General features: G+C 41.2%; 1 protein-coding gene and 1 long non-coding RNA gene across 5 annotated transcripts; one reads left to right on the top strand and one right to left on the bottom strand.

The window, feature by feature from the left end:
* Positions 1–14081: 14081 nt before the first annotated feature.
* Positions 14082–107957, bottom strand: HYCC1 (hyccin PI4KA lipid kinase complex subunit 1). Of its 3 annotated transcripts, XM_075827295.1 has the most exons (12): positions 107659–107948; positions 63657–63739; positions 62171–62272; positions 57535–57714; positions 49039–49119; positions 46302–46417; positions 38964–39059; positions 31757–31873; positions 28723–28810; positions 28423–28582; positions 19929–20137; positions 19135–19233 (listed from the first exon to the last, which is right to left on the bottom strand). In XM_075827295.1, the coding sequence occupies exons 2-12, from the start codon at positions 63705–63707 to the stop codon at positions 19219–19221; spliced, it is 1215 nt and encodes a 404-aa protein (XP_075683410.1). In that variant the 5' UTR covers positions 63708–63739; positions 107659–107948; the 3' UTR covers positions 19135–19218. The 3 variants fall into 3 exon arrangements, with proteins under 3 accessions (XP_075683408.1, XP_075683410.1, XP_075683409.1); XM_075827293.1 differs by lacking the exon at positions 19929–20137 and having other exon boundaries at positions 14082–19233; positions 107659–107947; XM_075827294.1 differs by lacking the exon at positions 19135–19233 and having other exon boundaries at positions 19687–20137; positions 107659–107957.
* A 156-nt stretch (positions 107958–108113) lies between these two features.
* LOC142652958 (uncharacterized) lies at positions 108114–116086 on the top strand. 2 transcript variants are annotated; one of them, XR_012847991.1, is made up of 3 exons: positions 108114–108292; positions 109662–109727; positions 115908–116086. It is a non-coding gene; the product is annotated as an uncharacterized LOC142652958 (long non-coding RNA). The 2 variants fall into 2 exon arrangements; XR_012847992.1 differs by lacking the exon at positions 108114–108292 and adding an exon at positions 108622–108688.
* The last annotated feature ends 18493 nt before the right edge of the window (positions 116087–134579 follow it).

Genomic DNA, 134579 nt, shown 5'->3' with positions numbered 1-134579 from the left:
ACTGTCCCTTAACACAAACCCCTGACCAGACTATTCCCTTCAACACAGCCCCAGACCAGACTGTCCCCTTCATACATACCCAGACCAGACTGTCCCCTTCATACATACCCAGACCAGACTGTCCCCTTCATACATACCCAGACCAGACTATGCCCTTAATACAAACCCCAGACTAATCTATCCCCTTAATACAGAACCCAGAACAGACTATCCCCTTAAAAAGAGACCCCTGACCAGACTGTCCCCTTAAAAGAGACCCCTGACTAGACTGTCCCTTTAATACAGACCATAGACCAGACTGTCTACTTCATACATACCCCAGAACCAGACTATCCCCTTAATACAGACCCCAGACTATCCCCTTAATACAAACTCCAAACCAGACTATCCCCTCAGGACATTGTTTGCAGCGGCGCCGAGGAGTGCAGGAACGGGGAGAAGTGAGTATATGCAGCGTCCCCTTCTAAGTTTTCATTGCACAGCGGAGCCATGGCCACCCGGATGTGCAGGGAATTGCAGCCGGCCCCATTCACTTTAAAGCAAATGGCCATGGCTCTGCTGTGCAGTGAAAACTTAGAAGGGGACGCAACGCTAAATCAGCGCTGTGGGTAGTTCATTCCCAAGAGGTCGGCCCCCAACCGACCATAAAATGATAACATAAACCCTTTAATCATTACCAGACTAGGCCAATTTCCCCTGTTAATGACCAGACACAGTTAAGCTTTTAGGTACATGCGGGTTTGAAAGCTGTAACGTTTTCTCTTGTTCGGTTATTCAATGAACCTTTTTTTTTTTCTATGATACATAGGGTTTTATTTTGATACCATTTTTATATGGTTTTTTTATTTATTGGGTGATATCAAGGAAATGTGTATGTTTTCTATTTTTTAATAGCACACTGCTACGGTGTCCCTTTTGTTACAGTAATTTTTATATAGGGGATGTATAGTTTTGGTTGTCGGGGGCAGGTCTAATTGCTGTGGTTTGGGCTAGCGGGGGCATCTTTGTTTTGTTTTTTATTTGGTCTTTACTTAAATTACAATGTATGCCTATGGGAAAAACTTTCCGAAACTCAGTCAGCCTCCTGAGATACACTGCGGTACTGATCTGGTTCTGCTACGCGGCAGTTTTACTGGAGTTCTTGAAGTTCTAGAGAGAAGCCAATGGAGAAAAACGCCAGAAAAACACATTACCTAGAGCATGCTGTTGCTAAAAATTAAACTTACTTCCAAAATGAAACAAAAAAGCAAAAAAAAAAACAAAAAACTCTGCAGGAGGAAAGGGTATATATAGTTAGTTTGGCACTAATTTTCTGATGTACAAATAGCATAACGCTCATGGATAATTTCTTAAAAATGGGCGGAACTTAGCATAAGTCGCGGCCACCGGCTGCCATCAAATTTACTAGAATTTATCCCAGAAACTAGTCTACAGTTCATAGCTGCCGTAGATTTGACTTTTGTGGCGCCATAGATGTGCCCAATTTATTAAGAGATGTGCGCTTTTTAATAAATTAGGCGCATATTACTTCAGTGTTTTTTAGCTTAAGAACGGCGTATGAAGCGCCAGTCTTAATAAATTCCCCCCTCTGTACTTTAATCTTGCTACATTAAATTTAAATATTGGAAGTTGAAAAAATTCAAAATCTTGCTCTAAAGGGTTACAAGGAATGAAATGCAAATTTACCTGAAAAGTGTTGACTTTTTTGCCTTATTATTTTTTTTTAATAGGACTATGCACAGTGCTTGAGGATTGTTGCCTAGCAACAGCCAATGTGACAGGATGGTGACCACCATCTCTGTGCTTGGGAGATTGGAGTAATGTGGTGGTCATCTAGCTTGAGAGAACTGTACATTTTTCTGTCTACAAAATGGTGTACACACAGAGAATACCTGCCCTCTATATGAAGAGTCACACTGTGGATTTCACTACAAAGAAAAAAAGAATTGTATAGAAAATGTAGGCAAAACAAACAATTACTAAACTTTGGTTTTGGGTATGTCTTAATTCAGCAGCACTGAAAAAAAAAGCCCCCTGATATATCTTGGCATGGATTCCACTACACAGATTCCCATTAAAGCAAAGGGAATCTGAAAAAACACCGCCGACTGGTTTGGGTGAAAAGCATAAAAGTCCAAAACAGCTTGCTTTTCAAAATTTGCCTCCAATATCAATAGATTTTGTTTTTCAGCTCCTAAAAAAACAAGGTTATGTAGACATGCGGTAGATTTGCCATAAAAATTTATACGACAGAAAATCAGTTCAATTAATCTGGGTAGGGTTATTTTGGTGGCAAGTACATGCACTTCTGCAAGCTGTATTTTGATGAATAGGAGAGGTGTAGACATTTCTGCCATGCGTGAATTCTCACTAAAGGGGCAATCCAGCCAACCGTATTTTTCAGACATGCCATAGGTACATTTCTGTAAATTACATTGGGGGAGTCAATGTCCACCATCGATTTCTAGAACAAATGGGCTGTGGTGCTCTATACAGTGATTGGACCCCTAAAGAAGTGCTCTGGGATTTCATTTACTGGAAATCTCTGACACAACCATTGGTTTGAATGGCCTTTTGTTTAGAATGTTGTGTCAGAGAATTCCTGTGATGGAAATCTCAGTGCTGTTGAATGGGTTTCGCAGTTCCATAATTTAGGAAATCAGAGGAGGCCTGGACTCATGGACGACTAATGAATTTCACCCCCATGCTTTCCACTGCAGCTCTAATTGATCAGATTAGCTGCTGTGTATATGCAGAAGCACACCAGTCAGTTAATTCATTGAGGGCTAGTTTTAATTACAACAAGGATAGAATAATCCTAAATTACAAGCAACTAAAAGACCAGTGTGAGAAAAGATTATCAGGGAACTAATAAATAAACTCAGTGATGGGTAACCTGGAGATTAGCGATATGCCCCACAACTCGTCACGTATATTTTTTGGATATTGCTATTTATGTGATTCCCTACATATGATGATATGTTAACTGAAGGTGAGACTATACTTTAATTTGTTATAGGTTTTTGTAAAAGTTAATGTCTTCAAGTTGTTAATGCCGCAGTCATGCCTTTTCAATATTTCTTATATAAATGTTCAGATATCTGCAGGCTTTTTGTTAAAAAAGAAATTTTTTTTTTCTTCCATTACGCATGTAAGTAGGCCAAATGGGCCTTGCAGCAGTCCATTTAGTGCCTTCATATCTAAAATTGCTCGTACTGTGAACCTTGTAGACGGAGATAAAATGTGTAAAAGTGACTGTGAAAAATATCCATGAGTTCCAAGCAACAACATTAACAATAAACTGACCCATTTCTGTTAATAGAAGAAATATGATGACCTGTGAAAAATACAGAACATGACTGGTTTTAAAGTATTAAATATTTATAGTAGAAATGGCGTTAATAGCAATCGCATAAAGAGGATGTTTTCTGATGTGGCCAATACAATAAAATAACCTACATACAATAAAAAGAAAAAAAAAATCTATGGATGCATTCAGTATTTCATGTGGAAAGTACATTTAGATTTTATTTTGGAGTGTGTGTGGGGGGTAAATATGATGCAAATAAATTTATTTATTTTTTGTACAGAGGAGGCAGAGCTGAACATGTCATTTAGAGGGGTTTTCTCCTTTAAGAAGTGACGGTATATCTCTAGGATACGCCATCACTTCCTATTTGATGGCTGTCTGAGTCCTGGGACCCGCACTGATCCACAGATAAGCGTTGTGGCTCCTTCACAAATATTCTCTGCACAGTGGCACTCCCGTCCACCCAATGTGTTAGAAAAAAGTCAAACAGGCTTCAGCCCCCTCAATCAGTTAATGGAGAGGGGTACCAAAGGTCAAACCCAAATAATTATTAAGTGATGGCATATCCTAGCGATAAAACATCACTTCTGATGGAAATACCAAACCCCTTCAGTTTTTTCCTTGCAAAGCCACCCTCCTGAGTGATGGGGGCTTAAAGGGGTTTTTCCGAGATAAAATGACTGTGTTAATGCTTGTAATTCATTAATGTAAATACATTTGTAATATACTTACATTTTCCAAATTGGCCCCGTTTCCAGATTCTGTCGTGGTGTACTTGACGGGTGACGTCACTCTCTGGCCGCTGTGTTGATCTTCAATTCTTTTCCGGGTATATGACACATCACTTGTGAAGTGCCGTGTATGGGCTATTCTGCTGTACAGCTTGTAACGCGCATGCGCAGTCCCTGCTGTTCTCGAGATAACAGCAGGGACCGCGCCTGCGCATTACATCGGAACAGCCAACTTGTGACGCGTCATATACCCAGAAAAGTTTTGAAGATCAACACATCGGCCAGAGAGTGACGTCACCTGTCAAGTACCCCACGGCAGCATCTGGAAAAACGGCCAATTTGGAAAAAGTATATTACAAATGTCATTAATAAATTATAAGCATTAACACAGACATTTTATCTCGGAAAACCCCTTTAACTCAGGAGGGCTGCTGTGGAAGGACCTCTGTGCCATTGTTCTTGGGATTGTGGGGGTCCCCAGAGGTCACACCTCCCACTAATTATAATGTTATGGCCTATCCTAGCGATATGGCATAACAGTCTAAGACAGGAATATCCCTCAAACTGTTAGGCCTCATTTACACGAGCGTAATATACGCGCGTGCGACGCGCGTGCTTTTCACGCGTGTCGTACGCACCTATATTAGTCTATGGGGCAGTGTAGACGATGCGTGAATTTTGCGCAGCGCGAGTGCGTTGCGTAAAACTCACGACATGTTCTATATGTCATCTAGCTTGTTCTCACGACATGTTTTTCGCGCATCACGCACCCATTGAAGTCAATGGGTGCGTGAAAACCACGCATGCCGCACGGAAGCACTTCCGTGCGAACTGCGTGATTCGCGCAAGAGCTGTCAAAAGGATGAATGTAAACAGAAAAGCACCACGTGCTTTTCTGTTTACAAACATCCAAACGGAGTGTCAAATTAGAGATGAGCGCACCGAACGTCACCGGGTTCGGCCGAACTCGTTTTGACCGAACCCGGCAAAAAATGTTCGGGTACGCGACGGCAGGAGACAGTCACTGTCCACGGTGCTGAAAGAGTTAAACTGGTTCAGCACCATGGACAGTGACTTCCGATCACAATATACATATACGTGTAAAAAAAACAAGAGGTTCTGACTTACCGATAACTCCCGGCTTCTTCCTCCAGTCCGACCTCCCGGGATGACAATTCAGTCCAAGTGACAGCTGCAGCCAATCACAGGCCAAGCACAGCCTGCAGCCAATCACAGGCTGCAGCGGTCTCATGGACTGCCGCGTCATCGTGGGAGGTGGGGCCGGATGACAAGAGAGGGACGCGTCACCAAGGCAACGGCCGGGAGACAGCACTGGAGGAAGCAGGAAGTTCATGGTAAGTATGAACGTCTTTTTTTGATTCACAGGTTGGTGTATATTGTGATCGGAACTCACTGTCGAGGGTGCTGAAAGAGATACTGCCGATCAGTTAGCTCTTTCAGCACCTTGGACAGTGACGGGCGTCGACTAGCCTCATCTCTATGATGGCGGCTGCGCGAAAATCACGCAGCCGCGCATCATACACGGATGACACACGGAGCTGTCAAATGCCTTTTGCGCACGCAAAACGCAGCGTTTTTTGCGCGCGCAAAACGCACATGCTCGTGTAAATCAGGCCTTATGCTGTATAATTTGTGCATAGTGAGAAGTCTCTGCGTCAAGATAATGCAGAAAGTTCACCAGCAGTCCTATGTAAAATCACAGATAAAACCACAAACTCAGCTGTGTTATATCAGTATGTAGACATCACTATTTATTTGACGTGTAGCAATATCTTTGGATTATTATACATTATGGAGGACAAAATAAGGCTTTAGGCCACCAGTCCCTGTATTTAACAATTACATGCGTCCAAATATATATCAAATAGTGAACTACATTTTTGTTGGTATACACTTGTATCATTATATTTTTAGTTTAAATATATGGTCTTTTTGGTATTTTCATTTACATTATGTATTTGAAGACAGAATTGTAATTTTGAATTGAAAAAGTTTGAGCTCCTCTATAGATTACTTTTTGGATTAGCTCATGTATTTCTATTGTTCTTTTTATTAATGATTTTAAATCATTACAATATATTTTATATATTGGAACCAATCCACTTTTAAATGAGGAATGCCCATTTTTGTACACATTGCCCCAAATAACCTCTCAAGTAGAGTCGCTACGGTGACCATAGGAGGAACATTCAGTCTGTCACAGTATCTGTCTATAGTTATTTACAGCTGGGTAATAAGTATATAGATTATTATATCCATCTATATGTATACCTGTGCAGATAAATAGTATTTGGAATAAATTACCTGTATTACATTCTATGCCTATTGGATAGCAAGTGTAATAATACAACATAACTAAACTATACTAACATACTACTCTCTCTATAGGCATAGATAGTACTTAATAAATGGCCACAACATACAAATTTCTATATTTTAAAGCAAAATTTATTTTCAACAACGACTTTGAGTGAAATATTTACCAAGTATTTTCTTCTTGCCATTATCTTGTGTACTAGGGGGCTGTGATTCTGCCCTTTCATTTCCAGGACCCTCAAATTCTTCTAATTCTTCCAGCATTGCAGATTACTATACACAAAGGAAGCAGCCATTTCAATTTACATGCACTGGCAATCATGCAAACTTAAAAATCGTGTAACATAAAAACTACAAACACAATTGTTAACATCCAGCAGTCCATTTATAAATGACGTCCCGTATACAATATTCATTATGGCAATATACCAAATATTAGTATTACAATTATTTTAAAAAAAGCTTAAAAAATATCAGCCATGCCTTATGCGTAATTTTTATCTAATCTTCGTTAGGCAGGCAAACATAAAACATTCAGAAATAGTAATACTAAGATTTATAAAAAAAATAATATCTAATTAAAGTGAATACAATCCTACATAGGCATTAACAGGATATTCGTACAATATCGTGACATGAATATACTCTTAGTATCATATACAGTATCGTACTGATATTTGCCTATTATAATCTTATACCTTATAGTTTTGTTTCCAGCATTGCAAGTCCAGTTTATAAAATATATATATTCTAGACACCCAGCTAAATGCGTAATGTCCAGTACTTACCTCCCTTTTACAATAAGGGGTATATTGTAAGATATAAGAGCATCTCAGAGGTACTTACCATACACACGCAGCATCAAAACTCTCATGTGTCCTAATGTGTTTTTTCAAACCGTTGCTGGAAACTGTTTGATGAACGGAGAGGGGCCCTTCCGGGCATGGAAGGACAAAATTTCCAAAAGGAAAAAAAAAAGGTGAAGGAAAAGAAAAGGGATGAGATCACTTTATGAAACTTACACGTACACTTGCTAACATGTACCCCATTGTGTAAAAATGCTGGAGGTGCAAATGTTTCATGTTTGTTGTGAAAAGGACAGCCAGCACTTTCTGTCACACGTGACAAGCTAGTACAATGTGCTGTATCTGGGGTCATTCTGAGCTATGGGAATGCAGTGGCTGGAGACAGGCTATGCATTAGGCAGCCTGGGATTTCGTTTTTACAACACAATGGGGGGAAAAAAAAGCTGTCCCGATGCACGCAATCAGTGAATTATATGGACACAAGCCTTTCTGCCCTCCATGCAGTGTTTATTGCTAATGTGTCATATAGCAGTGGACATTATAAATGTTCCCTGATTCTAGCATTCAAAATACTAAAGGGAAAATTGGAAAAATTCTCAGTATTTTTGTGCCACATTTTCATCGTATTCTACAGAAACGTTCAGTCTGGCACATCGGTCCTCTCTTCAATGGAGGTTAGAATTTTAATTCAGACTCATGTCTGTAGCAGTGTGGATTATGATCTATCAGTGTTTTGGGAGTGCGCCAGAAAAATCTTTTGTAGGCCCATATTCACACCTGATCTGGTGTATAAATCTTCCAATGATCAGAAAAAGAAAATAAATAATGTATTGTATGTGAACATTGTGGGTGTAGAGGTCACAGAGACACTGAAGTCCTGGTACTTGAGGGATACCAATAGCCAGTCCAGCTAAGGGGACCACAGAACATTATTTAGTGAACCCTGTGACAGATCTTGTAATGGGGCTGTCACGGTTCCGGGGTATGTGGACCCACTAGGCTGCTCCACCGTAGCAGAGTGGCAGCTGACCAAACTTTCAATGGAAAGTCGAAGCACAAGAGTACCTGTATGAAAGTCCAGACAGACAAGAGATGTAGCAGATGGCTCTGCACACGATTAGTGGCACCGAGGATGCTTGGCGTGGCAGATGATGCCAGGCGCGGCTGATGACACTGGACATGTCAGAACTCAAACACTAGAATTTAGCTCAGGAACAAACACAGTTACTGGATACAGAAACACTAGGAGCAGGATACAACTAAGGGACCATTTGCTTAACAAACATGGGAAGACTACGACAACGCTCAGGCAAGGAGTGGAAGGGCAGAGCACTTTTTATAGTCCTGGATGATCTGTTGATTGGGAAGGGAACTTTTGACATGTGCGCACGCGCCCTGGCCTATGGCCGGGGACGAGAGAGCGCGCACACACTAGTGGACACTGCAGAGCAGTACAGCCGCATGTGCTGGCGTCTCCGGGGAGGGAGATGCCTGGCAGGAGGTAAGAGAGGGCGTGGGTGTGTATATATATATATATATATATATATATATATATATATATACACACACACACATATTTCCTTCACTGTATGTGTGTGTATAAGTATTTGATCCCTTGCTGATTTTGTAAGTTTGCCCACTGTCAAAGACATGAACAGTCTAGAATTTTTAGGCTAGGTTTATTTTACCAGTGAGAGATAGATTATATATATAAAAAAAAACAAAAAACAGAAAATCACATAGTCAAAATTATATATATTTATTTGCATTGTGCACAGAGAAATAAGTATTTGATCCCTTTGGCAAACAAGACTTAATACTTGGTGGCAAAACCCTTGTTGGCAAGCACAGCAGTCAGACGTTTTTTGTAGTTGATGATGAGGTTTGCACACGTTAGATGGAATTTTGGCCCACTCCTCTTTGCAGATCATCTGTAAATCATTAAGATTTCGAGGCTGTCGCTTGGCAACTCGGATCTTCAGCTCCCTCCATAAATTTTCGATGGGATTAAGGTCTGGAGACTGGCTAGGCCACTACATGACCTTAATGTGCTTCTTTTTGAGCCACTCCTTTGTTGCCTTGGCTGTATGTTTCGGGTCATTGTCGTGCTGGAAGACCCAGCCACGAGCCATTTTTAATGTCCTGGTGGAGGGAAGGAGGTTGTCACTCAGGATTTGTCGGTACATGGCTCCATCCATTCTCCCATTGATGCGGTGAAGTAGTCCTGTGCCCTTAGCAGAGAAACACCCCCAAAACATAATGTTTCCACCTCCATGCTTGACAGTGGGGACGGTGTTCTTTGGGTCATAGGCAGCATTTCTCTTCCTCCAAACACGGCGAGTTGAGCTAATGCCAAAGAGCTCTATTTTAGTCTCATCTGACCACAGCACCTTCTCCCAATCACTCTCAGAATCATCCAGATGTTAATTTGCAAACTTCAGACGGGCCTGTACATGTGCCTTCTTGAGCAGGGGGACCTTGCGGGCACTGCAGGATTTTAATCCATTACGGCGTAATATGTTACCAATGGTTTTCTTGGTGACTGTGGTCCCAGCTGTCTTGAGATCATTAACAAGTTCCCCCCGTGTAGTTTTCAGCTGAGCTCTCACCTTCCTCAGGATCAAGCATACCCCACGAGGTGAGATTTTGCATGGAGCCGCAGATCGATGTCGATTGACAGTCATTTTGCATGTCTTCCATTTTCTTACTATTGCACCAACAGTTCTCTCCTTCTCACCCAGCGTCTTACTTATGGTTTTGTAGCCCATTCCAGCCTTGTGCAGGTCTATGATCTTGTCCCTGACATCCTTAGAAAGCTCTTTGGTCTTGCCCATGTTGTAGAGGTTAGAGTCAGACTGATTAATTGAGTCTGTGGACAGGAGTCTTTTATACAGGTGACCATTTAAGACAGCTGTCTTTAATGCAGGCACCAAGTTGATTTGGAGCGTGTAACTGGTCTGGAGGAGGCTGAACTCTTAATGGTTGGTAGGGGATCAAATACTTATTTCTCTGTGCACAATGCAAATAAATATATATAATTTTGACTGTGATTTTCAGTTTTTGTTTTTTTTAATATAATCTATCTCTCACTGGTAAAATTAACCTAGCCTAAAAATTCTAGACTGTTCATGACTTTGACAGTGGGCAAACTTACAAAATCAGCAAGGGATCAAATACTTATTTCCTTCACTGTATATATATATATATATATATATATATATATATATATACACACACATATACACAACGCATTCCAAATTATTATGCAAATGTTATTTTTCGCTGATTGTCCTAAATAGTCGATGCAAATGACAGTCAGTATAATCTTCAAGCCATCAACCGTTGGAGTATAATGCAAATTTTATTGAACAAATCTCCTAATGATAACAGGTTTTTTTTTAGAAGTAAAAAACTCAAAATGCACTGTTTCAAATTATTATGCACAACAGAGATCAAAACATTTTAAAGGTTGTAAAGAGAACTAAAATGGTAATTTGTTAAATTTGCAGCATCAGGAGGTCATATTTACAGAAATCAAAAGCTCTTTCAATCAAAAAAAAACTTAACAGGCCAAGTTACATGTTAACATAGGACCCCTTCTTTGATATCACCTTCACAATTCTTGCATTCATTGAATTTGTGAGTATTTGGACAGTTTCTGCTTGAATATCTTTTCAGGATGTCAGAATAGCCTCCCAGAGCATCTGTTTTGATGTTAACTGCCTCCCACCCTCATAGATATTTTGCTTGAGGATGCTCCAAAGGTTCTCAATAGGGTTGAGGTCAGGGGAACATGGGGGCCACACCATGAGTTTCTCTCCTTTTATGCCCATATCAGCCATTGACACAGAGGTATTCTTTGCAGCATGCGATGGTGCATGGTCATGTATGAAGATACTTTTGCTACGGAAGGCACGGTTCTTTTTGTACCACGGAAGAAAGTGGTCAGTCAAACTCTACGGACTTTGCAGAGGTCATTTTCACACCGTCAGGGACCCTAAAGGGGCCTACCAGCTCTCTCCCCATGATTCCAGCCCAAAACATGACTCCGCCACCTCCTTGCTGACGTCGCAGCCTTGTTGGGACATGGTGGCCATTCACCAACCATCCACTACTCCATCCATCTCATCAGTAAACAACACGGTTTGAAAATTAGTCTTCATGTATTTCTGAGTCCACTGCAACCGTTTCTGCTTGTGAGAATTGTTTAGGGGTGGCCGAATAATAACTTTATGCACACTTGCAAACCTCTGGAGGATCCTACACCTTGAGGTTCGCGGGACTACAGAGGCACCAGCGGCTTCAAATACCTGTTTGCTGCTTTGCAATGGCATTTTAGCAGCTGCTCTCCTAATCCTATTAATTTGTCTGGCAGAAACCTTCCTCATTATGCCTTTATCTGAACGAACCCATCTGTACTCTGAATCAGCCACAAATCTTTTCACAGTATGATGATCACGCCTACGTTTTCTTGAAATATCCAATTTTTTCATACCTTGTCCAAGGTATTGCACTATTTCATGCTTTTCGGTAGCAGAGATCCTTTTTCTTTCCCATTATGCTTGAAACCTGTGGCCTGCTTAAAAATGTGGAACGTCCTTCTTAAGTAGTTTTCCTTTGATTGGGCACACCTGGCCAACTAATTATCACAGGTGTCTGAGATGGATTACAATGATCCAAAGAGCCCTAAGACACAATACCATCCGTGAGTTTAATTGAAAAAGTAATAATTAAATGTTTATGACACTTAAATCCAATGTGCATAATAATTTGGAACTCTGTGTATATACACACACTGTACATTTACATTATATATAAACTACATATATTTATATATTGCAGAATAGTTCAATTGTATTTTATGTTATTTATTATTAACATAAAACAATGTCCTCTGTAAATTCAATATTTTCAACAAAAATACTAAACACAAAAGGTCAAAATTTATTAAGCCTGAGGTTGGACACAAGTCTTCTCCATCTTTCTGTTGTCAAGAGGTTTGTTACAGAGATAAGGAGAGATCTGCAGACCACAGAGGTGACAAATTAAAATTGGGATGAGGGTTGGGAAATAGTTGGGATAATTTGGACACCCTTGTGTTGTTTTCAGCTTTGGGGTGGAGACTTCCCCTTTAGCGGACACAATAATTTTCACACTTTTGACGAACACAAAAACCACCTTAATAATTTAAAAAAAACATCATACTATACCCCTCTATCCATCTATTTTCTGAAAGACAGACTCCATACTACACTGTAAAAATGGTCTGCAGCACTTTATACTCATGGGAGCCTTCATGCATTTTTTTTATCAAGCGTAACACTGCAAAAAATGCACAACAATTAAAAGGGATTTCCAGTACCTAAAAATTGATGGCCTATCCTCAGTATAGGCCATCAATAGCGGATTGGTTTGGATCCGACTCCCGGGATCCCCGCCGATCAGCGGTTTTGAAGTGGGTGCAGCGCTTGTACGAGTGCGGCTTCCCCTTCATTTCTACTTGCTTACTGTGAACCGTCAACACAAATGCAGCTGCAATTCACAGACATTGCAGCCCTCTTCTCCCTCTAAAATGAATTGGAGAAGGCTGCAAAACCTGTGAATCACTGCTACATACGTGTCAAGGATTCACAGTAATCAAGTAGAACTGAAGGGGGAGATGCGCTCATCTGAGCGTTGCACACACTTCAAAACAGCTGATCGACGAGGATGCCGGGAATCAGACCGCGACCGATCAGCTATTGATGGCCTATCCGGAGGATAAGCTATCAATTTTTAGGGACTGTAAAACCCCTATATTTACAGGTAGGGGTCCGTGCAGTAGAAAGATAGGACATGTCCTATTTTTTGATTTTCACAGACCGTGCTCCCATACTTTATATGTCTGCGGCCGGCCGTGAACGTAATCACGGTCTTAGATTAAGGGCAAATACGGATCTGTAGTCATCCGCAAATATGGGATGGTATCCGTAATTATAGTCCGTAGTGTATCCATATTTACAGATCCGTAATAAAACCAAAACAAAACCTAGGAAGGAATCTTGGGGAATCTCCTAGAGAAGCATAGCAACACTTCCACAATTACGGGGGCTACAGATCCACCTGCCTAGCCATCCGCAATGGCAGAAGCAACCATAGACTTCTATGGAGAGTACGTGCCGCAGTTGGACAAAAATGATGACGTTATATATTTTGCGGATCATTTCAATGGCACGGGGACACATCCGTAAACATACTGAAACGTGTCAGTGACCAATAGAAATGAATGGGTCCGCAATTGATCCGTAATTACGAATGAAAACTGCAGTTGTGTGCATGGGGCCTTAAACACAAATTGCTATGTGCAGTCAACTTTTCAGAATCAGTTTTGACACAGGAGCAGATCTGTATAGGATAGAGGGGGAGGGGACGAGCTCAGGGATCTATAGTATTCTATTATTTGATTTGGTCTTAAAAAGCCATTTAAATACTGGAAAGCAGAGAGCCTGTGAGTCCTGCTTTTCTCACCCACACTGAGTGATTGACAGCTTATGTGGGTGGGGTAAGTAGGACTTACAGGCTCTCTCTCTGAGTCTTGGAATGTTTTAAACCGCTTTTTGCACAAAAATACTCAATAAAATCATAGAAAAATATATATCCTCGAACTTTACATTTACGTTGTATTATAATTAGTTGTATGTAACTTATGTCCCCATGATGTCTTGTCATGACAGCTGCTCGATGCTGCGCACTTAAAATGTGTTGCCAACGTTCTGTTACTCTATTAAGGACTACAATAGTTCACATTCCTTACATTTTTAATGTGATCACCGGTCTAAATATTTTTGCAAAAGTGAAAAAACACAAAAAACTAAATTTCACAAGGATTTATTTCAACATGAGAACAAATATGCAATACTAAATACATTACTAGGGTGTAAAAAAAAAACAAAAAAAAACACAAAAACACAAAAGTATACACCGCTAATACTATCCTATTAAAACAACGCAAGAACTTGACATACAGAAGACAAAGCGTAATTTCTACATTAAAGACAAGGAAACAACATGTTTATAAGTCTCAATCAAAAAGAGATGAGCATTAGCAAATACCAATTGAATGGCACATCCATATTTCATTACAAAACGACACAAATATCAAAGTAATAAAACATTAAATGAGAACACAACATACACTGAATAAAAAACAAGTAATTGATCATCATGTCTGGATTTATTGGCCTCGTATTAGATATTCTAGTCTGGTAGTTGCAGATCATACATTTTTTAAGACCTGCAACCATATATCCCAGCATTCAGCAATCTGTGCCTATATTAATGACCAGTGTGATAGATCCAGAGTATAACTCCTTGAGTTGAACAGCAAAGTGTAATAGATAGTTCATCCGTATATGCAACTTAAGCTTAAAGGGGAATTCTGGTATAAATGTTGTTATTCCCATTTGAAAATGTATAATGATGAGGTTCTCTTTCCCAAGAGTCTTGCCATTTACAAAGCACTCCGTCAGCGTTGGTCAGATTTTTGTTGTCCCATAACTTGGGAAGGTTGACAATTTGACCATTCGTTGTCTGGTGTATATGGAGCATAAGTTAATTTGCTTAGGGTAGAATTGAGTCCTGGGAAAGGGACCTTCTGACCAAGCATCATGAATCTCCCTTTGAAGATAACCTGTTGATTCATATGTGTCGACTGGATATCAGATTAGAATTACTTCTAATGGTTTAAATGATACTCCTGACAAAAGCTGAAAATATAGCTATTGCCCGGAGTGGAGATGCCCATCCCAGTCCTAAAGTCTTAAATAGACCCTGCTGATCGAGGGATGCACAGGTGTTTTCCGAAAGGCAGCCCAGGAACCTGTACAGGAAATAACGCACTGCGCAAACACAAGCAGATTTTGCTGCTATACAGGTTCCTGGGTGGTCAAGAAAACAACTGCCCAAGACCTGAGCAGCCTGCCTTATATCACCCGACCTGCAAAGATTACTTATGTGAGACTTTGGGGCTGATATGGGTACCTTAACTCTGGGCAATAGCTGAATTTTCATCTTTTGCCCAGAGAACCAATTTAAACGAGAGCACCTGCTTTGTAATTCAAGATCAATCATATTTTATAAAGGGATTGACCAGAATTGGGAAAAAAAATTAAGCCCCCCCCCTCCAAATAAAACAACAGTAGATCTGACCATGGGCTATTACAGTTTAGCGCCATTCACTCAAATGGGGATGAGCTGAAAAAACAGATGGAGCCCATGGTCAGACATGTCGCTGCTTCTGCAAAAAGAGTAGAGCTTTTCTACAAACCTGGACAACACCTTTAGGCCTCATTTACACGAGCGTAATATACGCGCGTGCTTTTCATGCGTGTCGTACGCACCTATATTACTCTATGGGGCAGTGCAGACAATGCGTCAATTTTGCGCAGCGCGAGTGCGTTGCGTAAAACTCACGACATGTTCTATAATCGTGCGTTTTTCGCGCATCACGCACCCATTGAAGTCAATGGGTGCGTGAAAACCACGAAGGTCGCACGAAGAGCTGTTAAACTGAATGTAAACAGAAAAGCACCACGTGCTTTTCTGTTTACAAACATCCGAACGGAGTGTCTTAGAGATGAGCGAACCGAACTTTACCGGGTTCGGCCGAACTCGTTTTGACCGAACCCGGCAGGAGACAGTCACTGTGCAGGGTGCTGAAAGAGTTAAACTGGTTCAGCACCCTGGACAGTGACTTCCGATCCCAATATACGTGAACGTGTAAAAAAAAAAAAAAAGTTCTGACTTACCGGTAACTCCCGGCTTCTTCCTCCAGTCTGACCTCCCGGGATGACAATTCAGTCCAAGTGACAGCTGCAGCCAATTACAAGCCAAGCACAGGCTGCAGCGGTCACATGGACTGCCGCGTCATCCAGGGAGGTGGGGCCAGATGTCAAGAGAGGCGCGTCACCAAGGACGCGTCACCAAGGCAACGGCCGGGAAGTTCTCGGTAAGTACGAACCTCTTTTTTTCGATATGGTGATCGGAATGCACTGTCGAGGGTGCTGAAAGAGTTACTGCCGATCAATTAACTCTTTCAGCACCCTGGACAGTGACTGATGTCGACTAGCCTCATCTCTAGGATGGCGGCTGCGCGAAAATCACGCAGCCGCGCATCATACACTGATGACACACGGAGCTGTCAAGTGCCTTTTGCGCATGCAAAACGCTGCGTTTTTTTGCGTGTGCAAAACGCACACGCTCGTGTAAATCAGGCCTTAAGATTTCTCTTGGCTAAATAAACATTTGGAGAAGATTGTGTTTTTGTGGTGCTGGTATATTATGCAGATAGTTAATAGTCTACTAAAATCATGAATAATATAGGGTTACAGGACAAATTGTGATTTTTAGGCTGTGGACATATTTAGATCGCACACATTGATTCAGTTGTAGGGTAGAGCACTTGTTTGTTTGTTTGTTTACCCAGCAATAGAATTATAAAACTCATCCCTGGATTTCATTTTAATCAAAAAGTTTATCTACATAGACATAAATTCACCCGGTTCTACCATAACCTCAAAAATAGTCTTAATTAGAAATTGCTTCAACTTCACTGGCATCTACATAAAGTCAAAGCAGAATCGTATCCATTTTGGGGGGAAACGGTTCTTTGTGCACTTTTGATGATTAGTCTTTTGCACCCAATCATTCTAAAAACGTATACAGCCAAAACCGGACTTTGCATGATATTGGGTCAAGTTGTTAGACATCTGACTGCTGGGACCCCCACTGCACCAAGAAGGGGGAGGCAGTCGCTTTTTTTGCAGAAGTGTGCAACCACAGGTTTATAGGAGATGTGGAAACAGCAGGTTGTGTCCACTTTTCTTTTCATAACTCCCATAGACACCCCCCACCCCACCCCGGTAGAAAAGTAAACGTTTTAGGAGAGTTTCACAGGTTACAAGTTGCTGGTGGTTTTCTCTTAGATTAAGTGGGACACTTATTTTAATGCAAATCCTGGCGTGGGGCATACACTGATTGTATATATACACACACACACACACACACACACACACACACCTGCTGAGAAGTATATATACACATACAGGTCTGCAATGTGTACGTGTTTTTACTCCTGTATTAGTGGGTGATTATGAGTACTTTAAATAGCACGGCATTTCCAATAATCGCAAGGGTGCTGGATTATCAGAATTTTACTCTAATATTATGTCGTGGAACTCACCCCCCTCCCATGGATGCAAGACAAAAAAGGGACAGTTGTACTTCAATATAATTTTATCACGATGACGGTGTGAAAATATCTTAGGTAAAATTACAAGGATTCACACTTGCATAGGTATTCTCAATCTTATATCACAGCAATTGTAAACTGAACAATGAAAAAAAATTACAATATTCTTAAACACTTAAGACCACTATCTCAATACCCACCTAAAATATTGCAGCATTCACATTACCACGGTACACTTACATGATAACTACCTTCTTCGTTCAGTCTCCCCATACCTTCCCCTACAACCAATTGGTATAGGTATGAACATTTTCCATTAAAATCACTTCAGTTTCAATTTGGCAGTGTGTGGCTGACTTCATGATATTTAATCTTTAGGATGTGAATTGTGATCTGCTGAGAATATGGATTTGAAAAACCTTTGTGTTGCTTGAGTCAATGAGGAATACAATGATGGATGTAATCTTTCCCTAATCTTAAATTCATGTTCAAGCACCAAACTCCATGTTAAATCAACAATTTATCATGGCTTAGAGAAGTATTTTTTTTTTTCCGACTGGCAATAATAATAAAAAAAAGGTTTAATTATAATATATTCAGGAATTTCCAAAATATTAAAAAATTGTTTAAAAAACACCTAAAGGAACTGTAAAAAAATGACTGGATATAGTCACAAGAAGAAAAAAAAAAATTTCAAAACTTTATGAATTTTCTATTTCCTATCAAACCAGCATCAGAATTGAAAACACTAGCACGTGGTACATTACGCTGCCATCTGCTGGCATTTTCAGGTAGTTTCTGTGGTATGTACTTTAGTGTAGGCCACTTAAGGACAATAAAATCCACAGTAAAGTGCTAGATCAACTATATACTCTAGAGAACGCAATTTTTTCACTTCCATAGTCACGGTTTCTGTTTCTATAGCCCCTAGCTAGCTAATAAGCTGATTTTATAGAATCTTTGTTCAACTCCCCAAAACATTACCAACTAAACATCACGCTGCTGAAAAGGTGCACTTTCAAGTCAATAGTACAATATTAAAAATCTATGGCTGGATACCCATCCTATGTATAGAAACGGTTTAATGCTGTTAGGTAAAATGTAAAAACTTTGGCAAGTTACAGTATACAAGTCAATGAAACATCAAAAGTTTCGCCATTCATTTTAGAAAACATAGGGACAACAGAATCAGATCCCCATTCATATTCCACCGGAAACATCGCTGCCAGGTCTAGTCGGTTGACAGGGTTATGCAGATACTTGGGGACCGCTGATTACGATTTGGTTGGGGTTTACCAGGCACTGCAAGCTCAGTCCTCTCAGTAATGTACGTCAGGTTTTCCTCCTGAAGGCTACACGCGCTAAACCGATTTTTTTCCACACAGGAGCCTGTGCCAACTTTGTTTACACCCACAGCATTATGTAAAGCTGCCTCCGCACTCATTTGCTCAAAGGATTTACTGAATACAGAGGTTGCAGTTCGTGCAAGACTGTGACTACCAGGCTTGGGGAGGGACTGACTAGTTGTCAAGGTCAGTCTCTTCAGAGACACCAGCTCCAGGTTTTCACTCATAGCCCGTAGGTTCTGCTTCCTGCTGAGATGCTCACGGCAAGAATCTCCCCCAGAATCCCTTTCTTTTATCCCAGCCCGAGCTCCAAGAGATCTTCTTTGGGCCTTCCCCAATGGTGGCCTGCTGAAACTTCCACTACTACTGTGAGACAGCGCAGACTGGCTGGAGCTAGAGGCAGCCCTTGAACAAAAACCTTCATCCACCTCAGCTATTTCAGTCAGCTCATCTTGTAGTGTTAAATCTGCAGAGTCTGGAGGAAGAAAAGAGAGTTAATATTACCGTTTTAGACGCAGGAGAACAGAAGACGCTAATGCTAAAGTGCCATCCAAAGCCAAATCATTGGGAGCAGTGTCATGAAATACTTACCTAGTGATCAAAGTACAAAGAATTCTATTGTGCAGATATACAAAAAAAAGCATTAAAGATTCAAAGAAACATGCGTGAGTTGATTGTGAAGAAAGTTCAGTTGTTAAACATGCAAGTAGATTGCGCTATAACCCAAGTCAAAGCAAACCGCAAACTAATTCTTCGATAATTTAAAAGGTAACAAATGGAAAGGTCGTAAAATGCATGAAGTCACTTGCCAATTTCATTGATATACTACTACTCCAAGAGCACAGCAGAAACCCTTCCATAAGCATATATTCCATTGTATAATAGTATGCTGAAGTGATATATGCCCTCATGCATTCTATGTTATTCTTCCAAGTAACCACCTGAAATAGGCGGCTAGGTGGAATTCAAGCAAGACTGAGCATTGTGTACAGTGTATAGTAATATGCAAGACAAGCATGCTGGACTTCGCTCATTTCTAAACACTTTAGGGTGTGTGCACCCATGCATTGTGACCCTTTCACTTGCAGGTACCTTGACGCCCATCTACCAAGTGAATTAACACTGCACTCTGCCAGGTGAGGTCATTCCATCCTCCATCAATCTCCTTACAGATTTTTGCCTTCTGATCTCTGGTTTGCCCTCAGCTCTAGCTTCTGAACAGATATCCTGCATTGCCTGAATATGCTGAGCATCATTTTCTGTTAGTGATTTCACTCTCTCCCCATTCCCGATTCGGTCTCCGGACACATTTGTGACACTAATCTCAGGAACCAAAAGGTTTCCCGAATCTGAGGAGTCATTATTTGTGTCATTTTGTTCTAAATGAGAAAAAAGGTAAAAAACAAAAAAAAAGAAGAAGAAAATGGTGGTTGAAATGAGAATGGCTTTTCTGGGGAAACAAATACATGGAAATGTAATGTTTAACACAAAAGTTACATGAGAAATGAGAAAATATTGGTCTAGGCTTTGTCCACATCTGTCAGTTTTTGATCCATTTCCATTTGATTTTTGTGACCCCCTCCCTAAAAAAAAAAACCAGACAGATCCCACTGATTTTAATGGGATTATATCTGCCACTTAATTATTTTTAATTAGTTGTCACGACAGACTTTTTGTTTAAAGGTAAACAGTTAAGGCCCTTTTACACTGGCCAATGATAGGGCAAACAAGCGTTCATGTGAAGGCTCGTTCCCGATCATTGCCCTGTATAAACAGGGCAACGATCAGCTGATGAACAAGCAAATTCTCGATCATCTGCTCATCTACACGTTTAACGGCAATAATTATTATTATTATCGTTGTCCGCAGCACATCTTCCTGTGTAAACAGGGAGACGTCTGCCGACATGATGGAAATGTAAGGGGATGAACGATCGCTAGTCCTCATACATAACCAATTATTGCTCCATGTTAAATGCGCAAACGAGCGCCAATCAACGAGCGGTTTTGTGGATCGGCGCTCGTTTTTATGGCCCATATCGGGCCGTGTAATAAGACCTTTAAACACAGCAGTCATTTTCCTGTACGTTGCAAAAAAAATAAAATATATATCAGTTATTTAAACCTACTTTACACTGAAGTCAATAGGAAAATTAATGAAAACAAAACAGATACGACAGATGACAACTACTTTAGTTAAATGGACGACCACAGATATCGGATTAGAATTTTTCACAATGGATCTTTAAAAACTAATGACAAAACTGATGCAGAAGCAAAAATATCAGGAGTAGGAGATAACCTCCAGTGTGAACATAGCCTTACTATACATTAGTTGTGGTTAGAAGTTTACATGAATGAAGACATGAAGGCCCCTGGATAAATAAATGTTGAGATTTTCATTTAAATCTGATTGAAAACAAATTAATTTTGTCATTTAAACCATATTATATTCCGCCTTTGCTGATAACGTCGACCAAAATAACAAACATTAAAACAAAACATAAAACTACCCAAGCAACAGGATACATGGGCCATGCATGTAGGCAACCAACTTAGACAAAATCCAGCTTGTCGTCTTTCCATGACGATCAATATAAACCTCGGGACGTACTGAAGCCTGGTATTGAACACAAGTGTCTGTTCACCCTTTTCCAAGAGGAAAATATGGTCAGAAGATAATGCTATTCATTTCACAAGAGTGAAATCATACATTAGAGTCTCCCAATGATTACCAATTGGTTGGATTTGGTTAAATAGGAGGAACACTAAGGTGGTTGTGTCAGCCAGAAGCTTGAAGTCCAGTTGATGGAGACTCTGTTCACACTTCCGATAGTTCTCTGCAATCAGGTTTCCGTTGCTCATAGGCGGCCTGAATTGCGTAGTATGCTGCACTATTCTATCCATTAAAAATAAAACCTGATCGCCTCAGTCACTGGAGGAGGGGGAGGGCAAGGACAGATCATAATAAATCGTGACAGATCCATCTTATTGGTCACGGAGCCATATTGGTCAATGGAAGCTTGATTGTAGTGTGAAAAAAGCCTGACACATCATTTCTAGATATTACAATCTGATTGAAGCCAAAAATAGCCAACCATACACATTGGTGTTGGCTGTGGAAAATGCCATGAATGAGCCCTAGAATGTCTAATCCAGTTATGTACACAACCAACAAACTGCACCAAGTTTATACATTATTGCCAACAATTCGTGCAGTGCAAATCCTTCATAACTGGATATATCCAATTCTTTCTACACTTTTCTGTGTATCCATTTTACCAAGAAGTTTTTTTTCCAATAATTTTTTTTTATATTACATTTTATAGATAAATGTTTTAGAATTTGATCAGAAAACTTTAACATTGAGTTTACCTTCACAAATTATTATTATTGCGGGGTGCTGGTGGTTGGCATGGCAGCCTGAGGGCCTGATTAAGGCCACCAGTTCTGCCATCTTTGTACACCTATGAAGCCTCCGGCAGGGCTTTATAGGAGAGTGTCAGTATACAATATACTGTAATACATTAGTGCAGTATATCATGCAAGCAATCCAACAATCGCTGGTTCAAGTCCCCTAGGGGGACAAGTAAAAAACAGTAAAATAAAGTTTTTTTTAAATAAATTTAAAAAATTGAAGAGTTTTCCCATTTTCTCTCAGGCACATTGTAAAAAAAAATTAAACATAACCGGTATTTACGCGTCCTTAAAAGTCTGAACTATTACAACATATCATTATTTAGTCCGCACGGTGAACGCCGTAAAAAATAAAAACCGCCAGAATCGCTGTTTTTTGGTCACTTCACTTTTTATTCCATTTTTTGTGGGAGATGATCAAAAAGTCTGATGTACCTCAATATGGTACCAATAGAAACTACACCTCGCCCCGCAAAAAATAAGCCCTCATACCGCTCAATCGACATAAAAATAATGCCTCTCAGAAAGTGGCGACAAAACTCAAATTATATTTTTAACAATCAGTTTTTTTCCTTTTCTAAAACATAAAAAAAGAAAACTATATCAAATTTGGTATCACCGTAATCGTATTGACACGCAGAATAAAGTTAACATGCCGTTTTTAATGGCACGTAAAAACGAAACCCCCCAAAAGATTGATAAAAATCGCTGTATTTTTCCTATACCATAAATATTTTTTTTCCCAGTTTCCCTCTACATTATATTGTACAATAAATGGTGCTGTGAAAACGTGCAACTCGTCCTGCAAAAAACATACCCCATATGGCAATATTGATGGCAAAATAAAAAAAAAATATGGCTTTTGGAAGGTGGGGAGGAAAAAACTAAAGTGAAAATCCAAATAATGGCTGCAGCGGAAAAGGGTGAATAATAAGTCTTGATCTCGTAATGTTTATATAGATTGCAATCGCTCGCTAATCTTTTCAACACAAACCAAGGCTGTGCTTTGAAAACGGTTATCTTTTATTAAAGAGGCTCTGTCACCAGATTTTGCAACCCCTATCTGCTATTGCAGCAGATAGGCGCTGCAATGGAGATTACAGTAACGTTTTTATTTTTAAAAAACAAGCATTTTTGGCCAAGTTATGACCATTTTTGTAGTTATGCAAATGAGGCTTGCAAAAGTCCAAGTGGGTGTGTTTAAAAGTAAAAGTCCAAGTGGGCGTGTATTATGTGCGTACATCGGGCGTTTTTAATACTTTTACTAGCTGAGCGCTCTGAAGAGAAGTATCATCCACTTCTCTTCAGAACGCCCAGCTTCTGGCAGTGCAGATCTGTGACGTCACTCACAGGTCCTGCATCGTGTCGGCCACATCGGCTACAGTTGATTCTGCAGCAGCATCAGCGTTTGCAGGTAAGTCGATCTTACCTGCAAACGCTGATGCTGCTGCAGAATCAACTGTAGCCTCTGGTGCCGATGTGGCCGACACGATGCAGGACCTGTGAGTGACGTCACAGATCTGCACTGTCAGAAGCTGGGCGTTCTGAAGAGAAGTGGATGATACTTCTCTTCAGAGCGCCCAGCTAGTAAAAGTATTAAAAACACCCCGATGTACGCACATAATACACGCCCACTTGGACTTTTACATTTAAACACGCCCACTTGGACTTTTGCAAGCCTCATTTGCATAACTACAAAAATAGTCATAACTTTGCCAAAAATGCTCGTTTTTTAAAAATAAAAACGTTACTGTAATCTACATTGCAGCGCCTATCTGCTGCAATAGCAGATAGGGGTTGCAGAATCTGGTGACAGAGCCTCTTTAAGCTCATCTCAGCTCTGAGCATTTACTATGTAACTCTCCACTGTGACTTCATCTGGGGATTTATTCAGCTACAGTGTGTTTAAGACTCATTTAAAGGAGGCCACATTAGCAATTCCTATGTCCCCGTACATGATGATCCAAAACGACAACAGTTAATTTTGCTGATCTTGTGATGCTGTTGGATCAATGGGACAACCGATCATTGTTGGGGTGATCATGTTTATGTAGTGTCGGCCTTCGTTTGGATTCCATTTTTGGATGCTTAGTATTTAGGGACAATTGGTGTAATGTTATGGACAAATTGCCAGATATTTCACATACATACATATTTTATTTTTTTTATATTAAAAAGTGACCCTCGGGTCGAAGGTAAAAATGTCACTATACATGGCAAATGCATAGTAAACAGTACAGGTGCCCTCTTTTAGAAAGATGCTGCCACCGTTCTAGTGCCCCCTTTCCATGTATTTAAAAAGGTTGACACAGTCGCAGACTATACTATGCACAGTGTGCCCCCCTGCCTTCAGATGGACCAGCATCGCTGTGTCCAGCTGCATAACAAGAGAGAGCACAGCAGCACAGAGGAGAGCATTAGAAGACCCAGCCCACAGGAGAGAGGAGGAAGACCGTGCCAGGGACATCAAGAACAAGCACCTGTCCGTTGTTATGCAGCTCTTCCGCCAGAACCCCTTTAACGGGACCTGCAAGGGAAGATGTAGACAAAGATGGACACAGTGCAGCTGGTCCATCCGAGGGCAGGGGGCAGCACGCTGTGCATACACATGGAAGGGGGCACCGAAATGGATGAACACATTTTTCAAAAGCAGGGCACCAGGAAGGTTTACTATACATCTGTCATGTATAATGCAATTTTTATTTTTAACCAAGTTTGGGGGGGGGGGGGGGTGTCGCTTTAAGTGTTCTTGGGTACAGATGTAGAGTGTAAATCGATTCATGGGTAATAATCCATCACTGAAGTTTAATATACGTCATCATGATGGCACAGGGCAGGCAATGAAACAAGGTGCCAGTCACAGACTCTTAACAGGCATTATTGATATCAAAATGAATAGCACCATCTGATAACAAAAAAAACAATGCGGCCTACGTCTGAAGCTGAAAAAAGGAAGTACTTGCAGCAAGTTACCATTCTAAAAAGGATATGTGCAAGTACATTTTTAAGGGGCATCGGGAACCTCAATTATGAGGTAAAAGTAGAAGAGTTTAAGGGAATTGTCTGCTTTGAACGACCCGTTCCCATGTGACAGATCCACCGACTTTGAACGAATAGCTGCCAGGATGCCAATGCATCTTGACCAGTATCGTAACCGAGCACAAATTCCACTACACCCCAAGTGTTTGCCCTCCATACTTTCCAACAGTACAATGCCATTGGTGGTACAGTGGTTAAAGAAAAGGGCACCCCAATACAAGATGCTGCTGTTTCTCTATGGGATAACACGGTTTTCTAACAGGCCTGTTGCCATAATAAATATTAGGGAGGTAGAGCTTTCTCCAAGACCGTAACTGTATTCCCAAATCAGTCGTATTTTCGAAGTCTGATTTATTTTAAGAATTATAGAATTTTCTAAAGCATACCTGCTAGTTACATCCTGCAGGAAACTCGACATGGGAAAAAATATTTGTACTTGCAGAACTTTTAGGTTTTTAACGTTTAACATTTTTGGAGCATTAAGAGAGAGAATATTGCGGTCCGTATCACCACGGATCATAGACGGAAAGTAGAACTTCCACTTCCTCTGGCACGATCTAGACAATAAGCCATTTCATGCAGGGATTTGGTTTCCAAACAGCAGATATCATTTTTTCCTAAATGAAATAACATATTGGTGAATTATAACTCTGTTAGTGTATCTGCTACCACCTCAGGAAGGGTATGGAAACAGATCAATTTTAACAACCCTTATTATGCTGTTATGTGAAGGTTAAGTGCTGCTCTTTTCGGTCTCAACACAATTGTACACTCCTAAGTGCACTAATGCTAGGTAAATTAAGGCTTATTTAGCGTACTGTGATCATAAAAAGTAATATTTCAATATAATAGTTCTCTGCTCTGAAATACATACGGAAATTGTGAGTTTGTGCGTGAGTTTCGGGAATGGGTGGGGGTTAAAGAGCACCTCCAGTGAAAAATAACCTCATAGTGCTCTTCGATCCTCACGTACAGCACACCTATGTAAAGCAACTCCTGTCAAAGCTCAACCTTTTGTACTGCGGACCTCACCTATCTCCTCATTAACTGGGAGTTGTTATCACGGTCTGCTATGTTAGGACCCATTAACAAATGTTTAGTGTATACCCCGGGAAAAGCTCCCAACTTATACGTTAAAACGTAGACTGTGACAGACTAAGACTTTTTGCCATCCGTTTTAACGTATACATTATGAGCTTTTTATGATGGCATCCGTCACAGGCATCCATCACCCATAGGCGATTATGGCATCCTTTTAACGTATACGCTAAACTGATGCCTGTGACGGATACCATACATACCCATAGGTTTCCATGTTAAAAAAAAAATCGTATACCACATGGCATATGTTTTTTCCCACGTGATTCGGTTGTATGTAATAGTGTAGTCTACTATTCACAAATGTGATGTGAATAGAGCCTTACAGATACAGTGGAGATTCAGCCCAGTAGCTCAAATTACACTTGATACACCTCCCTTCATACTGCTTGCTTGATTCAGTGCCAATGCTGCAGCGATCACAGGAATTTATTAACTATTAGGTTGTCTCTACAGGAACAAACAGCATGCAATTCTATTTGGGTAAGAGAAGATATTTTCTATCATATATTTACTATCAAAGGAGTGCAATAATTCAAATCTCCTCCTCTACTGCCCCATAATAAAATGAATGGAGAGTACATCCTACAAGTAAATAATTAAAACACGCTTTATTTTTTTTATTCTAAAGTAGAAACTTGATCGCAATTGTCAAATGTTTGTAAAAGTAAAAATACTCTATATTTATAAACCTGTTGGCTGCATTTGGAAATTAAGGCTATTAGGGTGTGTCCACCTATTGCTATGGTTTAGCGGCTAAGATTGCAGGAAAAAAAAGTGATTTGACCATATGTGAACACACCCAAAAACAGCATGGTTTTGCAACAAAAATTAATGTAAAGATGTCCTAAGGGTGCCCGTACATGATGCGGTCAAGCCGTGGTAGTTGCAGTGTGGCGTTCACAGATGAAACACCTGGTTTCAATGTGCTTCACCTGCACAACTCGCGCGCCTGAAAACCGTGGCAATTTACTTTAAAACCGCATGGAGTTTTACAGTGTGTTTTTTTAGCCATGTGGCAACTACCACGACTCGGCCGCATCATGTACGGTCACCTTTTTTCAGAACTTAATGTGCAGGTCTTTGCTCGTCAATTAATTAGAAGCATCTGCCGTGTCTAGAAGTTAAATTTTTTTTTTTCTACATTAATTTAAGTCAACTAGGTCATTAAAGAAATTCTATACTTTGAACTGAAGTCTTTCTTCACACCCCACACTGATTTAGATATAATCTTGCAATTATTTTGCCAACTGACCACTTGAGTAAAGGACCTGTTATGTCTGTGCAATGTATAAGGCTGCATTCACACGAGCGCGATAGATTTCCACGCGTAAAAATGTGCGTAAATCTAGTCCATGTGCGTTGCGTTATTGCATCTGTGCTTTACGAGTGGCAATTGTTTTTCACGCACTCGCGTGAATCATGCACAGCACATGGATGTGCATTGGTGTGCTGTGCATGGTTTTCATGCAGCCATAGACATCAATGGGCACGTAGGTCCGTGAAAACACACCAATATAGGACATGCAGTGAGTTTCACACAGTGGACTCTCTAGAACGGCTCCCAGCTAATGTTCCTGACGGATTATAAGGGAACCTATCAGGTGTTTTTTGTTTTTTTTACGTAAACTGCCACCAGCCAGGCAGTCTGATCTCTAAGCCTGCACTTTCAGGCTTCATTGACATTTACAGCCGAAGGGTTGGATAACAATCAATCCTGAAGGGGCGGAGTTGGAGACCGGACTGCCTGAGTCTTCCCGATATAGTCAACATCCAGATTACTCTTTGCTGGTAATTAACATAAAGCAAGCAAAACTTTAAAAACGGATTTTACTGCACTTGAAAATAAGGTACAAGAGCATGTTTAGCAACTGTGAAAAGACATGGTGGCGATTTAGGGTGGTAAAACCCTAACAGGTTGCCTTTAAATTGGAAATTATCCCATATTGTCATAAGAAAGGATAATGTATTATATGTCAGACAATTGTATTCTCTTAAGTAAAGCTATCTTGATGACACTATGAAGAAAATGTTCTAGTTGATCTATCAGAACATGTGCGAACCCCTCCTGAAACAGTGAATTTAAAAATGAGATACAAATATAGTCTCACCATTCCTCTTCCACCGATGGCCTCGTATAGACAAACTGGTCACAGCATTTCTAGATATTCTTGATGACGTTGGGGCAATTTCAACTTGGATACATTTAGCGCCTTCCTTAGTTCCCTTAACAGCGCCTTGGGGTAATGAAGCCTTTATTGCATTGGCAACCTGAAATGGGAAGTGAAGCAAAGCTCAAATTTTATGATCGCAAATTATATATGTGAATATCTGGCATGTGGTGTACGTGGAGACTTTGGTGCCATAATGTGTTCCTAGAAAAGCAATAATCCCTGGATTGCTACACTTACCAGCAGAGGTTCTGGGAATAATTCCAACTGTGCCCTGTATAGAACATCATCCAGTGCTCTTCGTGCTGCATCCCATTCACCATTGTAGCTATAAGGGACAAGAATATGTTAATGACAAAGAATACTGGAAGACATTTGTCATTTGTAGTTACTGTGCCATCACTTGCACCAAGTGAATTGACAGAAATACAGGTTTAGCACACATTTACCCAGATTCCCCTCTTGCTTGGGTCGCAATAGAATTCAATATAACTGGTAGTCTTAAACAGAACTACATGGAATAAAAGGTGAGTTATGGGACTTTTCACATGCGGCAGTTTTATTGTATGCACGGAGATTAATACCCTGAAAGGTTTTCATTCACATCTTTGGAAATATGCTTTAGCATTAAGGAGGCTGAATATCAGACTATACAAAATGTATGCCTTATGTCATTCAAAGAAATACTAAGAAAAACTCGATTACATCAAAGAGTTAACGGTAAAGCACAATTTACACTGAACATGATAAATTCTTCGCCCCTTGCATCTGGCCTTGGTGATCAGCAACCATTAAAAAAAAAAACAAAGTAGACAGGTGGGTGTAGCACAGAAAAACGCATTTATTTTCTTACTGGCTCAAATGCTACCGTCTATGACGTTGGGTACCTGGGCATACTGGTTGCCATGGTTTCAATACCTTCTCTCTGAGCTCTTTACTTTCATGCCCTTACAGCAATCAGATCAAATCTGCATATAAACGGCAATCTGTTGCGGAATAATTTAGCACACCAGGAGTTAGTCTGCACTATTAAAAAGCGACCTTAATATAGAAGCAGTTCATGAGAGAATAGCCATATTTACAAAACTGGTGCAATTGGGCTCTGGTACGCATGTACTATCGTCCTGACCTGGAATACGTGTATCAGTTTATGAATGTAACAGATAGAGAGGAGCGAAGCTTTGAACCATCACTTCACCTTTTCCAACGGGCATATTTCCGATTACAAAGCTGTTTTTATTTTTGTTGTATAAAACAATAGAGGCCTCCATTGTCTTAAATGTGGGAAACACCGCTCTGTATTAGGAAATGTAGCTATTGCTGAAACATTTCCACAGATTTGCTCATCTCTAGTAGCAGACACCCATAAGTCACATGTGCGCTACTTCTTTTGCCAGAACATATTATACCCCCTGACCGGAACATAATCCATGAACCACAAAGTGAGTGAAAACTGGCGCACAAGTTTGTATAAATAACTTTGCAACGCTGAAATTCTCCACAGACCTCACTTTTATACACAAGCCACAAAATTATCGTTCTCATAGGTTTAATACTGTAAGAAAGACAATGGAAGGCCAATGCCAAAGAATGAGATTATACTCTACTCCATTAATGGTCTTGTTTTCACAATATTTGCATCTTCCATCTTTATCTCTCACCTCAGGGACGGATTACAGTGTACAGAACGTGCAAAGTAGCTTCTCCGGTGACAAAACCATGTTATTGAAATACCATGTCTTCTAATAAGACAAACAAGAAAACAATTCAATTTGAGGAGTTTGCTTGTATATGGAATTCTTCAGTGCGTTCTAAGGCCTAGTTCACACAGAGTGTTTTGCATGTAGATTTTGAATTGCCAGGGTCGGTTTGACTTTTTTTTTGTGCCCGAGCTAGTTTAATCGAATACAAACACTGTGGTTAAAAAAAGCGGCAAAAAAATAAAATAAAATAACACGCTCCAAACAAGCGGTGCATTTTTCTTCTGCCTCCCATTGATTTCAATGATCGTTCAGAGGCGGTAATCGCTCGAAAAGCATGCCGTTTTTGTTTTGCGAGTGGCCAGAAGGGGAAAAAAAAATGGATGTGCCTGGTATAACCTTCTAGCGACCCCAGTGGGAGGATACAGGCACTTTTCCTAATGTTTTTGCCCCTCTTACCAATGAAAGAGGACCTATGCTCGGTGTCATTTAGAGGGTTCTCAATTTTCCTACTACAGGGGTGAAAATATGAGGTAAAACATCTAAATCAGGACATTTGTTGCCTTTGTGACTCAGATGTTTACCGGTATCTGGACCGCAGAAATTTTTGTTCTTTTCTATTGATGTCAGGATGTAGACGTAGGTACATATGGCACGTATGCACTCTGCACATCCTGGACTTTTATTTTTAGGTGGTGCTGTGAATCTTAGGCTCTGCTTGGGTCAGATTTTTAACCACAAACATGAATTTGCATGCTTTTTTTTTTTTTTTTACAAAACTTTACGCTTTCATACAAAATTGCATGAAGGCGTCCATGATTTTAAACCGCTGGGTGGCAGTTTCACAATGTGCCAAGCGTCTACCTTCAGAAAATATATGGGGGTATAATAGGATTTTTTTATTTTATAATTCAGGTTTTATTTGTTTTTAACATTAAAATATTAAATTGTCAAGACCCCATCATATGATATATATTGCGTTGCTATTGTACAGTTTTATAACGCTACTAATGTGTATTTGCTTGCTGGTCAGTTTTCACTGGGGCGGACTTGCAACATCCTACTTTCCTTTACATGGAAAGTAGGATGACGTCTGACAACCATGTTCTTATGCTACAGTTGATGGCAAGGATAGCCGCTACATAGCCAGGGGTGAACACCACACTTGGGGATTACAATTCAGAATTTGGCTTTAAACATAATTGTGATAACATTTTATCTATGCTGAAATATTGAGTTATGATATTTGGTTAGTTATTTAACAAAGATTTAAATGAGATGTCCTTGTCCTCTGTATGTGTGCCCAACTTTATTAACCAATTACAATGTTAAACTTTGTAAAAAAAAAAAAGAAAGCAAAAATGACAAAAATAAGAAATCTCCTCATACAGTTACATCAAATAATAAATATCCAAACAGCAAATGTAAGGGGCCACATGAACAAAGATATATAATAATAAAATATATATTATTATACTAAAAAGTGCCGATTCCACTATAAGGGGCCAAATAGGCACAGCAATTGCACATAACATCCATGGAAACAGAACGATAGCATATAAGCGTAATCTTACAACGAGTAGTAAACGCCAGTCAGAAGCTGCACCATAAACTCGGACGACACTGGTATTCTGTTCTTGACACCTATATATTTCCTTGCATGTTGCCGAGGATATCCACATACACAGAGCCTGCAAAACGAGATCAGTAACAAATGAGCATATGGAAATTAGGTGACAAGGTAAGTAAAATATGTAGCCATTCATTCCTCTGTTCCCTGTAATCATAGTGTTTGCATAAGCTACCAGTAAATGGCAGTATTCACTTTATGCATTTTAGAGCTGGAGAAAAAACAAAAACACAAAATGTACCATTCTAGTATAGAGATGATCAAGTCCCTCTGAGCGGATTCAATGTATGAAACTGAACCAGCTTCTCGAGGTTTCAAACCGGGAAATTTGTCGAATACCAACATTGTAACACAACTAGACGTGCATCAATCTGGGCACAATCTAGACACAAACTAGAACAACGCTGCAATACCTTGCACCGCCGCCGCCGCGTAAGTAACAGAAATGAAACATTGAAGAGGGTGAAGAGCTCGTACAAGCAGAGCATCGCGGCCCTTAAAACAGCTAATCGCCAGGGGTCCTGAGAGTCAGACCGCCACTGATCTAATATTGATGACCTATCCTAAGGATAGGCCATTAATTTACGTGTACATTAATCCTGAATAACCCCTTAAAGTATGTAAACAAAGTACAACAGTTCATTTTCATTACCTGCTCATAGCATAAATTTTATTATACAATGAATTTGTTTTATTTGTTGAAACGAATATACCTTTAAAGAAACTGTATTATGAGTCTATGCCCGCCCGGCATCATTAGCAGCAGCGTGCATTCTCCTTGGTAGCCCTTCAGTTGGCTGCTTTCAGTTGACAGGGCCAGCAGGGGTTTATGAGGTTTCTATACTAGCAGATTTTCAGTAAATTGCAGCAGCTTTTATAGTGCTGGACTTCTGTAACTCGTGCAGTTTTATCTATTCTCGGAGGATTGCTTCAGCTTCCAACTTATAACGGATGCGGTCATTGATTATACAACGTAAGAGACCTTCAAAAACGGAAAATACAAGCTGCAAAAACACTAAATTGCTATATTGTCCATGAACAGGAACACATTAGGTCAGTAAAATTATGACTATTCCGTTACAAGGTATGGTTTATGTTACAGAAAGTCGGAATGTATCGGTATACTGGCACAGCATGCAGACAGCACTGTCCGCAAACTTGCAGTTTATCCATGCTATTGGCACAAACGTTCTCCAAAACACCCAAAAAAAATAAAAAATAAAAATAAAAATATAAACTGATGCCTGTATTTGCATGCACGTATAACCATTCACTGAATAAGCCTTTTCTTTGATCAGTCGCACAGAAAATTAAGCTGTGCAGGGTATTTTTTTCCGTTTTCAAGCACCGCTCTGTCCATTAACTACTATATTAATACATGGCGTACAGAAGTGATTGAAATGTATTGGGATGAAGAGTCTAGTTCTGCCAGGACTATTGACTGACTCCGCACTTAATTAGTTAGGTGATCAATAGAATCCAGTCAGCAATCATTCAACCGCAGCGATGATTTCCACTTATATGGCATTTACAACGTAAACCAGTGCTTAAGGGCAGAAAGCTTCAAAAATAAACAAAATGCATTTTATTTTTTAAGTAGAACATGCGGTGTACAGTGCTTGGATATTTACTCCTCCTTACGAAGGGAGAAAAGGATCAAAACCGATCATACATCAATTAAAAAACGCCACTTTGTTCTTATTTTCCTGCATTGAAATTAATTAAGGAGGTTGTCAGCGTAAAAAACACATCTTTATATATCCTATTAGGGAATTCTAATAACATAAGAGTCTCCTATCCTCATCTATTAGACAGAGTAAAGACTAGCTACAAAGAGCATCTCTCACTACGGAGGACCCAGCATGTCCACTTGCATTACACACACAGCCCATTGGTTTCAATTGAAATTGTGTAATGATACATTGCACATCTGGTGGCGCTGCAGGGGAATTCAGCATTGCCATGTCTCCTCATAGAATGCAGCTGTGTTAGCTTTTTGACCTGGGACCCGTCTAACTAAAAGGGATATCCAAAAGGAGGCAACCTGTTTTTATTTAATAGAGAAAATTTATTTTTAGGTTATGTTTACTAAGATTAATAATTCCCTACCTCATCCCTTTTTTCTCTCTCCAACTCCTTTCCTTCCTCTCCTTTTTAAAAAAAAAATCATAAATAAATAATTTACAAAAAAAATTTAAAAGTGAAAATTAATTACACATGGACCTTTATAGAACCCATCAGGTTCAACCGGATTTATTCCAATGTCCCAGGTACATGTTCAAAGAGCTGTGCAGAAATGGGAGAAACTCTCGACATATGGTAGATGTCCCTCTGGTTTCTAGTTTTATTGGCAGAGAAAAAACTAATTCTTTCTAGATCACAAGGCCCCCTTAAAGTTTTTTTTCTACATTTAGCGCGTTTGAGGTATGGGTAAGCATAGTAGACTACGCTATTTCATCCAATGGGATCTTGCAACATGGGAGCCCTATGGGTGATGTATGCCGGTGTATGGCATACATCACAGTCATCCATTAAATGTATACATTATGAGCTTTTCATGACGTATCCGTTAAAAGTCACCCATAGGCCGTTATGGCATCCGCTTAAAGCAGGGGTCTCAAACTCAGCCGGGTAAGTGGGCCACATATAGAAAAAATGGGAAGATGACGGGCCGCATTACTTTCAAATTTGATACAATACAAAAATTATTGTTAATCAATTAGTTATTTGAACTACTATAACACTATATTACTATAATAATAAAAATAATACTACATTACATTACTATAATAATACCGCTAGGTTTAAAATGTGAAATATTTCTCCACGTGCTTATTTCAACAATCCAGCTTTCCAGTTTAAGTGTCGCTAAATGCAGTGTTTGGCAGACACACGTCATGATTGGGCAGCCCCTTTTTAGATAGTGCCACAGTGCCCTCTGTGGATGCTGCCACAGTGCCCTCTGTGGATGCTGCCACAGTGCCCTCTGTGGATGCTGCCACAGTGCCCTCTGTGTATAATGCAACACACCCCTAGATAATGCCACAGTGCCCTCCGTAGATGCTGCCAGTGCCCTCCGCAGATGCTGCCACTGTGCCCTCCGCAGATGTTGCCACAGTGCCCTCCGCAGATGCTGCCACAGTGCCCTCCGCAGATGCTGCCACAGTGCCCCCTGCAGATGCTGCCACAGTGCCCCCTGCAGATAATGCCACACACACCCCAAGTAGATCGCTCCATTGGGGCTCCCTCTAGGAGTGGAATCCCCAGCCAGAGCGTTTCCGACACTTTGGCTGGGGATTCCTCTACTGTTGGAGCCCCTGACGTCACTGTCCATACACCGTGATGTCAGGGGATCCTCCTGGACCGGAATGAGATATCAGGGGCAACCCCGGAGCCGGAGTCCCGGAGCAGAGCACTAGTATAGGCTCTGCGCCGGAACTCTGGGGAAGCCATTAACATCAGTGTCCATATATGGACAGTGATGTCAGGGGCAACCCCAGAGCTGGAGTCCCGGGCATAGCGCTAGCAGGCTCTTCCTGGGACTCCAGCTGTGCTCCTGACATCACTGGGACTCCTGCTCTGGGGAAGCCCCTGACATCACGATGTATGGACAGCGATGTCAGAGGCTTCCGAAGAGTCCCAGAGCAGAGACTATACTAGCGCTCTGCCCAGGACTCCAGCTCTGAGGAAGCCCCAGACATCGCTGTCCATATGTAGACAGCGATGTCAGAAGATTCCACAGAGTCCCGGAGCAGAGCCGATACTAGCGCTCTGCCCGGGACTTCGCTAAGGGGAAGACCCTGACACACTGTCCATATATGGACAGCGATGTCAGGGAATTGAACAGAGTCCCGGAGGAGAGCCTATACTAGCTCTCTGCACGGGACTCCGCTCTGGGGAAGCCCCAGACATCGCTGTTCATATGGGAATTCCAGAGTCCCGGAGCAGAGTCTGTACTAGCGGCTCTGTGTCCCGCGGGCCGCAGATGACCACACCAGGGGCCGCATGCGGCCCACGGGCCGCGTGCTTGAGACCCCTGGCTTAAAGGATACGTCATTAAAAGATCATGAGAGTTCATGATGTATCCGTTAAACACTTGCCATAATAGTCTATGGGTGACTGATGTCACTCTTAGGCATCCGTCAAACTTACATTTAACGTATATGTCCGGAGCTTTTACTGGCGTGTACGGCAAAACATAGGCCAAAAATACGCTAGTGAACGGGGCCCAAGGAAATCTAGGAACCTTGCCTCTCTTTTTCGGGAACACCTAACAATTATCTGTCCTTATGACGCTTTCTCTTCCACCTAAACACTCAACTCTGACCACCTATCTCGTCCCACTAAAATGACTTTTATCCAGGCATGTTACCCTTATTTTCGGTCTACCGTAATGAACACATATCCATGTTATACTCTCGGTTGCCTAATTTATTTACATAGTTATATATTGACAATTATATACAGTTCTTTCTGTACTGGCAGCTTAATTTTTTTTATGGCATACAATAAAGATCTACTAACCTAAATAAACGTAAATCTGTACAAAGAATCTAGACAAATTTTTAACTATGCAAAAATGTAAAAGCCAGTACAAATGTCTAAAGAGAGGTAATAAGAATTACAGGTCTGTAAAAATAGTAAAAAATGTAATGAAGATATTTTTCACACATGATAGATTTTATATCTGTTGATGTAAATAGCGAAGGTTAATGAAAGATCTACGCGTTGGCTTCTTTTTAAAGGTAATTTCAGTATCACTTTGTAAGACCACATTCACACAGTGTGATGGTGATGTGTGTATGGGAATTTATGCATTCAGTCATACATTGCATTCAGTTCAGAAGATGTTATTATCAGGCTATGTGAGTGGTGGTCCCAGTTTCCTCAGTTTATTTATACATACGACACATTACTTTGTAATTGTACTGCCATGCCGTTTGTGTCAGTTCTAGAATTTGCTGTTAATGGTCCAATAGAAAGGAGGGGCCACATGGTTTCTATTTTTTCCTATTTAGTGGAAGGACAGGGAAATTATCCTAGTGAAATCTGTAATCATGCAAGCGGAGATAAGAACACAAAAGGACTGAAGGATGGGGAATACCAACGCTGCTCCATCTGTCAAAAAACCCACATATTAAACAGGACGGGCTCTTTCTGACGTTAATGTATGAGAGTTATATTTTACAAGTTTATGAATGAATGTATTATTCACCACTACAGCCATAGCTGCAGATCATGATACAGTAGATGCCAAAGTGCAATTTCCCTTAAGAGTATCAAACCCACCAAACATCTAAGGCTCTAAGCACTTCAAGTATTGGTCCTACGTTTCGCGTGTATGCCTGGAAAGCTCCTGATGTACAAGCTAAATGTGTTCATTGGGCTCCATTAGCCCAACAAAGGCCAAAAGGAGTGTCCTTTTGGCTTCTGTCGGGATAGTAAACCTTGGAGGATGAAATCGTGTACTAGACTATTCTTTTCGCCCTCGCTGGATCCTGAAAAAATATTCTGCACAGTATACTTTTTTTATCATGGGCTTTTCAATAGCCTTTCATGACAAACCCTAAACGAATACCCATTATAGTATATGGGTAAACGTATGCATTAAGCGGATGCCTAACATTCGCATCGGTCACTCAGACTATAATGGTATCTGTTTAACGTAGACGTCATGAGAGTCTGTGACGTATACGTTTAACATATACCATTAAACTATTGTGACAGATGACACTTAAGGAATTCAAAACTTGGACAGCATCAATATGGCAAAAATATAATTGCGTTTATTAACACATCCCAAGTATATCAATAAAGCTACGTTTCGACTCCGCAGTAGCCTTTCTCAAGCATTGAGAAAGGCTACTGCGGAGTCGATACGTAGCTTTATTGATATACTTGGGATGTGATGCTGTCCTCAAGTCCATCATCTGTCTGGATGGGATTTCTGGACATGGAATTTGTATCTCTTTTTCAAAATTGAAGTGGAAAGAATCTGAGCAAGTGAGTGCTGTGGAATATTTTCTACAACTGTTAAGCAATTCATCATAGCCTACATTTAATGTATACGTAGGAAACTTTTCCCAGCTTAGACGTCAAACGCAGGCCAAAAACATGATGTGCACAGAGCCTTAATGACAAGTTGGCTCATTTAGGAATAGATTTTAACTTCGCCTGAAATGTGGGCCCTATACCTGAGTAATTGTGATTTTTCTTTTCATGGTGGTGGTGGGGGTGAAGTTCAACCGAAGATCAGTTGAAGATCTTCTAAATTAATCAAATTCTGAGATCTTAAAGGGAACCTTGCAACTGGGCTCCTTACGGTAAATTGTAATTTACTTTACTAACTAATCCTGATAGATCCATTTTTACACAGGTTGGGTTGGAACACTAAACTCCAGCTGCATAATGGCATGCTGGTGGTTTAGTAGCTCAAAACCCACTGACCGGTTCCGTTTAAGATACAAATATGTTGATTGCATCCCCACAACTATGGTCGCGGCAAAGACTTGTCGAAACTCAATGCGTACATAGGCTAATATAGTCACTGACCGAGTTTTTATACAAAAGCATAAAGAAGCAAAAAGGACCCATCAAGAATTCACTTTTAATGGGCCAAGAGACCAAATGAAATTCTATTATATCAGCAGGAGGCTATTACACAATACAGTTTTGAATATGATTTGCACACAAATAAAGTCAAGGTTTATTGCCTTCACAGTTGGTGGCCTTTATATTTTATAGAAGGTTATTAGGAAACATGTTAAATCCGTGCAATATGAAGATATTTTCTGTATTACTGAAAATGTATTTTAGTTGTTGCTATTGTTTTAAACTTGTTTTCATGTGTTCCTGTACCAGGACATACAGTACACGGGTGGGAAGAACTTCCTGCACAGTGCCGTAAGTGTACAGCATGGGTATAACGTAGGCACTGTAGAGTAGAAAACCTCAAAGTAAAATATATATTATATATATATATATCAAACATCTGCCCGTATCAATAATTGGTTTGCTCCAACAAATAAAAGGTTGCAACTTCAGTAACAAAAGTGTATTAATTACTGTATCTGTAATAATGTATACAAACATTTTCAGATAAAATTTAACCCGATTATATTGACAAGTATTTTTTTAAATAATAGTCTTACCTGGAGGACACAAGACACAGGGATCGGAGTGAAGGTGCTGGCATAAAGTTTAAGGCAGAATTATAGCATAACAGAAGGAATGCCAACACTTCAAATCTAGGAGAAAATAGACACAGAAACTCCATAAAGAATATTTATTAAAAACCATTAACAATAAAACATGGCCAGTTTACATGTCATTTCTAGAGAATTATCATGCTAACCATTTGAGTAAAAAAGAATAAAAATTATATATATATATTGAATTTTTTTTATTTGCCAGTTATTCCTACACACACGTTGCATTCACATGGTTCTTTTCCCCAGCAGGTCTTACTATCTGAGCTACCCAAATAAGTCACACATACACACGCAGTATAGGGATTAAATCATGGCGAGCCAATTAACTAAAGTTTCCCTTTTCAGAATTTTTTTGATCGATCGTGAACAGAATGACATCATTACAGTCCATAGTTTCACCACGCAGGGGGCATCTCGTAATCAGTGTTCAAATATAACCGAACAATTGTTGAATAAGAGTACGACTGATTCATTGCAACAAATGTCATACTATGGCATGAAAGGCAAGATAATTGTGCTTTTCTTAACTAGCCCAGAACAGGGATGACCCAAGAGAGAAAAGAAAAGGCTTAACCAGGAGGAGAAAAAAAAAAAAAAAAGAATAATAAAATTTTTAAAAAAGACTCCAGATTTAAGTAAAAAGTTGCATTCCAGGAAATGGAAGTAAATATAATTTGTTTAACGGTTTATTAAGATGTAGGGAGTTGCTTCACCACAGGAGATCCAAGATATTCTATCCATGGTTGCCACGTTTTAAGGAACCCTTCCATAGTGTGTTCATATTGGTTGTAATTTTTTGTAGAACATCAGACAAGAATTTCTATGTTTAACTATTTAAAGAGATGGGACAAATAATTTCCATTGGGCAGCACAGTGTTCTTGCGATCATCGAAATATGTTGGTCTAATTTATGAGCTTGATTATTAAGCTTGGGAGTTTTATCTTCTAAAATGAGTACCAAAGGAAGGTTAGAGAAAGGCATACTCGAGACCCTGGAGATCATCCTAGTCATCAAACTCCAAAATTCTACTACTATTAGGCATAGCCTCCATAGATGTAAATTAAGTCATAAAACATAGTGGGGAGGAGGTCGGGAATATGGCATGGATGCCGGTTGATACCTGGTAAATACTATGGTGAGTCTGAAGGGAAGTTTGACAAATTTGTTTGATGCCTCCCTTTATAGATCATTGTACAGCAATGTAGCCATCTGGGTAGAGAAAGAGCGATATTTAGGTTCGGTTTTCATTTACCCATAAAAGGGCGTTTCGTTTTTCAGAGAGAGCAACATTGAGAGAGGAATAAAGGAAGGAGGTCATTCCATTCTACAATGGTTCCAATGGATAATGAACCTCAAATACTATGGTAGCTGTCCCAGAGTCCCACAGAGTATTTCCATAGTGGAATATCTGCAAATTTCAAGGATCGTCCCTGTGGTGGCTGATATTTTTCTGTAAATTTTTTTGGGTGAGAATTTGGTTACCAGGTCAGGTTATCTAATAACGCCATTGGATATCCTCCTTCTGTACCCGTTCCAGTCTTGTTCAGGAGGGAATTCAGGATTGCCAATAAAATAGGATAAAAGGTGATGGTTTAGATTGAAAAAAAAAAAAAAAAAAAGATTTTAAACCTAGTAAATCTCCAGAGCACAGGAAGATGGTGCAAAAAAAAAAAAAAAAAAAAAAAAAAAAGGTGTAGTTGTACAAATAGAAGGATAAATAGGACCTGTGTGCCACAATGGAGCAGGCACAAAAAATTGATGTATTAGGAGATTTTCTAATTGGACCCATGCTGGAGCTGTATTTCCAGCATTTATTTCTGCTAGCTGTCCTATCTGGGCAATTTTGTATTTTTTTTTTGCACATGTAATGTTGACTTACTAACAATATTCTAGCAATGTCATTTATTTTTTTCCCAGCTCAGTTGCATCTATATATTTTTAACCCTTTCGCTATGGGCAGCTGTGTCATGTGATCTCAGACCACCAAAATAGACCATGCTCTCATGTATAGATAGCTCATTCTCCCCTGTGTAGATGACTTCATGTGAACTACAGGATTACATCATCTCCAAATCAAATCCCTCCTGGCATCGGAGACCACTCCCCACCCAGCTCCACCCTTCCTTGTTCCTCTGTATATCTCCCCATGCTAAGAGTTCTGCTGAAGAGATAATTTCTTCCCTATCTAAGGTACCAGGAATGCAGTGATATAATAGGGGAGTTCCTACAATTATTAGCTGCAGTGTTAAAACGCCCCTGACTCACGATGCTTGTCTATACTATCTGTGTGTGCAGAGTCTCCAGTATATTTCTCTCAGATGCTGCTTCTCATTGCTCTCCCCTGCATCCTCCTTGCGAGGAGGCAGGGAGACAAGCTGAAGCTGCATCACATAGGATATACAGACTCTGCTGTGTAAGTACAGCAGTTCTATGTCACTGATCTATCACTTGCTGCACTTATATAGGACTCTAGTGCAGTGTGATGAGACTCCACCACCTCTGTATCTGCAAAGCCAGAATCATCATGGGAAATGTAGGCTGCATTAGGCGAGCCATGTCAGAGGGGAAGAACTTACAAAGATGGCATACAAACTGTAAAAGGGCACATTAACTAAACAGGTATACACAAGGCATACATAAGAGCCTATACAGTATTCTTTAATAACAGCCTATGCTATATAGGCCCAAAAAAAAAAAAAAAGTGCATGAAGTACCTTTTTAAACAAGTTGGGGAGAGATACTCCTCCTAGCCTTTTGTAAAAGTATGAAATGGAGTTGGGAACCTTAGGTCAACGGTTTGACCAGGTGAATATATTGATCTTCTCATATCTCGTCTATTAGTTAGAATGGGTAGGCTTCTAAAAGAGATAGAGTATTCTGGGAAGGGTCACCTTTTTAACAATGTGAACCCTAGACAACCAGGAAAGGGACTGTGAAACCTGGGTCTCCAAATCCTCAATTTCTTGATGAATAGGGGATAATTCTCTTTGTATAGAGTAAACGGTCCGTGGTTAATTTTTATTCCTAGACATGGTAACAGGATTGTGGTTGGACTAAATGTGTAGTGTATTGAATAGCAAAAATATGCGATCAGCCGGCAAATGAGCTTTTGCTAATTGCTGTTGGCTGTCTGCTAGGCATGTTCCCAAGCGGATGGTCAAGAACAAGCATTCGAAAATTTGTTTGCTCAATTATCAGCCCATGTAAAAGGGCCTCAAGAAATTTTTGGCATTCTCTAGGGTATTGCTGAATAGGGCCTTAGACAACTAAAGTTTTTAAAGCATGGGAGGAAACTGGAGTAGCCAGAGGAAATACTTAGGGCTTCATTCACATGGGCGTATTGTACCTATGTTTAACAATGTGTATTCTGAATAAAACACCCAGACCCATTGCGATTCTACTGAACTAGACCAACAGCACAATATAAAAGGTGTGACATCCAGACTACGCATTGTTAAACATAGGCACAATATGCCCGTCTGAATGAGGTCTAACAGGGGAGAATATGCATAGTCCATCCAGATGTTGTCTTGGTTGAGCCCATGGCCCCAAAACTGCAAGACTACAGGGTTAACCCCCAACTGGCCAAGCACAAGGAGAACCGGATATCAAACTTTGCTGATTTGGACCCATGCCCCCAGTATTGTGATTGGATTAAGTTATTAATAATGGTCCATACAAAACAGTGGGCAGCATATATTATGCAGAATATGCTATACAGGCTCCACTGGCGATCATTTTTTAAGGCAACCCCAAGCTGGTTACTACTATATAATATATGCATTGTATAACAGTTTCGCTGACAGGTTTTATCTTTATACTGTACTTCAGATTGAATGCGGTGCATAGTAATCCATCCATCTAGAAAAAACTTCAGCATTTCCTTAAATAAATCTCACTTTCCTGTTGCAGCTTTTGCGGTGTTATATAAAACCATTATAACAAAGTAGCTTTGAGAACTGCTTACAATAAAATGATTTGTAACGCTATACATCCTTACTCCTATAGACAGTACACAAATAAAGGGGTTTCATAATGCAATGCTAGACAGGAGATGAATTGCTTTTGTTGTGTGAAGTGTTTTGTTTCTATAATGATCGCATATAAATGCAGATTAAAATTGCCTTTGATAACGCCTTTAATGCAATGTGCTGACACAGACATGGAGTGGTGCTCCGCTGAGATGAGAAGCATCTAATGCATGGTTTGCTTTTCCATAGCAACAAAAACCATATTATACAGATATACAACGTGTTCTTATGGACCACAATCACTCACTATGCAGTATTACTTATAAAAACAATATTGCCACAACAGCATCGAGACAAAATTTCTTATTTCGCTTGAGTTCATTCAATTTTAAAGTGCATATTGTAAGGATAGTATAACTGTATATCATGATTTGAAAGAAGAAAACATTTTAAGGCTAAGTACAGCAGGCAATAAATGTAAGATTGGTGAGGATCCAGGAACTGGGACTGCCACAAGTTATTCTGAGAATGAGATGGCGGTGACCTGGTCCAGTGGCGTACATAGACAACAGAGCCCCCCACCCCCCGTGCAAGAACAGTATGTGGGCCCCTTACTCTCCATTAGCTCCTCAAAGAACACCCCGTCGTCATGTCTCTCTAACAATTCATCAATAATTCTGAACCGTTGTCAATAGCTCAGTCCATACATGCAATCCAATAGAAAGTACATACAAAGTTGCTTTTAAAGGTGGCAGTGGGCCTCCTACCTACTGGACCCCTGTGGCTGCACCAACGGTATGTTTGTCCCTTACCTGGTCCCTGATTAATATGGAGAGCAACAATGACGTGTGGGTTACACTATTCTATGAAGCAAAAGGGGAAATCTAATCCAAATGATTTTGCGATATGCCATACTGTAGTTAGAGTGCATTGGTGAAGTATGATAGGTTATTGACTTCCAGAATGAAGGGGCTCTATAGAGTATTGCACCCCATTCAAAATTCTTCACCATTGGCTACGGTATTATAGTATTTAGCACTGTTGTAGCATAATACATTTTCTGAAGTCAATGGCTAAATGAGCTTTTCTTGTACGCCGAAGTTGCCGCTTTATTACCTCTTCTCCTATTGGCTGGTCAAACAAAGGCTGCCACATCATGTACTGTATACACACAGTGGTCATTGTGAGATATTCAGTCTTCTCTTTGAAAAGCCCAATAGTCACTGAAAAATGTCTGTGTGTGTGTATATATATATATATATATATATACTCCCTTGCTGAGTTAAATACAGAACACTTAAACTAGTCTATTAGCGGTATACAAGTGGTAAAAGAGATGGCTGCCACTGTGTTGACCAGAGCAACTGTGCCTTTTTTGTCAATATCAACCTCCAGTGAACGGCTACTATACAGTATATTAACATTGAGCAAAACAGTATTTACCCAGGTAGCCACAATAAAACGTTATTGCAGCCCGTGGTGTCTTTTTTTTATGTGGCTCTCGCTACCCATCCTCCTGCCAAATGAAAATCTAGTATTCGGCGAGACAGTCCCGATTCCCAGCAATGTACCAGAACACACATCTATGATCCTTTCTGCGGATGTCTCTTCTGCAAAGCTAATCTCTGAGTGTAGAGACTGGTAAAGGAAGAAATACCGCCATTTAAGAAAATCCTGATTGGCTTCTTGCCCATAAGTTCCTGTTACAGTAGTACAGAGAATGGCAAAGCCATGGAGAAGATAAATGGGTAGTGTTCTAAGAAACAGTCATAATTCAATGCACACAGCTATAACTGGCACATTAGTTTGGGCACTGTTGTACCAGTAACTACTCTGTAGACATTGATATGTGATTGGAAACTTTTTTTTGTGGATGCTGCCCCGTGGCTGGCATGAAATTATGGATATGCTATGTAGCATGCACACCAATAATGTGTGGCAGGGACAATTCTATGGGCAATTTCATATTGATGTTACTAATAAGCTGGCACTACTATTTGGCTTACACTTATTTTATGAGCAGTGGGAAATAGACATCCTACATGCAGCCATGGCATCCCTTCCGTAACAATACAGCACCAATGACACTGGGGAAACTTTATATCCTGGACAATACAGACCAAAAATAATGGGGGTCGTGAGTAGGTAATGCTTAATGGAGTTTGATACTTACGCCTTTTTTATAGCTTGTGCCGTATCAATGGTTTCTTTTATTAAACCAAAATACAGGATCATATCATTACCTGTCTAGTCTATTGGTTCTGTGATCATATTGCTATTTTATTTATTCCTGAAGTGCTATATTTTCTATACGATTTCTGTCACTACTTGTTTTTTTTTTTTTTCTTCAATTTAACATTTACACCTTTTTTAGTGAATGTTTTGTCTCTGGATGAACCTGCGTATCGCAGAAAAAAAATTTGTTGATACTAGGGGCAGCAGCAGAATATTTAGCATCCCACCCTGCTGGCTGAAATTTATGTTGTGGGCTTTGTGCACAGAAGTTATTATTCATTTTTGTTTATATGATGTAATTGTGGTTCCAGGCTCCCTCCCCTTCTTCTGCCCTCCATTTTTGACCCACACCGTGAGACATAGGGCCATAATAGGGCGCAAGTAGAGTTAGGACGAAGGTCTTGGTTACTCTTTTCAGAGTGGGGGTTCCGATTAGGAAGTGTGATGGTAGGGTGGAATAGGGATATTCAGGTGATGTGCTAAATGGATTAAATAGTAATAATTTATTTTTAGAAAAGTTAAATTTCTATTATCTTTTTTGACTCTTTCGGTCAATGCAGTGGGAAATCGTTGCAAGGTGGAACCACTGTGTAGGTACCATGTGGACCTAATTTGAAGACAGTCGGCTGTAAACACTTCTACTTGGAACAATTCAACATCACCTGCATTGCTATGTCTCATTTCTAAGGGCCCTTTTACACAGGCCAATTATTGGGCAAACGGGCGTCCATAGAACGCTTTTTTCCGATCATTGTCCTGTGCAAACAGGGCAACGAGCAGCAGATGAACGTTCAAACGCACTATAGAAATGTATAGGGACAAATGATCGTAGTAACAAGCGTTCGTCCCCATACATTACTGATAATAGCTCCTTGTAAAAAGGGCAAAAGATTGACCATCAACGAGCGGTCTCATTGATCGGCGCTCGTTGTTACAGCCAAGACAGGCCGGTGTCAAAGTATTTCACATGAAAGATCTCATAGATGCAATATATAGTATACTTGGCAAGACACTAGCACATTATCATATTAACCAATGTAAAAATAAAATACATCTAAACCTGTATTTTACCTGTTTTGAGCAGTTAACATTTCCCTTTGTGGATGAGGACCACTATACACAACTCTGGCGAGTCCATGCTGTGACAAAGCTCCTTCAGTGAGTGCCATGGACCCTATACTGGAGGGCTGGAGACAAGATACAGATTTAGGTTGTTTAATGCCAAACAAATTCATTTAAGAATATTCTGTGTTTTCAGAGACCTAAAAAATGAAAAATATTTCAAACAGCGACTGAACTGAAAATACCGCAGCTTCATACGTTATCAAAAGTGGACCTCACAAAATAAAATATTTAATAAACCAATCAACGCTGCAATAAGATAAAAAGAATAATTTGAAAGTAAGTGTTACCGTAGAGCTTCCTTACCCTATTTCTGCCCTTATTTCAGGGTCAATTTGTTCTTCAGCTAATGTCCTGAATTATTTTTTTCTATGGATATCCAGCCTGACCACTCCACATTAAAGGCATTGCAGCAGTCACGCCATGCTATGTGCCATCATTGCTACCCCATAAATTGATTCAGGTACTAAAGTAAAATAAAGTCTAGTGACTCTGATATCCAAACGCACTATTACCATCAATCTGGGCTCATGTGCTACATAGTTTACCGGATATGACCAGATACGCGGCTTAACATTACAGCTAATGTTTTTAATAAAAATACTTTATAAGGACAGTGGAAAAACTTCAAAGGATAATAAATCCCTGATTACAGATCACAACATAAAATAATTCTCCAGAATTATCACATTCATAGTGCAAGCATCACAATAAATCCATAAAAATAAATATCTCCACTTATATTTCTGATACAACACCAATTGTCCACATTGAGTAGTTTGGCTGAATTCACAAATCGATTTCAGTGTTCGCTTGGCATATGTGCCGGGAAACATCTCAGTATATACGGTAAACTTATTTCTAGGCCCCTATTCATCCAACGGAAGCCAAAAGTGTCCTTTTGGCCTACGCCGGGCTGGTATATGTCAACTCTTTCAACTATAGTCTGCTGTGCTATTCCATACGTTTCCAAAATGGGAGCCTATGGGTGACGGATGACACTGTATGCCTATAAAGTGGAATCTGTCGGTGGTTTAAGTCAGGAATCCTCTGCAGCGTGAATAGATCCTTACTTACTAACGCGGTGCTAAGGAGCAAACAAGAGAATCTAAAAATAAAAAATTCTGACAGACATAAGTTATCAGAATCCATCAAGGCTCCTGTAAAACCAGAAGCCTGGACACCCCTTTCACACCACATTTATGGACATACAGGTATATGTTTTCTTTATAATAATTTTTAAGAAAAACTGTATACGGTCTAGTTTCTTACATCTGCGATGGACTTTCATTGAGAAAACAAAAACAGTATAATGTATATGTGGTGGAATGTTGTTGTTTTTTGCACTATTGAATAATGCAGCAGCCTAAGGCCTAATGCACACGTGCGTGCCCGTAATTACGACCTGTAATTACGGGCACGGCCGGCCGCGGGCACCTGGCCGTTTTTACGGGCCGTACTCCCATTATAAAAAGTATAGTAGCACGGCCCGTAAAATAAAAAAATGGGACATGTTCTATATTTTTCAACGGCACGGGCACCTTCCCGTAAGCAAACGGGAAGGTACCCGTGGCCAATAGAAGTCTATGGGCCCGTAATTACGGGCGTTTTTAAGTTCGTGTGCATGGGGCCTAAACATTTGAAAAAAGTGGACACTTCAATAAGATGGACAAATTGTTATATGAACATAGCCTTACACTCTACAGAAAATAAAAATATCCAGATTTTTTTTAGCCAACTGGGCACTATTAGCATTTGTTTGGCCCATAGAAATCTATGGGTATGTCACAGTGTATGCTTGTATACTTTATACAAATTAATCGTTCTGCTGTAGCGAATAAACGTCATATAAAAGGGGACAATGCAGATATTTTTGTGGTGTTTTTTTTTCTTTTCAACGAAATCAACCCCCATGTCCATTATGCACCTGGCCTTAAAGGAGTCCCCTAAGAAGAAATATATGTATAAGGTCATATAGCGTGTGCCAAAAAGGGAATTTTTTATTTTATGTAATATCTAAAGCTGGCCATACATATTAGATAAAATCTAAGTGACAATCTAATGTGTTTTTCGTGGTAAACATGATGATCCTTTATTTCCGCAAGAGATCAGCCTCTGCCAGCGGGGATGTTTACGGTGGAGTCAGCAGGAAGAGCCGTTACTCATTTGGCCGACAGCTACCTCACGTGTATGGTAAACTTTACCTCTATCTGGAGTTATCATTGCTTGATCATTTTATCAAAACTAGTGGTTGGATTGCTACAGGCAAATCACTTGCACTAGTCTCCTCCAGTGCATCGATTCATCCCGGTCCACATCATTGCTAACTTTCTGTCTCGAACAGTGGTAATTATTTGTGTACATAAGTGGATATTGATGTAAATGGTGATTTATTTACACACAACGTCTCCGAACAATGAACTTGACAGAAATAAGAAAATGAAGCGCTCAAGAAATTATAATTTAGCAGAAATAATGAGAATTGGCCATATTTTGCTGATTGATAAATTCGCTCAGCAATTATGAGATGACCATGACCGTTAAAGTGAACATCAAGTGCCCCTAAAAAAGAAACTGCGAAGCAGATCCTCTGAGACCCCCTGCCAAGGTGACCTGATCATCAGCAAAAAAAATTATGCTGCAACCTCAATGTCAATCACAGATAAATTACTTGTTTGTTTCCTACCTCATGGAATACGGAGGGCTTCGACAAGGAAGGGATTGTGAAAGATAAGACCCTGCTGTGCCCTTGTTCATCCATAATTTCCTAAAAAAAAAGAAGAGCGTATTTTTTTTTTTAAAAACACATCTGGTAAAACATCTTTTTTTTTTTTTAAATCAAATACATTTTTCTGCACCTATCTCATAAATTATTCCACCAATTGATATGGACTTTCAATGTATGTGAAATGCATCTATGTACAAATATAATTTCAGTGGCAATTCTATTTAAAATGGACAACAAAAACCGAATATAATAATACACAACAGAATTTAACATGTACACAAGTTGAGACAACAGAAGAAAAATATTTTTCGACATCCCTGGTGGTCTAGGGTAGTGGAGAAGGTACTTCATACATTTGTAGGAGGAATAGCAGAGAAATGGTAAAAACTTAAGAGATCTAAGAAAAGATGCCCCAGAATTGTTACTTCATGGGGAATACAATTAAGCTGGATTCACATGGGATGGAAATTCTTTAGGGATATTTGGCAGCGTTTCTGCAGCAAAGTACGCACGTAATGTGTGTATTTTGGTGTGGATTTCACCCCTTCTACATTGAAAAGGCTGAAATTGTTTGTGAACATCCAGAAAAGAAGGAGCACGCTGGGGAACTGGAAAATTTGAAGCATGCTCCGATTTCCGTCCAAAATATGATCAGCAGCATGTGGATGAGATTTGTTAAAATCTCATCCAGATCGTTAGAGCTGTAATCCGCTGCGGATTTTCTGCACATAAAATTCTGCATGAAAAATCTGCATCATTTCCATTTGATGTGAGTCCCCTTTAAGTGCTATGAAATTTTTGGGCTAAAACCAAATGGAGAAAAAAAAGACCTTGAATAAGTACCTTGTCCCATAAAAAGGAACAACCTAAAATGGATATACTGCGTTAAACCTAGTGCAGTGGACAGAAGGGGTGATGGGATTCTTACTTTGGTGCCCCCCTAAGGCCCTGCAGTAGGAATAACAGTATAAGTTTTGCAGGAAGTGTTATCTTAAATCATGTAGCAAACCTTGGTATTACGAACGTTATTGTAAGGCCCCATGCACACGACCGTAAAAAAACATCAGTTTTTGTGGACCGCAATCGCGGTCCGCAAAAACGGAGCCATTCACTTTCATTGAACACTGACACCTTTCCGTAGCACTACGGAAGGGTGTCCGTGCCGTGGAAATGTTCCGGGAATTATGGAACATGTCCGTTCTTTCGCATTTTGCCGGCCGTGCTCCCATACTTTGTATGGGAGCACGGCCCGAAAATGCGGCTGTCAGTCAGCGGCCGGCCGTGCCCGAAATCGCGGGCCGTGATTGCGGGCACGGTCGTGTGCATGGGGCCTGACTCTGCTATAATCACTGATGAACAAGTCATAGCTTATCTATTTCCACAAAGACAATGGATATAAAAGGAGAAATAATGGATAGTGGATGTATCATCATTTTGACCTTGCTCTCAAGAGTTAACACGTCGGATAACAGCAGATCTTTAAAATGAAATATTACACAACACATCTAGATAACGTCAGCGGGTAACAGAAAACATCTTGAGCACGTACATTTCATGAACATTTAAAATATATATTTACTATTTAATTTTTACCCTTTAACACTTTTTGCCCCATTGACCACTAATGAAGATGATGACGTAGGTATAAAAAAGGTATGTTCAAACGTCGCTGATTTGTTGCGGATTTTCCGTGCAGTTCCACTGCAAATACGCCGCAAAATCCACATCGCGTTAATGGGTACAGGTACTTTTGGGCTTTCCAGTAGGTTTGCTTTTCCATTATTTTTCCCTTTTAATGCCATCCAAAATAATAAAACCCATTAAAGTCAATGGTGTCTATCTGCTGAAATTCTGGTATTCATCAAGCAAAGCTGCAATAACTCGATTATAAATCGAAGGCATGACTAATGTGAACAGAGTAGATCTTCTCTCTCCAGTACAGGATATATTTTTGGCAACGGTTCAGAAAACACTGACGCTAAGGAACCTCTTACACGGGCCAATAAATCGGGCAAACGAGCCTCCATATGAACGCACATTCGCGATCACTGCCCTGTGTAAATAGGGCAAAGATCAGACTATGAACAGGCAAATGCTCATTCATTGGCTGATCGTATCATTTATGCAGCAAGAAACATTAGTGTCGGCAGTATATCTCCCTGAGTAAATAGGGAGACATGCTGCCGACATGATAGAAATGTATGGGGACAAGCGATTGTAGTAACGACTGCTCGTCCCTATATATTACTGAGCATAGCTCCTTGTGAAGGGAGAAAACGAACGCCGATCAACGATCTGTCTCATTGATCGGCGCTCGTTTTTACGGCCAAAGTTGGCCGGTGTAAAAGGACCCTAACAGAAGACTACACAAAACGAACAACTAAAGACATCAAGCGTAGCTCCGCAGGGAACCCCAGTCATTCATTGCAACATATACTTAATAGCCTGCTAATTCTACACCTCCCCCACAAGAAACTCATTCTAGTACATGATCCAACAATGGCCTCCATAATTACCATCATTACAGCTTTAAACTGCATCTTAACAAGAACGTTTCATTTAGCAGCTCAATTAAATCAGGTTTTTCCTTTCCAGTAATGAAATTACAAATATAAGCAAAAGCGACGTACTGAGTCATATTAATAACACACGGAAATAAAACGGGTGACATAAACGCTATAATCTGCTTTGTTTTAATTTTCTAAAATATGCGGAAATGTAATGAATAGAAAAACACACACAGTGGCTCAGGAGACCTTTATTCATCATTCATCCCTAGTTTTCTCACACACTGCACCAACCCTCCCCCTCTTTCAACTAACCTTATCCTCTTTCCGCACTGTATTAATGTCACTGGTAGAAGATTTTGAACAACAAAGTACCATAAATGTATGGCACGGTGATCACGCAGGGGGCAGATGCGATTCACAGAAAACGCAAATCCTAGCTGACCAAAGGCTTTTTTACACCGGCATATACAAATCGGGTAAACGAGCACCGATCAACGATGTAGAACGTTCATTGTGCTCATTTAGCTTGTTTTACAAGGAGCAATCATTGAAATGTATAGGGACAAAAGTTTGTTCGTCCCTATACAGTTCCATCACTGTCGGCAGCACATCCCCTTTACACAGGGAGATGGGCTGGCGACAACGATTCCATTGTCAGGCCTTGGGGTCCGCTTACACGGCCCAACATATAAACGAGCGCCAATGAACGAGACAGCTTGTTGATCAGCGCTCGTTTGCTCCTTTCACAAAAAGCTATATTTGGGGAAAAGCGATTGTTACTATGATCGCTCGTCCCCATATATTTCTATCATGTCAGTAGCACGTCTCCCTGTTTACTCAGGGAGATTTGCTGCCGACAACGATATTATATTTCTTGCAGCATAAACTATACAAATCAGCCAATGAACGGGCGCTTGCTGGATCATCGCTGGTCGTTGCCCCGTTTACAAAGGGCAATGATCAGGAACGAGCGTCCACATGAACACTCATTTGCCCAATAATTGGCCTGTGTAAAAGGGCATTTAGGACAAATGTGCACGTTGCGCATTATGAACAGATTCGCAGTGCGTATTTTAGTGCGGCAAATCCACACTGTAATACAGTACCAGCAAAATAAATGAGATCTCAAGAAAACTCTTCTACACGTTGCAGATTTTTTCTGGATGTAAATTGACCTGCGGTGCGTATTTTAAAATCCGCAGCATGTCAATTTATCAGGCATTTCCGCTTGTGAATTTTATCTGCCAGGTGTTGTGGAAAAATCACACCAAAACGCACAATGAAAATGCGCCAAAAAACGCAACAAAACGTAAAACATGCACGATTAGGTGTGGTTTTTACCTGCGAGTTTTCTGCAAAATACGCAACGTCTGCATGTAGCCTTAGGGTACATGCACATGTTGCAGAATTTGATGCAGAAAATCCACATCAAACCCGCAGGTAAAGTTTGTACTTAAAATGTCTTTTTTTTTTTAATAAACTTGTCAGATACAATTTTGAAACCGAAACGCTAAACAAAATGGACACGCTGTAGATTCTAAAATCCGCACCGCAGGTCAATTTTTCTGTGAAAAAACAACAAAAAAATATCTGCACATAAATCGCATCGTGTGCATGTGGTGTTATTAGTGACAGTTCGAGGCCTAATAGAACTAACCAAACCTACAAAAAAAAATAATGATGACAGAATAAAATTTCTTACACATTCCGCTAAAATAATGTATATGAATGAAAGCTGGTAAATGTTATGCATCAAAAAACAAAAAAAAAAATTGCACGTTAAAAAATAAAAAACGTATGGCTCTCGGAATACAGTGAATGGAAAAATACGCTTCGTTCTTATGAAGTTAAATAAATTCTACTGTAGAGGTAAATAAATATAAATATACAAGCGCGCACACACATATATATATATATATATATATATATATATATATATATATATATATTATTTCTTAATGAGAGGCTCTCTAAGCTACTTAGGCGGGTAAGAATCATTACCAGACGCAGATATAGTGCTTGTATTATACTTCCCATACAAGACAACAGTTTGTTTTTATCACCTGCTAGCAGTTACACCCCTGAACTTAACGTAGAGGAAGATTAAACGTCCCTCACACCCTCAGCTGCTTATAAATTGTCCTGTATATTAAGTCACAAATTATGCTCCAAGCTTGGAAGCGAGATTATTAGCATTTTTAATGTAAGCAGAACACCCTCAGGGGACACCGTAGTCCGATGTTCCGACGGTCCTGGAAGGACCGAGGCAGGAAACCGATGATGTAAGCTGCAGTTTCCTGTCACTGAACGGATGACAAAACCAAGGAGGGCAAGAAAAGGCATTTTTTCCCTTATTAAGAAGCCTTATTACACCGAATAGGCAAGGCACAATTGAGGCCATTGTCTTCCATGTATCTACAGTATTAGCATTTTCTGTGCACTAGGAGATATAGAAATCCTTTATACGGCAGTTGTTCTGTAATCCAGGGCATGCTGAGAGTTATAGTTACTCACCAGCTGGAGAGCCACAGGTTAGAGATCGCTGATCTATAACTACTTCAAAGATCTTAGGTAAAATCTTGGGAAGATGTCAGAGCTACCGTACCTGGTCTAAGATCTGCTTATGCCGAGATAAGGAATTTGCCGTGATCCGTCCACTCATTTGAAAAAATAATTCTGCTTTAGCCTTTAACATCTTTATACCAATGACTGGGAGGATCATAACCCCACCATTCAGGTCATGCTGTGGAGGAAGCAGGTCAGGTAACCCCCATGATATTTGGATCTTAAGAATTTTCAGTTCCTCTTTCAAAAACAGGATAGGATATCATAAACAGGGATAAATTTATGTAGGACACAGTTCCACAAAAATAGGGACCATCTGACTATCACAACATGACAACGACATTGTTCATCTAACTGCTGCTCCGGTTCTAAGGTTCCGCGTCCAGGATGAGAACATCTAGAAGGTTTGGCTCCCAGAACCAATGACATTGGCTTCTTCACTCAGTTATTTTAGATAGTACTTATTTCACACATCAGTACATCCATACTTGATAAGACCAGGTTTGTACCTTACGGTCTGAACCTACAATCTATTTTAATTTCTGAAAAACAATTCGCTTGAACGAAGAACAAAATGACAGAATAGGATGGAGGAAGAGTAGAGAAAGAACACCTATATTCTCATCTCTTCCCAATACATTGAATGTTCTGTATGCCAGTAATCCTCTATTACCCTGTCAAAAATAACCCTTCTGCACAGGAGGCTTATAACATTTTTATTTTTGACTCTAACTCCGTGAAGGAACCCGGACCCTTAGGAAAGATCTATATGGGATTACATCCTCCCTGGGTTTTTCTTGATAAGGTCAGATAGTTTGGCAGGAAGTTTTCCCACCAGTATCAAGGCAGACTAAGTAGTCTGCCCGGCAATAACGGTCATTGGGCCACAGCTGTGGGCTAAGTGAAAGTTAGGGCCTTAGCGACAGTTAGGGATTAGGGAAAGAGTTGTGGTCAGATGAATAGTTAGGGTAGATATAAACCAGGAATATGCAGTGGTCTTGGCAGACGATCTGGCATATTCCTGGAAGAAGTGACGCTGCCCCCGCCCTCCTTCCCCATTATCCAATATTTATTGTCACGCCCTTTTGTTGAAGAGGGTAAGCCGCTCAGTATTATGAGTGGACATATGTGATTTGTGGTAGGCTTGATCGATCTTATGGCTAAGCCAGGTTTAATTCATGTTGACAATTTGAAAGGTTTTATTATTATTATGTTTTAGATTTGGCTGTGGCCAAATTTATTTTACCACCATTCCAGTGTTGTGTCTATTGATTTGTATTTTAAAAGTATTGTTATAGGTTTTATTAGTTAATATTAAATTACTCTGTTTTGTAATCCCATGCTTAACCACAGTGGATGACAGTTAAAGTGTGCAAATAATGTTAATATTCTAATGCCCGTTGCACATGACAGAGTGCCACTCGGGCCGTTTTTCACGGCATCCAATAAATTTTCACTTTAGCGAATGAATCGGGTCCGTGAAGACTTTCCGATCCGTGGACAGATAGGAATGGTCCGATCTTTTCACAGATCACAGGCGGGACCTGGTCTTGTGCATGAGGCTTAAAGAGGCTCTGTCACCAGATTATAAATGCCCTATCTCCTACATAATCTGATCGGCGCTGTAATGTAGATAACAGCAGTGGTTGTTCCAGCCCAGCTTCTTTTACTGCACAATCACACTGTAACACTAGGCTGGAACAATGAGAAGTGTATGACGCGGATTCGTCACTGATTGGTCCGCGTCATACACTTCTCTTCACTAAAAAGTAAAAACACGCCCAGTTGGTCATTAAGAAACTAATTAGCATAAATCTAAAATTGCTCATAACTTGCTCAAAAATGATCGTTTTTCAAAATAAAAACCACTGTTATCTACATTACAGCGCCGATCAGATTATGCAGGAGATAGGGCATTTATAATCTGGTGACAGAGCCGCTTTAAGACTCAGACATGTGGAACTTTGTGCCTCATGCCAAATAAGGTTTCCAATGATAGGCCGTCATTGACAGATCTGCTTTAAAAAGGGGTTGACCAGCACATAAAAAACATTTTTAAAATATCTCACAATGAAGTATAAACAGAAAAACAAACACTCATCCCACCGATCCCCGCTGACCGGTCCCTACTCCAGCTGCATTGATGACGTGTCAACATATGAATCGTGATTGCTGCAGACAATTTTTATGCATTCAATAACTTTTTTAAAAGGTGAATAGACCAATAAAATAAATGGACTGAATTCCAGTTTGCATGTGTGAAATGTTATTGCAGCTCTGCCTTAAATTATGTCTGATAAAGACAGGAGTTACACGCAGCTTATCAGCACGAGAGTTGCCGGAACAGAGTAAATTAAGTCCGTAGGCACCTTCTCTGAATGAGTCTTCATATTATGTCCAGCATGCTTTGCATCTCTAAACTGCTCTCTGTGGTAGACATCACATCTCCAGTGAAACATCACCCGTAGGAAGCAGAAATGGAATAAATGTCCTCTAAGGAAGGACACGAGTATTGTCACATTTGCTTAAATAAAAGACATAACAAGTAATGCAGTTTACTGCCGGCCCTTCTGTTGCTCTCATTTTAATGAAGCTTATTTAACTCTTTATGGTAGGACTATGGCATCTAACATTCAGTGAGAGTTTTTCTTTTGTTACCATAACTTCAACTTAAAAACACAAAAAAAACAGTAAAACATATTGATAAAGGAACTCATTGTTCTCTGCATTGCCCGTGGCAATCTACTCCTCATCAAAACGTCGGCAGAGCTCCTCTCAATAACCCCAGGAGCAAACACACTCAACCACTGCTTCTAGATTACTAAAGCCGCTACTATTTTCTTCAGCTCCAGTTTCTGTATTTAAAGGAGTTGTCTAGTTTAGAAAACCCATTTTCAAATATCTTCTTAGGGCATGCTGAGTTAATAGAAGGGGTTGGGGTAGGGTTCTTGGTCTGGTACTTCCATCGATTACACTGAGCAGAGAGAAGCTACCAGAAATGTAAGAAAAAAAAAAAAAAGTCTCTCTCTGGAGGATCCGACACGTTCATGCATTACACGGACGTACCATTAATTTTATATACACATCATGTAATGTGCCATATTTCCTGATGTGGCATAGAAGGGGCATTGCACAATTGTTGCTGGGTTCCCTGACAAAATTACAAGGGACACTGTGGTCAACTTATTTTAAAGGTCCCTAAAAAACAAAAAAGGGATTGTCCAAAGCAGACGGCCCTTTAATTACTTTCAGAAAAGTACTTTTCTATTACGTTTCCCATTGTAATAAAACATTTACACAATTGTGTATGAAGAAAAGGGGCATCAGGGCACAGGAAAAGGGGGCATTTTAACTCAAAATTTCTATCCTTGGCACCCACCAAATTGTAGAAACTTAGGAGAAGAGCCTCGATGCATCCACTGCTTTGTAGGTCCCTGCTAGCAGACATGGACAGGTAACACCATATTAGTTCTGGAAGGAACTGAAGCGTAAATGTCCTCAGGTTCTTCTCTTTGCTTCGATAAAACTCAAAGAGCTGGTGGCAGACAGGTTCTAGTAACTGAAAAAAAGATAGAAGAAATGTCATAAGGAGCCACAAATGTAGAAATCAAAAGCACAACATGATCCTGTAAGGAATAACATAAAACTGAGAACATTGCCGATAATGTTGGAGTATATGAAATGTAACCCCTTATTCATAGCGTAATAAAAATTCACAAGGAATACTGAAGATGCTCAAATAAAGCTTAATAAATAATCATAGTGTGTTTGTGGTTTTTTTCAGTAGGGTCAGCTGATATACTGGCAATTTTAACGCACACAGTAGTGGATCATTATTAGGCCGGTAATGGCTCGTCGCAGTTCTTCTGAACTTTATGATGAGAACCGCAGGGGTTCCGAGCGCTGCTGCCGCTATACGGACGTTATCATTAAGCCGTAATAAAAATGCTAACATGTGTTACAGCGATCTAAAACATGATAATAAAATCACCATTTTAAAGCCAATTTTTTTTATCCTGCTCCCTCGTTCCAGAAAAAACACTGATCTGAATAATTCACACAAGCGTATTCGGGCTCCTAGCATCATAGAAAGCTGTCCCGTACTGTAATCATGTTTTCAGTATGGGACAGTAGTTCCACGGAGAGGCAGGGACACCTAGCGTCATAGATAACTATGACTATAGGAGCCTGGCTCCCTGCAGTGTGTTCGGTCCGGGAAACGCGGCCGACACACGGACCGTATATCACAGACCGGACACGCTCGTGTGAATTAGGCCTTAGAAGCACATTAGCGAATTTGGTCATTGCATTATAATTGCTTGCACCAAAACCTTTTTTTTCCCCTCAAATTACACACGCAATATGCATTCATAACTAATATGAATTAGTCACAGCAATAAGTACCATATAGAAGACAATGTGTAGAGGCATCATACAATATGTTCTCCATAGCACATTGTAAAAACATTATACAGCGGTACGGTTACCATTAGGTTTGAAAAATTGCTAAAATCTAGTTTAAAGAGGCTCTGTCACCAGATTTTGCAACCCCTATCTGCTATTGCAGCAGATAGGCGCTGCAATGTAGATTACAGTAACGTTTTTATTTTTTAAAAACGAGCATTTTTGGCCAAGTTATGACCATTTTCGTATTTATGCAAATGAGGCTTGAAAAAGTACAACTGGGCGTGTTGAAAAGTAAAAGTACAACTGGGCGTGTATTATGTGCGTACATCGGGGCGTGTTTACTACTATTACTACCGGTAGCTGGGCGTTGTGTATAGAAGTGTCATCCACTTCTCTTCACAACGCCCAGCTTCTGGCAGTGCAGCACTGTGACGTCACTCACAGGTCCTGCATCGTGTCGGCACCAGAGGCTACACTTGATTCTGCAGCAGCATCAGCATTTGCAGGTAAGTAGCTACATCGACTTACCTGCAAACGCCGATGCTGCTGCAGAATCATCTGTAGCCTCTGGTGCCGACACGATGCAGGACCTGTGAGTGACGTCACAGATCTGCACTGCCAGAAGCTGAGCGTTCTGAAGAGAAGTGGATGATACTTCTCATCAGAACGCCCAGCTAGTAAAAGTAGTAAACACGCCCCGATGTACGCACATAATACACGCCCAGTTGTACTTTTACTTTTCAACACGCCCAGTTGTACTTTTGCAAGCCTCATTTGCATAAATACGAAAATGGTCATAACTTGGCCAAAAATGCTCGTTTTTTAAAAATAAAAACGTTACTGTAATCTACATTGCAGCGCCTATCTGCTGCAATAGCAGATAGGGGTTGCAAAATCTGGTGACAGAGCCTCTTTAAATCACTGAAAAGAAGCCATAAACAATTCTCAATAAGAGCTGGCTGGAGGGTTGCTAAGCTGCGGCAGAGCTTTAAAGTACCTCTCCCACCTACTCCTCTTTCAAGAAAATAAACATTTTATGAATCACCACAGCTCGTCTTTATTTCCCAGCTTCAATCACAGGGTTAAACCTCACTGCTTCATATACAATGGTGGGAAATCATCCTTCCAAATGGAATTCAGATCACACAAACATGTATTGGCAAGAAGCGCCTTAGGCTTCTGTTCCCCATATAAAAAGCAGTTTTTTGGTGGTCTTATAGAAATGGGGTCAGAATGCGACATATAGTGTTCATCAATCAATACTACTGCATAATTGACACATACACAGCGCCATCAAACAATTAACTAGCTAATGAAGACTGCTCTACTAACACATACATTTACATTGGGGGAGGAAGTGTGAAGGGGTTAATCAACGCAAGGACATATAAGACAATGGAGGCATAATTTGTGACATACAGATCTATTGTCTTTTTTTGGAAAATCTCCAGCTTCATAATAAAAAATACGGCCAAAGCAAATTTTCACAGATGCATTCATCTCGAGAGGAGAATTTCAATATTTTCTCTTTCAGTCCCTTGTCATAATTTTATTTTTCTGAGAAAGCTGAAGGCAACACATATGGCCTCCATTACAATACCCATGGGGATGTCGCCTACCAATCCTATAGCTCTGAACAGCAAGTCCCCCTACTTGGAAATATGGCAAGTAGATTTGCTGTTCAGGACTCTTGAAAAGCTTGGCAGCATTCCCTGTGCGAGCTAGAATAGTGGCCATATGGTTTGTCACTCAGATTTGTAAGAAACAAATACTACTAAAAGGGTGACAGAATGGTAAAAGGCTCTTTTCTGAGTGAATTAAAGGGGTTTTTCACTTTGGAAAATCACTTTTTCTTAAAAGGTTCCCTCTGCATTGACCTGCAGTAGTCAGCTGTAATGTGTAAAAGAAAGTTGCAGCAAGTGTTAAATTCTACTGCAGCGCCACCGAAGGGGAGAAGAAGCATTACACCATTTTCATTGAAATCAACAATGCTGTCCGTATAATGCACAGAAATAACAGGTCTTCCAAAAGGAAAAAAAAACAAACACTTTGTAGCCACTCTCTCTGGCTGATAAAGAGGGTATTGCCATTCAGGACTCATCTATCAACTCAGAATTCCATAATATTGTGTTTGAAATTTGTTTTCCCTAACCAGCCAACCCCTTTCTAGTCCTCATTTCAGCCAGGAACATAAATTGTTACCAATCATGGTACAAGTCACTCTGTTCCAACTATAGTTGCTTTATAATTAAAAAGTTATCCGCACATTACTACACAGTGCGTAAGGTGATAACTCATCATATACAGGGAGAGCTTATTACATTTCAATGATTGAACCCCATGAGTCATTCTTTATTTGTCTAATGACCACTAGATAGAATATAACATTTGTACAGACAGTGGCTTCTGGAAGAGTCAAAAGACACTTTTCTCCGTTTGATCTTTGGCAATGAGTAACGGCTCATTAGTTTATATGATGTTGAAGTCAGCTTCAGCTTTAAATTTATCAATTAAGCGTCTCAACATTGCATTCCTAAATATTACATATATACATATATATAATATTTAGGAATGCAATGTTGAGATGCTTAATTCATTATATATATATATATATATATATATATATATATATACACATACACACACACACACATCTACATATACACATACACACATTGAAAGCACAGGAGCAGTATAACGCGCACCAAAAATTCCCGTTATGCCCCAATATATTAGAATTAAAGCTGGCCATACAAATAAGACTGCGGCTGCACGACTCGATCATAAACATGCATGCTTGGAGTAGCGCTTAATATATCACGGGGCAACAAAGAATTGCACATGTCAAATAGATCCTGTAAAAATCAGTGGGATCCACTAAAATACACCTAGAGTATAGCCATTTTTTATATTTACATAAAGCGCTCCAAATCCCCCACTTCCCTCGCGCAGTCTTAGAATAAAGTCTTTTTTTATTTTTTCATTTAGACTGAAAATTTAAAGTGTCAACAATGATGCTTTTCGTAGAAAATGGACAGCCTAACTGTATCACAGGGAAGTTTTAATAACCATATCTCTAAGGTGACAAGGCACACTGACTGAATAAAATATTAAAGGGGTTTTCCCCCAATCCCCATAAACTGTATTGACTGCAGGAAATAACAAATTATCTTATGCTTACCTGGAACATGCGCCGCCACTCCATGGCCACCCCCCGACGCTCTTGGTTTACCAGATATGCCCGTATACCCCTCGTGACAGCTGCAGCCAATCACTGGTGGACCGGCAGTAGGTGTACATTTGTTATTTCAGCCCATTTCCTGCAGACAGTATATTTTATGGGGATCACAGGAAACCCCTTTAAAGTTTGTTTTTTTAGCTTTATATACGGAATATTATCTGCCATTTTAAGGATCAGCGTTGTGGGGGGGGACGGGGGGGACAACACATTTTTAATATAGCCTAAATAATAAAATTAGAGCACTACATGTGCACTTTTAATTCAGCCATATTTGTATAAAGTTATATAAAGATTGTTAACATTGTATAATATAAAAGTAGATTTTTTCCATTTGGTTAAATCTACCGAATTCCCATCTGCTACTTACTTCACTCTGAGGTTCCTGAATGACTTCATACAGTGCGGAAACCAAAGCGGTCTTTTCCTTCAGACTTACAGCATAACTTGTAATAGATGCCTCAGGCAGAATCTAAAGACAAAGCATCATTCAGTAAGTCGAGATGATCTTCCTACTAGCTAAAGCAAAAAAGACTTTTAGATGCTTGAAGTCACTATAGGTGACATAGTAAAGTGATTTTTTATTCTATTGCGAGGCAATTTGAATGTGGCTTTGCATATGCCTATATCCATCCAAGGATCATTCCATTATGGCAAGCATTACATTACTGGCAGATACTAGCATAGGTTTTTCTATTCCCATGGTCTCATTAATAGGAACTGGTCTGCGGGCAGCATGTTATAAAGGAAGAGGAGCTGAGCAGATTAATATATCGTTTTGTGCAAAAAGATTCAGTATAACTCGTAGCGGATTCATTTAAAGGGAACCGATCATCTCAATTATGCTGCCCTTACTAAGGGCAGCATAAAGTAGTGACAGACACGCTTATGTGCTAATGTTAGCTTATTTTGGAGAACTTAAACTTTAATCTACCTAGAACAGCAAACAGGTAGAAGAGTAGAGAGATATCTGCAACAATAAAAAGTGCTTGGTATTACATGTAGATATTTCCCACAAGATAGGAAAACTCTTACGGACGGAGGAATCTGGTGGATTTTCACAGAATGAGTTGACAGACCACCCAGCTGTAGGCTTCCCCACTGCACCTAGAGGTCTTCCTCTATCTAAATGGGCTTGGACCTTCACAAATAAGCCTGGTGGAAATCACAGATTTCCTCCTGCCAACACGGATAACCCTCCTAAAGCTACCAAAAGCCTTTGGCCCCATGCACACGAACGTGCTTTTGCGGCCGCAATTCCCCCGAAAATCCACGGGAGAATTGCGGCCCCATTCATTTCTATGGAGCCATGCACACGACCGTAGTTTTTACGGTCCATGCATGGCCCGGGAGACCGCACCGCAGAAAGAACGGACATGCCTTATTACGGCTGTCTTCTGCGGTCCGGGCTCATTGAAAATAATGGCCCCGGCCATGTGCATGGCCCGAGATTTGCGGGCGGCTCGCGGCCGTGCACATGCCCACGGTCGTGTGCATGAGGCCTTTCTCTTCCTTGAAGAAATAGAAAAAAAATTCAGGAAACATTGTTCAAGAAATATGTTTGTAATATTGGCAGAATATTGATGTGAATAACCAGACATAATGTAATATTTGTAATATGATAAAATGAAAACCATGAATCACACAAACTGCATTGTGAGCTAATGGAAGACATAAAACATACTGCCTGAATAGACAGAAAAAACACAAAGCTAAAGGCAGTCTATACATGAAATGACAAACATTGTCGATAAATCGTAATAAAATAAAAACACACACACGAAAACAGGAAGAATAATAAATAATCTACATTGACAAGTCAAGAATCTTTTTGATTTTCTATTTTTAGAGAATACCTTAAACTCTGACAACCATTCCTCCACAACTCCTCTCTCGGTGGTCAGCATCTTCCCGCATCTAGCGGCTTATAGCCGGTTGCCTAACGAAAGATAATAGAAGGAAATTAAACATTTACCGGAAAATGGATTAAATAAAGGTGAAAAACAGAAGCAAAATTAGGAAGTTCGTCTAGCTAGCCAAGTGATATGTATTAACCTTGTAACACTGAAATATATGGATATATAAGGAAGCAAACCTGTCAGCAGTGGTTCTCTGACCACTTTACAACGCATGATGGACAACAATGTAAAGATCTATTTTAACCTCTTTAGGGTGTATTCACAAACAACAGATTTGTTGAAGACATTTCTGCAACTGTCCCATATATCTGAAAGGGGCTAGCAGAGATCCATGTACAAACAATCCCTTTTAGGCTTCGTTCACATCTGCGTTGGGGTCCCGTTCTGACATTCCATCTGAGCTTTCCGTCAGAACGGGACCCTGAACAGACACAAACTGACACCGACGGAAACCAAAGATTTCCGTTTCCACCACCATTGATTTCAATGGTGACGGAAGCAATAGCGTAGTCGACTAGTTCTGACGGAAAGCTCCGATGGAACGTCACAACGGCACCCCAACGCAGATATGAACGAAGCCTTAGATGTATGGAACAGATTTTCAGTCACAGAAATTTATGCAATAAACCTGCCATGTGTGAATAAGCTCTTAGAGTCCTGGATTAAAAGGAGTGCTGGAATCCGATTGGTTGCCTTAAAACCTGCTCTACTTTTCCTTTGCACCATTTTATATAAATCTCCCCCATAGGATGTCAAATACAGCACTGCTGTGGCAAATCCATCTCATTTAGTGTAAAGGTTTTTTCACTAAGATTTGTCTTAACATAAAACCCCAGTGAGAAAAATTTGCAAAATCTAGCAAACCCTGAGGGCATTTCCACAACGAACATATATTTCTCGAATATACAAGGGGGGAAAGGGAGGTAAACTAGAAACAGTTACCATATATTATTGTAAATAGGGCTTGCTGCAGTTTTTTAAAACATAGTATGATCTATCCTTTACAATTTTGCCATTAAAGGGTTAGCCCCTTCACCGAAAGTGATGGATTATCACTAGAATACGCCATCACTTTCTGATTGGTGGAGGTCGATCAGTCGGGACCCACAGCGATCTTGAGAATGAAGGTACCGGGAAAGTAATCTGCCAGCACCATCTGTAATGGGAATATCCCTTAGAAATAAGAAGACAAAATGTTTCTTCCCATATCAATGCACGTTAATAATTCCTGTGTACAAGAGACGAAATGAAACAACCCTTCAGGCTTCACAGAAACAATGAAGGAATGTCTTCAAATTAATTGCCAACATCTGCAGCTTGGTGTCTGGCTGAAGAAAACCTTGGCATGCAGTTCTGGATTTAGGGCATAATGTAACAGAAAACAGAGAACATAATTAATCAAGCAAACAAAAAACGGAATACAAATATTACATGGTGAACAAAACGATATTCAGTATATGGTTTTTATTATTTTAGGTTTTATTATTTTCTTCAAGACTTGGGTCAGTGATCTCTCTATAGGACTGTAAATAGCCTTCTCCTTGGATATTAAACATCCAAAGACTTTCCTCAACACCTTAACAACAGCAAGAGCTGATGAGTGCTCCTGTGAGCGCTCATCCTCTAAGCAGAGCTCCTGATCTTAGAGGAGCCTGCTGAATACAGCTGGGGTCGGAAAACAGGTGACCGCAGCAAGATCAAAGGGAACTCCCCGCTTTGATCTAGTCATCGGAAATCCGGTGACGTGATCAAACACTGGGGAATCCCTCTGCACTCAGCCCTGGGGACCTACAAAATCTGCCTCAAAATTCCGTTTGGAAATTGTCCAGCCATGTGCCTGTATGCGCTGAATGAACTGCTCACAGAGGCCGTCTCAACGTCCATCAGCATAGTCTTTCACCAGTCTACTGAATCATACAGTCTGTTTTCTGCTGACACTATCTGAAGGGCAGTAGACGGGAATATCATTTCAGATAATTTGCCGCCAGGGAATCGTTCCTAATTCTAAAGCAAGCGCTAACATATTAGGGAACTGCTCATAATGCAATTCTCTAATATTAGCAGCTCCGTTTCTCAAAATAAGGAAAATTATATTTAACCCCTTCACGACTGTCATATGGCTATATTCGTTCCAACTGCCGATGCCCCATGCAGTTGTCACGTATATAAACGTCGGCAGTCTGGAAAGGGGTTTAATGAGTGCAGTGCTGCATCAGTATGAGCACCGCTGCACTCTCATGTCTGCCGGGGATTTAAGAGTTCTGGAATACACCCCCCCCCACTGTAGATCGCACCCCACACACACACACACACACACACACACACACAACACCTGCAAAAAACCCTGTAGATAGCGCCAGTTTAACCCCCTCTAGGAGCGGAATCCCCGGCTAGCGCTCTGGCCGCGGATTCCCCTCCTAGAGAGGGCCACCGACGTCTCAACATCCCCGCTGTAAATAGTGCCACCCCCTGTAGATAGCAACCCCCCCACTGCAGATAGAATCGAACCCCACTTCTCCCTGTAGATCGTGCCACCTAAACTCCCACTAGGAGCGGAATCTCCGGCGTCAGCTTTTAGCGGAATCCCCGGCTAACACTCTGACCGTGGACTCTTCTACTCGAGAAGCCCCTGGTGTCACTATCCATATATAGACAGTGACGTCAGGGCTCTCTCTAGGAGAGGAATCCCCAGCCGATATTCTGACCGGGGATTCCGCTACTGGAGAAGCCCCTGGCGTCACTATCCATATATGGACAGTGACGTCAGGGGCTACTCCTGGAGCGGAATCCCCGGCCGCAGCACTGCCGATGCTCAGGCAGGAGATTCCGCTTTTAGAGTTAGCCCCTGACGTCACTGTCCATATATGGACAGACATCAGGGGCTCTCTCTAGGAGCGGAATTCCCGGCCAGAATAAAATAGTTGTGATACTCAAAGTGGTTCCAAAAATATTATGGTTTAAAGAAATGCGTATCAGAAATGGAAAATTTGACCTGAACACGGGCATCAATGACCCTTGGTCATGAAAGGGTTAAAATGTATATACACTCTTCGTGGCGGACTACTGCTTCCTCTGGTTTAAGTACAATTTACCCAAGAAGAAAATATTATAGGCACAGACTGGGGATGACTAGGGAAGATAACGTTCGATATAGGAAGATAAAAACGAGCAAAAGGGGGAATTCGATTTTACCAGTTAGTCCTTTGACACCATAGATGTAAGTTACATCAGACTACAGTAACAAATGATATCAGAAGAATCAAACACAACACAGCTACGTAGAGAATGAGCGTCTGATAGAACACGTGCCATTTATTATACACGGTTTCTCTCCTGCATAATTTACCTCAGACATCAATCCAAGCAAACAAGCCCACGCTATTAAATCACAGTAAAGGGAAGTTGTGATTCTATAGCATTTTGACATCTGTTGAACAATTTCTGAGAAGAATCAACAGGCATACTGTACAGCGGGAAAGAAGGACATCAAATGAGGTTCAATTAAGGATCTTAACATGCACGCACCTTGTGAAGAACGACAGTGGCAGCTGTAGAACTTATTTTCCATTTTGTATTAAGCCTGAAATGTCATGCACCGTGACAAACATTGTAGCCCACCACTCGCCCACTCCGTGTATTCATCCCCCTCTAAGTGCTGCCATGCTGTCATTTCAATTGGAACGATCATTCCTTTGTATATTGTATGAAGTTCATGATGAACACACACAACAGCTTGCTAGCAGTTACTCTATGCCTCGAGATATAAAGTACATGTGTCATCTACTTAGGGGGATTGTTTGAGATTAGAAATAATAATTTAAAAAAATTTAAATTTTGGTTTCAGTAACGGCACCACTCTTTCCATAGGCCGTGTCTGGTATTGCAGAGAAGCCTAATTCACCTGCTATATCAGATACAGACCATTGACAAGAGTGTCACTGTTTCTGGGGGGGGGGGGGGCAGCATTTTTATTTTGTTATTCCATGGGTCAATACCCTGCAAATAAACACCACTCCTGCATATGTCGGTAGGTATATGCCAAAATGTTAAAAAGGGACAATACAAAATAAAGTATATGGGGCTCATGGATAAAAATTGGCGTATGCATTGATATATATTATAAGTGTCCATCCCTCCTTCCATTTTTTATACTTTGCGGACCGTTTTCGGTTTGTGAGCATGGCTTAAAATGGCGCAGTTACGCACTTCATGCGTAAATTCCATGCAACGTTTTCTAGAAAGGGACAGGTGTCATCCATGTAACGATGGAGCTATGGTACACTGTAAAAAGCCAAAGGGTGAAATATTACCCACTACAACTGGCTGGCACTTGATGCAACATTTCATTTATTCAGAAATACCCATCATTCTTGATGGACCATTTATTTTATAGAATATTGCATGAAAGGTTAGTAGTAACATACAAAGCTATATCCTACACCCCAATGAATCGTTTTTGGTCAGAGTATGGCAGTATATTATACACCTTTCATAAACAAACATGCAATAATAAAAAAACTGTGCCATTTTCAATAAAAATAATAAGTAAAACATTCCCTTTGAATTGGGTTGTTTATCCACTGGGGTTCTCAAGGCATTCCCTCCCAATATTACACTCTACTGCCCCTAAAGAATAAAATCCCTTTTCTTGCCCGATGGGAGTCGTATCTCAGGGGTGGGTCTCCTTTAAGCCTGACTATAAGACGCGGCCATTGATCTATGGACATAAATATTCCATCTCGAATCGCTACAAGCTTTTAACTCATTGGTACTATGTGCCGTCAAGATATTTCCCTTTCTGCCTGACGATGTGGTACTGAAGAGGGTCTTCCGATCATGTTATAGACTTCAAAATTTCTGGGATGGGGTACAAAACAGGACACAGTGGTTAAATAGCTTCATAGATCCCCTGATCCCCTGCCCTTTTCCCTCAGAACCCGTGTGTTCTCTCTCACAGCACCTATAGACGTTCACTTGTTTGCTATATGGGGAACGCAGATTGGGCCTGTATTTTAGCCCTTTTGAAGTCTTCTTCTCCCCCTTACGGTCACACTAAGATTTCAGAGTTGATGAAATCATGGAGATGGACGATATCACGGCTTCTTTGCAGGACACAGTGTTGACTTTTACCTCCACTATGTATCATGTTATGCTATTTCAATCTTCTTATTACTTCAAAACCCTGTTGGAAGGAGATACTAAACCCAGTAACTAAAATACTTTGGGCACCCCTTAGGCACGAGGAACCTGGTTTGACGGCAAACTCCCTATAGCTATGCCCCTGCATGATGCCAGCCTTAGAATAGAAGATAATTTAATTTGTTTTTAAGTGTTAGTCTGGTGTATGATCTGGATTGTGAATTTAATTTTTTTTATTGTGGTTTGTAATTTGGTGAGCATCTGGTTTTCTATACCTGTACCTTTTTTTCTGTTTTGGTTCTGTATAGTTTTCACCCCCAATCTCAATTGTCATATAGTGGTGCAATGTCGAACGTATGTCGAATGGAAGTGTGACAACATTGTACGTGGTTATGCAAAGATAATAACTCGTGTCCCAGGTTGACACCTCTGAAACGACAGACCTTTCTCCAACAATCTGCAGGTATTTTCTCAGGTGTGAAAGATCAACTCTGAAGCTGAAGGAAGAGCTCCAGGTAAAGTCAAGGAGAAAATCAGCGCGCACATCAGGTTTACAATTTCACACAATCGGCCGGAAAAGTCCGGAAAGTTTCTGGAATGGTTTGCAATACAGAAGACATTGCTTTATTATTTTTCTCCTAAACACAAGAACATGCCATCAATTGTTTTGGCTTCAAACTTTCCAGAGTTTCCAACAGGCTGGGTCCACATATAGTGTAGTTGTTGCTAAATTATGGATGTGGATTAAATATGGTTCTAAAAAAAACAAAACATTCACAATTGTAGGAATGTTGCAGGTATTCAAATCCACACCAACTGCAATCTATGGCCATTACTGCATCAATACTGCGGATATGAGGGCTAGTTCCGTAGCGTATTTGTTACGGCTCATGCAAAAACCACTGTCCATATATAAAAGAAACTTGTAAAAGTCTCATTCACATTTTGCTTTTGAAAATGTATTTTCTACTTAACTTCAGTTAAAAAAACAAACGCATTTGCAGTTTTTCCTCTGGAGATTTCAGTCTTAGGCTACATTCACACAAGCATGACAGATTTACACGCGTAAAAAACACGTGCATAAATCTGGTCCGTGTGCGTTGTGTTATTGCATCTGTGCTTTGCGAGTGGCATGCGTTTTACACGCACTTGCAATGTCACATTTTTATTCTTTTTTAATTGAATTAATTCGCAAATCACGCACAGCACACAGATGTACATCAGTGTGGGGTTTTCACGCACCCATTGACTTCAAAAGGAGCGTGAAAGCGCACCAATACTGGACATGCAGTGCATTTCATGTAACGGACTCTCGCTGCGTGAAAACTCACGCGTGTGAATGGCCCCATCTAAATCAATGGGTCCGTGTGCGGTGCATAATTTACATGCACAGCACACGGACGAGTTTTACGCTCGTCTAAATGAGCCCATTCACACGAACGTGAATCTCGTCCGTGTGCTGTGCTTTGAAACAACGCACGGCACACGGACCAATTAATTTCAATGGGGCCATTCACACACGCGTGAATTTTCACGCAGCGAGAGTCCGTTGCATGAAACTCACTGCATGTCCTATATTGGTGTGTTTTAACGCACCTAGCCGCCCATTAACATCAATGGGCGCGTAAAAACCACGGACACCACACGGATATAATATACATAGTGTGTGTGTGTGTGTGTGTGTGTATATATATATATATATATATATATATTTTATTAAATAAAAAGCGTTACTGTCACCTACATTATAGCGCCCATCTCCTTATGTAGGAGATAGGGCACTTATAATGTGGTGACAGAGTCTCTTTATGTAACATAATTATGGCTGTTCGGCTGGGTTCTCACTTTGTGGTTTAAATGCCGTGAATCATGACAAAACTGCACCATTTTTGTTGTGATTTTCGTAACATCTCAGCAAAATGGTGCTGTTTTGTTGTGGTTTCGACAAAAAACGCATTTAAACCATGATGTGAGAACCCAGTTTTCCGCCCAATATGTTCTCTGCGGAAATCCTGCGATGAAAAAACAAACAAAAATACCTGCTATACTTACCATGGCGATGCCTCCCTCTGACGTGCTGACGTTTTGCATTCCTGGGACGACGTTTCATCCCATGTGACCGCTGCAGCCTAAAACGTCATCCCAGGAGGCCGTCGTGGACAAAAAAAAAAAGCACAGAATTCTGGGTATGTATGAGATATTTTTTTTTTCGGAATCGCAGCTTTTCCACCGTAAAAATCGCAATATCTGCTTGCAGGTTTTACCTTCCATTGAATTCAATGGTGAAAACCCGCAACAACAAAAAAATCAGCGATTACGCATATACAATTGACATGCTGCGGTTTAAAAAACAAAAACAAAAAAAATAAAAAACGCACCGCAGGTAATTTTTTCCACTTCTCATTCATGCAGCGTGTGGATGAGATTTTTTTCAAATATCATCCACTCTGCCGCTACTGTATTATGCTGCGGATTTTCCGCAACGAAATAGATTGAGGAAAATACTCATTATTTAGGCCGGGTTCCCATGTAGCCTAAACGCTGCGGAATTTCCACAACGGAATTGTGTGCGCAAATTCCGCAGCATTTATAGTAGCAGCAAAGTGGATGAGATTTAGAAAATCTCATGCCCACGCTACGGAAATAATAACGCTTAAACGTAAATGTTAATGGACATGCGGCGCGGAATTTAATTCCGCAGCATGTCAATTTATGCTGCGTTTTTTGTTGATTTTTCTGTTGCAACCTGCAACAGAAAGACAAGTGTTGAAACTTTTGTGGCGTAATCTCAGCGATTACGCCGCAAAACTCGCAACTCCGGAAAAAAAAAAAAAACATACTTACCGATGCAGTCCGTCCTCAAGGGGTGACGTTTCCCACGTGACCGCTACAATCACAGGCTGCAGCGCCACACGGCCTGCAACGTCACCGTAGGAGGCCGGACTACGCACAGAGAAGACGGAGGCTGTCCGAAAAACCACACAATAATGTGGTGCGATTTTTCAGACGGAAGGTGCTGCTGGTGCCAGGTTGGATACGCAGCGTATCCAATTCGTGAGAAGCCGGCCTTTCTGAATTACTTCTGTCCGAATAACAAACATGGTCAGCCTCAGTGTGGAAAGGGAAAAGAGTGGCAAAGGGCATCACGTGAACATCTTTATAAGTTTAATTACTGATAGCATACATGCCACAGGATCATTACGTTTAACTCCTTAATACCGAAGGTATTTTAAACCTTCGTGACCAAGCAATTTTTTACGTTTTCCTATCGTGTATAAGGACTTATTTTTTGAGGGACAAGTCGTCATTTTTAATTCCACCATATTGGGGTACATATAAATTTATTGATTAACATTTTTGGTGGGGTAATGGAAAAAAAGTAAATAAATTTCGCCATTCTTTTTTGGGTCTTAAATTTACGCAGTTTAGCGTGTGGTATAAACAAATAACTGTCTTCAGCGGGTCGTTACGATTGCAGTGATGCCAAATTTATATCGTTTATGTTTTATTACTTTTACACAGTAAAAACACTTTTTTTCAAAAGGATTTGTTTTCGTCTCACTATATTTTAAGAGCCATAACTTTTTTTATTTTTTCTGCTGACATAACTGTATGATGGCTTTTTTTTTTTTGCGGGACAACTTGTCGTTTTTATTGGTACCATTACATACAACTTTTTGAATGCTTTTCATCCAATTTTTTTGAAGGCAGGATGAATAGAAAACAGGAATTCTAGCATTGTTTTTATATTTATTTGTTACAGAGTTCACCGTGCGGGTTAAATAATGTAATCGTTTTATGGTTGCGGTCGTTACGGATGCAGCCACACCAGATATGTAAAACCAAAACACCAAAAAAACATTGACACACCCCCGCGATCGACCCCTCCCTCTAAAACCACTCAGATGCGGCAGTCGCTATTGACTGCCGCATCGGAGGGGTTTAACGGGCTGACATGCCTGGAGACCACCGCTATTGGTCTCCAATCATTGCCCTGAAGCCCAAAGCTGTTAGCAAGGCGTTAGACTGGGCTTCAGGAATGTATCAGTATGTTGGTGTAACTTTGTAATTACTTTTTATTAAAAATTATTTTAACTTTTTTAGATACAGCTGCTTTGTATCCTGAATACACAGCCTCTATGTCTTGCACTGAGACCTGAATCCGTCATATCAGTGGGACTGACGGGCTCAGTGAGAGTGTGTTATCGATCACATCTAAGGCTTAGTTCAGACCTGTGTCGGTGTGTTCCGTTGTTCTGCTCAGTCAGAGGAGCAGAACAAGGGAATGACAGAAGCAACGGTTGTTTTGCACAACAGGGGGTGCAGTAAGGAGGAAACAGGGGGTCCAGGACCCCGTTCTAGTTATCGGTAGGGGTCCCAGCGGTGGGGCCCTCTGCGATCAGACATTTATCATTTATTCTGTGGATAGGTGATAAAGGTTCATTTTGGGACAACCCCTTTTAGTAAAAGAGCAGCAAACCGCATTAAAAAAATATGAAAAATAAAAAAGGAAAAAATAATCAGTCACCCATGGCAAACGGTTTTCTAAAAAGTACAAATTTACAAGTAAAAGAAGGATAAAGCCTGTATTCAAATAAAATGTAAATGGTTGACAACACTCTGATGCCGTGTTCTCTTTGAAAATGCAAAACTCTAATTCAACCGTGATCTTGGCACATTTTTAAGCATTTCTTTAAACGCGTATCCTGTGGGTTATGTTGCCACGCAGCAGAGACAACCCAATGGAGGTTGAAAGCGTACGCGAGATCTGGAAACATTGACACAAACCACACATATAACTTATTCTGCTCCTTTTGAGAAATCACTGAATATCAATGAGGCCAGGAAGGATGTACAGATACTGCAATAATAAGATTATGCAGTTATCACTGTATGCCCCGGGATTCGGGCACACACGGTTTGTTTTTACGGCTATTCAATACCTGATATAGAGCTGTAGTCACACCAGCACAATATAAACAGCGTCAGGATTACATCTGTTAAAGCAGTTGTCTGGTTTTTGAAAACAAAAGTTTTATTATCAGGCTCTGTTCACATCTGCATTCAGGTTTTCGGTTGTTCTGCTCAGTCATAGACCCAGAACAACGGAAAACCGGAGCAGTCTAATCCGTCGCATGATGGACACTAATGGCGCCCAACGGCACCAAATTGATTTTAATGGGTTCTGTTGTGTTTCCATCATGATCCACGTAGTCTTGCGGAACAAAAAAGCCCAAAATGCGACCCGGCAAAAAATACGGAATCTGCGACGTAGGCTCCTAAGGGAGCCTTCGACGTAGATGTGAGCAGAGCCTAAATTACACAATTTTCTAATTAACTTCTCTTGCCGTCAGTGAACAGAAATATTTATTAGGGAAGATTTACAAAGTCCTAGGGTATGTTCACACGACAGCGTCCGTAACGGCTGAAATTCCGGGGATGTTTTCAGGAGAAAACATCCCCATAATTTCAGCCGTAACGGCATGTGCAGGCGCTTCAACGCCGCATCCATTAGGGACGTAATTGGCGCTGCTTTTCATTGGAGTCAATGAATAACGGCTCCAGGTCACTTCTTTGACGCGGGCGTCTATTTACGCGCCGTCATTTGACAGCGGCGCGTAAATATACGCATCGTGTGAACAGACAAACGTCAGCCCATTGCTTTCAATGGGCAGATGTTTGTCAACGCTTTCAAGCCGCATTTTTCGTACGTAATTAGGGGCAAAAACGCCCGAATTACGTCCGTAATTAGTGTGTGTGAACATACCCTTAGATTGTGTGCACATACCCTTAGGGTATGTGCACAAACCTTATTTACGGACGTAATTCGGGCATTTTAGCCTCGAATTACGTCTGAAAATGCGTCTCAAAAGCGTCGGCAAACATCTGCCCATTCATTTGAATGGGTCTTACGATGTTCTGTGCCGACGGTCATTTTTTTTACGCACCACTGTCAAAAGACGGCGCGTAAAAAAGACGTCCGCGTCAAAGAAGTGCCTGTCACTTCTGGAGACGTAATTGGAGCCATTTTCCATTGACTCCATGGAAAATCAGCTGCAATTACGTCCGTAATGGACGCAGCGCAAAGCGCCTGCACATGCCATTACGGCTGAAATGACGGTGCCGTTTTCTCCTGAAAACAGCTCCGTAATTTCAGCCGTAACGGAGGCTGCCGTGTGAACATACCCTAACACTAACTCAAAAACTTCTGAAAATACGGAACGGTTTTCAAGGGAAAAGAGCTCCTGATTTTCAGATGTTTTTTTAAAATCAGTCACATTTTTCACTGCGTTTTTAATGGCCGTTTTTGGAGCTGTTTTTATATAGGAGTCTATGAAAAACGGCTCCAAAAACGGCTGAAGTAGTGACATGCACTTTTTCGTGGCCGTTTTTCTTTACGCGGCCGTTTTGAAAAATGGCCGCATAAAAAAAAACACCCCATCGGAGCAGAACGCCGTTTTTCACATGGATTCTTCAGCCGGTTTTCGGGACGTTTACGGCCCGAAAAAACGCTGTGTGAACATACCCTAAATAGCAAGAAGTCAGAAGATGCTCGAAATTTATCACAGTGGTGCAGGCTATATGATAAATTTGCTGCAATCTAGCCAGACACTTTTCTCTTCCTTATTCCACCATTGATTTGCGACAAAATTTTAAGCCAGATCTTTGGCGCATTTTAAACCACTCCCGCTCTCAGAATATTTTTCAGCACATTCTAGGCGCAGACACATTAGTAAAAAATGTTCCCATTGTTTTCAGAGAACTGTGTGAAACATGGAGACTGGTGCCCACTCTGCCTTTACCCCAGTCCATAATCGTACATCTCACAAGCGTCTCGTAGCAGGGAGTGACCGGCCAGAGTTGTGTGACACTTCATGAGTGTCTACCCACTGCTTCATAGTTTCCCATTTAAAATACTGGACTACAGTGGTCTGGTATTTTATGTACAATGCCCTTTATGGGGGATCCAAGGTACACATGGATTAATTATACACAGGAGTGTAGCTATTGGGGGTACTGTGGCAGTAGTCGCACCTGGGCCCTGGTGCATTGGAGCTTCACTTTACCCCTCTGGTTATGCAACTTACTACAAAGTGCAACTTTTCACTGTAAATACCTTCACCGGACTTGCCGCTGTTTACGGACCTAATCTAGCGTCTAACCAGTATTCTAGGGGCTATATGGATCGTTTTTACTAATGTAGGAGTATCCAAGAACTCAAACCTACTGTAGCACACACAGAAAAAAAATCTGTACAAGGAACAAAGGCAAACCTTTCAATGGGATATGAAGTCAAAACATATGTCTACGTTCCAGCTGCATCCTGTTTATAATCATTAGGAGATTCTGAAACTCAAGAGATCGGCATTATTCTCCATCTCACGCACCTGGATCGGCCACTGGAGACAAACGTAAATCGCTTCCGAAATGTGGGCAGCTGCGTGTTAACCTTTCAATACGTATTCTCCCTCCTTAGGCCTCATTCACATAATGTTAATGCCCTCCGTTTAACGTATACGCATGGAAAAACTCCTGACGTGAATATTTAACGGAAGCCGGTGACTGATGCCGTACAATGGCAACAGGTCACCCATAGGGTCCCAAGGTAAAAAAAAATAAAAAGTATACATTTTACTGCATAACGTTGCATACTTTCCATACTTTTTTTTTTTTGTGGTATACTTAAATAGGAGCTACACTTTCAGGCTTTTGATAGGTCATAAAGACTTATCAAAAAATTGGATTGTTGGGCATCCAAGTGCTGAGACCCAAAGCCTTGCTAAAACAAAAGGTGCACAAGCGCTCAGCTGACCACATAGCAACTTCGGCTGTGATCAGCGCTCCTCGTCAGGCTGAAGACGGGCTCAAACGTTCTATGTAAGCCGTCTTCAGCTTGACAGATCGCTGATCACAGCCGAAGGTGCTTCTGCGCCTTTGTTTCAGCAATGGTGGGAGCCTTAGCATTCGGACCCCCACTGATCCAAACTTTTGATATGTCTCTATGACATATCAAAAGTTTGATCGAAGTGTAGTTACTCTGTAACGTATGCCAGCCAGAGGGAGGCCAAAAGGACAGTCTTTTTTCCTCTGTCTGGCAATGGAAGGCTATGGACATGTTTAATGGGTACATCATGAGCTTTCCTGCCTGGCTTGCACACGAACAGCATGGCAAAAATGTGATGTGAATGGGGCTTTACTTGACCATCACAGACAAAGCTAGCCATATGTACAAACATATATATGCACTTTCGATTGGTGTATGTTCAGCACACCCCTCATGAACAAACGGAGATGAGCCATGAAATTAGAAAAATGTAACGACACACATAGGGGGGGGGGGGGCAGATTTATTAACACTGGCAGCCAGTCTTAGTATGAAGAAGAGGAGAGAGTAGCTTTCCAATATAACTTGTGCCCCTTCCACTAAGCACCTCCCATTTTTCGGCAAGGGTGGCGGAAAAATTGTAAAAGCTTCAAACTATTGCAGAAATATTGTGTGAGCCATAATTAAAGTGGCATATACATTTTATTAAAATTCCCCCAAAACGTGTAACGCCAGTTCCGACATGTTGGAGAACTTACAGAATGTCAGAAGCGCTTGAGACTTCTGAATACAATGTCAGTATATGACCATCTTTCATTTCTGATGGTCACGAGGGCATAGTATGTGCCAAATTTATTATGTTTTTAAAACACTGTTGAAAAGCACTGGAAAGAGCCAAGACCAAGGGGCGTAAATGTACGGAGCTTATGAAAGACCACGAGTAAGGTTAGAACACATGACAGACTGCCCTGAATTTTCCTGTTGTCACGGTCGTCCCTTACGGACTACTGTGGTCATATGGCGCTGGATGATACATCACCATACTGTAACGACAACAGAAAGTGACAGGGGACCTCAGTGACCAACGGAATGGTGCAGAATTAGAAGTTTCTTTTATTTAAAGATTAGGAGTCACATTCAAGATCAGGGGTCAGAAAACCCTATTAGTATATACCCCAGATCCGCAATGCTAGCGGCTTTATTTAAATTAGTAGCTTCTTAGTTGTAGATTATTCTTTACCCCTCCAGCTATAACCTCTGTCCCACAATTTCCACTCATTAATATATGGGAGGTGAACCTTGCCCTGTGTGTCTTAAAGCCAAGAGGCCGACCTGTGAGTTAGACATGGTCAAGGGTCAACAATGGGTCTGCTTCTGTTACGACCCATGTCCAGCTGGAGATTGCAGAATATCTTAGTTTGTCCATTTTATTTAATGACTATTCCTTCCAAAAAATAGGCCATCTGGAACATAAGCATTGATTGTTCATTATAGAATTACAGCCCATTGTGGAAATTGAGCAATATAATAAAAACATTTAAAAGCATTACCGAGGAAGACAACATAATATATATATATATATATATATATATATATACACACACACACACATACGTACATATACACACACTGATGAAATATAGATGAACTAGAAGCAGAAATGTTCAACCGTACAACTTATGAAAACAGAGCAAGTAACAGACATATTCTTAAAGGAATTGTCTAGAAGTATTTATATAAATCGGTTATGGTGCAAATTACATTTAAAATAAAATTACACAAGTCAAGCACTTTAAGGGGTATTGCCAACTCAAACATATTCAGTGGATGCAGACATTTATTGCTTCATTTTATTAATGTTAGACCAGTGTCTTCTTGGAGGACTGGGGCTTTATAGAGGACTTGTCACCTCTCCTGAGAGGTTTATTTTAAATTCAGTAATTTTTTATTCGCATTTTCAGTTTATATCACAAAACATACAAAAAAATACAAAAATCCTCAACCCTACCTACCCACCCAACCAAAACCCTCCCCAAGTATTACAATAGTCATTTATGGCAATGGTACATTCCAATTTGTATATACAGTAGTGCAAGCTATTACAATTAGCTACACATAATAATCATCACAACCATCGACACATATGGCACATCATCTTCATACCATCAAATAATACCTGAACTGGTGAATGCCCTATATCTGCAGACCTTAATGCAATTCCTCCCGGTAAACCATATGCAATTGTAAAATACAAGCCAATCAGCAAGTTCCATGAGAGGATCCCTCGACCACCGAATCAAAGACTCAATCAATCAAAGCCCAGATCTATATAGGCCTCTCATAGCAGTCCTATACAGTATCTCGTTAATTCTCTAGAGGCCAAATAAGAATTATCTAACCAGGGAACTAAAATCTTTTCAAACTTGGTCAGTGACCCCCTTTTCCTATATACCCCCTTCTCAAGATTGAGAAGCCAATTAACTTTATTAACATATTCTTGTCTCGAAGGACTTAATGTATTCATCCAATATTGCGCAATCAGTTTACGCTCCATATACAGCGGTCCTGCCACCGCCAATTTTCCACGCTCCGTGGTCGCCAGATCTTCCACACTTCCCAGGACACATACCAGCGGCGTCATATTCTACTCTGACATGAAACACCTCATCTACAATTTGAGTCACATCCTTCCAATTGTCCCCCAAACCTGGACATGACCAGAACATATGTAGCATACCCCCTGAGGCTTGTTTGCATCTAGGGCACTCGGAGTCCAATCTAACTCAAATATCAAATATTAATTTCGGGGTTCTATATACTTTGTGCAATAAATCTAGATGCGATAAGCTATGGGCTTCACACTCAAGTATTTCTCTCCACGGATTATCCTCTAACGGTCCCAGCTCTGCCTCCCATCTGTCTTTACTCCTCTGACAAGCTTATTTTCGTTAATATTTTTAGTTTTCTCAGAATGCTATGCTGCGCAGTTCCTCTGTTATTCCTCCTAGAGATTAAAGGGGTTTTCAGAGATAAAACTTTTATATGTGTCAGTGATTTTAATCCCAGAATGTGATTACATTTGTAAATCAAAATTGTCCCGTTTCCAGATGCTGCCATGGGGCACGACTGGTGACTTAACTCTTTGCCCGCTGTGTTTACCAGCCGTATACCTATCACACGGTCAAAAGTTCTGCCTAGTATACGAGACGTCACTAGTGACGTGCCGTGTATGAGCTGTTCGGTTATTATAGGAAAAAGTACACATATGTGGTATACCCGCATCCGTAACGACCCCGAACTATAAAAATATCATGCTTATTTTACCCTCACGGTGACAGTCAAAAAATAAAAGAAATAACAATTCCAGAATCGTTGTTTTTTTAGTCACTACCCCCTCCCAAAACCGAATAAAAAAAAGGGATCTAAAAGTTGCATGTACGCCAAAATGATACCATTAAAAAAAAACTACAGCCCGTCCCGCAAAAAAACAAGCCCTTACACAGCTTTTTTGACGGAAAAATAATAAAGTTATGGCTCAAAGAATATGGTGACACAGAAAATTTATTTGAAACAAAAGTGATTTTATTGTGCAGACACTGCAAAACATTAAAAAAAAAACAAAACTATATACATATGGCATTGCCGTAATTGTACCGACCTGCAGAATAAAGTAAAATTATCATTCATAGCGCATGGCGAACGCCGTAAGAAAAAATAAAAACCATGTACCTTAAAATGGTACCAGTGAAAACTACAGATTGTCCCGCAGCAATTAACCCTCACACAGCTCCGGTGGAGAAAAAAAAAAAAAAAGTTCTGGCTCTCAGAATATGGCGATACAAAATGTGCAGTGTGTTCCAAAAGCGGATAAGATTGGGCACCATATATCAGTGAGACACGGGCCACACATATGTGGGTTATTATTTACCGCATTATTATACCCTCTTATTATGCCCTGATGTACCCCGCACAGCTTACATATGCCCCCACATCATAAACTGAAATACCAGCAAAACCCCAAACAAAACTACCACTTCGCAAAATATGCGCTCTAAAAGCCAAATGGCGCTCCCTCCCTTCTGAGCCCTGCAGCGTGCTCAAACAGCAGTTTACATTCACATATATGGCATCGCCATACACGGGAGAACCCGCTTAACAGTTTGAGGTATTTCAGTGGCACGAACTGGGCACAACATATTGTGCACTAAAATGGAATATACCTGTGGAAATTTACAATTTTCACCATCCACTGAGCATTCATTTATAATAAAAAAAAATAAAAAAAGACAAACCTGTGTGGTCAAAATGCTTAATACACCCCTTAAAAAAAATGCCATGAGGGGTGCAGTTTCCAAAATAGGGGTCACTACTTAGGGACCCTGCCATTGATGGCCAATGCTGCGAAAATCAACAAAATAGGCCTCACATGCGCATTTGCGCTTTCACTCCTAAGCCCTGTCATAAGTGTAGACAAATGATAAATGCATTGAGGGGTGTAGTTTACAAAATGGGGTCACTTCACAGGGTTTTACAATCTACTCTGGCACCTAAGGGCGCTCTGCAAATGCCACATGGCGCCCGTACACCAGTCCAGCAAAATCTGCGCTCTAAAAGCCAAATGGCGCTCCTTCCATTTTGAGCTCTGCCATGTGCCCAAACAGCAGTTTAGGGCCACAAATGGGGTATTGCCGTACTCGGGAGAATCTCCTATTACCCCTTGTGAAAATTTTTGGGAATTGGGCGCAAAACGACATATATTTGGGGGAAAAAATTTTTTTTTGCATTTTCACTGCCTCATTCTAATACAATCTATGAAACACCTGTGGGATCAAAATACTCACTACACCCCTAGATTATTACCCTGAGTGGTATAGTTTCCAAAATGGAGTCACTTCTCGGGGGTTTCTACTGTACTGGTATCTCAGGGGCTCTGCAAATGCGACATGGCACCCAAAAAACAATCAACCAAAATCTAAATGCCAAGTAGCAGTCCTGCTAATCTGAGCCCTGCGGTGTGTCCAAACAGCAGTTTATGACCACATATGGGGTATTGCCGTACTCGGGAGAAATTGCTTTACAATTGTTGGGGTGCTTTTTCTCCTTTATTCCTTGTGCAAATGAAAAAAATGCAACATTTTAGTGGAAAACAATGTCGATTTTCATTTTCACTGCCTAATTCCAATAAATTCAGCAAAAAAAACAAAACAGTGGGGTCAAAATGCTAACTATACCGCTAGATAATTCCACGAGGGGTGTAGTTTCCAAAATGGGTCACTTTTGGGGGGGTTCCACTGTATTGGTACCACAAGAGCACTTCAAACCTGACATGGTGTCTAAAATATATTCTAAGGAGACGCAGCCCCAAAATCCACTAGGTGCTCCTTTCCTTCTGAGGCCTGTGTTTCAGTCCATTAGCACACTAGGGCCACATGTGGGATATTTCTAAAAACTGCACAATCTGAGCAATATATATTGAGTGGCATTTCTCTGGTAAAACTTTGTGTTAAGGAAAAAAAAATTTATTAACAATAAATTTTGGTAAAAAAACTTAAACTTGTAAATTTCCCCTCTATACTTTCCTTTAATTCCTGTGAAACAATGAAAGGGTTAAGAAACTTTCTGAATGCGATTTTGAAAGGTCTAGCTTTTAAAATAGGGTGATTTATGGGGACTCTCTAATATAGAAGGCCCTCAAAGCCAATTCAGAACTGAACTGGTCTCTGAAAAAATAGCCTCTTGAAATTTTCTTGAAAATGTGAGAAATTGCTGCTGAAGTTCTAAGCCGTGTAACGTCCAAGAAAAATAAGAGACTTTTAAAAAACGTGTAAACATAAAGTAGACATACGGGAAATGTTAACTAGTAACTATTTTGTGTGATATTGCTATCTGTCTTACAAGCAAATACATTTAAATTTAGAAAAATGCTAATTTTTGCAAATTTTCTCTGAATTTTGGGTTTTTCTTCACAAATAAAACATTGAATATATCGACCAAATTTTATCACTAACATGAAGTACATTGTGTCACAAGAAAGTCTCAGAATCGCTTGGATACACAAAAGCATTCCAGAGTTATTACCACATAAAGTGACACGTCAGATTTGAAAAAATTGGCTGTGTCCTTAAGGCCAAAACAGGCTCAGTCCTGAAGGGGTTAACTATGTTTAGGTAAAACAATAAGAAAGTTAAGCCTTATAACTGGTTGTAAACATTGAGAGACATCAGCAAATTCCCCTGAAATCACATGGATTCGGTGATTAGCAAAACATTGAGCCGTAAATTTTTAAAATTGCAGATAAATATTTCATTTTGAAACTCGGCAATGTTCTGACTATAGAAATTACCTGTAATTTCATTCATTTCACGTCGGTGTGCAGTTTGTTTAAAATACTGACAGCACACTGACCAATGCAATTCAATGGGGATATTCACATATTCATGTTTTTTTTTAAGGAGCGTCTGTCCGTTGCGACACACGGAAACCACACTGACAGTCATACAGTGAAGGAAATAAGTATTTGATCCGTTGCTGATTTTGTAAGTTTGCCCACTGTCAAAGACATGAACAGTGATATGTACTGACCTTTACTTATAGACGTATATCCGCAACGTATATTCCTTGCCATGCTGCTTTAACTTAATGTAGCAAAATAATATCATATCTCACTCCATGGAAACCAATGTGGCATTTGATATCATTCTTTTATCTTTGTAATACATTATAGATTTGTGTTTTTATTTTTGTTGTTGCTTAAATTAACAAACAAACATCTCTGATACAATATATATATATATTCTAGTCTATATGCTCCTTTTGTTCGATTTGGTTTTATATCATGTCTATTTGGGAGCCATAGGCTGTTCCCTTCTCATTTGAGACGGACTATTTATAGGAATAACTAAAAAGGCTCTAATAAGGCGTGGATGAAAAACATACGGATGTAAAGGCCAGAGGGAAACATTCATTTCTATAGTGTAAAAGTAAAAAGATATACATTTGGTATTGCCATAATCATACTGACTCGCCAAATAAAGTTAACATGTCATTTATACAGCAAGGTATAAAAAAACAATGCTGGAGTTGCTGTTTTATTGTTACCTTGCCACCCAGAAAATGGAATAGAAAGTGATCCAAGTCGCATGTACTCCAAAATGGTACAAATAAAAAACTACAGTGGATGAAAAAATAAAAAAAAGTTATGGCTCTAGTTAGGCGAGGGATGAAAAATCCTGATGTGAAGGCAAGAGGGGAACTTTGCTTCAGTTTCAAGAAGTGGTTATCAAGGCCCGAATATTTGGGAACCAGGAAGAGGGGGGCCCAAGCACACCTACTAGAGGCGCAAGTGCTCGTATTATACCAGGGCAACACTTTCCCAGCAAAGTTTCCCAAACTACAAAGTCCCAAGAAAGGTGCAGAGTGGGTTTCAAAAGGGGCATAAGAATAGACACCATTTATTAGTGCGACACTGGCCTGTGCAGAAAGGATTGCTTCAAAGCGTACCACACATCTATGGAATTATTAATTTTATTATTTACCCCATTATTATACCACCTTATTATGCCCTAATGTACTCTGCAGAGATCACATGTACCTCCACATTATAAACAAAAATACCAGTAAAATTCCAAACAAATCTACTACCAAGCAAAATCGAAGTTCCAAAAGCCAAGCGGCACGCCTTCCCTTCTGAGCCCTGCCGTGCGTTTAAACAGCAGTTTATTCCTTGTAAAAATGAAACATTTTGAGCTTAAACTACATCTTATTGGAAAAGTAAAACTTTTCATTTTTACAGCCCAGTTCTAATAAAACCTAAGAAACATCTGTGGGGACAAAATGCTCACTGTACCCTAGATTAAATTCTTGTCGGGGGGGGGGGGGGGGGGGGTTAGCTTCCAAAACTGGGTCTTTTTAGGGATGGTTTCTTATGTTTTGGAACCTCAAGGCCTCTGCAAACATATAGTGGTGCCTAGAAAACATCCTAATTACAAGGAGGCCCCAAAATCCCCAAGCTGCTCCTTCATTTCTGAGGCCTGTGTTTTAGTTAAGTAGCACACAAGGGCCACATATGGGACATTTCTAAAAAGTGAGGAATCAGGGTAATAAATATTGAGTTGTGTTTCTCTGATAACACTTGCAGTTACAGTCACAGAACAGGCCATGCTTACTCATGAGGGCAGGTACAACACCTCCTGGCAGGACACTGACAAACCACAATGCTACATAGAGGGAGGTTACACAGGTGCAATATACTGATAAAAAACCCACTCATATGCCTACTATTCACGAGGGGGCTGGCTGCATTGTGATTTGTCTGCGTCCTGCCAGGAGGCATTGTATCTGCCCTCATTGAGTAAGTATGACCTGTTCAGTGTTTTTAAATTAATATAGTTCTTTTTCAGTGAATCGTTTGTAATCGGAGTATAGGGACACGCAATATCATTGGGACCCTTGACGCGGGTTGCGAGCTTGCGTATTTTGGCCAAAATATTAACCAATACTTCATGTTTATCATTGATATTTATTGTGTATCAGATATCTTTTCAAGATGCAGCCAGGTCTAGTGCTGGGGGAGAATGGTGTGTCAACATATTGAAAGGTGCTGGGCAGCCCACCTTGTCTAATATTATGGGCGTGACTAATAGGCTGTATGCCAGTATGGTGCACTACACGCACCCATGTGACTGACACTCTTACAAAAGTTACATGTGTCTGCAATGATAATACTAAGCAGCCACTCCCCTCATGAATAGTAGGCGTGTGAGTGGGTGTTTCATCAGTACATTGAACCGGTGTAACCTCCCTCTATGTAGCATTGTGGTTTGTCTGCATCCTGCCGGGAGGTGGTGTACCTGCCCTCATGATTAAGTATGACCTGTTCAGGGATTTTCAAATAAATGTAGTTCTTTTTCAGTGATTTGCAGTGTTACAAGGGGGGGGGGGGGGGGGGACCCATTAAAGATTGATAATCTGCAAAAAAAAAAAAAAATTTGAAATGTTCAAATTATACCTTTACTTTGCTTTCAAGCCTGTGAAACACCTAAAGGGTTAAGAAACTTTGAAGTGCTGTTTTAAATACTTTGAAAAGGGGCAGTTTTTAAAATGGCATAATTTACAGGGGGTTTCTGACACGGAGCCCTCAAAACCACTTTAAAGCGGAATTGATCTAAAAAAAAAACAAAAAAAAAAAAACGGACGGTCAAAAAAGGATGTCAACATAAGAGACATATGTGAAACGTTAATTTGTGTCATCTTACAAGTCGATAAATTCAAATGGAGAAAAATGCTAATTTTTCCAAATTTTCTGTTGGTGTTTTTACAAATAAACACAATGTATAGACCAAATCTTACCACTAACATAAAGTGCAATGTGTCAAGGCAAAACAATCTCAGAACCGCCTGGATAAGTAAAAAGCACTACAAAGCTATAACCACATAAAATGACATGTGTCAGATTTGAAAAAAATGAAGCTGTTAGGAAGGTCAAAACTGGCTGCAGGCAGAGCTTCATTTTTTACTTTAGATGCAATGGAGAAATAAAAAAACAAAAACAATGGTATAATAATATACATACCCTTAAGTGTTCAGTTTTAAGAACAATGAAAAGAAACAGTAGACGCACGCCATTTGCTTTAGATAATACATTTCTACTCCTATATAGTAAAGAGCATAATAACAGAGCTTCCTTCATTTACATCCGGACGACAGATAGACACCTCTGGGGAACATGCCTTCTGTTTGCCGCTGGAGATCACAGGCGTAGCTTCCCAAGAGTCTTCCTCACTTAATTACTGCATTAAAATGTTACAAAAGAAAAAAACAAAAATACTACTCCCCAATAAAAGGTTTATAGATTTACAAACACAAGGACCTACACCCCCACCCCAAAATTGAGACGGATCCAACTTTCGGCTCACAACTGTCCTACAAGGGGAGAAGCATCACAACATTCTCTCACAAGCGATAGCAATTACCAGATCACTGGCTAATGTGAATTCATCCTAAAGCAAAAATCAATAATTGAGCCCCTTATATATTTCAAAGCTAGATAATGATAGTCAGTGAATCAACATCCATCCAATAATGCAGCATTGACCGCGTTTAATGCCTGCGTATAGTAAGAACACAGTACTATATACCAGTTGCTTTTAGTCAAAACACGCAAATAGAAGAAAAAAGAAATAAAAACGTACAATTGAATATCATATGCATTTGTTGTGATGGAAACTGTCAGTATGCAGTATTTTTTTTTATCACACAACCACATCTGTTATTACAATACAAAGCCTTTCTTAAATAAATGTTACACAGAGCTGCTATAAGCAAGACAAAATGCACAAAAACATTTCAAGGGAAGATTGTGCGACTGTCACTGTAAGGAGTAAATCAAGACGTCTCGTAGAATAACGCACTGCAAGCCCAGAATACCAGAAAAACACAGGGAGCGTTGTCAATTATTCTATTACTAATTTTTCTAATATTGAGTCACTGAAGCATACAGGACATGTACTAATTAGAACTTCCTTACGGTCTGTATTAACGCTTTGTTAGATAATGCGGTTGCTCAATAGTAGTAAGCTTAAAAAAATAATTTATTTTCAATTCACAAAGGGTTTGATGTATAATTGGAGAATCCAAGTCATTTTTATGCAAATTTACTTACACTTGTATATATAAGGTAATCGTATATAAAAGACGTTTAAGGCCTAGTTCACATCACGTTATAGGACTTACGCTTGTCATAAACGTCAGGAAAAGCTCCAGGCGTATAAGTGAAGGCTGTGACAGACGCCGAACAGTAGCAATTGTAACCATAAACTAGAATGGTATACGTTAAACATCTACATCATGGAGTTTCAAGACCCCTGTATGGAATACATTTAACACATACATCATGGTATTTTTAATAACTTTTCATGTCATAAACATAAAAAATTGACAATATTATAGTTTATGGGTGATGGATGCCACTGTTGTTAGGCATCCATTTAACAGATCTATCACCTATAATGGTATCTGTTTAACGTATATGTAATGAAAAACTGTTAAAAAGCCCATGGTGTATACACTAAACATATGCTTGTGACGTACGCCATACGTCACCCACAGACTCCCATATTACATAAATTTACACAAGTGGGTTTTTTTTTTTGCGGTAGAGGGAATGGTGATTTATTTTTATTTTACAGTGGATATAAAAAAAGTCTACACACCCCTGTTAAAATGCCAGGTTTTTGTCAAAAAAATCAGTCGAAGATGAATCATTTCAGAACTTTTTCCACCTTTAATGTGACCCATAATCTGTACAATTCCATTGAATAACAAACTGAAATCATTTAGGAGGAAAAAATTAAAAACAAAACTACAATAATGTGGTTGCGTAAGTGTGAACACACTCTTATAATTGGCCAATTCTGAACACAACCACACCCCCCAATCACATTTAAACTCATGTTAAATAGTAGTCAGTACACAGATGCCATTATTTTAAGTGATTCTGAGTAACCCCATATAAAAGTTCAGCTGTTCTATTAGGATTTTCCTGACATTTTCTCTGTTGCATGTGACAGCAAAAGCCATGGTCCGTAAAGAGCTTACAACACATCAAAGGGATTTGATTGTTGAAAGGCATCAGTCAGGAGAAGGGTACCAAAGAATTTCCAAGGCATTAGATATACCATGGAACACAGTGAAGACTGTCATCAAGAAGTGGATTACATTTGGCACAACAGTGACATTACCAAGAACTGGACATCTCTTAAAACTTGATGAAAAGACAAGATGAAAATTGGTCCGGGAGGAGACCAAGGGGCCTACACGAACATTAAAGGAGCTGCAGAACTTTCTGTCAGGTACTGGTTGTGTGGTGCATGTGACAACAATCTCCAGTATTCTTCATATGTCTGGGCTGTGGGGTAGGGTGGCAAGTCGGAAGCCTTTTCTAACAAAGAAAAACATCCAAGCCCGGCTATGTTTTGCAAAGACCTACATCAATTCTGCCAAAAGCATGTGGGAAAACGTATACGTCTGATAGGACCAAGGTCGAACTTTTTGGCCATAATTCCAAAAGGTATGTTTGGCGCTAAGCCATCACTGTACGTCACCAAAAGAACACCATACCCACAGTGAAGCATGGTGGAGGCAGCATGAGGGTATGTTCACACGGCCAAATTTCAGACGTATACGAGGCGTATTATGCCTCGTTTTACGTCTGAAAATATGGCTACAATACGTCGGCAAACATCTGCCCATTCATTTGAATGGGTTTGCCGACGTACTGTGCAGACGACCTGTTATTTACGAGTCGTCGTTTGACAGCTGTCAAACGACGACCCGTAAATTTACTGCCTCGGCAAAGAAGTGCAGGACACTTCTTTGCTACGTAATTTGAGCCGTTCTTCATTGAAATCAATGAAGCACGGCTCAAGGTTTACGAGCGTCTCAGACGCCTCGTAAATTACGAGGAGGAGCATTTACGTGTGAAACGAGGCAGCTGTTAACAGTCTGTCTTTTCACACGTAAATGCCTCTCATCGTGTGAACATACCCTTATACTTTGCGGCTGTTTCTGCAGATGGAACTGAAGATTTAGTCAAGGGTGGAGCGAATTATGAACAGTTCCAAATATCAGGCAATATTGGCACAAAACCTGCAGGCCTCTGCTAAAAAGCTGAAGATGAATTTCACCTTTCAGCACGACAACGACTCAAAGCATACCTCCAAATCAACAAAAGAATGGCTTCACCAGAAGAAGATCAAAGTTTTGGAATGGCCCGGCCAGAGCCCAGACCTGAATCCCATTGAAAATCTGTGGGGTGACCTTAAGAGGGCTATAGACAGGAGATGCCCTCGCAATCTGACAGATTTGGAGCGCTTTTGCAAGGAAGAGTAGGCAACAATTGCCAAGTCAAGATGTGCCATGCTGATAGACTTCTACCCAAAAAGACTCAAATGCTGCCAAAGTCGAAGGGTAATTCAACAAAGTATTAGTCTAAGGGCATGCATATTTATGCAACCACATTATTTATTTGATATATTTATTACACACACACACACACCCAACAGGGGACAAAGGACACTCTTTTTGCCGTCCTTCGGGCGAATGGTGCCCTATGTACACGTTTAGCGTATACGCCGGGAGCTTTCACCATGTACAAGCTAAATGAAGGAAATAAACGTCATGTGAAGTGAACCTAAAATTGTCAAAATAGAAACTGCCCCTTTTTGAGCAGGTGTGATCCAATAATAGTGCAGCGAAAAAAAAAGCCTGAGAATACAGACTACCATAAACTAAAGTCTATTTTTTGTATAGAAAAAGAAAGAGAATATTACTATTGATATAAATACTGAGATTTGACAAGAATAGGTTTGCTCCCCCTACCCCCAACTTGGGGCCATATTTTGTTATGCAGGAAGCTCTTCAGACTGGAATCACACATGCCATTTTTGTGGAAATTTTCTGAGCCATAAACAGGAGTGAACACAAAACGAAGGAAAAGAATAAAAGAAAGACCAATATGTCTCCGCTCTTTTGTATTCACTCAAAAGGCCAGGATCACACACAATTGTGCTGCAGTTTTTGGCTCTGTTTTAAGCCACAAACAGAAGCACACACAAAAGAAAGGAGATGCGTCAATCTTTTCTTTACGCCGTTCCTTTCTTTTGGATCAACCTCTGGCTTTGCCTCAAAAAACTGAGCCAAAAACTGCCATAAAAACTGCATCCAAACTATTTTGTGTGATTCTTGCTAATGTCTGTAAAAAACATAAACAAAAAAACAAAAAACAACCAACCTTCCACAAACACCGCATATGGCAACTGGAATCCTTTCATGGCCTGTTCAATCTATTCTTTCCTGGGCACGTAGAGCAGGCCAGAGTTGTTTTGACCGCCCCTCCTCTTGCTCTATTTTACAGGTGGGCAACAGGGATAAAAAAAAAAAAAAAGGCTTGGCCAAAACCTTGTTTGTGAGTAGGCCTTACTTAAAAACGGATATGAACATTCCGATTTCCCATAAATTTGCTTTATGTGCATTTTTATTGGCTCATAATAAACAATACGACTGTAGCATTTTACAACTCATGACAGAAAAACATTTTAAGGCATAGACGATGAGTGTTCTGACCCGTGGAGTAGATTTCCATGAATCTATCAGAACCGATCATTTTTTTTTATTAACATTAACAAAAACAATTCTTGTTAACAATAGTACAATCATCCATTATAGTCTATGGCCCGCTTAATGCTGGGCAAACCTCAAACTTATACAGCTTTTTTAGACTAGGTTCCTATTTGAAACGTCCAGTTAAACCCTTGCAATTGTATGCTTGTAGGTCTTGTATACAACTGCATTTGTCTGCCATTAATTCCCATTAGAGAAAAAAAAAAAAGTATACTGCACGTTATACGGTTTTCTTGCTTTCTTTTTTTTTTTTTTACAAAGTTGTATTGCTGACTACACTTTTAAACACAGTGGAGGCAAAAAAAGATTGATGCATACAAGACTATTCAGTCTATGGGCATATTAGACATATGAAGTGTGTGTGTGTAATGATGGGGGGTAGGGAAACGGACAAGTGAACCCTAGTCTACCCGCCACTCTGTCCCTGCCTACTTGCAACGACCCGCCCTAGGCGACAGGGTACAACTGGGCGGCGGTCCCTGCGCTCAGTAAGTGCACGACAAACACGACAAACATACAAGGGAATACAAGCAAGGGAAAGGGGCACCGTGAGCAACCAGAGTGGTGAACGAGCCGAGTCAAGCCAGGAGTGTGCGAGGTACCAAACGAAGAGCAGAAGAGTAGTCAGTAAGCCAGGGTCTGTATGGAGCAGGATCAAAATAGAAGGAGCTGTAGCTGGGCCAGGAAACCACACGAAAAGAATCACAAGCACCGAGGGACAGGAAGGGCAGGCTTAAATAGACCGAGGGCGGGAGCTAGCTGAGTCTGGCCAGGTTGCGATAGGCTCTCCCACTCCTAAGCCTGCCAGCCTGAGTGGTGGAAGCTGGAGTCAGTCTCAGGGATGTAGATTCAGGTGCTGACTGATTAATTATGGGAGTTAACCCCGAAGCTGTGCCTGGCAGATCCTTAAGGCCTCATGCACACGACCGTATTTTTTCCCACCCGTAAATACTGGCGTAAATACGGGTCCGGTGTCACACGTATTCCACCCGTTTTGCACCAGTATTTACGAACCCGTGCCCGTAAATATGGGTCCGGTGTCACCCGTATTCCAACCGTATTTACGGGCACGTTTTTGGCGGCAAAATAGCACTGCACTAATTGGCAGCCCCTTCTCTCTATCAGTGCAGGATTGAGAGAAGGGACAGCCTTTTCTGTAATAAAAGTTAAAGAAATTCATACTTACCCGGCCGTTGTCTTGGTGACGCGTCCCTCTCTTCACATCCAGCCCGACATCCCTGGATGACGCGGCAGTCCATGTGACCGCTGCAGCCTGTGATTGACCTGTGATTGGCTGCAGCGGTCACATGGCCTGAAACGTCATACAGGACGTCGGGCCGGATGTCGAGAGGGACGCGTCACCAAGGCAACGGGCGGGAGACCGGACTGGAGGAAGCAGGAAGTGGTCGGTAAGTATGAAAGTCTTTTATTTTTATTTTTTACAGGTTTATACTGATCGGTAGTCACTGTCCAGGGTGCTGAAAGAGTTACTGCCGATCCGTTAACTCTTTCAGCTCCCTGGACAGTGACTATTTACTGACGTCGCTTAGCAACGCTGCCGTAATGACGGGTGCACACATGTAGCCACCCGTCATTACGAGAGCTCCATAGACTTCTATGGACTGTCCGTGCCGTTATTACGGCCTGAAATAGGACATGTTCTATCTTTTTCAACGGCACGGGCACCTTCCCGTGAGAAAACGGGAAGGCACCCGTCGCCAATAGAAGTCTATGAGCCCGTTATTACGGGTCGTAATTACGACCCGTAATAACGGGAGTTTTTACGGTCGTGTGCATGAGGCCTAACAGTGTGCCAGTAAGTGAAAACAACCTTCAGTCCTGAACACTACATGCCTCAGGGTAAATCAAGGAACAGAGATCACCTAAGTGTTTATGGATTTATGGAGCTAGATTATGTTTATTATATATTGCAGTCGTATATAGAATAATAATGATCCTATAAAAGAAAAAAACGGCAAAACAATGCATGCCCCATAATGTAAATGGTTACTTCCCACTAAAACTCAACAGGTCATGCTACAAGACTATATCTGGATACATTTTAGGAGCCAGGCTTCCGGGCAGCTACAGCTTAAGGCCCTGTTCACATCTGCGCTATTGTTTCCGTTAAATCACAGACACCCCGACAGAAAGCCGATGGAACCCATTAGAGTCAAAGGGTTCCCTGGGCTGCCGGCGGTGTCAGTTGTGCACTGTAACCGTGGCTTCGGTTATTCCCTTGTCCTGCTCCTCTGACGGAGCAGAACAAAATATCACAAGGTAGAAGAGAAAAATGATCCAGCGCTGATGGTAGTTAAAAGGGAAAAACAAGTCCCATGTTTATTGGAGAAATCCTTTTAAAATCAAAAGGGAGACGCAGTCCCAAGGTAGGAGTAGTCAGGGTATATACCCGAGCCTACGCGTTTCGAACGCGGTCTGCGTTTTTAGTCATGGCAGAACAGCCTTATTTTTAAAAAAAAAGGTTCAACGAAGATCACAGAATTCCAGCTGGGAAACACTCGGAAACCCCCTCTATTACCCAGAGTGTATAGCACCTAAGTAAGGCTATATTCACACACTTGCGTCGTAGCTTCCACTCATAACTCTGCCGGGTAAGGCCTCATGCACACGACTGGGCCCGTAATCACGGCCCGCAATTGCGGGCACTGCCGGACGCGGGCCGCATTTTTGACCCGTTCTCTCATACAAAGTATGGGAGCACAGCCCGTAAAATACAAAAAAAATAGGACATGCTCCATAATTAACGTCACAGTTCTATGGCACGGACACCTATCTGTAGTGATAAGGAAAGGTGTCCGCAGCCAATAGAACGGAATGGGTCCGTAATTGCAGACCGTATTACGGTCTGCAATTACGGAGATTTTTTAACGGTCGTGTGCATGGGCACCTAGTCGTATAACGGATACGAACGTGCCTGATGGAGACTATTAACTTTCCCCATTGGGGTTCTCCCGTGGTGTCTGTCGTTTGAATTAAAAAAATAGCGTTGCAGCAAGAGCTAGTCCTCCTGTAATATCTTATGGAATTTTTGACGGAGGCAGTGTCACACTCTTCTCTTGTTGATACAACCTTGAAGAACCATACATGTAACTACAGCCGTAGCAGCCAGGTGCCTGAAGGAAGTCACTCAGATGTAGGTCTTTTGCACAGGGCCATACTACTGCTCTGATTTGTACAGTTACACACGGCAGATTTTGTTGCATAAATTTTCCGTGGCTAAAAATCAGTTCCATTTATCTAAATGGAATTTACATTAATCCATGCACCCGCTGCAGAAACAACCCATTCAGATTAATGAAACTGATCTTCAGTTGCAGAGAATATGTGCAACAAAATCTGCCATGTGTGACTGGAGCACGTTCAGACGTGGCGGAATTGCTGTGGAATTCCGTTGCGGACGTTTTTTACAGTTGTTTCTATACATTTTTAGGAAAGTTAGTTCAGACGCTGCGGAAAACTCTGCTGCGGACCATAGGCTGCGGTGCAGAATTTTTAGTCTGCAGCATGCACTGTCTGTTGCGGAGAAGCAGCGGAATTTCACTGCGTATTTCAGCCTTTGCAATGCAAAAACTGAAATCTGTGGCAAGTCCGCTGTGTTTTCTGCAAAGTCAGAATTACCTGTCAAATATGCAAATGTTGGTGCAGATTCGTTGCGTAATTGCCCCAAATCTGCACCAACATTTGCAGTGGAAAAACTCTGCCACGTCTGAACGTGCCCTAATAGCACACTCAGAGGTACATGAGCCCTCTACTGTAGCTTTCTATAACTCCAATTTTATACAGAGGCATACAGAGTTGATCTGTCAGATTCCATATAAATCTGATCGAAGAAAAATCATGTCGTATTCCTTCAGGCGCCGTATGTACGATGAAATGCTTCCAGGGCAGAATAGTTTTGTACATGCAGTCCTGCTATTGAATTACTGCAGGTCAGTTTACGGTCACTTAGGTGGTGGGGGGCCCCATTGCTGACCTGCCTGCAGGGCCCTTGAATTTTACTTTTACCCCTGTGCAGGACCCCAATTCTGAAAGCTACTAAATTTTAAATTTCTGTTTAGTTAAAGGGTGAAAAACAAAAAGTACTGATATTGAATAAAACTCTGGATGCTCAGGGTGAAGATAACAAGTTGTGTTCCACTAATGATAGCAGAGCTATTCTACTTGATTAATGTGCTCAAAAGATGAGAAAGCCAACGTGTGATATTTCACAGTGGGTTGCAACTGCTTGATAAATGTACCTTGTGGTAGAAGTGACGAGTGCCCAGAAAGCAGAAAATTTCCAGCCTCTATGAACTCTGCTTCTCACACAATTTTATTAGACCCAGTCATACCACAACATTTTTTTATTTCAACATGCAGGCGTATTACAGATGAGATGGACAAATTCCAGAAGTCAGGTGGCTGAGAAGTTTGCCGATACTTCCTAACTTTGGGTTGTTTTCGATCGATGCCTTGGAGATTCGTATTGACTGGCTACTAAACTAATAGAAACGGTCTCCCAGACATGTATAACTGGCTTCTAAAGTAAACAGTAATTCACCCACCCCTGTATCAGAGGCAAATGCCAAGAAATAAAATAAAGAAAAACTAGCCTACTTAAAGGGGAGCTCCGGAAAAAACTATACTTTCCCATGGGAAATCTATTCTGTAAAATGACATCTGATGTCACGGCTATCGCTTGTAACTTTCTGATTAATACAGACAGAATGTGCCAGGGTCGTTGCATAGCAACAATCCAGGAATGCACTGGGTGACAACCACAAATCTTCTTAGCTTTGTATCTTGCTGTTGTCACTGAAGCTCCTCCAGGCGGCTTTCTGTCAATGTAAGGTTTTTGTTAACTAATCATGTTTGCCCCTGCAGTGGGCTGGAGTTTGCACACTGCCTGTGACATGAATACAGCTGCATAGGGTACAGTGTGCAGCCTCTCCTGTGCCTTAGGCCTGCGTATTCATGCTGCGGGCTTTGCTGTGTAATTCTGTAGAACTAGGAAGATAGAATTCGCAAGTGGAATCACGGGATAAATTGACATGCTGCGGTTCCGAAAACACGTACCATGGGTCAATTTACGTGCAGGAATATTATACCACAGCGTGGACATGATTCCCTGCAATCTCATTGCATATGCTGGTACTGTATTTGACCCTTAATGTATTTAGGCCTTGTTAACCCATAATTTAGTTGGGATGTTTGTGGTGAGGTTCAGAAGCATGCTTCTATAGCACCAGAAAACGGATGCATGTTAGCTGGGGGTTCCAGAGGTAAGACATCAGCTTATCAGACATTTATGGCACATCCAAATTAATATTTATGGTGTGTTGCCTTTTTGAATTTAAAAAAAGTATCCGGGAAGAACAAAAAATAAAAAACATAAAAGAAACAAAATAAATGCCTACAGAATTTGAAAATCTTAGTAGTGCTACTGCTTATTGCAGCCTATATTCTTTAAATAGTTATTCCGCAATATCAGACACGCACACACCATAACATTAAAGTGAGTCAGTCAGCCTAACATGCTGCCATATGGACGTTGATTACAGCTGCAGGTCAGGTCGGTAGCCCTAGTAGTAAAAAAAATAAAAATGTCACAATTTTTTTTTTGCACTGTATTCAAAGGGGGGGGAGCACTCCCGCAGCCCCTCAACTCCGTAATTGACAGGCTGCTGTGTAAATGAATACATACAAGCCTGTCTCACACCACAGAGAGACTATGAGCCTGCTGTATTCTTTCAGCGCTCCTATTAGCCAACGTAGGGCCGCATCTTAAGCTGATAGATCTGCCTTAAAACCACTGATAGGTTAAAAACGCTGCAAAAATCGCGATTTTGATTAAAAAACGTCTGAAAATCAGGAGCTGTTTTCACTTGAAAACAGCTCTGTATTTTCAGATGTTTTTTATTTTGTGTGTGCACATACCCTAAGTTTTTTAAGTTGATGTGTTAGAAGCAAGAAAAATGGGCAAATGTAAGGGTGGCTTTACGCGGCAAGATCTTAGTCGGTAACGAACATGGAGAAATGGTCGGAATGTACAGGGATAAAGGATGGTTTGTCCGAATATATTTAGCATAGTGTCAGCAGCAAATCCCCTGTTTATATGGGGAGATGTGCTGTGGACAAGCATTTATTTTTTTTTTGCTGCTTAAAAGATGCGATTAGCCAACAAATTGATGATCGGGAATTGAACGCTTGTTCGCCCGATCATTGGCCCATTTAAAAGTGCCTTAAAGATCTGAGCAACTTTGACAAGGGAGAAGGACTAGACGACTATTTCAGAAAATCTCCAAAACGGCAGGTCTTGTGGACTGTTCCCAGTATGCAGTGGTAAGTACCGACCAAGAGTGGTCGAATGAAGGACAACCGGTGAACCGGCAAAAGGGCCACAGATGCTCAAGACATTGTTGCGCATGGGGAGTGAAGGCGAACCCGTCTGTTCAGATACCACAGAAGAGCTATTGTAGCACAAATTGCTGAAAAGGTTAATGCCGGTTATGATAGAAAGGTGTCAGAACACAGTGCTTCGCAGCTTACTGTATTTGGGTCTGCGTAGCCACAGACTGGTCAGAGTGACCATGCTGACCCCCGCCAAAACCACCTACAATGGGCATGTGAGCATCAGAACTGGACCAAGTAGCAATGGAAGAAAGTTCCCTGGTCTGATGAATCATGTTTTCTTATAGATTATGTGGAAGACCAGGTGCATGTGCCTCGCTTAACTGGGGAAGAGAAGGCACCAGGATGCACTATGGTATGAAGACAAGCCGGCGGAGGCAGTGTGATGCTCTAGGCAATATTCTGCTGGGAAGCCTTGGGTCCCGGCCTTCATGTGGATGTTACTTTGACACGTACCGCCTATCTAAACATTGCTGCAGATCAAGTACACCTCCTTATGACAATGGTATTGCCTAAAGGCAGTGGCCTCTTTCAGCAGGATAATGCGCCCTAACACACTGCAAAGATTGTTCACTAATGGTTTGAGGAACATGACAAAAAGTTCAAGTTGTTGACTTGGTCCTTAAAGGGAATGTGTTGCCAGAAAAACATGTTTTTTTTTTAAAAATTAAACATTTAGTGTGTGGGTGATTAAACATTGTTCAAATTTTTTTTATTTTTTTCACGAGTCAGGAAATAGTCAGGAAATATTATAAATTAATTCTAATTTATAATACTACCCATTTTTGGTCACTAGATGGAGCTATTCCCAAAATTGCAGCATTGCAACATTGGGTTAAAAGCCCTCGCTCTAGTGAGCTCTCAGCATCCCCCCCTCCTTTATCCTGGCTAGTGCCGGGATAAACGAGTGGTTTGAACGGTGTAACCTCCTACACTGTGTGTCGCCATTTTTTGAGCTAACACACAGTGTAGTAGGTTTACATACAGTAGTAAACACACACAAACACGAACATACATTGAAATCTCTTACCTGCTCCTGCCGCCGCGGCTCCCTCCGGCCCGTCCGCTCCGTTTGCTGCCGCTGGTCCAAGTGCACAAATCCGGAAGCCGCGACCGGAAGTAGTAATATTACTGTCCGGCCGCGACTTCCGGTCCACAGGAAAATGGCGCCGGACGGCGCCAATTTCGAATTGGACTGTGTGGGAGCGGCGCATGCGCAGTTCCCACACAGACGCCGTACACTGAAGTCAATGGGACGGGAGCCGTTCGCAGTCCCTATGGGACTGTGGCTGCCGTATTCCATGTCTGTATGTGTCGTTAATCGACACAGACAGAAATGGAACAAAAAATGGCAGCCCCCATAGGGAAGAAAAAGTGTAAAAATAAGAAAAAGTAAAACACAAACACACAAATAAATATAAACGTTTTTAATAAAGCACTAACATCTTGAACATATGAAAATTTTTTGGGGTGATGACACTGTTCCTTTAAATTCCCTAAATCTTAATCTGATCAAGCATCTGTGGGATGTGCTGGAAAAACACGTGTATAGATGTGTACATGGGTCCCAGTCGTTAGCGCTGTTGCCTTGCAGCACTAGAGTCCTTGGTTCTGACCAAGGGCATCATCTGCATGGAGTTTGTATGTTCTTCCTGTGTTTGCATGGGTTTCCTCCAGGTACTCCGGTTTACCACACTCCAAAAAAACACATACAGATTGTGAGCCCCACTGGGGACAGAGAGAGAGGACTGCGCTTCTGGATTGGCACTATGTAAGGAACAAAAATGTATGACTTTTTTTTTTTTTAATTATTCATTTATATATATATATATATATATATATATATATATATATATGATAGATATATATATATATATATATATATACACACATACACACACACATTCTATATACACACCACATGTGAGCATCTGTCAGGCAGAGGTAAAGGATTAAACATTACATGGATGAGCAGTTACATACAGAAAAAGATGATGCATATAAATCCATAATATGCACTAATACCACAATCCCATTTTAATTTATCTATTTGACCTACTTGTGTGTAAAAATGTACTGAAAATTTGTACCAGGAAGGTATCTGTTTTTACGTAACAAAATATTTTCATCAAAAGAGAAAGTCATTTACACAATATCTCGGGTCTCTGCAGTGACTTGCCCAGGAAGATAAAACAAACATTCTCAAAAGAATATTGCAGCCTTTGGTAACAAAAGTGTTACATAGCAGCCCAAAAGCGTGTAGACACCCCTCCTATTATTGAGCCCAGATGTTTAAGACCTCATGCACACGACCGTGCCCGTAATCACGGTCTGCGATTACGGGACAGTCATCCGCATTTGCGGACCGTGCTTCCATTTTAAAGTATGGGAGCACGGTCCGTAAAATAAAAAAAAATAGGAAATGTTCTATTTTTTACAGGTTTCTACGGCCCGGACACCTTCCCGTAAATATACGGAATGGTGTCAGTCGGCCATAGAAATGAATGGGTCCGTAACTACAGACTAAGGCCTCGTTTACACGAGCGTATGCGTTTTGCACACGCAAAAAACGTGGCGTTTTGCGTGCGCAAAAGGCACTTAACAGCTCCATGTGTCATCACCATATAATGCGTGGCTGCGTGATTTTCGCGCAGCCGACATAATTATGACACTCCGTTTGGATGTTTGTAAACAGAAAAGCTCATGGTGCTTTTCTGTTTTCATTCATCCTTTTCACTGCTGTTGAGCGAATCACGCTGTCCGAACGGAAGTGCTTCTGTGTGACATGCGTGGTTTTCACGCACCCATGGACTTCAATGGGTGCGTGATGCGCGAACAGTGCACAAATATAGAACAGGTCGTGAGTTTTTTGCAACGGACTCACGATGCACAAAATTCACGGACTGTCTGCACGGCCCCATAGACTATTATAGGTTCGTACGAGACGCGTGAAAATCACGCACGTCGCACGGACGAATAACACGCTCGTGTAAACGAGGCCTAAAAGGTCCTTTTATAGTGGCCGATTATCGTGCAGACGAGCGTTCATATAACGCTCGTTGCCGATAATTGCCCTGTGTAAACAGGGCAGCGATCAGCAGATGAACAAGCAAACGCTCCATCATCTCCTGATGGCATCATTTTTTAAAAAAAGTGAAATATTATCGCTGTCGGCAGCACATCTCCCTGTGTAAACAGGGAGGCGCGCTGCCGACATGATAATAACGTATGGGGACGAGCGATCGGAGTAACGACCGCTCGTCCACATCCATAGCTCCGGGTGACAGGAGCAAATGAGTGCCGATCAACGATGTCTCTACGGTCATGTGCATGGGGCCTAAGCCACACAAATTGCAAACAGGTGATAAAATCAAGCACACAGCCACACAATCTCTATAGACAAACATTGGTAGCAGTACTGAAAGCGTACCTAAGTTTTCTGGTGACATTTCAGAATTAGCTGCAATATGTTTGCATAATGAATAACACTATTTCTGGCCAATATATGCGACATGTATACAGTATTTTCGGCAGATTTCCCCTTTGCAGGCTCTAGCTCTAATTCTCAGCTACTCTAAGTTAGTGGGCGGAGCCCAATTGCGATCATGTCTTCTATACACTGCACACAAAAGAGGAGAATCCTGCTCTCCTAGCTCTATCGATCACAAATATAGAAGCTACAGCAGCATGGAGCACATTATACAGCAGTAACGAGCAGTGTAGCTGAGAATCTAGCCCTGGGGTGACATATAAATTGCACCAGTAGCCTGTGTCTCCTCTCTGCTTCTGCTCCCCCTTTCCTCTCCATAGACTTATATGGGCAACATCTGTCTATGTGTCTCTCTTGTGCCCGCTCCCTCCTCCTCCACTATCCATAGACTTCTATGTCCAAACGTGGGAAGGATTAGCTGGACAACAGGGGGTGGACGGCAGATTACAGGAAGGGAGACACCTAGCGGCAGTAGCTTCACACAGAATCTGCTTGGCTACAACAACTACATTTTAACAGTAAGTAAACTACATAGGTGATATATATCAAGAATAATAATAGATTAGCATAAATTGTTTGAAAAGTTAGCGTACACTGAAAAATTAAGACTTTCAATGATGCAAGGTGGCATCATATGACAGTGCCACAAGTCAGTTTGTTTCTGATCTGCTATGGTCAACTGTAAGCGCTATTATTGTGAGGCGTCTAGTAACAACAGCTCAACCACAAAGCAGCAGACCACGCGAACTCAAAGTGTGGCTGCAGAGCTCATGCGCAATGCGCGTAAGCCAAAAAAAACAAACACCCATCCTCTGTTGCATCACGCTCTACACAGTTCCAAACTGCCTCTGGAAGGGAAATCTGTGCAAGAACTGTGCACAGGGAGCTACATAAAATGGTTTTCCATGGAGGAGAAGCTGCATTCAAGCTGAAGATCACAATGCCAAGCGTCGGATGTAGCGGGGTAAAGCATGCCATCACTGGACTCCGGGAGCAGCGGAAACGTGTTCTCTGGACTGGTTAATTATGTTTCACTACCTGGCAGTCTGATGGAAGAATTTGGGTTCAGCAAATGCCAGGAGAACGCTTTAATGTACTATATACAAAGGAAAATAAAATACAGTCATGGATCTGCAGACAGGCCAATATTCACCACCAAGGAGTCTATCAAATTACCGGATACTATTGATCTTGCACTAACATGAGGCACATGAGAACCGTCTGGAAGACATTTTAGACAGTAGCAGACGTAACAGCACTTAGAGGAGAATTTATTAAGATTGGTGTTTTATACGCCAATCTTAAACCTCAAGAACAATAGAGTAAAATGCGCCTAATTTATTAATGGGAGGCGCATGCGTCTTAATAAATTAGGTGCATCTCCGTCCGTCTGTGTGTCAGAAAGTCAATACTTGCCAGCTAACAGCTGGCGTATATTTGCGCCATAATTGATGCTGTTTTCTGGCGTCAGTTACAGTAAATTTTGTAGATTGTGCTGGCCGTGGCCTAAAAGTTGACAATTTTTTTTGCACAAAACAAGCACCAAAACATGATAATAAATTCTCCCCTTAGTATCTAGTAATCAATATGAGCATGCACCAGTAAAATGATATCTGCATCCTATCCCACTACATCCGTGAAGAACTACACAAAAAGAAAAAAAAAAGTGAAAGTAAATCACACTTATAACAGATGTTTCCAGAGTAAGTCCAAAAGAAAACATGCCAAGATGCTTACGGTAAATTTCCAGAAGAATGTTAATAGTAACAAATGTAGATAGCGAAGTAAAAATGAGTAATGTGAAAAACCTGCAAGTTATAATCTAAAGAACAATAAATAACAAGCGATCCAGTGCAGTCTATAGTATAGTCCAGAGCTGACTTCACAATTCTGCTGATTGCTAATGGAATTAGTTGACAACCTTGTCCAGAAGCACTCCTCACAGCTTAGCTGACTGAGTTGTGGTGACTGTTTTAGGCGAGTATTTGGCGCGTTTTTGCTTCGTTTTACACGCCGGAAAACGCGTCCAAAACACATGCTTTAAGTTTCCCATTGACATAAATGGGAAAATGCATTGTGGTGCATACATCGCATTTTCTTTACGCTTGTGTGTTTAAAAACCGCGTAGTGTAAAAAAAGCAGCGTCAGTTAAATTCTTGGCATGTAAAAGACGCCGAAAACGTGCCTAACTCCCATTGACTATGGGAGTTACGCGGCCAAAAAACACGCTGAAAACGCGTCAAAAACACCTGTAGTTTAAAAGGCGCTTTGCAAAAATGCTAGTGTTTTTGATGCCTTTGCATGTCAGTTTTTTTTAGCGCCGTGTGAACAAGGCCTAAAAGGGTAAATAGCGTTGCTATTAGAGCCATGCTCCATGTAAAATCTAACGTAACCTGCAACGGAGGATCCGACCGGAACGGTCGATGAAGATGTGAACAGAGCCTAGATCAGATACATAATCTGTCTTCCTGTTCAAGTTAATATTCTTGTGCGATACTATTGTAGTTAGTGCTAGTGTAGGGACGATATACATTTTATTTTGTGTGACAAACACTTTTCTGAGGCTGAAAACATGCTGACAATTCCCTTCCTCCACTTCTAACAGGTCATGCAAAGTGTGTTACGCAACAGTGGACGATGATGCGCACACAAGAAAGTACCTGCTATGCATCCATACTGTACCTTTGATTTTATGCTGAATTTTCTTACACATTTATCTGAAATGCTTCAAAGAAAAAAAAAAATAAAATAATAAAAACAGTACCACAATCCCTAAGGCTGGGTTCACACGACCATTTTACGTCCGTAATGGACGGAACGTATTTCGGCCGGAAGACCCGGACCGAACAAACTGCAGGGAGCCGGGCTCCTAGCATCATAGTTATGTACGATGCTAGGAGTCCCTGCCTCGCTGCAGGACAACTGTCCCGTACTGTAATAATGTTTTCAGTACGGGACATTAGTTCCACGGAGAGGCAGGGACTCCTAGCGTCGTACATAACTATGATGCTAGGAGCCCGGCCCCCTGCAGTGTGTTCGGTCCGGGTCTTCCGGCCGAAATACGTTCCGTCCATTACGGACGTAACATGGTCGTGTGAACCCAGCCTAAGAGAAACTACTGGAAGTGAATAATCATGATTAAAGGGGATATGCTTATAAATCGATAATTATTACCTATCCATAGAAAAGGCGGAAGCCACACTAATTCCGAGAACAGGGATACGTTGACGGCAGTGAGAAAGACATGTGAACTGCCACTATATTCAAAGTCTATGGGAAAGCCCTCGACAGCACTCGACTGTTTCCGCTAGATCCATAGACATTGAATGGAGCAGTGAGCGCAAGCTCGACCGCCACTCCAGTCAAGCTGCTCCTCACTGCAGGGGTGCAGTGAGGAGGAACAGGGCGTTCGGGACCCCCTTTCTCGCAATCGGTGGGGGTCCCTCTCCCAGCAATTAGACAATTGTCACCTATCCTGTGAATAGGTGATATTTGTCGATTCTGAGATAATCCTTAAAAAAAAAAATTAAAAATTAAATTAATGATTTTAAAATATTTGTAACAAAGATAATATACTGTATCATTTAAAATTGATCTTAAGGGTTAAAGTGTTCTGCCAAATCTAAAAAACGCAGGCGACACAGAAATGAAAGAGGAACATTAGGATATTTAATCACATTCATGGACTTCACACTAATGTTTCCTACGGCCAGAGTCTCCTTAGAGACACACAACAATGACAAATATTCATGAAAATATCGTGCACGTGCTAAATTGGCCATTTCTAAAGTTCTTCAGGAATTGTAGCCGTACAAACGCTATGAATTATGGGCGAACAGAGGGCACAATAATGATTATACGCCCCTATCATAGGCAGGTTCACACATTGCATTGGAGCTGCATTTTTTTTCTTTGGGCCCTATAGAGGTCACAGAAGGGGGTCAGGACTAAAAAGCAATGCGGACCATTCTGCCGCTGTTCACATGCCCGTATGATCAGTATGCCCCGGCTATAAATGCCCACTGCCTGTCAAACGACAGAACACATGGCCATAGAATTGGACCTATTTATGACTTTGTGGATTGAGACGCAAGATTTGTTGGTTTACACTATTTACCACGTGTAACCTGAGCTCTTGCACAATCCCTAGGTTTGGATGGTGCACAATGAAGCCGCTCACATCTTTTGCACATCTGTGTGGGTGTAACCAGGATGACTCTGCTAAACCAGTTCCATTCCTATTGCTCACTTGTGAATAATCATCTCTGAACATGATCCGGTTTCCGGACAAGCTGATGGACTAGAATGGACTAATACCAATACAAAGGTTTGTCAGCTGCGGCTGCTGCAAATCTCGTCACAAATTTTGTTTCCAAAACGACAAATGACTGTGAAGTAAACCCTGATTCCCCAAGAGGCTCCATCAAGACCAGAAAACATCTGGATGAAGGAAACAAGTGAATAATGGGGCGCTATTCATGTGGCATGGCCTCCTAGTGACCCTATGTCTGCGTTACGAAATTAATTTCAGTCATAAAGCTAGACGCCTGGCCAGAACATGCCCCCACCTCTTTTTCCACCGAGTCTTGGCCTCCATTCAAAGAGCAAAATTGTACTTCGTAATCGCTGCTTGGTACAGCTATTGACTGCAATCCTTTTTTATTAACTATTTCTTTACAAAAAAATACTGAACTGCAAATCGATTAGACATCCATGATCATGCTGAACTAAACGCAATATGTAAGCAAAAGCAGAACTTTCCTCTAGTATTGGCATACTTTTCGTAGAACTGAAAAACCCCTTTAGGGGGGAGTTCACACTGAGTTTTTTGACGAGTTTGACGCGGAAACCGCGTCGGAAAACGCGCTAAAAAGCGGCCGAAAATGCCTCCCATTGATTTCAATGGGAGGCGGAGGCGTTTTTTTCCCACAAGCAGAAAAAACATCTCGCGGGAAAAAGAAGGGACATGCCCTATATTCGGGCGTTTACGCTTCTGACCTCCCATTGACATCAATGGGAGGCAGAGAAAGCGTACTTCGCAGCGATTTTTGCCCGCGGTCGAAAAATGCTGCAAAAATCGGTGTGCAGGCAGAGTTAAACCTGCCTCAAAATTCCAAATGGAATTTTGAGGCAGATTTTCCGCCTGCAAAAAACTGTGTGTGAACCCAGCCTAAACCCCCATGATACTAGAGGAGTCATTTGTACCCCATTAACAATTATGGGTTAACAAGTTTTTTATTTTTACTGTAACTTGCCAAGTAGATCCTCCGGGACATGTGGCACGACTTTGGGCATCTGACACAACATAGACACTTGTCCTGTGGGTACATTTACACCAAGTAAATGTCCAAGAGGACTCGTACGTCAGCTCCATCCAGCTGTAATTATTCTGCATGGAAGGAAAGAGATGATATATAGGGCTTAGGGACAAAGGTTAAAAACGTTGTCCTAATTTAAGACTCCCCAGCAATCATCTGACGTCCACAGTTCCAGGATAAAGCTGTAAGGCCCCATGCACACGACCGTACAATCGCCCGTAATTACGGGCCCATTAATTTCTATGGCCGACGGACACCTTCCCGTATGTCTACAGGAGGGGGTCTGTGCCGTAGATACCTGCCCAAAAAAATAGGACATGTCCTATTTTTTTTATTTTACGGACCGTGCTCTTATACTTCATAATGGGAGCACGGCCCGTAAAAACGGCTGGCCGTGCCCATAATTACAGGCACGATCATGTGCATGAAGTCCAAGTGGCCACAAAAATGTTGTGATTTACGACACCCATTCAAATGAAGGGGAAACCACGCAAGACATGGCCGACTGATTCCCGGAAGCCACTTTTTGCAACAACTCTTTGCTCTGGATAACAGAAAAAAGGGATCCCAATGATGCTCATGTGCCCTTGGTGAACTAGCCCTTTAACAAACAGCATGTTCAAGCTTTTGCGATTGTTTTTTTAGTGGGTACACATGACCCACTTCCTTCTTTTTATTAGATCATCTTTCACATGCCATTAAATGGTCAGTCCGGTAAGTAGCGTCTTTTAACAGGGTTGTCCAATAGGGTGTATGGATGTAAAATAGGCATCACCTTTAAATAAGCTACTGGTAAAAGAGCAGCGCTCCTTCTAGCAGACCTGGTGTTTCCATATTTTAAACAGTCAGCCCATTGATAACAATGGTTCCAATATCCCTATAGACAAATGTCATTGGCAGCAACAACTCAGTAATAAAATAAAAGGGTTGTTCAAACGCGAAACTGTTAAGCCCCCTCTTAGGATTTGTTCATGGTTTCCGTTTTTTTAAAGATCCATGACAGATATAATCCGATACAATCCTCTCTGCCTGTAAAACTGAAAATTGTTCCCAAAAACAAAAATCATTATTTTCTGACTGTCACAAAATATCCAAATGAAGAACGAACTGCAATCTCATAATTCATTTCGAACACACTTGGCCAATATGGTCACAAAAAAGTGATGGTTGTGCGGATCCCATCCAATCGTAGTGATGGCGGCAACTATTGGCCATATTGTATAAATATATATATGTGTATATCATAATAACAATAGACGGATGTGAGGAAGCGAGATCTGTGAATTCCAGGACATTACTGATACTAGAGACATCACTGCTGGCCATGCACAACTTCCTCAATGTGAAATGATAGACACTTCTCATAAAGATCGGCCTCGATCCACACCCCAAAATAGGAACACCCCTGGTGTCCGCTAGACGGGCATCTCCCGTGAATGCAAACAAAAGCTGTAGTACTGGGATGTGGCACGTATGATGGGGCATTTTGGGTGATGGCACGAGCTGGGAGGGATCGTCTGTCTAGGAAGCCATATAAACAAAGTACATGTAGCACCCAGTAAAGAACAAAGTACTTACACAGTGAACATAGAAGAGCGGAGCAGCTCCCTCACTGGACAGGCCGATCCGGGTTTGCACAACAAACTTTGCAGACATTTAAAGGGAAGAGTTCCCTCCCCAATAAGTGCTCTCACCCAAGAGAAGTGTGAGAAAAGGAAACCATAGAGGCTGGAGAAGAGAGGGATCAGCTGAAAGATGAAGATCGCACCGGGCTGCAATGTAGACACTGCTGGCTGAGGTTCTGCCTCCCGCACCCTAGCTGCTGTCTCCACTCCTGTCTCGGAGCTGTCAATCAAAGTGCACCACGTGACTCATTGCACTTACCAAACCACGAGTTCCGATGAGCGCGTTTGGCAATGCCGTGACGTCATGTAGGCACGCCCCTAAGCTGTGTAGGAGCTCTGTGTGTGTGTAGTGCAGCGGAGGAGTAGACCGCGTCCCTGTTACGATGGAAGCAGCGCTATAAACCCGTGCTGTGTGATTTATGTGGCGCCGACATATTAGGCAGCGCTTTACACATTGTAGTCATGTATTTTATTTTATACGTGTGAATTGGGCTATCACCTTCATTGTCAGTCTCCATATATTCCTCAAAATGTTTCACGACCCTTACAGAATATAACGCACACTGTGAAAATGTCTCATGAAGCAAGTACGAGTCCAGCTGGTTGTTCCTGCTTCCAGGGTTTACTCTCCGGATATATGTGACACGTTTAAGCTGCGGCTACAGTGATATGTATAATGTTATATAGGGGGAGATTTATCAAAACCGGTGCAAGAGAAAAAGTGGACTAGTTGCCCATAGCAACCAATTAGATTGCACCTCTCATTTTCTCAAAGGCCCTTAGGAAAATGAAAGCATCGACCTGATTGGTTGATACTTCACTTGTCCGTTGCACCAGTTTTGATAAATCTCCCCCATGGACTTTCTCCCCATGTATCCCAGCCAGTGTTACCACCTATGCCCCCCCCCCCTTCCAACGATACATAAGAAAAACATAGCAGTCAGTAGGTGATGTGACAAATGACTTAATTCACAAATATAATGGTAATACGCCATTTCCTGAGATAGAACACATTGATACATGTATCCAGAATGTCCCAGTAGGGATCACTATCCAAATTTCCTATGTAAGCCTCAATACCGGTGTTTATTCTCTATACTGTGACATCACGGTGTGCACTATCCTTGTATTATAATGCTGTATCTATTATCCCTGCGCTGTGACTGGTTCTCAGCCACTAGATGTGACGTTATTATATTAGCCATAAAACACAAAAAAACTTTCTCTGCACATCCTACCAAATGATGTAAATGCGCAGGTGCTCGTACGCTGTGACTGCAAACAATGCAAAAAACATTGAAACAGCACTCTGTGGGTTCCCAGGCCACCAAATGCTTTACATGTAGATTATTTTAAAGGCATTACCGCTACGTGTATTCTACTTACAGAGGTGAGGTTCTTAGCGCGCATTTTTTTAAATCAAATTGCGTGAGCCCACCTGCCATGATAAGGCGACTTAAAAGAGGTTGCCTTGTCGTGGCAGGTGGGTTCACACAATTTAATTAAAATGTGCACTAAGAACCTCATAATTGTATGTAAATGTGTCAGTAATGCAAAATAATCGAAATACAGTGCACTTAGTGGTCTTTGCCGCTCGCAGAGTGCTGTTGCAATGTTTTTTATGTTTGTTATATGACATCACTGTACAATAGACTGATAAGTTCGAATTGTTTATTTTCCATCTTCTGTGACGTCACTTTTTGTTATTTCTTCTGTGACATCACTTTGTGTATTTTCCATGTACAGTGAACATTATCAGTGTATACATGATCCCAGCTGCACTGTGACATCATAGTTCTGTGTTAGGGTTCCCATACACATCAGATGACAGGCGGACAAATCCAATCAAATCTGATTTGTAAGTGGATGTCCTGACTTTCCCTGATGGCAGATATAGGGGGGGGGGGGGCATCAGGCATTTTGGATGTCAACATGTCCAAACCTTTGTTCCCGCAGGAGATAAGATGCTGCCAGGGGGGTCTCTATCACCAGTTAATACGCTCGGCTGAGCCGAAAGTGCAGGTTTACGGGAAAAGCAGGGAGGGATGACTGTCAGATAAAATAGTGTTCGGCCAACAGCAATCTTGTTTGCATGGGCAGCTTTACTCGTGTGTTATTACTTCACTTTGGTCATTACCATATGCTGTGACATTACAATCTGTATTATCCCTATGCAAAGATATTATTGTTTATTATATCTGTATTGTGACATCACTGTATTTATTATTCCTGGACTGTGGCATCACTGTGACTGTTATTCCTGGACGGTGGGTGACATCACTGTATTTATTATTCCTGGACACTGGCATCACTGTATTTATTATTCCTGGACTGTGGCATCACTGTGACTGTTATTCCTGGACGGTGATATTACTGTATTTATTATTCCCGGATTGTGACTATTATTCCTGTGCTGTTACTTCACTTTACCATCTGCTGTTACATTACTGTGTTCCCTGTGCAGTTATATCACTGTGTTTATTATCCCTGTTCTGTCACCTTACTGTGTTTATCACAGGGATCTGTGATGGGATATCATTGTGTGCATTATTATCCATTTTCGCTGACATAACTGTAAGAATTAGGGCTCATGCACGCAACAGTAGTGGGCCATGCACATGACCGTGTACATTCATTTCAATGAGCCTGCACTGCAAAATATGGCCGTAATGAGACATGACCTATTCACTCTCGACTACGCTATTGCTTCCGTTAAAACGACGGGTCTGGTGCATAACAGACACAAAACGGAAATCATGGGCACCAGATCCGTCACCTTTGAAATCAACGGTGACGGAAACGGAAACCTCTGGTTTCCATTCGTGTCAGTTCGTGTCTGTTCAGGGTCCCGTTCTGACGGAAACCTCAGACGGAACGTCAGAACGGGACCCCAACGCAGATGTAAACTAAACCTAAAACAGATTGTATAACTGAGGCTAATGAGACTATATGGTGACATAATGAACAGCCTCCTCTTGCAGATAGTGCCACATAGCTCCCCTGTATATAGTACCACACAGCCCCCCTGTAGATAGTTCCATACACCCACTTGTAGGTAGTGACACACACACATACTTGTAGATAGTGCCACACAGCCCCCTTGTAGATAGTGACACACAGCCCCCCTGTAGATAGTGCCACACACACCGCCTTGTAGATAGTGCCACATCCCCCCTTGTAGATAGTGCCACACACACCCCCTTATAGATAGTGCTCACCCCCCCTTGTAGATAGTGCCACACAGCCCCCTTATAGATAGTGCCACACACACTCCCCTTGTAGATAGTGCCACACAGCACTACACCCCCTTCTCCCTGTACATAACCCCATTTGTTCTCCCTAGAGGAGACTCTGATGTCATTGTCCATATACAGAAAGTGACGTCAGGGGCTTCTTCATGAGCAGAATCCCCAGGAAGAGTGTCAGCAATGCTTTGGCCGGGGATTCCTTCATACCTCCCAACTTTCAAGTATCACAAAGAGGGACTACCGATGCGGCACGCCTAGCAACACAGTATAATGCCCTCTAGCTGCCCTCACACAGTATAATGGCCTATAGCTGCCACCATACAGTATAATGACCCCATAGCTGCCACCATACAGAATAATTCCCCACAGATGCACCTATATAGTATAAACCCACACAGATTCCCCCATACAGTATAATGCCCACACAGATGCCCCCATGCAGTATAATGCCTAATCAAATTCCCCCATACAGCATAATGCCCCTATAGCTGCCCCATACAGTATAATGTCCCTATAGCTTCCCCCATGCAGCATAATGCCCCCAAAGCTGCACCCTACAGCTTAATGCCCCCATAGCTGCCCCCATAGCTGCCCCCATACAGTATAGTGCCCTATAGCTGCCCCCACAGCTGCCCCATACTGTACATATCCATACGCTATCCCCCCTGTAGCTAGCGCCATTGGGACTCCCTCTAGGAGTAGAGAATCCCCAGCCAGAGAATAGGCCGGGGATTCCGCTCCTAGATGCTACTGTTCATATATGGACAGTGATGTCATTGTCCATATATTGACAGTAACGTCAGGGGCTACTCCTGGAGCAGAATACCCTGCCATAGCGTCGGCAACGGGAATTCCGCTTCAGAGGAGCCACTGACGTCACTGTCCATATATGGACAGTGACATCAAGGGCTTCCCCAGGCACAGCGCTCTAAGTAGCGCTGTGCCTGGGGAGTCCTCGGCGAGGGGAGGTGCTCCCTCTGCTCTGAACTAATGCTAAAGCAGGGAGCTTACTGTACCTTGCTTCAGCATTAAGTTCAACTGTATCTACGTCCTGAGGACGCAGATACAGTTGACTGCGGGACATACCACCAGCCGCCCGGGACGAATGGGAGGTATGATTCTTCTCCTGGAGGAGGAGCCCATGACATCACTGTCCATATATGGATAGTGACGTCAGGGGAGATTCCGCTCCGGAGGAGTAGTCAATTGTACCTGCGCCCGGCCTGGCACCCCCCTACCGTCTCGCCCAGTTGTGCCTGGGGCACATACCCCACTTGCCCCCACCTAGCTATGCCCCTAAATTGCCCAGCCCTAGTTACCAGTATTATAAATCACATGTCAAGTTTGGGGCCATGGTTCAGATCCAGTTCTAGGAACTCCAGATTACACCTCTGGGCTAAAGACTTGCACCTGACCATTTCGACTTTGTAGTAAATATAATATCTTACATTTTTGTTGATTAGGTGTAGGTTTTATATGAAAGAATTTATTGCATCTTCAGCATAGACACATGTTTTACACAGAACTTCAAAGGGCAAATTTCTAAGAAATTTAATGATTGAAGGTGTCCTGGCAGCAGACAGATCCCGCTATAAATCTATAAAGTAAAGGATGAATTTCGAGTAATACTGCGGCAACTATCCGATGGGAGTAATAAAAGGCAGGATCATTGGTAAACCAATCATCGTGATTGAAGAATCTTCTTCCTGTTTGGGCTTCATGCCATCTTTATAAACTTCTGCTGTTTCCGCTGTATTTCTGATTGGCTGTGACTACTGCCAGACCAGCCCTCAGTATTGGATGAGCCAGATAAAAAAATAAAACTGTCGGCAGGAGCACAATAGAATGTAGCTGGAAACACTGTGCAAGTGTCTACAGTCCTGGCCAAAAGTTTTGAGACTGACACAAATTTTGGTTTTCACAAAGTTTCTTGCTACAGTGTTTTTAGAACTTTTAGTCATGTTTCTATGGTATACTGAAGTACAATTTATAAGCATCTCATAAGTTTTTAAACTTTTTTTGACAAATGCATCACGTTTTTGCAAACACTCAATATTTACAGTGTTGACTCATCTTTTTCAAGACTTCTACAATTCGCCCATGCATGCTGGATATCAGCTGCTGGGCCAAATCCTGGCTGATGACAACCCATTCTTGCCTAAACAGTGGTTGGAGTTTATCACAATTTCTGTGTTTTTGTTTGTCCACCCGCTTTTTGAGCATTAACTACAGGTTGGGGATTGAGGTGGGAGTTGAGATCTAGGGAGTTTCCTAGCCATGGACCCAAAATGTCAATGTTTTGTTCACTTATCACTTTTGCCTTGTGACATGGTGCTCCATCATGCTGGAAAAAGCATTGCTCGTCACCAAATTGTTCCTGGATCGTTAGGAGAAGTTGCTCTTGGAAGATGTTTTGATACCATTCTTTATTAATGGAAGTGTTCTTAGGCAAAATTGTGAGTCAGCCCACTCCCTTGGATAAAAAGCAACCCTACAGATGAATGGTCTCAGGATGCTTTACTGTTGGCGTAACACAGGACTCATGATAGTGCTCATCTTTTCTCCTCCAGAGAATCATTCTTCCAGATGTCCCAAACCGTCTGAAGGGGGCTTCATCAGAGAAATCTGCAATCCAATCCCTGTACTTCCTGCAGAATGTCAGTCTGGCTTGATGTTTTTCTTTGGGGGAAGTTGCTTATTTACTGTCCTTCTTGACACCAGGCCAGCCTCCAAAAGCCATCGTGTTGAGCCGTTCCTGCAGCTGAATCCTCTTCAGGAGACAGTCCTGGCACTTGCTGGACTTTCTTGGGCGCCCTGAAGCCTTCTTCACAGCAATTGAACCTCTCTCCTTGATCTTGATGTTCCTGATGATCCGATAGATGGTTGATTTAGAGGCAATGTTACAAGCAGCAATGCCCTTGCCTGTAAAGCCCTTTTGATGCAAAGCAATGACGACTGCACGTGTTTCCTTGGAGGTAACCACGGTTAACAGAAGAAGACAATTATTTCAATCAGCATCCCCCTTTTAAAGCAACAAGTCTGTTTTTATATTTCAATCAGCTGCCTTGACCTCGTTAACACTTTCTCCTGAACAAACAAGAAGATCATCAAATTATGTTAGCAGGTCATTTTGTGGCAGGGCTGAAATTCCATGGGTTTTTGTGATTAAAGGCTATGTACACCTTTAAAAAAAATTAAAAAAATCTGTGTGTTTTGTGCAACTGGACTAATTACATTTTATTACAAATTATTTTTACTTTTTGAGATACAGCTGCTTTGTATCCTGTATACAGAGCAGCTGTATCTAGCACTGAGACCCGAATCCATCAAGTCAGCGCACAGACAGGTTCAGTGACGGTGGGTCTCTGACACGCAGGATCCACCTGTTATCGATCACATCTAAGTTATGAACTTAGATGTGATTGGTGTTGTGTACGCAGTCGCGACTGCAGCACACTGAAGGCTTTTCAGCGTCTCCCTCCCAGGAGACGCCAACATACACGGCTACACTCTCCTGTCTCTAGGGTGCACTAACAAAGTGTTCCCTAACCTATCCCCTTACATCCTGGACTATATAAAGGGCTCTGCCCTTCCACTCCTTGCCTGAGAGTTTCTGTTGTATTCCCATGTTAGTATAAGCAAATCGTCCCTTAGATGTATCCTGCTACCAGTGTTCCCGTATCAGGTTAGTTCCTGAACTGTATCTAGTGTTGAAGTCGTGTTGTTCCATCTGCCACGTCCAGTGTCATCTGCCAAGTCTAGTGTCATCTGCTACGTCCAGTGTCATCTACCACGCCAAGCATGATCTGTGCCAAGTGTCTGCTACACCACGTGCCTGTGTCTCCTAGTATCTGCCAGATCATCTTCCCAGGTACTCTTACCCCAGAGACTGTTATTGACTGTTGTTTGGCCAGCTGCTACTCCGCTACGGCGGAGCAGCCTAGTGGGTCCACCTACCCCACAGGTGTGACAATCGTTAACAGCTCCATTCAGCGGCAGGACCCGCCATCACTGTTCCTCCAAAGTGTATGGGCAAAAAGTCAGCAGACTGTTTCTATTTATATGCCGCAAAAACTCATTGCTAGATCTTGAAAACAGACTGCCCCTCCCTTCCAACTTGAAATTCACGCTAGATTAAAGGAGATCCACTCTCTTGAGTATTTAACTGCTAATAATACATTGAATTAATTTAACTTCTAATAATACATTGAATTCCTTCCAATCTCTGGGAGCCATGGGACACCAGGTATCTTCTGTCCACGAGGGTTTAAGATTACTTAGGACCACACAAAAGCGATGATGGAGTTCCAGGATTTATAGGTTTATCCTTGCCTTACCACCTATATGTCTTTCGTCTTGTCTTTTGTCCTTACTTTTTTTTCCCTTTTCTTTCTTGCTTTTATTACACATGGTTGGTGCCGATATATCTATTATTACAAGATGTTATACGAAGTGCTGTGTATTCTTGATAGAAGTGAAGAATGTTATTCTCTCACCTGTATATTACTGTATTTATGTTGATTGACTCTCATACCTACTGATCCAGTCTGTATAAATGTACCCATGACCCTGATGTTCTTACTGTATTTGTTTTCTACTTTCTACCTTTCCTTATTTTGCAAAAACCTCCTTTATCAATAAAAACTTTGTAAGAAAAAGAATGTTAGCAGGAAGCTGAATGACTGCCCATTTGGCATTAAAAATCTATATTTTATCTGTATTGTAGCAAGCATTGTGGTTTATAGAAATTGCACGATTAGGATCTGTTCAGATTATCTGTGTTAGTTTTTTTTTTTTTGTTTGCATTCATTTCTGTTGTGACCAAAAGACTTTTTGAAATATATGTGAAACCAAATCCCTCTGTATCCAATTTCAGCTGTCAACACGAGAAACGTCATCTCTGGTGATGCTTCAGACATTCTTCATTCCTTTTTTTTCTTGTTTTATATTACAGTGGATGCGATGGATGGAAATGACATGAAATGGTCATCTTTTTTTTTGCTTCAGTTAGTGAAAATCTACAGATGGAAAAACTGACAACACTCCATTAACTTCAACGCTGATAAATGTATTCCTCTCCATTTGTTGTTTTTTTTTCATTCAAGTTAATAGTATGACAGATGTGATCTGACGGGTGACAAAGTTGTCATGAGGCGCATCAGTTTTTCCATTATTTTCATCAGTGTTTTAATAATTTGTTATGGATCCCTTAACCCCTTGGCAACATGCCACGTACTATTACGTTGCTGTCGCCAAGGTATTAAGGCAAAGCAACGTAATAGTACGCGATGATGGTACGGGCTCAGAAGCTGAGCCCGCACCATCGGCAGCGGGTCGGCTGTATATTGCAGCTGACACTCTGCTGCATGGCCAGGACTGGAGCTAGTTTCCGATCCGGCCGATTAAACCCTAAAATGAAGCGCTCAAAAAGAAAGTGACATTAATTCCAAGTTCTAGAAGAACTGGTAGTACAGTAGAACTTTAAAAGGGTAGTTCTTCAAGTAAACACCGTCTGCAGGATGGTGGTCAGCTAGCGGTTGGTATAGTGGCTAGTAGGGATATCCTACTGCCTTGTTTTTTTTGGAGAGGCTGAAAAGACTATAAAAAGAACATAAATCCAAGTTCTAGATGAACTTGTAGTAAAATAGAACTTCAAATGGGTAGTTCCACAAGTAGACACTGTCCGGAGGATGGTGGTCATCTAGCAGTTGATATAGTTGCCAGCAGAAAAAGAAAGGCGGCGGTAGAAGGTTGTGACAGAATCTTAAAATGAGCAGAACTGTCAAAGGGAGGTTTTTAGATAGTTCAAGATGGAAAACTTTCATAGAACAACAATGAAAAGCAGAGCTATGGAAGAGTGTGTCAATAAATGTTAAACAAGGTGGTTACAAATAGTTTGTGTATATAGGCATAGATTTTGAGTGACTGTACTAGTGATGATGAAGACTAATACAGCTAGGTACATTGCAGTGAGTAATGTGGATTATGACGAGAAGTATGATGTAGACATGTATATAGTGCGTCAAAGACGAGTCTGAAGAGCAGACTGGTGCAAATGAGAATGGACTGTACTATTTGATGTGAGATGTTTTTCTCAATCCAGATTGAGAACATTTTGTGTATCTACTGACTGAACTAATTGAACTGTTAATTATTTTAGAGTGTGTAAAAAGCATTAGAACACTGAACTTAAGTACAAGTTTGTGTAAATAGACTGGCTTTTTTTAAAGTACCTTATCTATAAGGTTTAAATAATTAAAGTTAGCTGTGTAAAGTCAGGTTTAAGAATTATAAATACTGCAGAGTTTTAGTTTCTTTCATTTTGGCTTGTTGAGATTCATAGTTCTACAAGAAAGGGAGGGGGGCTTGTGGGAGACGGGAGCAGCTGGTTAAGGCTATGTTCACACAGAGTTTTTTGCAGGTGGAATTTCTGCCTCAAAATTCCGTTTGGACGTTTGAGGCAGATTCTCCTCTCCCTGCACGCCGATTTTCGCTGCGTTTTTCGCCCACGGCCATTGAGCTCCGCAGGCATAAAACGCTGCAAAATACGCTTTCTCTGCCTCCCATTGATGTCAATGGGATGTCAGAGGCTTAAACGCCCGAAGATAGGGCATGTCCCTTCTTTCTCCCGCGAGACGGTTTTATCAATGGGAGGCATTTTCAAGCCGTTTTTGACAAGTTTTGCGGCGCGGTTTCCGCGTCAAAAAACTCTGTGTGAACATAGCCTAAATGTGTCTTATCTTCACACACTGCTCTTCTTAGTACCACCCATCCGGTAAAATACAATGCAGAGAGAGAGCACTTCTCTCACCCTGGCAGTGAAATACTACAGCAAGCTCAGTTCAAGTATTTGTCTGCATAAAAAGATAGACTACAAAATGTGGACTGCTGGAAATGTAGCGCCAGGGATGAGGTGTTTAGTCAGATCCCACACAAAGCTTGTTGCTTTACATTAATTGATTTAGACACTTTCTTCTCTGTTCCACTTGATGAATAATTACAGTTGCTATTTGCTTTTACACATGCAGGCAAGTAACACTGTTGGGTGCTGCTACCCCAGGGCAATATCCAACAGCCCCACCCAATTCAGTACGGCCCATGCTGCAGTACTGCAGGGCTGGGCCTCGCCTGCTGTTGGAACCTAGTTGTTGCAGTATGTTGATTACCTACTTCTGGCCTGTGGGTCAGAACAAGACAGCCTAGATGTCACCCTGAGACTCCTGATGTTTTTGGTAACAAATGGCTGCAAGGCATCTAAAGATAAGATGCAATTGATTCAGGAGACAGTCACGTTTTTTTTTTTTTAGGCCACTGCATATCCCAGGGGGCCAAACATTTGTCCACAGATAGAGTGGTAGCAATATGAGACACTCCTGTTCCAGCCATTTCGAAACAACTCCATGCTTTTCTGGGACTGGTGGAGTGTGGATACCAGGGGCATCCAGCCTCCTACAGCCCCTGACACCAGGTCCAGACCAAATACCTGTCTGCAGCCCACCTCACCAAGTATGAGGTTGCCTTGCTCACCCCACCCAACCTCACTATATTGGGATGTTCAGTTTGAACCCTGCTACATTACTTCCGCAGGGTCCAATAGGGGGAGTAGTGACAAGACTAATCAGTTACATCTCATTGAGACACAGCAGAATTGTGTCGACAAAATGTGTATGAGACACCAATAAGTAACCCAGATTTTGAGTTTTTTTGTAGGTTGTTCCAGATTCCACTATGAAGTCGCCTACAAGACAGGATATGGGATAGTAACGATGCACGAGGTAATCATCCAGAGACCATTCACACCTTCTTGTTCTGCCCAAGACACTCGCTGAGGCTTGTAATCTTGCAAAAGGTAAGACAGCCAACATTTACACTGACTCTAGGTAGACTTTTGGCATCGCCCACAATTATGGGCCCATCTAGCGTAGTAGGAACTTTGTTGGATCATCAGGTAAACCAATTAAGAACGCAAGAGCAGAAGCCAAAGTATTACAGGCCCTGTTAGAACCCAGCCAAGCATCCATAATAAAGGTGCAAGCCCACACCAAGGAGACCACGCCCAAGGCAGTAGGCAATAGAAGGGCTGATGAGGCTACCAAAGCGGCTGCAATACTGCTCCTTGCAATGAGGCTACCAAAGCAGCAATGGCAAGAGAAAGGGGCTGCCCTGAAAGAGGATGGCCTCTGGGCTGTAGGGACTAAGTTATGTCTTCCCAGTACTGGGACTGATGACACCCCTGGCGCACGTGTGTACACACCTCTCCAAGGAGAGTATGTGTAGCCATGTATCAGCAAATTGGCTTGCCCATGGATTCAATAATGCTGCCACTGGGTTTGTAGCAGCCTGCATAATATGCGCACATAACATAGGTAAAACAGCAAAGGTACCTATGAAAAGTGCACCCCAGCCAGATTACCCGTTCCAGCGACTGCAGATTGACTACATACAACTAGCCAAGGTAGGTCTGTATGAATAGGTTCTCGTATGCGTAGACCAGTTCTCAGGGTGGCCTTAAGCCTGGCCAGTATTTTCCTGCACTGCAGAGAACACGGCCAAGAAAATTCTCAGTGAAGTTGTGAAGGAGGTCATGGGACCAGTAGGGATAGAACAGGCTTTCCACACACCCAACCACCCCCAGAGCAGTAGTAGGGTAGAAAGAATGATTGGTACCCTGAAGTTGAGGATACAAAAAGGAAATGGAAGAGACAGGGAAGCCCTGGTCTGAATGCCTTCCCCTTGATTTGTACTCAGTCCGGGTAACACCTAACCAGAAATTGAGCCTTAGCCACTATGAAATTTTTGTTTGGAAGTGTCCCCAAGTGTCCCCAAGACACGCTTGTACTTCCAGGCAATGCATGGGGACCTTATCCAGTATGTCATGGCTCTACAGAAGCATTTACAACAAGTGCATAAACGTGTATTTCCTTCCACTTCAGACCCTAACTCCACAGATGGTACACACACACACACACACACACACAATACAACCTGGAGATTGGGTCGTCCTCAAAAGACACGTGAGGAAAAGCCTCGAGCCAAGGTTTGACGGCCCTACTGTGGCCACTTCAGTAAAGCTCGAGGGAAAACCGTCATGGGTCCACGCGAGCCACTGCAAGCAAGTACAGGAGCCTGGACCGTCGTCCTCATCTGTCTGATGACACCCTGTGCCCCAACCCTAAATGAAAATTTGAAAGATGAATGGGACAATAAGTGGACAAATATTTGTGTCCCTCTTCCAATAGTGAGGCATGTTTTTGACTATTGGTGGGTCATTGGAAAAGGATTAAAGTGACAGCTGATAAATACAACAGAAAATGTTGGTCCGCTCACCGCTGATGTGAAGTAGAAACACCACGTCCTTATATTGTTAGGGATCTGCCAGGTACTTCATCTAGGTATACTCCTGGGATTAATCAATCCACACCTGAGGCCAGACCTGTTCGACTGACACCATCTCCCACCAACCAGGGTGGCAGGCTCAGGAGTGGGAGAGCCTATCGCGGCCTGGTCAGTCGGAGTTAGCTCCGCCCCCTGTCCTTTATTACCTGCCCTGTTCTCTCCCTCAGTGCTTGTAATTCTTTTGGATTCCTGGCCCCACTGCTGCTTGCTCCAGCCTGCTTCTGCCGTGCTTCTGCCTTGCTGCAGTTCTGCTTGACCTGCTTTGCTTTGCCCCTGGCTTGCTTCTGTCTCCGTGCCCGCTCGGGTGTACTCACTTCGTCCTGGTCCTGACTGTTCGTTCGCCGCTCCGTTTCCTCGTGGCGTTCCGTGGCTACTGCCCCTTCCCTTGCGTGTTCCCTGTTTGTTTTCCTGTGCACTTAGACAGCGTAGGGACCGCCGCCCAGTTGTACCTCGTCGCCTAGGGCGGGTCGTTGCAAGTAGGCAGGGACAGGGCGGTGGGTAGATTAGGGCTCACTTTCCCTTCACCTCCTTCCTGCCATTACATATATTGATCGGTGCTCGGACAAGAGATCTACGTCCGAGGTAGGCAAGGATCCAATAAATCTAGATATGGGTCCAGCACACAATGAAATCTAAAGTACAATTCTGCTATATTGATATCGAATAAGTCATAGCAGCTATGACTAAGAACCGAGAGGTTCGAAACGTGTAAGCGTTCTCTGCCCGGGATTTTATTTATTTGTTTTATCATTATCCGATACCAATAAATTAGCTTTGTACTTTTAAATGTCATTGTGTGCCGGACCCATATCTACATTTCTTGAAGTGACGGCACTTAAAGGGGTTGTCCGAGATATATTTTTATTTTAAAGTTAAACACACAATGCACACATTAAGTATTCCCTAATATACTTACCTGTGCAATCTTGCTTCTGTTCTCCGTTCTGGCAGCTCTTTTCTGCCGATCACATGTCTTCTGACGTCACGTTTTCTTCCTCCTCCACTGTCGTGTCGTGTCCCGATCACATGGTCTCGCCCCAGCGAGACCTCGGATGGGACACGACACGTCACTGGAGACGTGACGTTTCTGCGCGTGCCCGCCCGCCCAGCCTATGCATCTTTTCACTGTGAACGCGCCTATGCATGTTCACAGTGAAAAAAGTGAAGAGGGACGGCACCCGCGGACTAGAAAGGTACAGTGACCTCTGTACTTTTAGTTCTTCCCCTATCAAAGCCTACACATAGTAGGCTTTGATAGGGAATTATACAACACTATGCAGCACACGGGTCGCATGCAGCCCTTGAGGCTGTTATCTGCGGCCCGCGGGACACCGTGCACTGTTTAACAACTGGTTCCTGACCGCTGGCTGTATTTTTACGGCCAGCGGTCAGGGACGGGTCCTTAAAACCCGAGCCATAGACTTTCTACGGCTCGGGTTTTAACTTGATGCCCGCGCGATCGGGCAGCTGTATGTCGGGTCTCCGGCTGTCAGTGACTGCCGGGGACCCTGAGGAGAAGACAGAAGCTGCTTTAGCTGCCTCTGTCTTCTCCGATGTCTTTTTACACAGCGCTCAATGAACGCTGTGTATAGGAATAGAGACAGCGGCCCCGCGGCGCTGTCTCTATTCCTCCCGGTATCATGTGACTGGTCACATGATCACCGGGTGCCGTTAGTGGCAGACTGCTGCTGTGTCTTACTAGACCCAGCACAGCCCTATTAGTGACAATCGTCACTATGAGAGGGCTGATTTCCCCTGTAACTGGAGCTGCTGTGCAGCTCCAGTTACAGTGGAAAAACATGTAAAAGAAAGAAAAAAAATATATAAAGTCCCCAAAGGTCTTTTTTGACCTTTGAGGATCAGACTACAGTAATAAAAAAATAGTAAAGTAAAGTGCAAAAAAAAATACAATAATAAATACACATAAAATACCCACCCCAATAAAATACCGTTCCCCCCCGACAATCATTGTTATAATGCTAGCGCTGACCCAATTACCCTAATATAGACATGTAATATATTAAAATTTACGGTAGACAATGACGATCACAAATAAAAGGTATATTTTAGGGTAAAACTATGTTATTACCAAAAAAAAATAGCTGAAACGTAAAAAAGTTTTTTTTTACAAATATTTTCAAACTTTATGAAAGAAAATTCTAAAATGGCAAAAAAGGTGTGTATAAAAATGATAAAAAAAAGAAACCTGCATTATCTACGGAAAAAACGTCGCAAAAATCACGTCGTTAGCCCAACAAATAAAAAAGTTATAGCCATTTAACTAACGCGTGCTAAAAATGGCTAAACGGTGTCTGGTCCTGAAGGCGCAAAATAGCGCGGCCCTGAACTGGTTAAGATCTTCTGGGGTCCTGTATCTAAGCCTACATTGTTAGGGTATGTTCACACGAGGGCGTCCATAACGGCTGAAATTACGGGGATGTTTCCGCCTGGTTTTTTTTTAAGCGGAAACAGCGTAGCAAAACTTGTAAAAAACGGCCCGAAAATGCGTACCATTGATTTCAATGGGAGGCGTCGGCGTCTTTTTCCCGTGAGCAGTAAAACTGCCTCGTGGGAAAAAGAAGCGACATGCTCCATCTTCGGGCGTTTACACCTCTGACCTCCCATTGACTTCAATGGGAGGCAGAGAAAGCGTATTTCCGTTGTTTTATGCCCGCGGCGCTCAATTGCCGTGGGCGAAAAACATGACGGAAAACGACGCGAAAAACGCAGCAAAAAAAGCCGCAAAAACAACGCCAAAAAGGCTACGATAAACGCCGCGAAAAACATCGCAAATAAAGCCGCGAAAAAAGAGGCAAAAAACGCCACGAAAAACGACAGGAAAAAACGCCATGAAAGACGCAACGAAAAACGCAGAAAAAAAACCGCAAACAGCGACGCAAAAAAAAGAGGCGAAAAACGACGCAAAAAAGGCTACGATAAACGCCACGGAAAACGTTGCGAAAAACATCGTGGAAAAAGCCGCAAACAAAGAGGCAAAGAACGCCGTGAAAAACTACTGGGAAAACGCCACGAAAGACGCAACGAAAAACGCAGCAAAAATAGCCGCAAACAACGATGCAAAAAAAGAAACGATACGAAAAAGGCTACGATAAACGCAACGGAAAACACAGCAAAAAAAGACGCAAACAAACAAGCAAAAAACGCCAAGATAAACGAAGCTAAAAACGGCCCGAACAAAGCGGCAAACAAAACCGCAAACAGCGCACAAAAAACTCCAGGAAAAATGACGCAAAAATCAACGTGCAGGGAGAGGTAAATCTGCCGCAAACTTCAAGATGGAATTTTGAGGCAGATATTCCTCCGGCAAAAAAACTCTGTGTGAACATAGCCTTAGTGGAGAGAGACGTGAGATAGAGGAGGGTGGGCGAGGGTTAGGGTGAGGGTGAGGGTTAGGGTGAGGGTGGACGAGGGTGAGGGGAGACACGAAGAGGTTTATAGACCTGAAAAGAGAAATAAAACATAATGGGGGGAGAACGGTCACCATCCTTCAAGAATGTCAGCAAGGAGACAATCCAGTGAAGGAGGTCAGCGGGAGGAGCAAGGACAGCTCACGTGAACTCTTGGAAGGTACGTGCACGCTCATTGCAGCCTGCAATGAGCGTGCACGGGAAAAAAGTTTCATAACAAGGAAAGATCAACAAACCAGAGCTGAACTGCATGTAAACAAACCGTGCTAAATTCAAAGAAGAAATGTGCTAAGTAGAATTTTTTTTTAAAATAATGCTTTATTTAGGTTGTCTGTATAAGGGGTAATGTATGACACAGTTTTTGAAAAAATGTTGGTATCTCGGACAACCCCTTTAAGTTAAGGGATGCTACTTGTTGTAAATTGAAAATTAGCTACTGTTTGAACCGGTATGATTTTTCTTTAACACTTGTAGGTTAAGCAGTTAAGAATGCACTTACAGTTAGGTCCAGAATTGTTCGGACAGTAACACAAGTTTTGGCATTTAAGCTGTTTACCTAAGCGTTGAATATACAGTTATATAATCAATGTGGGCTTAACCCCATCTCTCTTTGACCATTTTTGACCTTGACAGAGCCTCATTTTTCAAATTTGACATGTTTCACTTTGTCTGGTAATAACTTTGCAAAGTTTTTACCTATCCAAGCGATTCTGAGACTGTTTTCTCGTGGCATATTGGACTTTCTGTTACTGGCAAACTTTGATCGATACATTCAGTATTTAGTTGTGAAAAACAACAAACTTTAGCAAAAAATTGCAAAAATTTGCATTTTTCTAAATTTAAATGTATCTGCTTAAGACAGGCAGTTATACCACACAAAATTGTTGCTACTTAACATCCCCCATATGTCTACTTTAGATTGGCGTTTTTTTGAACATCCTTCTATTTTTCTAGGTCGTTACCTGGCTTAGAACTTTAGCAGCAATTTCTCACATTTTCAAGAAAATTTCAAAAGGCTATTTTTACAGGGGCCAGTTAAGTTGTGAAGTGGCTTTGAGGGCCTTATATCTTAGAAACCCCCAATAAGTCACCCCATTTTAAAAACTTCACCCCTCAAAGTATTAAAACAAGCATTAAGAAAGTTTCTTAACCCTTTAGACGTTTCACAGGAATGAATGCAAAATAGAGGTGAAATTTACAAATTTAATTTTAATTTTTTTGCAGAAATTCGTTTTTTCAAGAAATTATTGGAAGTAGGCCGTGAAAATGAAAATCTACATTTTTTCAAAGAAAATTTGTAAAGCAATTTCTCCCGAGTAAAACAGTACCCCATATGTGGTCATAAACGGCTGTTTGGAAACATGGCAGGGCTTAGAAGGGAAAGAGCGCTATTTGGCTTTTGGAGCTCAAATTTAGCAGGAATGGTTTGCGGAGGCCATGTCACATTTGCAAAATGTGACTATTTAGGAAACTACACCCCTTGAGGAATTCATCTAGTGGTGTAGTGAGCATTTTGACCCCACAGGTATTTCATAGAATTTATTAGAATTGGGCAGTGAAAATAAAAACAATTCCTATCCATCAATAAGACGTAGCTTTAGCTCAAAACAGAACCCCAACATTTGTAAAGCAATTTCTCCCGAGTATGGCAATAACTCATTTGAGGTCATAAAGTGCTGTCTGGGCACACCGTAGGAGTGCAGATTTAGCAGAATTGGTTTCTGGTCGCTATGTCGCATTTGCAAAGCCCATGTGGGACCAAAACACTGGAAGCCCCAGAAGTGACCCCATTTTGGAAACCACACCCCACAAGTTATTCACATAAAGATGTAGTGAGCATGTTAACTTTGCAGGTGTTTTGCAGAAATTAGTGTGCACGCGATGTTGCAGGGTGAAAATGGGATTTTTTCCATAGATCTGCCAATATGTGGTGCCCAGCTTGTGCCACCATAACAGGACAGCTCTCTAATTATTATGCTGTGTTTCCCGGTTTTAGAGTCACCCCACATGTCGCCCAAATCTTTTGCCTGGACATTTGACAGGGCTCAGGAGTGTAAGAGTACCATGTAAAATTGAGGCCTATTTTGACAATTTACAAAGTATTGGTTCACAATTTTGATGTGAAGTAATAAAAGAAACCCCTGTGAAGTGACCTCATTTTGGAAACTGCACCCCTCAAGGCATTTATTAAGGGGTGTAGTGAGCATTTTCACCCTACAGGTCTTTTCCATAAATGATTGCGCTGCGGATGGTGCAAAGTAAACATTTCAATTTTTCCCTACATATGCCATTTCAGTGGCAAATATGTCATGCCCAGCTTGTGCCACTGGAGACACACACCCCAAAAATTGTTAAAAGGGTTCTCCTGGGTATGGCGATGACATATATGTGGAAGTAAACCGCTGTTTGAGAACACTGTAGGGTTCAGAGGGGAGGGATCGCCATTTGGCTTTTGGAGAGTGGATTTTGCTTGGTAGTAGTTTTGTTTGGAGTCCTACTGGTATTTCAGTTTATAATGTGGGGGTACATGTAAGCTGGGCAAAGTACATCAGGGGCATAGTAAGGTGGTATAATAATGGGGCAAAAAAAACAGTAAAATAATCCATAGATATGTGTTACGCTGTGAAGCAATCCTTTCTGCACAGGCCAGTGTTTCACTGATAAATGGTGTCCTTTCTTATCCCCCTTTTGGTCCACATTCCGCACCTTTGCAGTTTGGGGAATTTTGCTGGGAAAGTGTCGTCCTGGTATAATACAGGCACCATCGCTTCCAGCATATATGTTTGGGCCCTCCCCTTCCTGGTTCCCTAATTTAGGGCCTTGATAATTCGCCTCTTGAAACAGAAGAAATATTCCCCTCGGGTCTGCACAACTGCATATTTTTTATTTCCTGACATATTGGAGCCTTAATATTGGATACTTAGGATATGCTGTAGTTCCCCCATATCATTATTGATTGGATTATTTACTTATTTTCGATAATTATCTTGTTCAAGCAGTATGTGTCGGCACATAATTTTATATACTTGTACATCCATGACTACTAAATTTCCCCCTTTATCTGCGGGTTTGATTACGATTGATTTATCCTCCTCTAGTTTTCGTAGTGTGGTGATCTCCTCTGATGTCAAATTATTATAGTATTGGTGTAGTACTTTGCTCCTCCCCAGTTGTTCTATTTCTTTCGTTACAAGTTTCACAAACAGATCAATGTTATTTGTTTCACTCATGGGTGCCGCTTTAGTACTTTTCATTTTCAGGTTTGTGAAAGGTCCATGTCCTTCCACTCCTTCATTTTCCTTTAACAGATCCATTAGATTTAGGAAGTCAGGATAGTCAGCTTCTTCTATATCCAATTCCTTAAATTTTTGCAAGTCATAATGTTGATAAAATTTTACCCATTTCAATTTACGTGCAAATAGGTTGAGGTCTTTTATCCATTCAAAGGTGTCAAAACGAGTTGTTGGAACATATGATAGCCACTTTCTTAGTAGTATTATATCTTCTGGTGTTAAATTTTTTTGAGAGATATTTATAATTAGCATTTTGTCTGTGCTGTTTTTATGTTCTCTATGATTCTCCAGGTCCAGGTGTTCAAAATTATCATGTAATGCACTTAAAGATCCCTTACTTGTTGCGTGGATCTGGGTCGTAGTGCATAGCTCGTTGCTGGATAGTTGGGCCCTAAAAAATCCCTACTACCAAAAAAGCCCCTTCAATTTGGAAACTAAGTCCAAAGGGGTCGTCTATATGTCCACGTGTACTTGCCCACAAAACTATGTGGGGAAAACCATCCGGGAATTCAGAAGAAGGGTTCTGGATCACATTGGCAACATCCGGCGAAAAGAAGACACATGCCTGGCTAGACATATGAGTGAGGTACACAATAACAGAGAGACAGAGATCTAATTTCAGATTCTACAGGTCATAAGATCATCTGGCCGTGGAGGGAATCTGGATAAACTTTTACTCCAGAAGGAAGCAATTGGAAAGGGCAAAGGCGTAGGCCCACAAATTGGCAGCCAGCTCGGCTCTCAGTGTGGATCACGATTGCCAACAGGCCTTCCTGCTCACAGCTAGTGATGAGGGGGTTTAAACTGGTTAATGAGGTTGGCAGTTTCTTTATATCCCCCGGGACAATCCACGTGTCTGCTCCTGTCCTGATGGTGTTTTGGGGTGTCCTTGAAGTTATGGGTGCAAACTAAGACAGGCGTCTGAAGTGGCAGTCTAACAGGCTTGCTTGCGGCACAATTTTACTTACGTTTTCCGCATAAAATGGCGGTTACATTCTTCCATACGATATGGTGGCACATCTCTTACAAATAATAATACAATGAAGCGCCAGATACAGGAGCGGGGGACCCTCTCTCTCTGCTTTCCTTGTGGCTTCCTACTTTTGTCAATTGAGTGGGACGATAAGATATCTGTCCAGAAATGCAGTTCTCTGCTGCTGTGTAATGGCTCTCAGCCTGTCAGTAAGGGCAGTAAAGGTGTATATAAGAAGGATGAGACTCGCCAACTTTATAAAGTGACATTGTTCACTGTCCACAGAATGGATTCCTGTTACTCTTAGTAGATTTCAGAAGATTTCCTTCTCTTAAGACTGTTTCTTATTTCCTGCGAGCCTTACTATGGCCACAGCAGGGACCCAGCGGCAATGCTTGCGATCAGAAAAATGTCTGATCGCAAGCATTTAACCCCTCAGATGTCAGTGTCAGATGTGACCACAGGCATTTGAGGGTTTTTTAATGCTCCTTTCGCTTCCGGGCCGGTCACTGGTTCCCGCGCGGTGAGATCGCGGGAGCTGGCGTAGTCTTGTGAACGCTCCCAGCCCTGTGAACGCTCCCAGCCCTGCTATAGGAAGATTGCTATTGAGACCTGCCTGTGGCAGGTCTTAATAGCAATGCACTAATTTTGCCATAGACTGCAATATTGTGATATTGCAGTCTATGGCATAAGCAATCTAATGGGGTAAATAAGAGTTTAATAAATTTTTACGTTTTTTCAAAAATATATAAAAAATCTAAATCACCCCCCTTTCCCTAGATCACATATAAAAATAAACATTAGGTAACCCCGTGTCCCAAAAGTATGTATCCAATATGGTGAACGTCGTGGCGGGGAAAAATATCAAAATGGCTGAATCACAGTCTTTTTGCCACTTAAACCCCCACAAAAAAAATTGAATAAACATGATCGAAACGCCAGACACCAAATGGTATTAATAAAAACTACATCTTTCCACGTACAAAAGATGCCATACAGCTCTATACACAGAAATATAAAAAAGTTATGTGGGTCACAATATGGCGATTCAAAAATCTTTTTGTTTCTTTCAAACATTTACATTTTTTTTAAGGTGCTAAAACATAACAAAAACTATATAAATTTGGTATCACCGTGCTCGTACTGACCTGCAGAATAAAGGTAATATGTCATTTATGTGTCATATGCAATATGTCATTTATACCGTACATTGAACACCGCAAAAAATAAGCCCATAAGAATATGGCGAAACTGTTGTTTTTTCCAATTCCACTCCATTCTGAATTTTTATCCATTTTCCCAGTACATTGTACATAATATTAAATAGTACCATAAGAAAGTACAAGTTGTCCCGTAAAAATTAAGCCCTCATATGGCCATGTCAACAAAAAAAATAAAAGAGATGACTTTTTGAAGGCGGGGAGGAAAAAACAAAACCATAAAAACGAAAATTAGTCTAGTCTGGAAAGGGTTAAAAGAGGAATCCTGTCTTTATCCCTTGCCTGTAAATGGCTACATCCTTTGTGTTCTGTATTGATTCTGACCTTGTTACTGAGTTCTGCTTCTGTCTCGCTCCTTTGGATTTGTTGCCTGGTACGTGTAGTTCTACTCCTGGTTTTGACCCATGGCCCATCCTCTGACTACGTCCTCATCTAGTCCACTAGCTTGTCCTGACCAGTCTCCTGGTGACGACCCTTGGCTCTGGTCCTGATTATACTTCAGCTATTCGCTCAGCGCACCTGGTGACTACTCTGGGGACTGTGACTTGGGAATCTCACTAGGAAAGTCGATACCTTCTTGTAGGGTTTAAAGGTAAAGAACAGGAAGAATCCTTAAACTCCGCCCCTCAGATTAGCCAGCTTCAAACCGATTGCTGCTTAATGGATCCACTTCTCTGGTGAGAAACGTAACAACCTTATAGCATACATATTACCTTATATTGTATGGAAGGGGCTACTTTGCAGTTCTGAAACTGCTGTTTATTTAGATATTTAACACCTGCATAATATTGTAAAAATTAAAAACACTGAATTTGAAGGGGTTCCAAACGTTTTTTTTAAATGTAGGATTAATTTATTAGTTTTCTTAAAGGAAATCTGGCACTAGGGCAGAATGATTTTTGTAAATTACAAGGATATAGCTTTGTATTTTGGCATAGAAGAATTGGTCTTTCAAAATGAAGTGATCTAACAAAACTGGAACGTGACAGTTTTTCTCTATGTATATAGAATCCCCCAAGGATCAGCTATTATTGCTTAGGAAGCTGCGTCTGGCCATTAATTTCCCCTGTATATAATGCATGGATAGGCCAGGTAATGCACGGGTTGTCATTGTGAAACCAATCGGGACTGAGAAATTTTTTGATTTTTCATTTACTTTTTCACTCCCCGCATTCCAAGAGCCATAACTTTTTTATTTTTCCATCAATGGTGGTGAGGGCTATTTTTTTGTGGGAGGAGTTGTAGTTTCTTTTGGTACCATTTAGGCTGGGTTCACACGACCATGTTACGTCCGTAATGTACGGAACGTATTTCGGCCGGAAGACCCGGACCGAACACAGTGCAGGGAGCAGTGCTCCTAGCATTATAGTGATGTACGATGCTAGGAGTCCCTGCCTCGCTGCAGGACAACTGTCCCGTACTGTAATCATGATTACAGTACGGGACAGTAGTTCCACGCAGAGGCAGGGACTCCTAGCGTCGTACATCACTATGATGCTAGGAGCCCGGCTCCCTGCACTGTGTTCGGTCCGGGTCTTCCGGCCGAAATACGTTCCGTACATTACGGACGTAACATGGTCGTGTGAACCCAGCCTTATAGTTCCATATAATGTACTGGGAAACTGAAAAAAAATATCTTAGTGGGCTGAAGTTGGAAAAAACTGTGATTCCTCAATTGTTTTTGGGGTTTCGTTTTTATGAATTTCACCGTGCGGTAAAACGACAACTTGTCTTTATTCTGTGGCTCAATGCGATTACGGTGATACCAAATTTATATAGGTTTTTTTTATATTTTACTACTTTTATTGATAAAAAACTTTTTGTTTAAAAAAAAAAAATGTTTTGTTTCGCCACATTCTGAAAGCCATAACTTTTTTATTTTTTACTGATTGAGCGGTGTGAGGGCTTATTTTTTGTGGGACGAGCTGTAGTTTTTATCGGTACCATTTTTTGGTACGTAGAACTTTTTGATCACTTTGTATTCCATTTTTTTTGGAGCGCTTAATTGACCAAAAAAACGCGATATTGTTGTTTTATATTTTACGGTGTTAAATAATGCTATATTGTAATAGTTCAGACTTGTACAGACTTTTTACATTACTTTAGGGGAAAAATGGAAAAAGTTTTTTTTTTAAACTTTTACTATATATATATATATTTTTTTTTTTCACTACTAAAAACTTTTTTTCACTTTTTTTCCACACACTTTATTAGCCCCACTAGGGGACTTGAACCAGCAGTCACTGGTACTATACATTATATATACAGTATATCGTAATTTTTACAGGCTTCTGCTAAGCCATGCCACGGGCAGAGCTTAGCAGAGGCAGAGTGAAGGCAGCTCTGGCGGCCTTCATTAGGCCCCTGGGCTGCCATGACAACCGTCATCACCCCCCAATCTCGTTGTGGGGGGTGCGATGAGATGTCGGAGGGGGCCGTCTCCTATTTTCAACGCCTCAGTTGCTGCGGTTTGCGATTGACCGCAGCGCTCCGAACCTCACGTCTGGGTGCGCTCAGGGGTTTAAACATTAAGGGCACACTCTTTAGTGGCACCCCAACAAGGAGTTCAGCAGCAGTTTCTAGACATTTGTTAGATTCCCTAAGTTAAAGACGTTTTGTCATGGTAACAAATTCCCTTTAATGCGAACAGCGCTATAAACAATGTATGTTTTCATTCTGGTTTCTATGGTACGTCCAGAGTCATGTATATCTCCGTATATAGTCTATACTACATATATTAATATGCAGATACACTATATCACAAATATGACATTTAGCAGTGATGTAGATGTTTTCCCTTTTAAAAATATAAATACGCGAAGCACACTTACAATACTAATCGAAACTTGTCTCTGGAGTTAGCGATGGCAACCATATTCTAAACATTCATTTTTTTACATTCCGCACTGTATTCAGAGACCTGAAATACAAGGCAGAATAGAAATCCTGTTTTTATTACAAAGTGACTTCTTTTCTTTCATTACGAATAGCTTTATTCAGAGGAAATAGTTTTATTTATAATTAAGTTTGGAACTACCTTACGCTGAGTTTACACATGAGGCATTCATCTGGTGGAGTATTTTCTATATAAAATACTGCAACAGCCAGATGTTGCATGTAAAGAATAGAGAATTATGAGTTTTCATTCACATAATGCCTTAAAGGGGTTGTATTACTTAGACAACCCCTTTCTATATGCCTGAATAGGACATATGGATGTCAAATAGCGCCATCACCGACTTGGAATCCCACTCTATGAGCCATATCGAAGAGTTGCTGAGTATTAGCACCTATAGCTCTGAAATACCTGGCCTGTCCTTGGACTATTACATTTGTATGACTGCTAAGCAATACTACATTTCCCCTGTAGTAGCCGCTGCAGGGTTAAATGATGGCCGGCTGCAACTTCCCCTGGTGATAACTTCTTATTACTAAGGGTATTAGAAGCTGGACCCGTGGCGACTAGCTGATTGCTGGGCGAGCTTAGTAGAGGATTTCAGTGTGAGACAACAACGTTAAGCTAACCATACGCAGATGAACGTTGGCAAAACTCTTTGAATTTTTCTATGGAGAGCAGCTATGTATATATTTTTAGCCTATTGTTCACTAAAGTTAAAGAAGATCTGGCACTAGTTTATTAGTTCCCTATCTCCTAACTAATCTAATAGGCCCTCTGATACTGATAACCATAGTGTAAATTGTGTTTCAAAACATTTATTATTTGCAAAGTTATAAGCTTTTTTCTAAATATGCCAATGAGCCCATACTTGCCAAATGGGAGGTAACTCTTTGTTTTCTCTGTGGGCGGTGTATTATTTTCTGTATGGCGCTGTCCAATCAGTGTCATACCGGTCTCCTCTTCCCAGCCCAGCGTGATCTCAGCTTCAATCGCGAGATCACGCTGTGTTGCTAGGCTGGGAAGAGGAGAACATTAGCATATTTAGAAAAAATATTAGGAAAAAACGTTGGAAATAATAAATGTTTTGGGACACAATTTACACTGTAGTTATCAGCATCATAGCGCCTATTAGATTTGTTAGAAGATAGGGAATTAATAAACTAGTGACAGATCTTCCTTAAACATGTTGCACCACTATCTTGACAACATCTCATGTCCTTTTACACTGTTAGATGAGGGACTGTGAATATATATTCTACATGTATATGGCCGCTTGTTTTCTAGTTATGATGGTTTTACTTAATTGGAATGGATGTCTCATTTCTACATGCAACTCAATAAAGTTGTTGCAGTGTATTAGGCATTAGTGTATCTGTTATCACCCTGAAATGATATATAACGGATTCCATACTTCATATTTCTTCTCACATGTACAGCAATCCCTGCACACTTCCTCTTTCAGATTCTGCCTGTCACCAACCTCAAACCTTTGAGTCATACTCTGATTCACTCTTGTCTGATCCTTGAATTTGCATCATGCAAGTTTACACCAAGCATAAAAATTAAATGGTTATTCCAAACTCAGACATTTATGGCATATGCCATAAATGTCTGATAGATGCGGGTTTCAGCTCTAGGACCCACATCTATATAGTCGCTGGCTTCCGATTCCAGGTGGGGATTAAGTGGAGAGGTGGCCGCTTCTATCTGTTCTATGGGCGTAACTCCCATAGAGCAGAATGGTCAAAGCCGCGTGCCTGGCGGCCGCCTCTCCACTTGGTCCCCGACTGGAGTCAGTGGCCGCCTCACTAGGCAATACGGGGGTCTGGTGACCCCTGTTCTTGATATAGGTGGGACCCACATCTATAGGACATTTATGGCATATACTATGTATATCTATAAATGTCTGAGTTGGGAATAACCCTTTAAGGGAGAACTACAGTATATGTTGTAAAGGCCGATTAGTTCACATGAAAAAATGGAAAATGGTCACCTAAGACCAGACTGATTGTGTAGGAGCTTCTATGATAAATGTAAATTATTAGAGGACTCACTATATGGCACACTGTAGGGAAAACATAGCATTGCAAGGCATATATGGATCTTAGGGTCTTCCAGTGGCAAATGTTGTGCTGGCAGGATCGGTAATCTAAAATGTATAGAGGGAAGCAGCCCAACAATCCTCCAACAGCAGATATTGGGAGGAACAAGGATAGGGCATGTCGAATTTCAACATGACTAATCCATTGCTTTTATGGGAGGTAAGCTTCTACCAATGTGGTCTGGCAATGGCTTATTCTACTCTCCCCATTGAAAGAAGCATATATATTTGGCTAAACCGAATGTGCATGTTTATAGGTGGGAGGGGAGCAAGAGAGAGACACCTGATTGTCAGCTTATTTAAGACTTGGGTGTAA

This window comes from Rhinoderma darwinii, chromosome 5 (genome assembly GCF_050947455.1).
Source record: "Rhinoderma darwinii isolate aRhiDar2 chromosome 5, aRhiDar2.hap1, whole genome shotgun sequence".
In the NCBI taxonomy this organism is placed as follows: Eukaryota; Metazoa; Chordata; class Amphibia; order Anura; family Rhinodermatidae; genus Rhinoderma; species Rhinoderma darwinii.
Note: the sequence above shows the minus strand (reverse complement) of the source record. Positions and strands in the feature narration are given on the sequence as shown.

Excerpts from the sequence above, each read along its gene's own strand:
- HYCC1 (XM_075827293.1), bottom strand. The coding sequence starts at position 63,707 with ATGCTGACCACCGAGAGAGGAGTTGTGGAGGAATGGTTGTCAGAGTTT. Across the intron at positions 49,120-57,534 it reads TCCTAAGTTTCTACAATTTG|GAAATTATGGATGAACAAGG; the intron begins GTGGGTGCCAAG and ends CTTTTTTTTTAG. Across the intron at positions 46,418-49,038 it reads AGCCCTCCGTATTCCATGAG|CCCTCCAGTATAGGGTCCAT; the intron begins GTAGGAAACAAA and ends TCTTGTCTCCAG.